The following is a 144,179-nucleotide window of genomic DNA, read 5'->3' as shown; positions in this document are numbered from 1 at the left end:
TAAAACATAGTTCTTCATTGACTCTACTTCTTGCCATCACACTTTTATCTTTTCTTCTAATGATCTTCTCATATGGGTGATTCTTTGTCATATTCTTTCCTAAAGTAGGAGTTGCTATCTCTACTCTTGGCTCTACTAAAGGTTCCAAACTTTGTTCCTACCTTGGCTCTCCTTCATTCTACAAATTATTGTTAGTCTCAAGAAACACATCATCATTCCTTGGTTTAGTAACAATATCATCATCTGAATTGTAATAAAATATTCTCTCTTGTATCCTAAATTCTTATAAATTCTCACATTTGTAGTTTCCATAATAGTCTTAGCTCTAAGATTATAACATCTATAATCCTTTCTTTTCAATGAATAAGTAGGAAGCATGTCTTCATCACTTCTAGCATCAAACTTACAAATATCATCATCTCTTTTGATATAACACTTACTGCCAATTTTTTTTAAATACTTAACTATAGGTGAGTGACCAAACCATAGTTCATAAGGGTTATTGTTTGTGTGACTCATACTCTATTCATAGTGTATAATGGTGTATTCACAACTTCTCTCCAAAACATCTTTTATACATCATTCTAAGCTAGCATAGCTCTTGTTGCTTTTGTTACTGACCTATTTCTTCTCTTTGCAATGCCATTTTGTTTAGGGGTTATCAACTAAACTCTTTCTTCTACTTCAGGATTAGATCTCAGTTCTTCAATTTGATTCCTATTCTGCAAATCATTGTTAATGATAATTTCCAGATTTTTACAGTTAGCCTCTAGATCAACAAAATTTTCCCAAGCTATCTCTTCTACTACTTCCTTTTCCTTAACCATTTCAAGCTCATTAGTACAATTTTTCAAGAATCTTTCTATACCTACTTTAAATTCTTCATTTTCATCAGAAAGAAAACTCTTTCTAGTTTTTCTTACACTTTTAGGGCATGTAGATGAAAAATGACCAAACTCATTAAATGTCCAACAAGAAAAAATGTCCATGCCTCTTTTTCTCTTTTTATAACCAAATGAATACCTTAATCTTTATGTCTTCTTTGGATAACTCACCAAGAGTTTCTATCTTCTATGTCAAAATTTCCACTATCTAAATTAGGACCATCTTCTCTTCCCATTGATCTCCCAAAGTTGTTAAACTTTATCTTCAAGGACTTGATGCTTTGATACCAATTGTTAGAAATAGTAGTTCACTGAGATAATTGAGAGGGGGGGAGGGTGAATCAGTTATCCAAAAATTAAAACATTTATCTTCTTTAAAAAAACTTAACCATTCAACCAAAGTAAACAACAACCATAATAAGATGCACATAGACAATTACACTAGATATGTTAACTAGGGAAATCCTTGATTAGAGGGAAAATTTCGGTGGGAATGATGCCCACAAGATGATGTACTAATATAAATATTCCTTGTTAGAGGATGGACCCTATTAAGAGTATATTACAACATTTAGGACATAGAGTCCCTATTAGGAGACTTTGAATCTCTGTTAGAAGATTCCAACCCTATTAGGAGTTGTAGTACAATGTATGCAAGAAGAGCCCACTACCCAAACATGCAATTTCAACTACAAGAAGAGCTCACTACTCAAACATGCAATTTACTATTATTTTCTTCTTTCCTTTGTTTTGTCAACCAAACCAAACACTGTCAAACCTTGTGAATTAGGTCACAAACCTTAGACCCAAATATCAAACCTCGGATCACACAATGCAACCTTGCAAATGAAGTTTCCTTCACTTCCACTCTACTCTTCTCAACCTTGCTTTCCACTCTTGTGCTACTTACAAGTCACTTCTTCATGTCATCCACATATATCATAATAAGGAAAATGTCCTCACTTTATACCAAGTCCATAAAACAATTCCCTAAGTTAGTTGTTAGACCTTCTCAGTTAATCATTATAGGACCACATTAAGAACATGTGACACTTAGCAATAACATTAATCTTCCTCCTTGAAACTTGAATAACTTTCCATACATGTAATATTATGATGAGGGAACTTGACCACATCATCATCAACATGTCTTCTACACACTCTCAAACTTGATTTTTAGAATAACAATAATGCTAAGAGATATAACAAGTTTTCCATTACATGCCTCTGTAAACTCTATCTTAGAGTAGACATCACCAAAACTTACATAACTTCTTCCAGAATTATCATTTCTTCATCTAACATTAACTGCATATAGTATATACTTAGAATTATCTCTCATAACCTTGGATAGTGTGAATACTCAACTAGCCATCTGTACCAACTTGATCTTTTTGCTATTCTTCTGTCAAATACCATAGAATATTTCTATGTTGACATCAATGAAAAACTCAGTCATGAATGTAACATATCATCATAGTAACATTCCAAAACACTCCCCCATTGGAATATCATCAACATTATGCTTCCAACACATGTTATTATGTAATTTTTCATGGTTAATGGAATGATTAATGGAAAGGTTATTAATAAGATGTATGATTAATGTTTGAAGTGGTAATATTTTTTGGAGATCATGATTCACCCCCTGTCTCAACATTTCACTTTCCCATTAGATTTCTATTGACATAAAATTGTGCACCCTTTCTTGACATATGATAGTCAAGAAAACTTGTGTAACATAGAAACAACCTCCAAGTGTAGAATTTGCACTCTAAGGCTGAATCTCTAGGGAAGGTTGACTTCCTTACCATCAGGGGCCACCTAAACTATTGCATAGAAGGAAAAGGGATAAGGAGAACAAAATTTAAATGCATAAAGGGAAAGGGAAGTGATGCATCAAGATAGAAAATGGTTACAACTCTACCTATAGATGTGTGTGACATTAACAAAGGACACCAAATGACATAGGTCTTAACTCTAATTCACCTTCTAAAGGCTCATATGTAGGTTTGAACAAATAAAATGCTTCAAGGAAAGTACTATTCACATTACAACATTCGTTAGAAGATTAAAAAAACATAAAAATTTCAAAGATGGAGCAGATGCATTCAACATAAAGAAAAAATGCACGAGATAGCTAAATGGTGAGAAAAGGAAAGTAAGGGTTTCTATTAATGTAAGGAAAAATAAGAAATTTACAACTGTAGAGCATAAGAAACTGCAAGAGAACCAGAGAAGAACCCTTAGGAAAAATTAACAGTTGCATTTTAAAGAGTTCAGGCATAACTCTAATTTAAATATGGAGTTCAAACCCCAACCAAGGTAGATTTGAGTTGTAGAGGAAGCAATAACTGAAGAGTTAGAAAAAAATCTAATAATGAAGTGCAATCTACTACTAGAAGTGATAGGAAAGAACAAAATAAATGAAACCACCCATAAAAGGTATCAAATCAGAAATGATTTGATTATTACATGTATTAAAGAGGCATGGAGGGCATTGACATGATGTAAACAAGCCCAAGAAGTCACTCAACATTGAAGAGCTAGACCTAGGAGTGTATCGTGGCTACAAGAAGCTAATTCACATCACTGGAGAAAAAATGTGAGGAGGGATAAAACAATGTATTATTTTCTCACAAAATGCAAATTTTACCATGGTGGAGAATCTAATTTTCCTAAAAATAATACTATCCATCAATAATGATCTTCCATTCAAAATGAATGGCCTAGAAGTTTTGAGAATCTCCCCCAACAAAAAATTAAGTTGCTACCTTTGATCAAAGATTTTCCTTTTGAAATAGATGACCTAGATGCTGTGAGAATCTCCCTAATGAGAGATTGTGTCAAAACTGTCGATGTAGATGAGCTTTATTTCCAATGGATGGATGAGATGCAGTGAGGAAATCCCTAAGATACAAGAAAATCCAATAGTTGTTTCATTTTCGCAAAGGGCCAAGGTAATGATGAGAAACCACGAGAGTTGTTGGATCAAATTATCTCATCAAAGAGGGGAAAAAATATCACAAAAGGTGGGATCCTTTACCACATGGTGCAATTATAGGCTTCAAAGCCTCACAAAAACACTGCAATATGAAGAACTATCAAAATGGAGAGACATGGTACCATGACATTAGATGAAAAGTTGAGTCAACCAACTATGTAGATAGTAAGAAATGATAAAGATAACATAGGAACTGGGACCCTCTACTACATGGTGCAATTTTGGGTTCTAGAGCATCAAAGAAGCACTACAGCATGAAGAAACACTAGAACGAAGATGCCTAGAAACACTATCAAAATATGGGAGTCATCGATGTGCTTTTCTATTTGATAGAATGAATGATGATCTTTTAATCTTTTGTTGAATCTCCACCATTAATCTACACATGTGCATATTGGGTTGACTTAAATACTAGAGCTGGGACACAACCACCTGACAAGACATGGCCCAATTCTAGGTTGTGGAGCATTGAATAAACAATATAACATCAAGAAACACCAAAATGAAGATGTGTGATAGCATCTCACAATTTTAGGAGAATGTTGAGATGGTACACAAAAACATGAGTGCCATTAGATGCATGAAAGCCATAGCTAATAGGGGCAAAGAAGATCAGGTTAACATACAATGTTAACTCAAAATAAAATTCATGTTATCCCTTTACAAAGAATCTAGCCCATTGAAGGTTTCTCTAATTGGATATCAGTGATCGGTTGAATGGATGAAAAAATAGCCAACATTTTCCAACAAAAATAAGGCCTTCCATAAGGAGGGAGTAAGGAAATAATTTCTAAATTTCTTGAGATTCAAAAAGATTATAATATTCCATCATTACAAGATAATTATAGTGAAGATACATGTGTAGATTTTACAAAAAGTAATAGTTCTATGGAATTAGCCTACACTATAATGGTAAATTGTTAGCCTCTTATATGAGAGGTCTTGGGTTGAAGTCTACTCAAGATTAATTAATAATAATAATTAGTTATAATGAATAATGATAATTAACCATGGATTCAACATATTACCAATAAAAAGAAAGTAATAATTATAAAAATAGAAAAAAAAAATTCAACTAAAATAGAAATCTAAAGCTATACATGCATACTAGAAGTGCATGAAATGCATAATTGACAAAATAAAGCTCAACTAGATTGAACTAACCTAAATTTATGTTAAAATAAGTGAACGAAAACTAGAGCATAGATGTGAAAACATGTTTTCAATTGTGAATAATAAAATGCATGGTAAAATTCTTGAGCATGTGCAACAAAAATTAATACAACATATGTGAATATGCATAATGCAATTGATATGCATGCTCTAATTACTATGATGTTTCTAAGGTTACCAAGTGTTTAGTTCTGGTGATTAAATGTTCCTTGAATTTAGATTCTATTTTTCTAACAAACCCTAATCTATATGGAGGTGGGGATTTGACTTATATAGGGATGGATAAAGGTCAATTCAATTTTTAAAAAGTACTAAACCATTTTTCCCATGATTTAGAATTTGGTACTGAGCATTTTTGAATTCCAAAAATCTCTTTTGACAATACCAGGTGATGTATCTCATCACAATATGCATGGTGTGGATGGTATTCCCTCTTATCAAGTGGATGCTAATGGTGGCTTGAAGCATCAAACCAATTTGAGCCCTATTATTGCACAACAAGTCCTAGTCTATTAGATTCACTTATGAATTTTAATGATTTGTATTAGCCCCCCCTTCCAAAATAATTATGTCTAGGAGCACTGTGAATAGGAGGATAAATTCCTCATCCTAGGGTGTATGAATGAGAAGGATTTTTTTGGATGTAATGGTATATTCCAAGGATACTAATTTTTTTTTTTATCTCTCTTAAATAGGCTACTACAAAAAATATCTTTGTGTTCTCAAATAATATGCAAAAATAATTTATTTATGGACATAACTTCTTTATGGCTAATGTTCACATCATCTAATTTAGTTTCTCCAAAATCCATGATCTAAAAAAGTGTATCTATAATTATTTTAAACCAATATTGAAAGAAAATATATAATTTCATCCTTGTACTCAAGGATTTTGTATTTTGGGTTTTTAAATTGCAAGTAGTATCATGATTACATTCTTTGTGAATATTAGTGTTGGGGGAAAAATACTCTTATCCCAACCCTAGTTTCCTAAGTTTAATCATCTTTATTTTGGAATTATTTAGAATAATTGAGGAGGAGGGGGGGGGGGGGGGGGTGTGAATCAGTTATCCAAGTTCCAGATGTACAAATAAAACTTTTCATAGCTTAGTGAACCCATATCCATAAAACACATTAATCATGCATGCATCCATTAGGTCATACATTCATTTAAACTTTGTAGGTTATTGTCAAATCAACTTTGCATAAATGTAAGCATGAAACATAATAGATTCAATAACACATATGACACAATGATTTTATTTGGAACCCCAATTTGGAAAAAAACTACCAATAACATGCTACTAATTCTCACTCTTCTGAAGTGATGCCCTGTGAAAGACCAACCTTGTTAAAGGTTACAATACACACTATTAGATGTGACCTGTTTAGAGAATTTCAATCACCCTATTAGGATTAAGCCTTTTTAGAGGACTTTAGATCATTCACTTGAAATTTCACCAAGTTAAAGGACTTACAAATTACTATTAGGTCAACCTTAATCCAAAGGATTTACCTTAGACTAATACAATGGTTAGAAAGTAACAGTAAGGCTTGATATGATAATAACTTACAACTCACTTTGAATATTACAAATCTCTTTTTTAGTCCTCCATTCTACTTGGCTTTCACACACTTTACCTCTGATAGCTTTTCCACCCTTCAAGCATCCATACTTTAAGCCTTCTTTCTTTTCTTACCAATATCAATCTCTTCTCTTTTGTCACTGAATGTAGAAAAGACTCCTTGTCTTCCTTAGGTTCTTGCACATGACAACCTTTTCTTATAACCAACCATCTTTATAAATAGAAAATTTAGATCTTTTGTCATTCATCCTTTATCATCCATTTTAGCATTAGGTAGGATTAGGTAGGATTCAATGAATCTACCCATCTTTTCATTGTATTCCCTTATAGAAACTTCTCCTTCAATCCTCTTTGAATTCACCTCAAAATCCTTCTCTTGAATTTTGTGCCACCAACTCATAAATCTTATCTTCCACATGGTTCACAAAATCCAAGAAATCAAAGTTGTCAGCTTAAATTCATTGAATTCACAATATTTTTCATAATACTATCACTTGGCATTAACTTTCTTTTGATGCTGAACACATACTATGTTGCTCAACATCCATTATCAAATTACTTGACAAGAACTAAAGTTTACTGGTGCTCAACATCAACTAAACTTTACTCGACTAACACTATATCACTCAACATACACTAAAATTTGACTTTTCTTGGCTCCAACTAATTTTCTACTCATCTTACACTAACTTTGCTCGACACCACCTATGTAGATTATTAAGCTTGGTAGAAACCAATTCATTTTACTTGTTCTTCCGAACTTAATTAGTGTATCCATCCTTTGTAACCTTAAATAGACAATTATTGCACTATAATTTCACTATCCTAATTTATCTTTGTACTCCATTTCTATATCATAACTCAACCTTTCCTAGGTGCTATTGTTACCTCATTTGATCAAATCCTCTTCATCAATAAAAAAAATGATCATACTCAAATCATCTAAGCAATTATCTTACCAGCAAGTAGTAGGTTTGAAATTAGTGACAAAACAATAATTGAAACACATTCTCATATTTGTATCAATCTATTCTCAACACTTAATAGAACTTTTTTAGTAAAACCTCTTTGGATTCAACTCTAAACCTACAACTATTGTCTTACTTTAGTGTTTGTTTTGTATAATTGGACATTAACTAGGTAGCTTTCCAATATTTATAATTCTATTCTTCACACATTTAGTTTTATTATAATGAAGGTAGATACTTCCAAGGATCTCTTTTTTGATATCACCTTCAAGGTTGTTAATTATAGTTGGATCGAGAACTTGACTATGAAGGATTTCCCTTTAGATGTCAAATATATTTTCAAACTAGTTGAGTATTTATCATAATTGTTATATACCTAGATTTAAAGATGTTCACCAAGGATATTGGTGGTTAGACACCCTCCCTAATCATTAATTTGTGTATACTCCTATGAACTCATAGTGTTGGAAATGTAGTATAGATTAGGTGACTAAGAGTGGGAGGGGGTGAATCAAGAACTAATAAAACTTGTACTTGAATTCACCAATTAAACCTTCACAATATAATCTAATCTAATTGTATGCATGAAAGATTGAAAGCAATAAAACATGCAAGACACTTGACACAATATTTGGTAACCCAAAAACCTTCCAAATAGAAAGTAAAACTAGGGTGAGGATGATACCCACAAGCATTATTACTGTAGTATAAAGTTAGCTTGATAAAACTTACAATTGATCACTTCTAGTGATTTTCCCTATTATGTGCAATAAGGACCATTAGGTCCACCTTGTGAAAGGATTTATAGCATAAAATGAAATATGCACTCAATTTGGAGATTTGAAAAAGACTGTTAAGTCCACCTTGTTAGAGGATTTGATTGATGCACCTATTAGGATTAAATAGTAGTTGATCTCTAATCTACAACTCAGTTTGTTGAATGAGATTCCTTTGAAACACAATTATTACCTTGTTGTGATAGATAAGAGTCTTATTTTCCTTATACTTCTTGTGGCCTTCTTAATTCACACTCATACTACTTCTTTCTTGATTCACTTCAATGCTTCGATGGATATGCTAAGATGTATTAGATAGATATCAATCCAATAAATTACCTTTAGGAGTCAGCTATAACACCTAATTCAAACAGTCTTCAATAAGTCATCTTACTATTGTAACTCAGGTTCTGAAGACCACTCAAGTGATATTTTGACACTCAACAACATTGTCAATTCAAGAAACTTTGGCATTTGTTTGAAACTGATTCTCAATCCACATTGATCACTCTAGAGTAGCATGAAGAACTTGGTAGACTTGGTTGATACTGAAGCTTGATCAATACTACCTTCATTCTAATTCATTAACACTGCTAGCTTGGTAGCCATTGATAGAGTTGGTAGACACTGCAAAGCTTGGTTAACACTAAAATCTTCATCAATTACACTGATGAGCTTAGTAGCAATTGATATCTACTTCTAGAGTTTGGTAGACTTTATTAAGCTCGGTAGACTCTTCTTTCTACATATGGATGTCAATAGTAGCTATGAAAAATTGATAAAGTGTCAAGTCACTAATTGACAAATTATTTAATGTTAATATCAACAATCTCCCCCTTTAGCATTAGTGAAAAAACACTTATCATACCAAAAATATGAATACTCAAAATACAAGTAAAAAATTTGCCTATTGACAAGTCTAGGCCTGAAACTTAATCTTGACTATTGTCTACTGCTCAATAAACCCTAACTCTATTTTTTTGATTTTTCAAAAATTGTTTTTGTAAACATATTTTATGCTATGTATATACATCTCTCTTATTGTACATATATTTCCTTCTTTTATATATACATTCCCCCTAGATTTTGACACAAATGCCAAAATGACATAACTACAAGGTAACAAAAAAATATGAAAGGAAATCACTATGCACCTTGAAAAGTATGGAAATTGTCTTGTCCCAATTCTCTTCCAAAGATTTTAAATTGTGCAAAGCTATCTACAACTTTGCTGATAGTTCCATCATGTTATCAACAATTGAGAAATTACTGTCATGAATTAATGTTTTGGCATGTACAATATGATTTTTCATTTCATCCATGTTTGGAAGTATCATGCCTTGAATTTCTTTTAGTGTTTCCTTTATCCTAGCTTCTTACCTCAATAATTTAGCCTATAGATTTATCAAATATTTGATTTTCACAAAATGTGTAGAACTACTACTAGGATCAAGTGACAACTGATGTCCACTTGCCTTCATATCAACATCAATCTTGGATAAATTATCCTTTATTTCCTTAGTAAAATTTGATGTGTTACTCAATTTCATAAATAAAGTAAACTATTATTTATATAATTTTCAAAAGAAACAAGGATGATAGACAATTCCACTTGATCAATGACTATTTTTTGAGCCACTTTCTCTAAAAAATTACTTTCAAATTTCTTTTCTACCCTTTGTAGAAGTTTTTTTTGTGCACACAATTCATCATTATACTTATGAACTACTTCAACAAGCTGATCCAAAATTGGTTGTTGTTTACAAACCTCAATACTCAATGCATCAATATATATGCCCTTAATATCTTCAAGAACTTGAATATTCTTTTTCTTCTCTTCTCTAAGTTTTTTTTGTTTGACCCTTCTCTTCTATAGCTCACCAAGGGTATCCATTTGATCAGGGGATAGATTGGAAAGATCTCAATCTAGTATTTAAATATCTTCCTCTAGATCAATTTTTTCAATATAGGCTTCTATCTCTTTACCCTTTTTCTATTTGTACAACATAAGGAATAATTTTCTTTCCTTTTCTCAAGACTTCAGTGCTCAGTTCGGGCTTAACCTCAACTGTCAGTGCACTTGCAATAGTAGAAACAATATAAATTGCAATAGAAATAACACTAATAATAGGAATACTTGTAGTACCTTGTTGAGACTCAATTTTTCCTTTCGCTAAGATTATTGGAGCCTATTTCTCAGTAGATGAAATGATGGAAACATCACTCATCATTGCACTCGGTAGAGTTTCTTCAATAGTCAATTGGATGTTTAGTGAAATAATGCTTAACTCAACTAACTTGGTAGTATCCTTCTCTAAGCTATATTCCACTAAGTCTTTTCTTAGAGAGAGTGGAAAGGAGGCCATTACCTTTTCTTCTATCTTCTCTAGATCTAAGTCTTCAATACTCTAAATTTTAGGAAGATCTCCTCCTGCAGTTTGATCATCTTCATCCTCTTCATCCACATTATCAAATTCATCATCATTTATCTCTCATCATCTTTCTCAACATCATATATTTTTAGAACCTCCTCAGTAGGTTTATGCAATCCATAGATGTTCTTCCATGCAATTGTGTTAGACTTCATAGTTGATTCAATATCTCTTGATAGAATCAAGAAGGCATTGAATTTGGGGGCCAACTTTTGTTCATTCTTCTTTGATGATTCCTTTACTTCCTTGTTAGAAATATTTTGCATAAGATGTCTCAAGGTTTGTTCTCTAATATCCTTGACAATATTTAAAACATTTTCCCAGTGATGTGTAACTACCTTCAGTAGAATATCAATAACTTGCTTTGTCAGTTCCTCTATGGAGTACTTCCACTTATCCATTGTAGCTACTAAGGCTTCTTCAAGTATTTTATACTCTTCCTTAGTTCCTATTTCATATTTCAAAATCTTGAAATTAGACATACCTCCACCATCTTGAATTTTTTTCATTCTTTTTTCAAAGGTGAGGGATGATCTTTTGAATGTCACTTTTTGATCTTCTTCTTCTTCATCATCATCACCCAATTTGAGCTTCTTCTAAGATTTTGTAGATCACCCGGTGAATACAACAAGGGAGGAATTTTCTATCATTGTTATTTTAATCTTCCCTTTCTTCTTGCGAGGCTCTTCCTCTTTAGATTCTTCTTCCTTTGCACTCTTCTCCTTCCTCTTCCTCAATGTCATCTCCTTTTCCCTCTATTAGCAGAAGAGGGGAGCTAGATGACTTTTTATCCTTTAGAATTTTCTCCATTTTCTTTCTTCCTCTTTTCATAGCCTAAAGGAGCTTGATTTCGAAAGAAATCCTAGCCTTGGCTTCTTCATAAGTACTAAGATATGGTGCCTTAGGGTCCATTGGCTCATTTATAAGAGGCTCAATTATATCTTTCATATAATCAATGGTAACCTCATATCCAAGAGGTTTCACCCATGTTTTCCTTGCCCCTATTGCCTATGTATGTACTTTGTCACAATTCACAAGGAAACAAATATCTTGCTCATAGTCTTCAACTAATTTCTTGGGAATTCTATATATACTTTGCATTTTCTCCTTAAAAATCTTAAAGTATGCATCCATGTTGCCTCCAAAATTCTCTCTCACTTCTACTACAAACTCATTGATTTGATATACAATGGGTGTATCCTTCTTCCATGCCACAATGCCTTTGGAAGGGAAAAATTTTGAACATAAAAAAAAGAAGGTCAAAAGAGATCCAAACTTTCAAGGATTATTCTTTGATGATCAGATGCTCTCCAAATTTTTTCTATGTTGATTGAGTTGCAACTTAACAAGGTCAAAAGACAAGTTATTCTTCACAACTTTATAAGCTAGGTCAATAACTTCTCATGAAACACTATTCAGATAGCTCAAGTTGTAGATCTTGTGAGAAATCAAATGTTTTCCAAATTTGATCACCATGTGTATAATTCCATTCAAATTCATACCTATTCCATCCCATTCATCAAGAGTTTTCTTTACAAGTTTGACCTAACCCTGGACTTTAGTAGATTTTTCTTTGTTTAGCATAGGTAACCTTGTGATTCTATGAATCATATTCTTAGTGATTTGTATGGGCTGATCTAGCCATAAATGCATGTCATAAACTTAGCTTAGAATGAACCTAATCCACTTCCCCCAAAAATCTCTTGGTATGTGCAAGATATGTATCAAACTCTTCATTTCCAAATTCTTGTGCTTGGGTTTCAAACTCCCATTCAGACACAACTCATTATATGCTTGGTTCAACTCTAGGGTTCTTAATTCTTGGATAGAACAATGATAGAATGACCAAATATCATAAATTAGAAGTACCTTAGGAGGAATTTATGATTGAGCTCCAATTGGGTCAAGTTCCTCTATAATCATTGGGCTCAATTTGAATGCTAGGACTTTGTAATTGACACCTTTGACCAACATTTTTGAACCTTTCTTTACTTTGCTACTAGAAGATGCCATTACACTTGGTGATGCTTCAAATATAGGAATAAACTTTGACAAATCTTCTCTAAATCACTTGGGGGCTCAAATATACTCTTCACTCTTTGTTCTAAAAAATTGTGGTGAAAAAATAACCTTCAATTTCTCCTTTTAAAAAAATTCTATCTTAAAATTACCACCAATGATCATACAATAATTAGACTAGTAATAGGCTATCCAACTCAACTAAGTCTTTAACTTGGTAAAGTTTCCAACTTGGCAAGGTCTTCAACTCAGTTGATTCTTCAACTTAGCAAGAAGTCTAATCTCACCATCTACATCTAAGCTTGGTTAGGTCTTGCAACCCAATCTTTCTCAGTAAGGTCTATGGCATCACTTGAACTACTATTCCAACTCAGTGATCCTAGTGCATCTAAAATTCTATTTTGGACCTTTTTCTTGCTAACTAGAACTGATATGAGATATCTCATTTTGAACCATAGTTCCATTGATCTTCATGGCTAACTAGTTGAAATGTTTGAGTCACCCAAATCATTGATTTGCGTGTCAATAGTTTTAGGAGTTTGGCTCGCATTCTCTGGACATTTCTTTACCCATTTCTACCTTATTTGACTTCTAATATTATCAACCTTTTATTTCTTTTCATCTTCAAATATTCCTCCGTTCATACAATTCCTGGCAAGATGTCCAAGTTTTGTACACACAAAACATGTCTTTGTAGTGTCTCTCTTCCTTATATGATATTTTATGCAATTCTCTCCAATGTTCCCATACTCACCACAATAGTGACATTTGCACCATGTGTTTTAATCCTAACCAAAAATATCTTTGACAATTTGTTCTATTGGGTTCCATTTCTTGGTCTTGAATTTTGAAGATTTATGTCCTTGTTTGTTGCAACTGAAACACTTTACTTTAAACTTGGTTTTCTCTATGCACTCACTTGCTCCATGTCCATGTTTTCTACAATTGTAACACTTTCCACTAAACTTTGACTTTCCACAGCTCCAAATTTTTATTGATGCATGTCCTATCTTTCCACAATGATTACATTTAGGCCTTTTGTTCTTTTTAGTTCCTTGTTGATGTGATTCACCTTCTTCTATGTATCCTAATCCAACTTTACATTTCTATCTAAATTGAGTTTGCTTGTCCTATTTATTTATGCTTTCTTGAGATTTAATCATCCTCTCATTGGTTTTCTTTTCTGTGCTGAGATCATTATGCAATATTTCATGCTCTATCCTCAAGTTGATAAGCTCTTGATTTACATCATTGAGTTGATCAATCAGATCTATTTGCTAAAGCGACAGTTGATGAATTTCATTGTCCTTTTCTTCTATTTCTTCTTTGGCTTTGTCCTTTTATTCCATTACTTCACATATTTTGATTGATTGAATTTCTTATTCTCTTTTCAACTTTCTAATTTCTTCATGAAGAGTAAGATTATTTTCAAGTAGATTTTTTATTGTTGCATCAATTTTATCTAAACTTCTGTCTTGACAAATGTCTTCAATTCTTTCTTCAATGTAGAGACTGTCATCATCTATGTTGCAAGGTATTTTCTTCTTTTCAAGGATTGAGAGAGTTACTCCATTTTCTTAAATTTTTCCATGGCCAAATGTAGATCCAACCTTTCATTTTTAGTAGATTTCTATAGTCTATATACTTCCATTACCTATGATCTTTTATCAACTTGCTAAACTTCTAATGTGAGAACCAATGCTCTAATACCAATTATTGGAAATGTAGTATAAACTAGGTGACTAAGAGGGTGGAGGTGTGAATCAGGAATCAATAAAACTTGTACTTTACACCAATTAAACCTTCATAATATAATCTAATCTAATTACATGTATGAAAGAATGAAAGAAATAAAACATTCATAACACTTGATACCTTATTTGGTAACCTAAAAACCTTCCAAATAGAAAGTAAAACTGGGGTGAGGATGATACTCACAATATTTATTACTATAGTATAATGTTAGCCTAATAAAGCTTACAATTGGTAACTTTTGGTGATCTGCCCTATTAGGAGCAATAAGGACTATTAGGTCCACATTGTGAAAGCATTTACAACATACAATGAAGTACACACTCAATTAGGAGATTTGGAAAAGACTATTAAGTCCACCTTGTTAGAGGATTTGACTGATGCACCTATTAGGATGAATGAGTGGCTAAGCTCTCATTTGCAACTTGGCTTGCTGAATTAGATTCCTTTGAAATACAATGATCACATTGTTGTGATAGATAAGACTCTAGATTTCCTTATACTCCTCGTAACCTTATGAATTCACACTCATATTACTTCTTTCTTGATTCACTTTGATGCTTCAATGTATATGATAAGATGTATTACATCTATACCAATCCAAAAAATTACCTTCAAGATTCAACTACAACACCTAATTCAAAAATCTTCACTAAGTTGGCTTCTTGTTGTAACTCGGGTTCTCAGGACCACTTGGGTGATATTATGATACTCAAAAACACTGTCAACTCAAGAAACTTTGGCATTCATTTGACACTAATGCTTAGTCCATATTGATCACTCTGGAGTATTATAAACTTGGTTAGCATTGGGTGACATGATGAATACTAAAGAACTTAGTAGACTTGGTTGATACTGAAGCTCGATCAACACTACATTCATTCTACTTCATTAACACTACCATCTTGGTAGTCATTGATAGACTTGGTAGGCACTATAGAGCTCAATCATAACAAAAATCTTCATCGATTATACTTATGAGCTTGGTAGCAACTAATATCTACTTTTGGAGTTTGATAGACTTTGCTAAGCTTGGTAGACTCTTCTTTCTACATATGGAGCTTAGTAACAACTATGAACAACTAAGTGTTAAGTCACTAATTGAAAAATGATTTCACCTTAATGTCAACACATAAAAGGTTCCTAATTATAAGAAATCCTCTAATCATATTTTTTGGCAAGGTGGATGAGTAAATAGAATCAATGTCATCATTAATGACAACATTAAAGACATTGTCCCTTTTAGGAATGATCATATTCTAGAAATTTCAAAGGAGGAAGGAAAATACTCAAAGCATAAACCAAATCAAAGGAAAAAGGATGAAAAAAAGACCAATATTGTTTTTAAGGGGGTTGAGACTAGAAGCAGTAAAGTGGATCAACAAGTTAAGGTGAAACCTATTGATTGTATGTCAGATAAATCTGGATGTAGAATGGATCAGTAAACAAAGGTGAAACTAGATGTTGATATCCTAGATAAACCTAGAAGAAGATCATCTAGGAAAACTAGAGAATTAGAGAGTATGAAAAATATTGCTGATGGATGACAAGTGACTATTTTTCATTTTACCCCAAAAAGTAGTAATGAAAATTATAACTTGGAATATTAGGGGGTTGAATAGCATCCATAAGCTTGATGTTGTCAGGAATTTTGTTAAAGAGCAAAAGCCAGATTTTCTTTTATTGCAAGAAACAAAGATGGATAAAGAGAAAGTTGAACAAATTAAATCCTTTAAAAATTACTATATAAATGCTAGTAGTTCAGAAGGTTCTTTAGGAGGAACTTTGATGTTATGGAAGAAAAACTATTATTCAGGAACCATTTTGAATGCTAGTAAATATCTAATGGTAGCCAAAATTACTAGTATTGATCATAAGGAAGATTGGTATATTGTCAATATATATGCTCCCAATAATAAGAACCTTAGGAAAAAGGTATGGGATACTCTCTCCAATATAAAAATTAAGGATTATCTTGTTTGATGGATCATTATGGGAGATTTTAATGTTCCTCTCTATGACCATGAGAAAAAGGGAGGAAATGTGAGTTAACTGGAAGGTAGATTGGACCTTATGGATTTCATTAACAAGGAGAGTTTAATGGATATGGACCTTGATGGAATCTAGTTTACTTGGAGCAACAAGAGAGTTGGTTATGAATGTATTAAGGCTCAACTTGACCATGCTCTTATTTCTCCTAACTTGAAAAAATATTTTATTTGTAAGCTGGAAGCCTATTAGGAGATTGGGTCAGATCACTTTCCTCTGATCTTTACTAATATAAAGATAAATTTCAAGAAGAACTTTACTTTTAGATTTGAAAAGGTGTGGTTGCCACATCCTCAGTTTGAAAGCAAATTGGCTAAATGGTAGAATATAGACATTGAAGGAACTACTCTCTATAGAGTAGTGTCCAAGCTCAAAAATGTTAAAAAATAAGTTAAAATATGGAACAAAAATTGTTTTGGTAATATTTTTGACAATAAATTTGCTATCAAGGAAGATATCCAAATAATTTAGGATAACATTCAGAAGGAAGGATACACTGTTGACCTAATTAAAGAAGAAAATGATAAGTTGGCCCAATATCATGGCATAATTGCTAAAGAAGAAATCTACTAGAGACAAAGATAGGGATTGATATGCTTGAGTGAAGGTGACAAAAATACTAGTTTCTTTCATCTTTTTATCCTCAAGCACAGAGCTAAAACTCACATTTCACACCTAAAAAAGGGGGATTTGAAGATTTCTAAGGATAAAGACATTATGGAAGAAATGGTTTCCTTTTTCTCTTCTTTAATGACTGCTGATCCTAATATTAATTTTGACCACTAGGCTAATCTTCTCAAAGTGATTCCACCTTTGGTTTTAAAGGAACATACAAATTGTTAAGCTCTATTCCCAAAGATGAATAAATTTTCAAATTTGTTTCTTCTCTAGGAGGAGACAAAGCACCCGGTCTAGATGGTTTTCCCATCTCAAAAATTATAGAAACATGTTGGAAAAGATGTTTGTGATGCTATCAATAAATTTTATGGAGCAAAACAAATGCTAAAGGAAATCAATTCCACATTCCTCTGTTTGATTCCCAAGAAGATTGGAGTTGATTCTCTAGATTAGTTTAGACCAATAAGCCTTTGTAATTCTTTCTATAAGATTATTTCTAAAGTCCTTACTTCTAGATTACTTTTGGTAATTCCTTCAATTATTGCTAATCAACAAAATGGCTTCATCCCAGGTAGACAAATTCTTAACTCTATTATCTCAGTCCATGAGAATATTCATTCTTTGTCATGCTCCAATAATTAGGGTTTTATTATGAAAGTGGACATTATAAAGGCCTATGATAGAGTTGAATGGGCTTTCCTTTCTCAAATCTTATATGCTTTTGGTTTTGACCATAAGATTATTGGAGCTATTTAACAGTTGATTTCAACCTCTTCCATATCTGTCTTAGTCTGGTAGTTCTCATTTTTTCAATCCTTCCCATGGTTTGAGACAAGGAGACCCTTTATCCCCTATTCTTTTTGTTATCATGGCTGATTATCTAGGGAGATACATAGAGGATTTGGTTCAAGAAGGTGTTATTAAAGGTTTGCAACCTTCTTCCCAACCTCTTATTTGCTCTCATAGTTAGTTTGTTGATGATACAATCTTTATGGGTAAATCTGAAGTCAATCAAGCTAGAAACTTGAAGCAAGCTTTAAATTTGTATTCTCTAGCTTCAGGCCAATTGATTAATTAGAATAAAAGTGTTGTGTTCTTTATTAACATCCCTATTCCTAGATAGAATAAAATTGCTAATATCCTTGGGTGTTCTATTGGATCTTTCCCATCAATCTATTTGGGTCTTCCTTTAGGTTTGAAAGCCCCTGATTCCTTCTGGAAAGATCTCATAAATAAATTCAATAAGAAGTTGGTGGGTTGGAAAGGAAATCTTTTACGTTAGGTAGGTAAATTAGCTCTTTTCAAAGATTGTCTTCAAAGTAAACCAACTTATGCTTTGAGGCTTTTTAGAATTCTAGTGAAATATGTAGATACTATTGAAAAAATTTAGAGGAATTTTTTATGGACTAGAACTAAGGATAAAAAGAGACTGCCTTTGATTGCTTAGGACCAAGTTTGTAAGCCTATCAGAGAAGGTGGACTGGGAATTAGGCCAATAAGAAGTATGAATAGAGCTGTGTTGGCTAAACAAGGTTGGAGAACTTATCATGATGACAATAAATGGAGTACCATTTGGAAACATAAGTACCTTTTCAATGTTTGTACTCTTTCTAATTTCCTTTCTTCTCCTGATGTCCTTCATCCATTTGCCATATGGGGTACAGTTCAAGGAACAAAAAATACTCTTGGAAAGGGTTGCTCCTAGAAAATTGGAAATGGGCAAAAGGTGAGATTTTGGGAAGATTTTTTGGTTAATGGATCATCCTTTGCTGGAAGACTTTCAAGATACTACTCAAGTTGACATATGTAAGCAAAGGTATGGCATTTTAGTGAGTCATTATTGGCATAATAATTGTTGGGTGAATTTGACTAATATTGACCAAGGTTTTGATAATATTCAATTAAGTTTGAATGCTTTCTCTCTATATCCTACTTATGAGGATGAGATGATATGGAATGCTTACCCTAGTGGTCAATTCAAATTTTCTACTCTCTTTACTTCTAGGGAGAAGGGTAATAATCCTTTTTGGTCACAAGCTTGGATTAAGGGTCTCATACCTAAAGCAAACATTTTTTACTAGATTATGATTCAGAATAAAATCCTCACCTGGGATAATCTGCAAAAAAGAGGTATTAATGTTGTAAATAGATGTACCTTTTGTAAAAATGGATTTGAAGACAAAGACCATTTGTTCTTGAACTACTCCTGTAGTCAACAAGTTTGGGCTAAGATTCTCAACTATCGGAATATATTTTGGGTCCATCAAAATAATGTTGAACTTTTTTTAAAGTTGGAAATGTCCTTTTGTGGATCTTGATGTTTAATTGCTATGGAAAATAACTCTTCCCCATCTCTAGTGGGGTATCTGGAAAGAAAGAAATAATAGAATCTTTAGAAATAAATATTTTACAAGATGGGTGCTTGGAAAGAATATTTTTACAACAATAAAGGAAAATTTCAAATCTTAGAGGAAACCTGTTCAAAATTTTCAAATTGATAATCCTTTGTGATCACAAGGTCCTAATTTGAAAATTGATAACCTGAGATTAACTTCTAGATGTAATACTCCCCTTAATGGATAGATTAAAGGGAACTTTGATGGTGTTGCAAAGGGAAATCCAGGAAGAGCAGGATGTGGAGGGGTTTTAAGAGATCATGTTGGAAATATTATTGATGCCAATGTAGTTCCTATAGGTATTTCTAATAGCCACATTGCTAAAGGTACTGCCGCTCTATACACTATGAAGTTAGTAGCTAATTCGGGTTACCCTAAACTATGGTTGGAAGGTGACTCATTAAATATTATTAACACACTCAATAACAAAAATTCAATTACTTGGTCAATTGAGGCAATGGTCATGGAGATTAAATCTCTAATTAATAAATTTGAAAAAGTCATAATATCCCACACTTATCATGAGGCTAATGGGGTAGCTAACTGGGTTGCCAATTATGCAGTCCAGATGGGTTATAAAATGACTTGGATTGGTGAGCTATACAAGCACGTTGATCTTAAAGTCCTTATTAATTATGATGTTACTCATGTGAAGGTGGGAAAGATATGCCAAGATTAGAAATTTAATAATTTTTGGTAGTGGGTCTATGGTTGTCAGGATTTGCACGTATCATCTCTAAAATAGGTTTTATGTGATGTGATGAAAATTTAGTATCTATTTACTTCTTTGGTTTTGGCTTTCACTTGCTTTTGGTTCTAGTCATTCTCTATAATTCTCTAAAAATGAGAGGTGAGCCACAGAAATGAGAACAAAAAAATTTTGATCAATGGAAGGCTAGAAAGGATTTTTGGAAGAATTTGGAGAAGGGGAAGGTGACTAGTTATTTGGAATGCCTTCACAAGTTCAAACTACATGTCACCATAGCCTTTTTCAAAAATTGGACTTAGGACAGGGTCTCTTTACATAGTGTTACTATGAAATTGATAGAGGACTTCGTAGCTAAGATCATGGGTTTTCCCATGGAAGGCATCAAGTTCACTAAACAAACCAGCATTTCCAATACCACTTTCAAAAAAAATCCTAAAATGGATGTTGAGGAGAAAAATTTGGTAAAAAGTGGAGATTTCTATGACATGGAGCAGATAAAGGAAATTTGGAGGGATGTGCTCTCTTTTACCCATGAGTATTTCATACTAGATGGTAGAAATAAAAGAGCTCATAAATTTTATTTTATCTTTCTCAATCATTTTAGACACAAGGATATACTTTCTTATCCTTTGTATTTGCAGTTTTCTTTGCTTCAAAGTCTGCATGCTCATAGGAAGAAGGAGTCGCGTCATATTTTACATGAAGGTTTAATTCTCCTTATTGAGGGTTACTGTAAAAGAAAGTCCATGGTTTCCACTCGTTCATTAGATAAAAAGAAGGGTTTTGTTATTGATTCTCATTCTAAAAAGAATAATAATGAAGAGAATGTTAAGGGCAAGAAGAGGATTCTCAAACAAAATCCCTCATATTCTCAAAAGGAAAGAGGATGATACTCCAGAGGAAGAGAATAACATGAATGTTGGATATATTAGTTCTAATCTAGATGGTTACTTGGAGAGCAAAGGAAAAAGTGGAAAAGAGGATGAGGAAGAAAATAGTGAAGAAACCATAGATTAGGGTAATATTGGAAATGAGGGTAATTAGAGTGATACTAATGCTGGTGAAGAAGAGAAAGAAAAGGCCAAAGAGGATCATGTTACTGCAAGGGAGGAAGAATAGATATATAAGATTGCTTCCCCTACTAGAGAGGTTGTGGAAGAGGACAAGAATAATTCTCCATAGAGGGAAACTATGCTTCCCTTTTTGCACTCTACTAAGCATAAAGCTGATTCCATTCTCCAAGTTGATTCATGGATATATAATGAAATTATGGGTCTAAAAAAGAAAATGGATATTGTGCAAAAAAACTAGGATATTGACCATGCCAAAATTAGCCAATTGGAAGTACAGGTGGGAAACATCCCAAATAAACTCAAGGATTATGAACAAAACCTTTGTATGCTTATTAAGGAAAGTAGTAACAAAATGGAATAGGTGACTTCTAGTATCTATGATGCTACTGCTAGTCTCAAAAAACATAGAAATGAAGAGATCATATCACCAAGAGGTCCAAGTAAGAGAACTAGGAAGAGTTCTAGGAAGCAAGCTTAGGAGGCTACTATTCTTGATTCCATTCAAGATACTAAAAATATTGGAAAACAAGTTGTCAAAATGATCAAAGAGCTGCAGTAGTAGCTCTCTTTGGGTTTTGATCTCTGGTTTTTTGTCCCAATTTTTGGTCTTTTTTGCTAGTTGTAGGTAATGGTTTATGTTTTTGGTCTTGTTTACTGGTTCTTGTCTGGTCTTTAAACTAAGTTCTAGATCCTTGTAAAACTTAGCTACTTTTATTGGATATTTTGTGGTTTTAGGTCCTTGTAAAACTTGATTTTGATGTTGTTTCTCAGTAGGTTTTAGGTCCTTGTAAAACTTGGTGGACTTTAATCCTTTATCTTTTCTACTTTTGTTAAAGGTTTTTGAGGTCCCTTCAAAACCTATTTTTACTATAATCTAAAACATTATATAAGGGTAAGAATGCTTATGATAAATAGATGTTTTGGGTATGATACTATGAGAAAATTATCTAACTATAGTCTTAGGAAAACTATATATAGTGAGATTATTTTGACCAACAAGTTTTACTAGAGGTATATATAGAGTTGTAATTGTGGAATATGCCATAATGGAGAGTCTACATGATACATCTATGACCACTCATGATAGTTCTACAATTGGCATAAGTATAAAAGGAAAACTTGTTGACATAGAGAAAAATCATTGGACAACATGATCATTTTGTCTAAGAAATTGATTTTATTTGTCAAATCAAGGAGTTGGGAATGTAGGAGCATTATCCTAGATGTTAAACCTCACCTAAAAAAAAGTTAATATTAATTTTCGATAACCTTTCAATAAGATGAAAGGCTGACTGAACAAAAGAGTCAACAAAAATGGTATAAAGGAAAACTTTTTGGTTAATAAAAGATGCCAATACTTATGTTATGATATAATTGATATGTGCAAAATTTATTTATACTAGTCAGGAGATATTTTGATAATAAAAGAAGAGAAGAGATTGATATCCATGACTAGATGCAAGGGAAAATAAATAAATAATTAGATATTTGGGGTATCAACATAGTCATAGTTTTGGTAATATCTTATACTACTTGTAAGGTTTTATATCATTGTAAGAGAAGTGAGATCACCAATTTTTCAATACAACTTCTAATAGGTTTGAGGCCTCTAACAAGGTCTAGTCCTCTAACAAGGTCAAATACATCACTATATGTGTGTAATAGACTCCTAACAAGGTCAAAACCTTTTCTAAGGCACATTTGATTAGTGAATTATTTTGTGGGTACCATCCCTAGTGAGGTTTTTGCTTGACTTAGGTTTCCCTAGTTAAAAAAATATGGTGTTATGAGTTTGTTTGTGGCTTTCTTATTGTTTCTTTTAAGTTTAATAATTCATGCAAGTTTAAGGTTAATTTTTGATATTCATTTCTGGAAAAAAAGTGTTACGATACTGGTTCACCCCTCCTCTCAGTATTCCTTATTTTTAACAACCCCTCCTCTCAGTATTCCTTATTTTTTACATTTGGTATTAGAGCCAGGGTACTTAGAAGAAGTCTAACATCTTGAGGGAGATCACTATGAATACATAATAGTTGTCAAGAATATTGAGGAAACTCTCAAAGAATTAGATTAGGAAAATGAAGAAAGAGAAAGGATGAAAATAAAACTTGGAGATGCACAAGATTTTATTCACAATTTGAATAATTTGATTGAGAATTCAAGATTTAAGAGGAAAGAATTAATTGAACAATTTGTTGGTGTTTTAAAATGTACTAAAACTACTAAGCAACAAAATGCTTAATACCAGAATGATAGTACATACACAATCTAAAGACTAGCCAATTCTTATTAACAATTGTATATGTAAAGTATTTGGACCCAACTTCAACAAAACCACATATGGTTTTCTACTCTTTTGGCTCTGCAAAACTAGGGTGGGTGTACCCAGGGATGATTCAAAACTGGAACAACTATATGAGGATTATTCTTAGTTTCATTCTGATTCTCATTTCAAAATCCTCAGAAATATACATAATTCTTTACTAACTTGATAAAAACATCCCATAAAATAGATATGGCCAATAACTCTTCTATAGATCTGCAGATGTTCTAAACAATAGTGACTAACTGAAGCTAAAACATTTCATCCAGACAAGTGCTGGCCAGCTTTGAAGATCTACAGGAAATAAAAGTAAAATTTGATTTGATGCTGCATTTTGATGATCATTTATGATATATTTCTCCTTCAGCTGTATCAACTTGATCAGTGCCTAATCCATTGGGGTTTAGAGTCTATAGCAAGTTCTCAGATCTAGTTTTTTGCCTTACAACAAATTCTATCAGCAATTCTTATCAGAATTCATCATTCAAAACCCTTTCCACTACTAAAGAAACCTTATCACATTCATCAAATCTTTTATTTAATCCATTGAATTAACAGTAGTGATAAATAGATATACAACCTAACAAGATTGCATTCAGTTGCACAAGCCTTTACTTATACAATATCAAGACAACCAAGTGATTGAAAGGAGACAAGATTCAGAAAGAATAATATGGGGATAGTTCACAATTTGTATTCATCTTCTTTGAAAATGGTATATCATTTACAATAGTGAAATGTCCCTTTTCTGATTTTATATGATATTTCACACCTCTAATCAGATTTTCAAAATCAAACAACTAATATCACAAAGATCCACCAAATTTCTCAAGAAACCCCAAATCAGGTATGCTGAAAATAGTGCCAAAAGCTTCACAGCTTCACCTATTATTAATAAATCTGAAAGTGGACATTTTTACAGAAATTTGAGCAGCATAACAGTGTATAAAATGACATTTCTAGATCTATATAACATGTACACAATAGCTCCCAAATGGAGGACAAAAACAATGCTCATCGGGCTCCCGAAAATAGCATAAAATAGCTCGGAATCACCACAAAAATTTAATAATCTATCATAGAAGTATAATCATATCCAAATACATATTTTCAGCTCTATTTTAACATTTAAAAGTCTAATATACAGCAGCAACCCAAACTGATATGAAATACTCAACCGGAAACACCAAACTCTTACAAAAAATACACCCAAAAACTCACAAATCTGCACTGTTTAGCACAAAGGCAAACTCTACATGAGCATGCACATGGAATGGATTCAAACTCCCATCCTTAGCCTTCCTAGAAACCTGCAAACTCCCATTCTTGGGTCTCCCTGGAAACCTGCAAACTCTCGTTCTTGGGTCTCCTTCTCCACAAGTTTGGCAGCCTCTGAAGAATAACAAAGAAATGAGCAAAAATCAAGTTCTAGAATGAGCCCAAAATGCCTCCAAACCCCTTAAAAGAGGGCATAAACCTAACTCATGTCCAAGAGGTCTTAATGAAACATATTTTAATAATAATTTTCATTTATTAGTCTATTCGCTTCCAAAGATTATCCCCCTTTGCTGAAACTTCACCTTTTTGGGCCTACCTGCCTTAGCAAAGATTATTATTTTTAATTATTTGAAAAGGGGACATGAAAAGTCCTCCCATCCCAAATATTTCTTGTCCTCAAGTAATGGCTGAAAAATAAACCAATCAATCCACCTGGATCCCAAATGTAGTCATGAACTATACTACTGCCAATTAACACAGGCTCCTGCAATATCCTCTGCAATATGACCAAGAGGAATCCATAATCAAACTGACAATTACAGCTCAACCAAACTCCAAAATCACCACTTCCACATTCAAAAACCCATGAGACACAAACTCTTAGAACATCAAAATCTAAGTAAAGTGGACAAATCAAACTACCAACATAGTAAATACCATCAATGCATCCCACTGGCCTATACGGAATGTACAATCCAACTCTACAACAATGGTGAATGCTCTCGAATGAAACTGTACCAAGTATGGAGAATCCACACACTGTACAACTCTTGTAGTCAACACAACTCTGCAAATCACCGACCACTATCTCATAACCATAACTCCCATGCACTGCTGATGGTGAAAAGACATTACAAGATAAAGAGTAAGAAATGGACCCCAAACCAAATTTACCATGAACAAGTGATATAGCCCACTATGACTGACTACCAGCTAAGCTAGGAGATGTCATAGCCAAAGGAGTAGAATCAGTAACAACAACTGCTAAAGCATCACTACCAAACTCCTACTCTAAGTCATGTATTATCAAGCTGTCAACTGCAGAACCTATCACCATGTCATGCCCATCCCAACTCTCATCCCGAGGTGTCAAACTGTCCCATAACTGATGACAAGCACTAGGAACCAAAGTACATCTTTGTATCATCATCTCATCAACATGTTCATCAAAGGTAAATTGATGAGCACACCTCATAGTGTAATGCCGATAGAATGTGCCAATCTTAGTCAGTGGCTCAGACTGTAATCCAGATGAAACTAACTGCAATTGATCATTAACCATGTTGGAACTAACTACTACCTTCAAAGATATCACCAAGGGAGTAGTATTACTAGTAGGAACCATGCCAAATGCTGACTCACCAACATCACACATGATCTTTGATACATCTCTAGTCTTTGTACCATTAGTACTAGAGGCCACCACCATGTCAGGCATACAAAAATCTGCTACAACACCCAGCTCAACTGAACCTGACTCTAGTGGGAATGAACCTGATATGCCAATGTTAGTATCAAGGATGGATGCATCCCCATCTCCACTATCTCTGACAATCTCAGCCATGGACATCCTCGGATCACCAAACACCACAGCTTGTGACTGTATAGAATCAGGTAAAGATTGTAGTCACTCTAACTCCATGGTCACCTTAGCCAAATGAAACTATGACTCCTTGAAAGCCAACTGTGTACTCTCAAGAATCTCAGAAGTCACCTCAAGCTGCTCAATAAGCTCACTCACCTAATCTTCCTTGGCCAACAATGCATCATATGCTATACTGCCCCACTCCATAAGATAATCTCTGTTGGCTACCAAATGCATATAATTCTGTCTCAAAATCTGAATAGCCTCCCATAAAGAGTCGATCTCTGTCAAGGAAAGATAACTGTGTTCTTGCTCATCACTAGTAGGAGAACCCCATCCATAAACTGCTAACAACTGATGAGCATCATCAAAATGCTGGAAAGTGATAGCAATGTCTCGGTCACTAACTCTCAACTGATTAGACACATGATGGCACTGGCTTGACTATCTCCTACAAACCTCCTCTAATGCACTGTCTAAAGGAGTATCCTCAAAGTCACTAGTCTCTAGAGTATTACAATCCATTTCCTATGAATCAAATCTAAAGCTCATATCAACATACAGAGTATCAAAAACATTAGCATTGCTGTCCCACTCCTCTGTACCCAAGGAAACTAAGTCTTCAAAACTGCCCACTACATCCTCTTGGATGTCATCAATGCCAATATGATCCTGGGACTCATATGTACACACTGCCAAATATGAAATATCATCAACACATTCCAGCAAGTATGGTCGACTGGATATATGAACAAAGCCCAACACCAATGTATAAAAACTAATACCAACATCAGATAAGCTCTTGGTACAAGAAAAGACAACACCGTGCAATCTACTAATCAAATCCATGATAGCACCCAAACAATCACTACTACCAAAAAGTGTTAAAGATTTCCAGTCAACTGAATCCCAAATGCTAATATAATAATCTCGAGTCCATATCTGTAAACTATAATGAGCTAGTAACTCAAGAAAAATCATCACCTAATTAATATGACCAATACCAACTAATTCCACATACCTGTCTGACATTATCCCTATATCCTAGATGTGAATGCAAGATGAACTCGCAACATTATCAATGTCCACATATGATCTACCATTCACAGAAAGCTGAGTATTAGGAGTGCAAGATGAAACTAAACTCAATTCCATGCCATGCTTATCCCCATGTCTCTCCCAGTCTTGTAATGCCAATGGAGTATTCACCAAAGAAGCTCGAGTGTCCTCAAGCTCATGAGAAAGCCTGTTAACTTCCTCCTCCTTCCTCCTCAAGGCATCTGAATAGTCTCTAACAAGGCTAAGAAGATGGTCACGATCTGATAGAAGATGTAAATAACTCAACTTCATCATTCCCATTCCTTCCCTAATTGCTTGTAAGTCAACACAAGGAGACTTTGCCTAAACTCCCTTATGTCTACCCTATAACTGAATCATCTGAATGTGATCCTCTATCATATCCCACATACTATCATGATGAGATAATGAAGTCACAATACTATCTTTGTTCACCTTCAGCTAGCTGAACAAATCATGTGGAGTACTACCTGCCTCAACCTCATGTGATGAAGCATCTAACTGTGCCTGGTACTCTTTCTCAACAAAGTCATGAATGCTCAATGTCTGCTCATCTCTACCAGGTATCTCACCATCATGCATAAAAAAATCCTCATAATCATCATCTAAACCAACTACCTCCTTTGGCAGAGTAGAATCTGAGACCTTTTCCTGGCTATAAGCTAGTTTCTCAAAATCCTCATGCAAGTTCTTGGTAATTATGTCATCTGCCCTATGAGAAAATCTGCCAAATAGAAATCCAGTCAACTTATCCACCTTAGCTAGGTCGGACAACATGTCATTTATTATACAGTGGTGCTCAACCAACTGTTCAGACATGTCATGGCTTATTTTCTTAAGTTTATCTCGAATTTCTAAATAACCATCCTTTCTACTGTTCTGACTCTGGATATCAATTGTCCAAGATCGTGTCCTCTGAGACTCTGTACTATACCTGTCCATTCTGGATCAAGTAGAGTGTAACCCCAATAGGATATAACTTCTTCAAACACCAAGAACTAACATGCAAATGATTAGAAGTAGCATGCAACCACAGATTTTGACATGCAATTGATTAGAAGCAACATGCAACCACCAAATTCACCAAGAACTAACATGCAAATGATTAGAAGTAGCATGCAACCATAAATTTTGACATGTAGCTGATTAGAAGCAACATGAAATCATAAATTATGACATGCAAGATCTAGGTAGTTATCAAAACTGACATGCAAGATCTGGATAGTTGTCAAAACTGACATGCAAGATGTGGGTAGTTGTCAAAATTGACACGCAAGATCTGGGTAGTTGTCAAAAATGACACGCAAGATCTAGGTAGTTGTCAAAACTAACATGCAAGATCTAGGTAGTGTCAAAACTAACATGCAAGATCTGGGTAGTTGTCAAAACTGACATGCAAGATCTGGGTAGTTGTCAAAATTGACATGCAAACTTCTACAAACCCTCAGGCTGGAAAGATCATGGCTCTGATACCATTGAAATGTCCCTTTTCTAATTTTATATGATATTTCATGCCTCTAATCAGATTTTCAAAATCAAACAACTAATATCACAAAGATCCACCAAATTTCTCAAGAAACCCCAAATCGGGTATGCCGAAAATAGTGCCAAAAGCTTCACAGCTTCACCTAATATTAATAAATCTGAAAGTGGACATTTTTTACAGAAATTTGAGCAGCATAACAGCCTATAAAATGACATTTCCAGATCTGTATAACATGCACACAATAGCTCCCAAACGAAGGACAAAAATGATGCTCATCAGGCTCTCAAAAATAGCATAAAATAGCCCGGAATCACCACAAAAAATTAATAATCTATCATAGAAGTATAATCATATCCAAATAAATATTTTCAACTCTATTTTAACATTTAAAAGTATGATATACAGCAGCAACCCAAACTGATATGAAATACTCAACCGAAAACACCAAACTCTTACAAAAAATACACTCGAAAACTCACAAATCTGCACTGTTCAGCAGAAAGGCAAACTCTGCATGAGTATGCACATGGAATGGCTTCAAACTCCTATCCTTAGCCTTCCTAGAAACCTACAAAATCCAATTCTTGGGTCTCCTTCTCCATAGGTTTGGCAGCCTCTAAAGAATAACAAAGAAATGAGCAAAAATCAAGTTTTAGAATGAGCCCAAAATGCCTCCAAACCCCTTAAAAGAGGGCATAACCCTAACTCATGTCCAAGAGGGGTTAATGAAACATATTTTAATAATAATTAATAATAATTTTCATTTATTAGTCCATTCGCTTCCAAAGATTATCCCCCTTTGCTGAAACTTCACCTTTTTGGGCCTGCCTGCCTTAGCAAAGATTATTATTTTTAATTATTTGAAAAGGGGACATGAAAAATAGACTCAGAATGACCTTCAAAAAGAAACACAACTCATTCTATATTCATGTATTCTTAGAGAATTGACAGAGAAAATACATCATAAACTTGCTTTCAAAAATTTGGACCAAAGACAGACTAAGCATATCACTTAGAAAAATAGAATTCAGACCCTTCTTTAGCCTTGGGATCTCACTTAAATAGTGTAAGATGCAACAAGCTTTAGGTTAAAGACAAATGAAAGTTGTCCTTTAAAAGACACTTACATATACTTGTAACAAGATGACAAAAATGTGAGTAACAACAAAAGTTTTACATCAGACATTCCTTTTGTGGGCCCTTTTGTTACACGCTCATTGGTGAGCTAAGTTGGTTGCTATTTTGATCCTTCCTTGTACACAGCAGCCAAATTAACCAACGCTGAAGTTTGTTCTGATGATGGCACGTCAGCCTCCACCTGTGGGCTTTCACCATCTTTATCTTGCATGGGGGAAATAACTTCTACCTTTTCCCTTTCTTTAGTTGTATCGGCATCCTGTGGTCTTGGGTTTGTAACTGAAGGTAACAGATTATCCTTGTCTTCTTCTTCTGATTGGGTATGAGTAGTGACAAGGTCAGTGATTTGGATCTCCTCACCTTGCATTTCATCACTATCATCTTCATCTTCATCAAACTACTCAACAGGAGCCATATCTGCCATCCATTTGTCAAATAATGTATCATCTGGCCAATTGAACTGTAAAATATCCATTTGTCTTTTTAGCACATATTCAGCATCATTGTTAATGGTAACAAATTCTTGCTTTAAAGAATCAAATAATATTTGGGCCTTCACCATTTCTTCTGTTGTGGCAGCCCACCATGCATGCCCTAATTCATTAATGACTTGATTCATTCTTAAACAGAATAAATCATTAATTTCCTTTGCCCATTCATCTTTTTCTTTTAAATTATTCTTTTTTTTCTAGGGCATGAGGAAACAAATTGAATTTTTGACTCTTATATTTCTCAAAGTAGCCTACTACTACTTTTTGTAAACAAATTCTTTTATTACTAAAATCAGTAAGATCAAAAACAATATCAAATGTTTTTTCAATTTGATCAAAAGAATCATCTATAACAAAGAAACACAAAAGTGTTATTTCTTTCTCCCTTGTCACCCATTTATTCAAAATAGGCATTAGAGCCTCATCATTAGACTTCAAATCCTCCCAGATACTGATCACCCAGGCCAACTGATCATAAATTAGTAGCCATTCAATCTTGTCCCCCAAATATGTGAGAGCTTTTCTCAATTTATCTTTATATTTGGATTCCAATTCTACATGTAAAGCCCACAGTTTTATTTTTTCTTCTTCAAAGTCCTCACCAGTGTAGTATTGTGGCCTTTGGGGTGTATTTGGTATTTCTATGAGAGGGGTGGATTTAAAAGGTTCAACTGGGGGGCGAGGGTATGTTATTTTCGGCCTAGTGGTTTTTTCCAATAGCTTGTTTTCAAGCTCAATTCTCTTTTTTACTTCTTTATTGTAAGCATCCAACACTGTTTCATACTTACTCTGCAGATCAGTCATTTCGTTTTCTTCTTTTTTTGCAGTGGCCAAGGCAAATTTAGAATAGTCCACATTCATGTGGGCTGCCTGTACATGTGAAGTATCAGTGACCCTCCTGACAATGATACTCCCTATTAGTCCTGAATCATCAAGCTGTAATGGAGTAGCCATGGATCCTATTTTTAATGACCACATAACAAGAGCAGCTTGGTCATTACTAAATGCTATTCCCAAGAATTCCTCTTTATCTAGATCCTATAATCCTAAATTATTTGACACAGAATTAAAAATTAAGGCATCAGCAATATCCCAATTGGGCAATAATAAAATATTTGCATCTTTCACCATCTGTCTACCCTCTTCAGGGGTTATATTCTGGAACTCTTGTATCATTTGTTCCTTTATTTGATTCTGACTAGAGGCTTCATCCATTTCTGGATGCTCTATTTTCATATTCCTACACCTTTTCTCAAAAATGTGGATGTTTTCTCTCCACGCAAATTGATGGAAAGCCCTAGATTTTACAAAATTATTATTAGAAATAAATTGCTGACTGGCTTGTTCTAAAATAGGGTCTAGTTCCCTTCCCTTGAAATCTGCTATAGTTAACTCAAAACTTGGCACAGGAGGCTTCTGGGGGTTCCCTTCATCAATTTCTACTTGAGTAACAAAAAATCCTCCTTGTGATCCCATTTGTTCAATTTGCTCATTGGTGTGCTGCTCCTCCTCAATTCTCATTAGAGTTTGGGAAGCTGAGTAACCTTCATCATGTGATTCCTCTTCCCTTATTATTTTTCTTCTTTTGGGAGAGGGTTCAGGGGGTCTTTCTTCAAAAATAGTACTAGTAGATTCAATTATCTGCTTTCCTTTGTTTACAGTGGGCATCTGATCTCGAATGATAGTATATCCTGTCCTCTTTCGCACAACTAGTGGACCTGCCCCTATGTTAGGGGTGAAACCCAATTTCCTCATTACTTTCGTGGCTTTATCTAGAAAAGAATCCATAAAATGTTCTTTCTTCTCATTCATTACCTCCATTATTTCAGGGAATGTACTCATGAGCTTATTTATTCTATTTACATTAGTTGCAGCATTACTAAGACGACTGTAATCCTTGTCAAAACAATTAATAAACTCCAAAACTTTTGAATAGACTCTCCATTTCTCTTTCTTTGTTTCTTGCTCCTAGAGAGAATATTCATTCCTTATTACATCTTCAGGAAAATAGAATTCATGCTAACTTGGACGAAGCTTGATCCTATGTCTAAGAGCAGAATTAAAGAAATCTTTTGTGTCACAAAAATGAGAGTGAGATACTGCCATCTTATACTGATCCAAAAATTTGTAGAGGAAGATCCACCCCTCTTTAGTTATTACAAATTGGTGAGCTATAGTGCAAGTAGGAAAAAATGATCCTATTCCCCTTTTGTGCAAAAAGGTCTCCCTCCACTCCTCCCAACTACCATAAAAATTTAGCTACTCCTACCTTTAAAGGCACCTGATAGGATAGTACATGGGGTGTCCCTTTCAATCCATAAACTCTAATGATAGTTGAGACTAGATATGGGATGATATCCCCCCAATTATGTGAAACTTTTAGACTATGGGGTCTATCCATAGGCCTAACAAGGTGCATTAGTGCCTTAGGAATTATGGGATTGTCACTCAATATGAGGCATCTTAGTTTAGAAGCAAAGTGCCTATAAAATCTAACAAAACTAGCATTTTCTGCTTCCCCAGTCATGTCTGCACTCCATAACTAAACTGGTAGTGCTTCCCCCTCTTGTTCCCTATTTAAAACCATTTCTTTACAAAAATATGTAACCCCTTTAAATAGAAACATATGCATCAATAGGGAGTACTGACCCTAAACCTTTTCCACCTTGCCCTTTGCAATCCCCACCAATCCACTATGAATCTCATTAGCCAAGTAATATGCGAAATCAAAAATTATTTCTACACCAAAAGAGGAGATTTGGGTGATCATATACATGAAGCTCACATCAATAAAATCTTCTTCACCCTCTTCGAAGACTCTGCACAGGGTCCTATATATTTCTATTGCCCTGGCATTAAAGCATGATTTCTTGAAAGGTTCTTTAGAAGATGATGTTATTTCTGGTAGGTTTCCAATTTTGCCTATGTGGGCCTTCAGTGCACCTTGTCTAGCTACATCCCTTTTGGACATATATTCTTTTTCTAACTCTATCAAATCAATGGGCACATGATACCTAGTGAGAGGTCCCAGACTGAAAACTTCCCTAATTTTTTTAGACTGATGGTAATTAAAACCTCACCATCCATTCTTATCACTACCCTAGTGGCTTGATCATAACTTTTTGCCATGGCCTCAAGAAGGTCATAATCCATAAACACACTGGGAACAACTAGCTTTCCCAGATCAAAATTCCATATATTGGCATGAGGGGCATAAAATTTACTTTTTGCAAACCATTTCTTGAACAAACTCAAACCAGTTTGAGAAGTTTGAGCATCCTAGACCCAATTACCCTTATCATACAATCCATTAGCTATCCTTAGCCTAGGGTTCAATGAGGTTAACCTCTTAACTTGCACTGTGTCTACAGTAGACTCAGGGAGAAACTCAAGCAAGTCATCATGCACATTTCTATCCAAATAGTTTATTTGACCTGAAAATCCCTTCTTTGGAGGCATCTTGGACTATTTTTTATAGAACTAAAAAGCCTACGAAGATTATGGTAGCACTACTTACTTGAATTCTGTCTTTTTTTTCCTCTATATTTTTTCAAACTTTTCATGAACAGACAATTTCACAAATTCTACTAGACTTCAGTATGTTTTCCTTCAGTAATTGCTTCTGCACAAGAATGGCTCAAAATCTTTGCTCGTGTAAGATGAAACTAATGAAATCTTTCTGTATTATACTCTATTTTTTCTCATGAAAAATGCTTTCATGTCTAATTAATATAGAGAGTGGCACCACATTCTGTGTTTAAAGCTGCGCCATCGATCTTCAATAATCCTACGATCATGTGATACGAAGAGAACAACTAGGTGTTGCACTTGACATGTTGGTCAATTCATCCAATGAAAACTTACCACGTACATAACTCTTTCCTTGATGGTGCTTATGTTCAGACCCACTAGCAATTGAGGACACATGTTAGCAGGTCACTACTTCGTTATGCATAAAGAGCGAGCACCTTGCCATAGCGAAGCAGCGACAACCATTGATCTTATATGAATTTAGCAGATGATATGTTACTGGGCTTGCTCAGAAAGAAGGCGGTGGGCCCTTATTCACTATGTCGCTATACATATCTCCCTAGCAACTCTTCATAGTGAGGAGATGATGATCGTTGATCATAGGTCTAATCAAAGGTGAGGAAACTGCATGCAGTCTTTTGACTCATACTCGCTACGTCGCATAGCTTAAATAACATGCAACTTTTCAATGCGAAGTAGCGAGGACTGTTGATTCTATTCTAATCTGACACTTAGGATCTCTTGCACATTTGATCATAAGGGCATTGATGAAGTATGGAATTTTGCACAATTGGCACCCTTTAAGATTTTACTTTAGTCTTAGTCATCATCCCACCTCACCAAAGGTCCCACCGGCTCTTGATTTCACGGGGCCTCGCTACTTCGCTAACGGTGAGATGTCAAATTTTTTTGATAGTGAGGTAGCGAACTCTGGCAACTTTAATAAATTTTGGCACCATGAAATGCAAGGGTCCATTAGATTATTATTGCTGCTATTAATTGCTTCTGACAATGACAGTTATTACTTATCATGCCACCTGGATTAGTCATGGTATTGATGAATTGCAATGTTACCGACTCTTCAATTTCATGGGGCCTCACTACTTTGCTAACAACGAGATGTCAAATTTTTCCAATAGCGAGGTAGCAAAACACTAGAAAAATCATTATTCTAGCTCCAACTTCAAACTGCTTCTGCTGGGTCCCCTTTCCTGTTTTGACGGTAATTGCAGTGTGTACTTGACTAATAAATCAGCCAAAAAACAAAGTTCTGACCATTGTATCTTCATTTTGCGGTCCCATTTTATAAACTTTTCAGCACTTGCTACCTCATCATACATAAAAAGTGCCCATGTTTGCAAAGCAAGGTAACGACAATGGTGGATCTACTTAGATCAGATGGTTGGGAAATATGAGAGGAAAGATATCTCGGGGGTACAAAAGATAAAGAACAACAAAATATTCACCTTATTTGAAAATTCAAATATTTTGCACCTGAAAATTTATGAATAGAAAGAAAGTTAGGGTTTTCATAAAGTTTTTCAAAGGCTAGCAAACGGATGAATTATCTAGAAACCCTATGTTTCACTATAATGAAAAATCTAACTTTTCTATAGTTGGACAAAAGACTTCTATCAAACAAAAAGTCAGACCAATAGTGGCTTTGTCTGGGGATGATAGACTACTTGAGTTTATGCAAGATTTTAGAATCTATGGGAGAGCAGACCACATACTTCATAAAAAAGACAACTTCTTCAGAGAGCACCAAGCAACACAGAGAAACAAGGAACAAGACTGCACAGGGATATTTACAAGAACTTACAGAATATACAAAATGTACAAAACAACAGGAAACCCTAAAACTATTGTTGATGGAAGAAAATAAGTATTTTTCAAGAAAAATACCTCTTCAAGAACTGTCCATGAACTGGCAATTCAAGAATATTGTCAAATACATCTTTGAGTATATAAGAATCTTCACCCCAAGTATTTTCAATTAGATATGGGCCTAACCAAATAGGATCATTTTTTCCATGTTTTCCTTTATCCTCAATTCTGGCATTCCACATTAAGACTAAATCTCCATACTCAAACTTTCTGCTTACAATTCTTTTATCATAGAGTGTCTTGACCTGCAATTGCAACTTTTGGTTCTTTAGAGATGCTTCTCTTTTGGTTTCTATCAGTCCTACCAATTCATCCATTCTTTCTCGCATGTCATCTATAGTATCTTCATCATACACCTAGATGCAATTGTAGAGTCCCATCAAGTTGTTCTGAAGCATTCTAGCTTGAATCCCATATACTAAATCAAATGGAGCTACACCAATTGCTTTCTTTATAGTTACTCTGTCAGCCCATATTGCCAACTATAACTTGGAATTCCATGCTTTTTTATTATCATCCAAGGTTCTCTTAATGACCTTCAATAGGCTCTTATTTGTGGACTCAGCTTGTCCATTCCCTTGTGGATGATATGGAGCAGATGATGACCTTGTCATTCCATATTTATCACAAAACTTGATGAATTCCTCAAATCTGAAGCACATGGCATTATCTGTTACAATTTTCTATGGATAGCCAAATCTAGAAATAATATTATTCAGTAGGAAATTATTGACCACTTTACTTGTTGCATTTCTTGTGGGGATAGCCTCTACCCATTTTGTAAAGTAGTCAGTAGCAACTAGAATCCAAGAATAGCCAGTGCTAGACTTGGGGAAAATCTCTCCTATGAAGTCCAGACCCCATTGTTGAAAAGGTGCTTGAATCTCCACTGGCTTCAATGGGGTGTTTCCTGAGAACTTTAGCTTTCTAGCAAACCTTTGACAAGGATCACATTTCCTAACCATAACTTGAGCATCCTTGAAAAGGGAAGGCCACTAGAATCCAGACCTCATTATCTTATGTGTAGTAGTTTTGGCCATATAGTGCCCCCCACACACTCCAGCATGCATTTCTTTCAAAAACTCTTTTGCCTTTTCCTTATCAACAAATTTCAATAATACTCCCTCAAAATTTCTCCACCATAGGTTGCTTTGGACAATTACATACCTAATGGCTTGCAATTTAGTATTCCTCTTTTCATTTTCAGGCAAATGGGGAGGAGCTTCCATGTGTTGCAAGTAATATATGACATTGGTGTACCAATCACACTGGTCCATGTCACATAAGTCAGCTCTGAGATCATCATTTACCAAATTTATTTGATTAGCTTCTAGATTATATTTAGCCATGAGTTTGGCCAAACCTTGTCCCCTTACTAACTTTGTTATTTGTATATCAGTGTTGAATTCTTGGATTCTATTGATCCATCTGCACCTCCTGCCTGATACTTCCTGTTGAGAAAATATATCCTTGACTGTAGCACTAGGTACAAAAGTGATAACAGTAGCACCTACCAAGTAACATCTAAAAGCTTTTACAGCCTTTACTAAAGCATATGCTTGCTTTTCATTTATTTCATAATTAAGTTCAGTAGGCTGTAGTGACTTACTAAAAAAGGCAATAGGCTGCTCATATCCTTCTTGATTTTTCTACAATAAGACTGTAGCCATAGTGTGGAAGGATGAAAAAGAAAAAATATGCATGGGTTTTGAATAATCTGGGGTTCTCAATACTGGAGCATTTTTTATTGCAATTTTAATATCTTAGAATGCTTGTGAAGGCTCACCATTCCAATCTATAGTGGCTCCCTTTTTGAGCATCTTTGAGATAGGTCTACTGATCTCAGCAAAATTTGTAACAAATCTCCTAAGGAAATTAACTTGGTCAAAGAAAGATTGAATTCCTTTTACATTTTTTGGCTTGTGGACTTTGTCAATAGCCGCTACTCTCTCAGGATCTATTTTCACCCCATCCTTAGATACTATGTGTCCTAGTAGTTTGCCTTCTGTGACCCCAAATGCGCATTTCTTTGGGTTTAAAGAAACTCCATATTCTAGGGCTTTGATAAATATTTTTTCCAAATGTTTACAGTGATCTTCAGCCTTATTAGAATATGCTGCAAGATCATCCTAGTACACAACCATAAATTTATCAATATAATCATGAAATGCTACATCCATGGCTCTTTGGAAGGTAGCTCCTGCATTAATCAGGCCAAAAGGCATCCTCACATATACATATGTTCCCCATGGGGTTGTGAAGGCTGTCTTGAACTGTTCACTTTCCTTTACTAGAACTTGATTATATCCAGAAAAACCATCCATCATTGACATTAATTTAGAGCCAGTCACTTGCTGCACATGGCTTCCATATTAGGTAAGCCATAATTGTCTTTTAGAGATGCAATGTTTAAGTTTCTAAAATCCACACATAGCCTAATATCTCCATTCTTCTTCCTAATAGGAACCAAGTTTGAAACCCAGGTGGAATGCTTGATTTTCTTGATTATCCCACCATCTCTTAGTTTTGTCAGTTCTTCTTGCATTTTTGGGGCAAGGGTAGGATTCATTGGTCTCTATTTTTTCCTAAAAGGTTTTACATTGTCTTTCAATGGTATGACATGCTAGAACAAATCCTCCTTGTAAGCCTTAAGGTCATCATATGACCAAGCAAAAACATGTCTATATTTTCTAAGTAGGTCAATCAATGTTTTCCTGATTGTAACAGGCAAATTTTGGCCAATATAAACCTTTTTAGGAACTTCATCAGTACCTAATTTTATTTCTTCTAACTCCTGAGGTTTGGGGTCGTTAACCCCTGACTTTACTCTATCTTGGTTATCAAAAATATTTTCCAAGACCACTAACCCCTTCGACATCTTATTTGTTTTCAATTGCATAATCTCTTGACCAAAAATAGTTTCCTTCCCATTTATGGTTTCAATCAATCCACTGCAATCCATTTCCTGATAGTGGTACTTTTCTTCATTTAACAAAAAATTTGTAATATCTTTGTCATCCTCAAAAACCTACCAGTTTTCAATGTTGTCAGGTATGGAAGGTCTATTTTGCACCTCAATATAAGAGATTCCTGCAAATGATATCTCTTTTGGATTGATTGCTACATTTTCTAACAGATCAGCCATCTTATTTTGAGTCCTATCTCTCCATGAGATCCCAAATGCATCAAAGAATTCTATCTGATCCCAAACTGCATTTCTATATTGTTTCAATCTCTTATTCTTGGACGAGTAGGTTCCTTTCATCTAAGAGATAATTAGTTTAGAATCCCCTATAACACATAATTTCTTAATTCTATGATGTATGGAAACTTTGAGTCCTAGCAGCAATGCTTCATATTCTGCAATATTATTAGTGCATAAAAACTTCAAAGTGATTGAATACCTAAAAGTGTTATTTTTAGGGGACACAAAAACTACACCTACCCTTGCACCCTCTTTAGAAGTAGCCCCATCAAAGAAAATTGTCCATAATTTTGGTGAGTTCATGCAACATTCAACTTCATGTTCAATGATAGCAAGTAAGTTTTCAACTTCATGAATAATTAATTCAGCCCTGAAAGCATTAATCCCAGTATCTAGGAAACAAGTGGTGTCTTTGTCAATTTCTTCTCCTAGAATGTGATTAACCCTTGGCTCCCTATTTACCCTGATAGCTTTTTCCCCTATATGAAAAGTGGCATAAGTAAGATCACATTGTAGGCTTCCCCCCATGGCAGCACTCCATTTCCTAGAGAGTAACATCCCATAGTGTGGAGGTATATCTACCACAAGAACAGACATGGTTAATTCTACTTCAAGATATGCAGCCAGTTTGAATGGTAAGGCATTTATGGTACCTATAATTGGAACTTCCCTAGCATCCATTCCTTTGCATCTACCCTGCTTGGTATCCACCTTCAATCCTAAGGCTTCCATTACTTTGAAAGGCATTAAAGTGTTGGAAGCTCCTGAGTCTATCATGCAATTTTGTAAGGTCTTCCCCTTTATGATTAGACTGAGGAAAAAAGGATCAATATCTTCTATAAATTCCACTGAGGAATCATCTAAAAACATTTGAGGAATCTGGGATATGATACCACTATCCTCTATTACTAATGGGGTTTGTTGGGACACAATTTGCTCTATAACAATATTATTGTTTCCTATTCCACCCAACCATGACAAAGCCTTATTCTTATGCTCTTCAATTCTAAAAAGTTTAGACAAGGGCACTTTTACAGCAATTTGAGATAACATAGATATCATATCAATAGGTTCAACCACAGTGGGTTTTACAAGCGTACCTAGAGTTGGAATCTTTTGAGTAGTAGGCACCACTATTTGCTTGATAGTATCAAGTTCTGATTTCTTTGGTTGCACAATTGGTTTTGTTGGCTCACTTATCTAAAACTGAACCTTCTTCTTTGGTTCCCATTTCTTACCCTTATTTTCCTTGATCTTAGGCACATCTACATTGACTTTCTTGTTTTGATCATTCATCTTATGAGTAATGTCTTTGATAAATCCACTAGATGGCTTTCTTGCATCATCATTTACTATTCTATTTCTCAAATTGTAATTACTATGGACTTGTGAGATCATTTCTGTTGTAATTCTATCAATCTCCTCTTTGGAGGGCATTCTTAAGCTTGTGAGACCTACATCAGAAAATGTACTGCATACCTACATCAAATCAAATCAACTAGACTATAAATTAGATCAAGAAAAATAGAGATCAAATAATACCATTTAGAGGTATATGTTTTACATGAAAAAGTTATGGACACATGAAGAAGGATTTTAGAGGTAACATGAATAATAAACCATTTACTAGTTATTATTATAATTGCTCCTTTTATGGATACAAATCACATGAATGCAAGAAGCCTAATCAGAGGTCAAGTATGCAGAAAAAGGAAGGAAATAACATGAAAAATAGAAGACCTTTGGGAATGAATATCATTATCAATAATGGATTTATATGCTGCAAATGAAATAATTTTGGACATATTCCTAGGTATTGTACATTGTAGATTAAATAGTTTGGACATATGAATGGAGTTATTTCATGTGATATCTATTATAATTTGGGACATACAACTAGATTGTCTTGATTCAATATTTTCTATAAAAAACATGAGAAACCTTAATGTAAGAAGAAATAACTTTGGAGGATATATTGAGAACATTGATAAAACATTTTTTAGAGAAGGATCTTTTGGCCTGATTTTTCACCATTCAAAATTTTTGCATATTATAGTGAAAATTCATCCGCTTAATCAATCTTTAGGGTTATGTTGCAAGATTTGTTTGCCTTAAATCCAACCCTCAATTTTGTGTTACCCTAATATTGTTTGTGCTCCTTGTTTCCAAGGGTAGGGTTTTCTTTTGTTTGATTTCAAATATACATTGGAAGTTTTAGTTTTTCTTAAAATATTTTATTTCAAAATTTTCCACATATATCTATTAAAATTCCTTCCAGACCATTTTACCCCAATCACCTTTTTCCTAATCTTGGTTATTTTGTTCAGTATTTCACAAAGCATCTTAACTATGATGGTTTGTTTTGGGCTAACCATTGATCTCTCCTAGATGAAAGGTGGGTACATACCTGTAAGATTGATCTACTCAACTTTTATATAATTTGGGAAAGGGCCTTTGTGCCATGTAGAACCTGGTGGTATTGGGTTATAATTGCACTATTAAGACTAGGACTTTTTAGTACCTTGTCAGAACTTCTTAGAGCTGTCAGTATGGTCAGAATACATTCAACTTTCTAGAAATATCATTGGTCAAGTCATACAGTAGGTTCACTTTTATGGCATCACATCTATGCATCATTTATCTTTGGAAGATCAACAGCGGGCACCTTACCACTTGATCAAAATGCAAGGGTTTTAAAAAAAGTGGGGAAATGCCTTAGCAACCCATGTCCATGCTGATGTCATTACCTCTATTTCAATCTATCAAAAGGTTTAGATTGTGCCATTATTGATCTGGAGGAAGATCTATGGCTAGTGTTTTCCTGCATTTTGAAAATGCACGTAAGTTAAATAATGTGGGAAAGTGCCAACAAGACATGTAACACATAGTGATGTCATGGACCCACTTTTTCAGAAGGTAGGAATGAAGTTTTCTTATGGAAATTGTTAGATGAGCTAGAGTATAGAGTAGGTATTTAATTGGTTGACATTGGTTGACTAGATCCTAATGGGTAGAGATTCTGATTTACTATTGATCTTGGTAAGATCGACGGATAATGCTTACTCACATTCAAAAAATGCATAAACTTTAAATAATATGAGCAAGCGCCAATGCACTATGTGGCACAGTGGGACCAAGATTTGAGGAAGCTATTGAGTCATGTTAGGTTGGAAGGCCTTGTTGAATTGGAGTGTATTCATTAGTGGAATATGACACATATAGACCAAGATGGAAATGTTGTCATAGGCACTGAGATTCTTAGAATTAATGTTACAGTTTGTGCCATTGTTAGACTTGTTAGAGCACATTTGTATAAAGGGTGACATCCTATTGGAAAAGCTAGCTAACTGGGTGATATAAGGGTACAAGTTGGTATGATCGATGATCTTGTAATAATCAATGGATAGCACTTTCCCGCTTGGCGAAGTTGCATGATAGATAAAAAATTTGGTAAGCACCTTGGTGACATGTGTCCTTTATGATGTCATTGCCTTCATCTTAGACTATTAATAGGGTATGAATCATGTCACCATTGATCTTTCATAGCTTGACAACTAGTGCTTGCCTACATTTTGAAAGTGCTAACTGGATGGATAAAGCGGGGAAGTGTTATCCTGATGTGTGGCTAAAGTCATGTCAAGGACCCACCTTTTCAGAAGACAATAAGGAACCTACTTACATGGAATTCTTCAAAATGTACTGCTTCACATGGAGATTTTCTGTTGGTCAATACAACTAACTAGGTGTCATAACAATATAATAATCTATGATAATCTATTCAACCATGATCAGGAGTTGACACTTGCCCAAATTATCAAGGTGCAAGAAATTTATACAATGCGGGGAAGCACTAATGTAACATGTTGTAGAGTGGGACTAGTTGCAACCAAAGTGGGATGATGTGTGCTAGTTTGGAAGATTTATTAGGCTAGTTGTATTACACTTTTCACCTATTGCCATATTTCTCTTGATCATTGATTTATAGGAAGATCAATGACTAGTGCTTGCCCACAATTTCAGAATGCTAGAGATTTAAACAATGCAAGGAAGCACCTGTTCAACACATGGCAAGATCTTTAAAACTATAAAGAAATTCTACTTTTTTGAATTAAGGTCATCCAATTTGATGAAATCAACAGATAAGATTAAAATCTAAGTGCAATATGGAAATAATGATGATTGGAAGTTAATACTGCTCATAGCTCATTTGTATTATTTGAATGCCCTGAATCGCATACTAGTCATAGGCTATTAGAGCATAAGGCTTTTTAGAGCTAGGGTATAGAATTTTATTGGGAAATTTAGTGAATTGTAGTGAAAATTCCACAAAAATGAGGCTCAATTCAGCAGGAAAGCGTTCTACTACTCATAAAATTTCAAGTATTTGGTGTTGTGTAGAGCTTAGGGTTTTCAAGATGCCTCCATGAAAGAAATTTTCTAGACAAGTTGATTACCTTAAGAGGGCTATACATGATGTTTTTCTTGAACAATTTTAATTTTTTGTAAATGAAATAATCGAAGGAAGAGAGCTCATTCCAAAGAACCTTAGGGTAGTTGTAGTAGAGGGTTTTTATGATAGAGCCAATTGGGTAAGAGATGCCTAGGTTTCTATGGGAGGATTAGAATTTTTTAAGAAGTGGTTTGCTGAGAGAAACCTAGGTACCCCTATGAGTAATGACCATAATTTCAAAATTGGAAAAATAGTAGTCCCTGTAGTTTTCTTTGTTAATGATCTACTTACCAATTTGTCTAAAAAGTATGATCATATTACTAGATTTGTGAAGACTTATGCTAGAGACAATCATTTTAAGGTTTCTCCTGAACTGATTAGGGAAGTGTTCAATCTTAACCCTAACCATGTTATGCATGAGACCATTGACATGGATGACCTTAGGGTAAGGTATTATGAATAGAGAACATACCTAAGGATAGTGACTCTACAACAATATTTTGCTAGGATTGGTACATTACCCTTGGTTATAGCCCATACACCAAAACCATTAATGAGGAAACATTTTAATCCTAGGGCTCAGGCATTATACTTCACCCTATGTAGAATTTTTGGGATGGATGAGAAGGAACATATTAAAGGCTCTATTGTTCTTATCATGGCTTAGATATTATAATTTGGAATGAGTAGTATTCTTGATTTTACCACTTTTCTTACCCAAGAAATTCATAACGGTTTGGTGGGGATATCACAAGGAAAGGTAAATAGACCCTTTTGTTGGTATTCATTTCTCATACATATATGTCTATTTAAGGGAGTTACTTTATTCTCTAAAGGTATGGAACTAGAATTAAGAAAGGATGGTCAAAAGAATCCAGTCCAATTATGGAGCATTGATATGACTTTAGAGGCCAGAGATGCCATTTTTGTGAGATTTGACAGATATTTTGCATCTAGGCTTAGATTGATTTTGAGAGGAGATACCCCTAGGATTCCACAATCACTATTAATATTGATCAGACCCAAGGACCATACAAAGGGTCTTTTGCTTAGTCATAACTAGGGGGATATAATCCCATAAAATGTTTCTATAGTGATTAGAGTATATGGATTTATGGGAAAGCCTCATGTGCTACCTTTCCACGTGCCTTTGAAGATAGGGATAATAGAATTGTTATGGAAAATTGGGACTATTGATGAAGAGATTTGCCTAAGAAAGGTACCTTCTTCCTAGTTGTTACTATGGCACATGATTTTGTTTTTGTAAGAAAGGGATGGAAACATCTCAGTTTATTTATAAATAGGTACACCATGTCAGAGTCCCATGAAAGATATATTGATCCACAAGGATTTTATGATCTTTTAAGAGGAAGGAAAAATGCTTCCCATATGACATAGCAGGTGTATTTTATTGAGGATGTTATCCAAAATATTTTCTCTTTACAAGAGTAGGAGGTTAGGAAAGAAAAGTGGATAGTATTTAGCAAAACTTTGGAATTCATCAATGCTTTTGGCTTTGCCTATGATCCCTTGAAAGATAAAAAATATTGGGGATCCAAAATGCATGTGTTGATGAACAATTTTTCTGCAATAATGCAAATAATGAATGAGGGAAGGGCTACATATGCCAAAACCTATCCAGATAGAGCTACAAAAATACAAAGAAGAATAAACAACAAGAACATAGTTGCTCTTGGTCAATATACATTGAAAAAGAGGGCAGGATATGTGATGGTGTAGCACATAAAATAGGTTCCCCTCATGGAAGACCAAGGCTAGAGAGCCCATTTGTAGCTACTGCCTGAAAGAGGTAGAAGTTGGAATAAGGATCCTCTTCTCATGTAGAAGAGTACTCCTCAAGACAAAGCCCAATCCAAATAGATGATGAAGTATCCTTAAGGGAGTAACTAAGACAAATTGGTGGAGAAGGGGATGCCATTGTTACCACTACAGACCTAGAATGTGGAGTACCCAAGAGCCTCCTATACCCTCCTTGGACCTTATAATTGTTGATTATCAATGTAAGGAGATAGACCCAATTATTGTTCAAGCTTCTAAGAAGTTTATAAATGATGAAATTTTTGTTAAAGCTAGGGATTTTGCACAATTTTTGTGGAGGAAAAATATAGGAAATTTTGAGAAAACATGTGAGAAAATAAAAGTAGAGTAACCTGGAAAACTAGACTCTATTATTAAGGAATAGGTAAAAGCCAAAATTTTGAGTGACTTTGCCCAATTCACACCTGAGGCCTGGAGGTAATTAATCAAAGAGTCAGGGGTCCTATTTTTTCTAGAATGGGACATAACTAATGCAATGATTTTTGTTTCAATTAGAAAAGTGAAAGATGCACAATATAAAACAAAGGAAGAAATATTGCAGGCCCAAAAGGGAGTTAAATTCAGTGATGACTACCAAGCCCTAGTAATCTAGTCAATTGAGAAGAGAGACAAAACCAAGATGTAGGAAATCTCTAGTGCAAAGAATACTAGTGCACTTATAGTATATAGGGCTGGTGTGGTTAGCAGCAAGTAGATTTTTGGAATGGCTTCAAAAATAGTAAAATATGGGAATGTAGTTTTTTAGACAAGAAAAGGATAAGTTCTTGGAACTTAATGCTAGATTTGAAGAGGTTTTGAAGGAATATGAAGAAAGGGGTAAGTGTATACAATTACTAGAAAACCAAGTATCTCAAATAGAAATGTAACTTGGGAAAATAAAGGTGGGAGAATCTAGTAGGCCCAGAATTGTATACCCCCAACCACCCATTGAACCATTTAAATCAACTCCTATTATTGAGATACTAGACACCCTGGAGAGGCTTGAATTCTACACTATAGAGGAATTTGAAAAAGAAAAGAATAAATTATATGCAATGCATGTAGAGTTGAATGGAAGGAACAATTCATGTCTACAAAATAGATGATAGAAGGTGACGAGGTCGAAGAAGATGCATATGTAACTGTTACCTTAATAGGTAATGATGAAGACAAGGAGAACCCCCAAGTTAAAGTAAGCTTGTAGGTAACTGAAGAGGACACATCACTTTCAAGACTGATAGCCACTTACTCTAAAGATTTAGAATAATAAGAGAATCAAATCATAGATTTTTTATTGTTACAAGAGATGTAACAGAAAAAATGACCTACCAAAAGAATGTAATGATGTATAAGGTTTTTTGTTACATACATTTTTTTCTTTTTGACAGAAAAATGTAAATATCTATTGTAAAAGGACACCTATCAATTCTCTATGCCTAAAGCTTGTTGCATCTCACATCATATAAGTGAGATTCTAGGGCTAATGAAGGGTCCAATTTCTAATGCATTTTAGTTTTACAATTATGATGTTTTTTGTCCATTTATTGAGCAAACTTTATGATGTATCTTCTTTGCAAATTTTTTGAAAATACATTAATGTTGTGTAATCCTTGTGTCTCTTTCTAGAGTCATTCTAATTTTACTACAATTGTGTATAATTTTCAAGAAAAAATAATACAAATTTGAGCTATTCCCATATTAGTTCTTGTTGAAATTTGTCTCCTTTATTGTTACTTGGTTATTTTGAGATTGTGTGAGTAAAGCTTGTCCAATTGAATGCAATTCATTTAAGTTGTATGTCAGTTCATTACTACTATTAATTCAATGAATTAAGTAAAGGCTTTGATGAATTTGATGTGATTGTTATGGTAATAGAAAGGATTTCTGTAAGGATGAATTCAAATAAGAATAATTGATAATATTTGTTGTAATGCAACAAATTAGATCTATAAGTTGGAGTAGACTCTGAGTCACAAAGGAATAGGAACTAATCAAATTAACTCAATCTATAGATAGGTAGATCATGAATAAGCATCAAGTCTAAAATCAAAGTCAACTTTATCTTACTATTCTTGAAGATTTTCAAAGGTGGTTAGCACTTGTTTGCATGAAATGTTTCAGCCTTAGTTAGCCTCTATTGTTGGGAATACTTGAAAATCTAAAGAAGAATTGTGACCAAATATGCTATATGGGATGCATTTTATCTAAAATGTAAAAATCATGTATGTGTCTGAACATAGAAGATGAGAATCATAATGAAACTAATATAATTCTCATACAATAGCATTCAATTTGAATCATCCCCTAGGTAAATCCACCTTGGTTTTGTAGAGCCTAAAGAGTAGAAAACCATCCTTGGTTTTGTTGAAGTTGGGTCCAAGTCATTTGCACATGTAATTGTTAATAAGAAATGGCTAATCCTTAGGTTGCATGAGTATTATTAATTTGGTATTGAGCATTTTGTTGTTCAGTAGTTTTAAACATCAACAAAATGGTGACTCTACTAGGGAGATGCTCAACACATTTGTAAGAAGTATTGCATTTTATTTGGTATTTTTGTTTACATGTGTGTCAGATCTTGTAATACGACTTGTGGTTGTAATAGGTATTTTTTAGTGACAAACCTTAAGAATTTAAAAAAAGAGAGAAAAGGAAAATTAAATGCCACAGAGATGTACTGATGTATTTTGCCCTTCCAAGTGACTTATCTATTAAGCCAAAGTTGTAGTCTTATGATTTTAGTGATTGGTCCATCTATGTGTTAGATACTTCCTTATTATCTTATGTCTTCTCCTTGAAGTTGTGAGTAATTTTAATTGTTGTATTTTCCCTAAAATATGGTGGTGACTCAGTCAAGGTTTTGAAGTTAGTATTATTTGAAAAATAGTAAAATGGCTGACAAGAGAAAAAAAAAAAAAGAGCTTACACAAGAGCCAATCCTAATTTACCAATATATATAGACTTTCCTCAAGGTGTTACGAAGAACCCAAATAAGAAAAAGGCAGACCCAAATCCTACTTGGAAGCTAAGAGGTAGTGTATCAGTTAATTTCCAATACCAACCAATGGTAGGGAGAGAGTCTTCTTCACTTAGCTTTGAATTAGAAACAACAAGATTCCTAGGAGGAATATTTAGTACCCAATTACTAGATGAAAGAACATATCAAGAGAAGGATATGTCACCAGTATGGAATGCATCCCCTAGACTAGATTTGATAACTAAGATGAATCATAGGCTAGGACTCAAAAGTTCATTTGGAGATCCGTTTAATCATAAAGTGGTCCCATACATGGAACCTAATCTTATAGACCTAGATGATCCTACTAATTCAAAAGCCACTTTTGTAGATCCTAAAGAAGTATAATCAGAGATAGGAGTTTTGAAGAAATGGATTGTTGAGGAAGAAGCCAATCGTATTCACCTAGAAAAGGAAAGAGAGCAAGATACCCTAGATTCTATAGTGGAAAGAGATAACCTACTTAGAAGTATGACTACCTTAAAAGAACAAAACAAGAAGTTAGAAGAAAGAAATTCAATTTTTCATGTTGATGTCTTTGGAGATGTAGACAGTCTGAGAACTAAAGTTTGGGAACAAGAAAAACTCCAAAGCCAAAAGAAAGAACCTATCATTACTCAAGTCCAAACTTACAAGCCTATCCAAGTAGATCCTATAAAACTTACTATGAAAGCTAAAGATAAAGGATAGGATAAAGCCATAGGAATCCAAATAAATGAACCTCAAGCTCTACCAAGGAAATCCATAAAACCTCCCATGTCAAAAATAGATCTAGATCTTGAGAAGGCTAGAAAAGAGAACAAAGATCTTGCAAAAGAGCTTGAGAAGGTGGAGAATGAAGCTCAAGCCATGGAAACTAGGAAGAAAATCTAGTTCATTAAGTCTAATTTTTCTTTGGCTTCATGGCCAAATTTTCCTATCCCAACTATAACTTCTACACTGGCTAGTGATCTAGTAATTCCAACTCAAGGAATATCTCAATCTACACCTACTTCATCATCCACCATTAGCACCCAAGTCCCCTTTGTCCAACCTCAACAATCCAAAAATGTTGTTCTTAACCAAGAAAATGTAGCAAGCACCTCAAATGTTGCTATTTTTTAGAAGAAATCCATCTACATGGAAAAATATAAACAAATGTCATTTGCAGGTATCCCTGGTGCTCCACATCCCATATCTTTTGACTTAAGAGATGAAGTTGTCAAGTTCTCTAGAAATAATGTTGTTACTAGTGCAGAGCACTTAAGATTTTTCATAGATTTTCTAAATGAATATGAAGTTGAACATGAGGATGTGGTAATGAATTTATTTGTTCATTCACTAATTGAGGATGCAAGGGATTGGTTCAAAAGGTTACCTAATGATAGCATTAGTTCATGGAGTGATTTGGAGAAATTGTTCAAAGAACAATATGGAGACAATAATAATGTTGGATTTATGTTAAATGAATTTAATAACATTAAAAATAACCCTAATGAATCTAAATTTAATTTTAATGTGAGATTCTACAAAGGTATCTACAAATAGTTTCAAGTTATGAGGTTGAATGTGGATGTTTGTCTCACAACATATTTTAATGCTTTTGATAGCAAAATGGCTTATCAGTTGAGGGATAAAGATCCTAAAAATTTGAGGGATGCTTATAAGGTTGTAGTAAATATTGAGAATAATAGGAGAGCATCTAGCAAGCTTGGTAGGAGAGATGATCCAAAGTTATTCAATCTCAAGAATAACAACAAAAGGGAGGTTGATAAAACTCCTGCAGGAAAGAAGCCAGAAGAACCCACAATAGTTAGGTGTTAAAATTTCTAGAAAAGATGAACCCTACCACTTTCAACACACAAAAGCTAAATATTTTTGAGAAAGACCCAGTGAAAAATAGTAATTTCAATAGACAACCCAAAATGCAGAACTACCCTGATACCACCCAATGGAAGGATGGCAAGCCAATCCCTAACTTGACCCAAAATGTAAAAGATAAGGGTACACTAGATCCTCTATAAAGAAGTTTTATTAATATGAATGATAATGTGCCACTATGTACTATTTGTCAATCACCTCAGTCTTTAGATTATTATGATGTTGCTCAGTCATTTGCTTCAGATCATAGTGCACAAAATGAGGAGGAGGAAGAAGAAAAAAGCCATGATGATGTAAACTATAATATGGTGAGCATGTGTAATGATTGTGTAGATTCTAATTTGGAAGAAATAGAAAATGATCTTGAGAATAAGAAAATTTCTTATCAATTACATCATCAATAAGTGTTCTCAAACAATGAAGCATACAATGAAGATTAGGTATGTGCTACATCTTCTGAAGTTGGTCATGTGAACTGGAGGATGCCTTCTAAAGAGGAAATTGATAGGATCATTATAGAGATGATCTCCCACGTACATAGTAATTACAATTTGAGAAACCAAATAGTTAACAACAATGTTGGGAAGCCTTTTGGTATATTCATAAAATATCTTACACATAAGATGAAGGATGAAGAAAAGAAGGCTAATGCAGAGATAGTTAAAATCAAAGACATCAAAATCAAGAAGTGAGAACCCAAGAAGAAAGTTCAATTCCAAGAAAATGAGACAACAAAAGTAATTGTGCAAGAAAAGGGATTAGGATCTGATACTACCAAGCAAATACTAGTCCTTGCTACTCATAAGGTTCCTACTCTAGGTATGATTGCCAAACCCACTATATCTAATCCTATTGACATGATATCCATGTTGTCACAAGTTTCTATTAAAGTACCCTTGTCTAAACTATTTAGAATTGAAGATCATAAGAGAAAAGCCTTGTCATGGTTGGGAGGGATAGGAAATAATAACAATAATGTAGAACAAAATGTCATTCGACAAACCCCTTTAGTAGTAGAAGATAGTGGTATTATGTCTCAAATTCCCCAAATGTTCCTGGATGATTCATCAGTAGCATATATAGAAGATATTGACCCATTCTTTCTTAGTCTGATTATAAAAGGAAAAACTCTAAAAAATTACATGATAGATTCAGGAGCTTCTAACACCATCATGCCTTTCAAAGTAATGGAAGCCATAGGTTTGAAAGTAGATACCAAGCAAGGTAGATGTAGAGGTATGGATGCTAGAGAAGTCCTAGTTATAGGTACCATAAATGCTCTACCATTTAAACTAGCTACATACCTTGAAGTAGAGTTAACCATGCCAGTCATTGTACCTGATATTCCTCCACACTATGAAATGTTGCTCTCTAGAAAATGGAGTGCTGCTATGGGAGGTAGCCTACAATGTGACTTAACTTATGTGACTTTTCATATAGGAGATAAGGCTATTAAAGTAGACTGAGAGCCAAGGGTTAGTCATATTTTAGGTGAGGAAATTAACAAAGATGCTACTTGTTTTTTAGATACGGGTGTGAATGCATTCAGAGCTAAGTTAATTATCCAAGAGGTTGAGAAGTTGCCTACTATGATTAAACATGAATTGGAATGTTGTATGGATTCACCAATATTATGGACTATGTTCTTTGATGGGGCTAGCTCTAAAGAAGGTGTAGCGGCAGGGGTAGTTTTTGTTTCTCTTGAGAAAAAACACTTTTAGATACTCCTTTACTATAAACTTTTCATGCACTAACAATATAGCCAAATATGAAGCTCTGCTATTAGGATTGAAATTTTCTACCCACCATGGGATTAAAGAGTTTTATGTTATAGATATTCTAAATTGGTAATTTCATAGATAAGGGAAACATATGCTTCTAAGAGTAAAAGATTGAAACAATATAGAAATGTTTTTTAGGATCAGATCAAATTTTTTGATGCATTTGCTATATCATGGAGAGATAGAAATCACAATATGATGGCTGACTTATTAGCAAATGTAGCAATTAAACCATAGGAAATATCATTTGTAGGAATTTCATAGATTGAGGTTCAAAATAGGCCATTAATACCTAAAAATATTGAATATTGGCAAGTTTTTGAAGACGACAAGGATATTGTGAATTTCTTGTTGAATGAAGATAAATACTATGGTCAAGAGTTGGATTGTAGTGATTTGGTTGAAACCATAGATGGGAAGGAAACAATCTTTGGTCAAGAGGTTATACACTTAAAGACTAATAAAGTACCTAAAGGTTTGGTTTTTTTGGAGAACATGTTTGATAACCAAGATAGGGTAAGGCCTAGGGCTAAAGATTGTAAACCTCAAGAGCTAGAAGAGATAAATTTAGGTACTAATGAGGCACCCAAGAAGGTTTATATTGGTTAGAATTTGTCACCTAAAATTAGAAAGCCTTTGATTGAACTACTAAGAAAATATAGACATGTTTTTTCATGGTCATATGATGACCTAAAGGCCTATAGAGAAGATCTTTTTCAACATGTCATACCATTGGAGGACAATGTAAAACCTTTTAGGTAGAAACAGAGACCAGCCAATCCCACTCTAGCCCCTAAAATGTAAGAGGATTTGATGAAGTTAAGGGGCAAAGGGATAATTAAACCTATTAGAAATTCCACTTGGGTCTCAAATCTAGTACCTGTCAAAAAAAAAATGAAGATATTAGATTGTGTGTGGATTTCAAAACTTTGAACATTGCTTCCCTAAAAGATAATTATGGGTTGCCAAACATGAAAGCTATGTTACAGCAAGTAATTGGGTCTAAACTTATGTCTATGATGGATGGGTTCTTAGGGTATAACTAGGTCCTAGTAAAGGAATAAGAGTAGTTTAAGATAGCATTTACAACCCCTGGGGAACTTATGTGAAAGTGAGAATGCCATTTGGACTAATCAATGTTGGTGCCACTTTTCAAAGAGCTATGGATGTGGCTTTCGATGAGTACATCAATAAGTTTATGGTTGTATACCAAGATGACCTCATAACTTATTCCAAAAGGGCTAAAGACCATTGTAGGCATTTGGAGAAGATTTTTTTTAAAGCATTAGAATATGGAGTGTCACTAAACCTTAAGAAATGTACATTTGGGGTAACTGAAGGAAAATTATTGGGACATATAGTATCAAAGGATGGAGTAAAAATAGATCCTAAAAGAGTGGTAGTCATTGATAAGGTCCTTAAGCCAAAGAGTGTCAAAGGAATGCAATCCTTCTTTGAGCAAGTTAATTTTCTAAGAAGGTTTGTTACAAACTTTACTAAGATTAGTAGACCCTTTTCCAAAATGCTCAAGAAAGGAGCTACTCTTAACTAGGATTGTGAACCGTCACAAGCATTCTAAGACATTAAGACTACCATAAAGAATGCATTAGTCCTTAGGACTCTAGACTACATAAAACCAATGGACATATTCTCTTTTGCATCTTTCCATATTGTAGCTACAATATTTTTCCAGAAGAGTGAGGAATGATATGAACAACCAATTGCTTTCTTTAGGAAGTCATTGTAGCTTGCAAAACTAAAATATGAGATAAATGGGAAACAAGCATATGCCTTGATAAAGGCTTTTAAGGCTTGTACATGTTATTTGGTAGGTGCCTTTGTTATTTCATTTGTACCCAATATAGATGTAAAGGACATTTTCTCTCAATAAGAAGTATCAGTTAGAAGATGCAAGTGGATTAAGAGGATCCAAGAATTTAACATTGTTGCATAATCTGGATGCTAATTAGATAATTATGGTAATAGATGACCTCAGATCTAACATATGTGACATGGATCACTATGAGTGGTATACTAATGTTATCTATTACCTACAACACATGGAAGCTCCATCCCATTTGATTGAAAATGAGAGGAAGAACACTAAATTACAAGCTATCAGGTATGTAATTGTCAAGGGTAGTTTATGGTGGAGAAATTTTGAGGGAGTGTTACTGAAGTGTGTTGAACAAGAAAAGGAAAAATAAATCTTGAATGAAATGCATGTCAGAGTATGTGGAGGACATTATATGGCCAAAATTACTGCACACAAGATAATGAGAGTTGGATTTTGGTGGCCATCCCATTTTAGGGATGCTCAGATCATGGTTAGGAAATTTGATTCTTGTCAAAGGTTTGTTGGAAAATTGAAATTCTTGGGTAATACTCCATTAAAGCTAGTTGAGGTTCAAGCACCATTTCAGCAATGGGGTATGGATTTCATAGGTGAGATCTCTCCTAAATCTAGCACTGGCTATTTCTAGATTTTAGTTGCTACTAATTATTTCACAAAGTGGGTGGAGGTAGTCCCTACAAGAAATGTAGCTAGTATAGTTGTCAAAAATTTCTTGCTAAATAACATTATTTCCAGATTTGGTTGTCCTTAGAGAATTGTAATAGATAATGCTATGCATTTTAGGTCTAAGGGATTCATAAAATTTTGTGACAAATATGGAATTACAAGATCAAAATCCTCTCCTTATCATCCACAAGGAAATGGACAAGCTAAGTCCACAAATAAGAGCTTTTTAAAAGTCATTAAGAGGACCTTGGATGATAACAAGAAGGCATGGGATTCCAAGTTACAATTAGCAATATGCACTAATAGGGTGACTATGAATAAAGTCATTGGAGTAGCTCCATTTGATATGGTATATGGAATTTAGCAAGGATTCCTTAGAATAACCTAATGAGCTTGTATAACTACATTACAATGTACCATGAGGATATCATTGACGATATGCAAGAAAGGATGGATTAGCTTGTAGGACTAGAAGAAACTAGGAGAGAAGCATCTTTCAAGAACCAAAAGTTACAATTATAGGTTCAGACATTATATGAAAAAAGGATAGTAAAAAAATAATTTGAAGATGAAGATTTAGTCCTCATGTGGAATACTAGAATTGAGGATAAAGGAAAACATGACAAATTTGATCCTATCTGGTTAGGTCCCTATTTGATTGAAAATAAATGGGGAAAAGACTCTTATATCCTCAAGGATTTGTCAGACAACATTCTTGAATTTCCAGTTCATGGAAAATTCTTGAAGAGGCATTTTCTCTAAAAAAAACTTATTTTTTCCATGAATAGTAGTCTAGGTTTTTTTGTACATTTGTAAGTCCTTTGGTCTTTATATAGTTCCTTGTGCATAGTCTTTTCCTTGTGGTTGTTCCTCTTTCAACATTGTAAGTAGTTAAAAGGTCAAGCTTGTGGTCTACTTCCCTAGAGTTTCTGTGCTCTCATATGAATTTTTCTTATTCATTGTCCCCAAACAAAGCCACCGTTGGCCTAATTTTTCACAATTCAAAATTTTTGCATATTATAGCAAAAATTCAGCCACTTAATCAATCTTTAGGGTTGCATTGCAAGATTTATTTTCCTTAAATCCAAAACCCTCAATTTTGTGCTACCCTAATATTATTTGTGCTCCTTGTTTCCAAGGGTAGGGTTTTATTTTGTTTGATTTCAAATATACATAGGAAGTTTTAGTTTTTCTTAAAATATTTTATTTCAAAATTTTCTACATATATCTTTTAAAATTACTACTTGACCATTTTACCCAAGTCACCTTTTTTCTAACCTTGGTTATTTTGTTTAGTATTTCGTAAAGCATCTTAACTATGATGGTTTGTTTTGGGCTAATTGTTGATCTCTCTTAGATCAATAGTGGGTGCATACCTGCAAGATGGATCTGCTCAACTTTTATGTAATGCAGGCAAGTGCCTTTGTGCTATGTAGCACCTGGTATTATTGGGTTATAACTATGCTACTAAGACTAGGACTTGTTAGTACCTTGTGAGAACTTCTTAGAGCTGTTAGTATTGTCAAAACACATACAACTTTCCAAAAATATCATTGGTCAAGTCATATAGTGGGTTCACTTTTTTGGCATCACATCTATATGCCGTTGATCTCTAGAAGATCAATGGTGGGCTCTTTACCACTTGATCAAGATGCAAGGGTTTTAGACAAAGCAAGAAAGTGCCTTAGCAACATGTGTCCATGATAATGTCATTACCTCTATTTCAATCTATCAAAAGGTTTAGATTGTGCCACCATTGATCTAGAGGAAGATCAATAGCTAGTGCTTCCCTACATTTTGAAAATGCACCATAGTTAAATAATACAGGAAAGCACGAACAAGAGACATAGCACATAGTGATGTCATGGACCCACTTTATCAGAAGGTAGTAATGAAGTTTTCTCATGGGAATTGTTAGATGAGCTAGAGTATAGAGTAGGTATTTCATTGGTTGACATTGGCTAACTAGATACTAATGGGCAAAGATTCTAATTCACCATTGATCTTGGTAAGATCAATGGATAGCACTTACCCACATTCAGAAAATGCTTGAACTATAAATAATGTGGGCAAGTTCCAATGCACTACATGGCATAGTGGGACCAAGATTCAAGGAAGCTACTGAGTCATGTCAGGTTGTAAGGCCTTGCTGAATTGGAGTGTTTTCATTGGTGGAATGTGGCACATATAGGCCAAGATGGAAATGATGTCATAGGTGTAGATATTCTTAGAATTAATGTTGCAATCCATGCCATTGTTAGACTTGTCAGAGCATGTTTGTATAAAGGGTTACATCCTATTGGACAAGGTAGTTGACTGGGAAATATAAGGGTACAAGTTGGTATGATTGGCAATCTTGTCTTAATAAACAGATAGTGCTTTCCCACTTGGCGAAGTTGCATGATAGATAATAAAAATGCGGGCAAGCACCCTGGTGACATGTGTCCTTTATGATGTCATTGCCTTCATCTCAAAGTGTCAATAGGGTATGAATCATGTCACCATTGATCTTTCACAAATTGATGACTAGTGCTTACCTATATTTTGAAAGTGGTCATTGGTTAGGTAAAGAAAGTAAGCACCGACCTAATGCATGGACCCACATTTTCAGAAGACAATAAGGAACCTGCTTGCATGGAATTTGTCAAAATGTACTACTTCACATGGAGATTTTCTATTGGTAAATATAGCTGATTGGGTGTCATAGTAGTACAATAATCTATGATCATCAATTCAACCATGATCAAGGGTTGGCACTTGCCCACATTTTCAAGGTGCAAGAAATTTTTACAATGTGAGGAAGAACAGACATGACATGCAGTAGAGTTAGACTAGTTACAACCAAAGTGGGCTAATGTGTGGTAGGTTGGAATATTTATTAGGCTATTTGTATTCCATTTTTTACCTATTGCCATAAAAATGTTTTGTTTCTCTTGACTATTGATACTGAGGAAGATCATTGGCCAGCGCTTGCCTACAATTTCAAAATGCTAGAGATTTAAATAATGCAAGGAAGCATCTGTTCAATACATTGAAAGATCTTTAAAACTATAAATAAATTCTATTTTTTTGAATTAAGGCCATTCGATCTAATGAAATCAATAGATAAGATTCAAATTTGAGTGCAATATGGAAATAATAGCTAATGGAAGTTAATACTACTCAGAGCTCATTCCTGCGATTTGAATGCCTTGATATAGTTCATGATCTCACCATTATTGAATCACATACTAGTCACAAGTTATTAGAGCATAAGTTTTCATAGAGCTAGGGCAAAGAATTTTACTAGGAGATTCAGTGAATTACAACAAAATTTCCACAAAATTTCACATTACTGCAAGGTGTCAAAATAAAGAAACAAAATATGATAGGAAATCCAACAATTAAAAAGGAAATAAAGATTTCAAAAGCTACAAAGACTACAAAGACAAAGGTAAGAAATCTTGTTATATTACTAAAGAATTTGGCATTGTTGATGAAGATGAAATGGTATATATTGCTATTAAAGATGAGTCAAATGATGAGGATGTTGACAATTGGCTAATGAGGATATGTAATTGTTGTCATTTATAGCAACACATGATGTGCATACTTAAAAGAACCTTAGAAATAAAGATACTTAGCTTTTGGCATTAGAAAATTGTCTAAGTATGAATTTGGTATACAACAGTGTATTATTTTGTTTGTAACTTGTTGTTGACATCATATTATGACTAGTGAAGTTAGACATAGATAGTATACATGTTGATGATGATGTATATAACTTTGGAAGTTAGTATGGACTATACAGAAAATAGTTATTCATGTTTTACTAGTGAAATAAGACAACATAATCAAAGGAAAGGACTAATTGTGTTTACAAAATAACTACTTGTCCAATTAGTGTTGACATCCTAGATGTTTACTCTGAGTTTGAAAAGTATATTATGGTCTTAGCTGACCTAGCAAAAATTTTTGTAAAGGAATGCTATTTATGCAAAGGACATTTTGCAAAATCAAGTGTAAGTTGTGTAAGTATTGTGATATGCAAACATACTGTGAACATGATATATGCAAAGTTTTCTAAAAACTATTTTGTGATCTGAGATCATGTTAAAAATCAAAGATCAGATAAGAAAGATGTTACAGTACCTATATTCCAGAAGCTTGATTACTTTTTGGGTAGTGAGCTATTCTTGTAATTGGAAGTGCATTGTTGGGCAATGGGCTCATCTTACATCTGTTGTACTATGACTCCTAACAAGTTTGGCACAACTCCTAAAAGGGTTGGAATCTCCTAAAAGGGATTCAAATTCTCCTAAAAGGGACTCTGCATACTGAATTTTCTCATTAAATCCTGATAAGGTCCATCCTCTACCAATGAACTTATATGCTATTATATTATCTAGTGGGTATCATCCCCATTGGGGTTTTCCCTTTGTTAGTGTTTCCCTAGTTAACAAAACATGGTGTTATGAGTTATCTTTGTGCATGATTACTATTAGTATTCATTATTAATTTATTACTTTGTTATGTATAGTTTAAAGTAACAAATAATATATAGTTGGTGACTAAAGTTTGTAGATTACTGATTCACTCTCCCCCACTTAGTAATTCCTTTTTCTAACAATTAGTATCAGAGCACAGTTACTCAAAAGAGGCTTAATAGCTTGAGTAAGATCCCTATGGATATGGAACAATTGACGAAGAACCTTGAAGAGGAACTTGAACAAATTGATCTCCTTACTAAAGAAAGAGATAAGATGAAGGATAGATATGAAGACTCCAAAGTATACATTGGACAATTGAAGGATAATATTGAACATCTCAAATCCAAGGTTGAATCTACCAAATCTAAATCTAGAGATGATGATTATTCAAAGCTAAAGACAAAGTAGAAGATCTTGAAGCATGAATTGAAGATTAAAAATTTGAAGTTGACTTTGAGGAGTGATCCTAGAAAAGTTGAATCTAATTTGAAGACTGAGAATACAAATCTTAGAGAAATCTTAGCGAAGAAGACATCTAAATTTGAAACATTGAAAGAATATCATGAAGAACTTCATAAGTACATACTATTGTGAAAGGTGAGTTAACTCAGTGCAAGCAACATCTTGAGAAGATTTATTCTAGTAGAGAAAATATTTATGATTTAATGTCAATAGAGAAACATATTTATTATAAGATTGGTTTTGATTATCTATTTAACATGTCTGCAAAGAAACCTGAGATTAGATCAAATCTAAAAGAAAAAGTTAAATTTGATGATAAGATTAAATCTAATCAATCTTTTGATAAACTTAAAGAAGTTGGAAAAGATAAGGAAATTGATATATTGGATGAACTAAAGAAAGAAGAATCTGCTATGGAAACTACATATGAATTTAGAGGTAAGTGCTTTTTATGTAATCAAATAGGTCATATGAAAAGGGATTGTAAAAATAAGTCATTTAATCATGTTAAGGACTTTTATTGTCATAATTGTCATGGTATGGGTCATAAAGAAATTTATTATAGGAAATCTAAATTTGATAATGATAGAAGAAATAACAAAATGTCTAGAAATACCAACTTTGTAGATAGAAGAAAATTTAATGAAAGGACATCAAGAGAAGGAAGAACTTATGAAGAAAGAAGATAGATTGTGTTTTATAATTGTAACAATTTTGGACACATAGCTTAGAATTGCCATGCACAAGATGATCAGTAGAATCCTAGAAGTAGAACTCCAGTATGTCTGTTAGACAACAACTTCAGACATATAGTAAAGTATTGTAGAATGGATTGAAACTTCAGAGATAGAAGAAATAATGGAAGAAACTTTGAAAATAGAAGAAATGATGGAAGAAATGTTGGAAATGAAAAGAAGGAACCATGAGAGGAAGTCCATAACTAACAAAGACAATGAGGAACAAAGAAATGTAGTTAGTGAACTTTGAGAAGAACTTATTGAGGCATTTGTAAAAGGATTATACATCTCAAAAGAAAAGTTAGAAGATGATGAGATAGGAAGATCAAAGTTAGCTCTCAAGTTTGATTCAATTAAGTTGAATTAAGCTTGTTCACAACACTAGAATTTGAAAAATTCATCTACAAATTGAACTAGAGGTAGAAAAGTTGGCAAAATGTGTATTATGATAAGTTTAGATGGTATCTAAGCTTACTTGTAATTAGGAGCTTATCTAAACTAGTTTGTAAAGTACACAATTAATGCAAGTTTGAGTTGAAGGAATAACATGGAATACATACTTGATTACTAGTTCATTGGGATTACATCAGAAGCATGGAGCACTTAGAAGCAACTTGATATGTGATTTTGAAGCAAACCCTATTTTTGAAAGAGGTATTTTATTGCTTATTTGCAAAATTTATTCAATAAAAGTTTATATTTTATAGAATCATGGATATGTTAGTAGTCTTGGAAATATAGATGCAGTAACTAAGAGGGGGGGTGAATTAGTTACCACAAAAATAAGTCCACAGATCCTTTAGATGTTTTATAAAACTAGTTACTACTGCTACTCGATAGCCACATAGAAAAATGGTGTAACTTGGTAGATGTAGTGTGTGCTAAGTTTAACAGAACTTTAAACATTCACAGTTATTAACATGCATGCATAAAATAAATATCATGAACACAAGAGACATTATATTTAATGTGGAAACCCAATATGGGAAAAACCACTAAGTAACTAGCTACTGATTCTCACTCTTCTGAAGTGAGCCTTGTTAGGAGCCAACCTTGTTAAAGGTTACAAAACACACTATTAGGTGTGACCTTGTTAGAGGATTTGATCACCCTGCTAGGAGTGGCCTTGCTAGAGGACTTTAGAACAATTCAATAGAACTATCACCTTGTGAGAGGATTTATAAAATGGCTATTAAACCAACTCTTTTAAGAGATTTGAAAATCACTATTACAATTGTGAGAAAGTAATAATGAGTTGACCTGAATGAGATGGAACTAAATTGCTGATACAAATCTCTATTGTACTTCACTAGATCCTCTTTGATTGAATACAACTTTGCTTCTGCCCAAGGATATATGATCCTTCTTTAAGATTCACTCACTCTTTCCTCTTCTAACAATCAACACACTTGCATGCTCACTCATTACACTTTAGAATTCACAACTTGACCTTTTATTTATACCCTAAAAATTATCTAGTCAGCTTATTTACAAGTTAAAATTATCAATAATCATTACATTAGTCAGCTACAAAAATTACATGAAACAATTAAACTTTATTTTCCAAAACAATGAAATCCTTCATTGGCTGACCCTACTCGGTAGACACCACTCCATAAATGATTTCTAGTGCTAACCAACTAGATCTTAGTGAACACTACAAACTTAGTAAAATCCATTGGAGATTGTGTGGACTTGATCAACACTAAATTTCTTTCATTGAGCTCATGAGCTCAGTAGAAATTGTCTTCTGCCACAAAAACTATTGTCACAAAAGTTTGCACTTTTGTCCAAATTTTTTACCTAAGGACAACCTTGTGAAACATGGAAACAACCTCCAAGCTATCGGACTTGAACTATGAGATTGAGTCTATGGAGAAGGCTAGCTTCATTTACTATCAGGGTGCACCTAACTACTCCTAGAGAGGAAAAGGGAGAAGGAATGCATAGAAGCAAATCTACCTATTCTAACCTAAAGGGGGTGATGCACCAAAAATAGAGTGTTCAAACCAATCTTTGCCCATACATGCACCATTGAACCATTATGACACTAAAACACCAAAAGATATACACATCCAAACTTGTTTTAATCTAACAATCACATATAGATCAAAAAAACCCAAATGAATGACACAAGGAAAGAGAGGATTCACTTATATACCATTCATAGGCCAAAAGAGATATAGTCATGCAAGATTGAAAATATCTACAATACACCAATGAGAGGCAAATAGTTCTTGCACTTCACATCAATGTTTGAAGGAGATAAGAATGTCATACAGTTCAAAGGCAAAGGGAATTTATAGTGAAATTGCAGAGCAATATCAGAGAAAAATAGAGAAGAGTCAACCTCAACAAAATCTACAAAAACTGCCTTTATAGCTTAGGAACAACAGAGATGTTCTCTAACTGAAGTTAGTCCAAAACCACTGCCATTAAGTCTCTTTAGAGATTTGGAGAAAATATAATCTAGGCATGGATTCAGATATAATGAAATCTATTATTTTGTTGAAACAGGGCCCTGACAGAAATGATGCCATTAAACCATTCTGATCAAGTAGACAGATAAATTGGGGTGGTAGAGTGTTCTCCTACTATTTAATAGGTTCAAAAATCATTTGAGAGTAGTTGGAATTGATCATGAGGATCAAATCATGCACAAAAACTTGATTTCTTTGGTTTCTAGCTATTAGTCAGCAAAGTTAGTAAGTCAACTAAGTCTTACAACCAAAATGGGCTACATGGGCCAATGGTCTTTTATTTTTCTACCACCTCGCAAGGCCTTCCTGAGTTTGACCACCAAACCAACTAACTGCGATTTCACATAACCATCAACCTTACCTATTAATGCCTTAGCTAGGCCCATAATGTCACATTGTGCCATGGGTCACAAAGGGGCTTACTCACATTGTTTAATTACCTTGCATCTTCGTAATGTGGGGAAGCACTAATTGTTGATCTCTGTAAGATCAATGATCATGAAAGATCTTCATTATATTGTGCCTTCCCTTAATACTTCTTGGCCCACAAACTACTCAACATAAACCTCAAAACAACCTGGCTCCACCTAGCACCATCCTGTGGCTTATGAAATTGACTTGACCTCACAAGGACATGTGGCAGTGAGGTGCTTGCCCACATTCCTTAACATCCTTGCATCTTCATAATGTGGGGAAGCACCTATCATAGATCTATTTGCATCAGATGGTGGAAGGTACAAACTAAGAACATGTGGCAGCTTCAATGCCTAACTATAACTTTTTTTCCTTTGGGCCCATGAGGACATGTGGCGATCTAGCACTTGCCCACATTGTTAGGAAGTCTAACAAAACACAGAATGTGAGAAAGCGCCCACCAATCAAATTGCTAGCTCACCCAATAACTTCCTAACTTGTAGCCCACAAGAAGAACATGGATCCACCTACCATACATCATGACGATGCTTCCTCACATTACATAAAGATCGCTTGTTTTGAGAAAGTGAAAAAGCACCCACCTTAGATCTATGCAAGATTTGACCTCATGGAAAGTTGTGGGCCAGGGGAAACAAATTTAGAAAAATAGGAAATACCATAAAATCTTTATTTGTTTCTCTTGTATTTCTAGGACATTTAAATAATATTAAAAATGGTTGAAGACTGTTGGGTGGGCTCAAGTATTTGAATTCAAATTTTTGGTGGGAGGAAAATATGGTCAACAAAAACCTTCGACACCCAAGTGAGCTTGGTAGAAACTATTTCCATAGGGTATATTTAGGAATGCTCGGTAGACTTTGTAATTCACTTTGCTGACCAATTGAGCTCAGTAGACTTTTTCTAATAACTGATATGGCATTTTGTAACATCAAACACAATACACAACTGAACAATTGTATCCAACAATCTGCCTCTTTAGAATTTATGGCAACACAACATGTCATAGCACAATGAAATTTGAAAACAAGTCTTTTCCTAATAGAACATTTCTCCCTCTTAGATTTTATGCCACTAACTTCTCTAATACAATAATCTCCCTCTGTAAAAGAATTACATAGCTTCTTTTCAAATAGTAAACTCTCCACAATCAAATTCAAATTTTAGAAAGATATGATAGTACACTCTCCCTTTTTGACAACACATGCCAAAGACAACACAAGCCAAATGAGTAACAATGTACCTTAAGTACTGATAAATATGCAATGTTTCCATGACTATACTACATCAACTAAAAAAATTTCAACTTGGTACCTGATGATGCATCACTAAAACTTCATTTTAGTGAGCTTCAAATAGGGGAATGACCCCTAACTTACCTCTTAGATACAAGAATATATCCTTAAGTAATGGTTTGGTGAATATGTTAGACATTTGTTCCTTTGTATGGACATATTCCAATCTGATCTCCTTATCCTGTACCAATTCTCTGACAAAATGATATTTTATTGCAATGTGCTTAGTTTTGGAATGCATTACATGATTCTCTAATATGTTAATTGCACTTGTATTATTACAAAACATAACAACTATTTCTTTGATTTCCACCTTCATGCCTTCCAATGACTACTTAAACCAAACAATATTAGAACAATTTTTTGCTACTGCAACATACTCTACTTCAGCTATAGATTGAGATGTGCAATTTTTCTTTTTATTTGTCCAAGAAACCAACCTCTTTCCAAGAAAGAATGCTCCTCCACTTGTATTCTTTCTGTTACCAATGTTTCCTCACCAATCTACATTAGTAAATACTTTCAAGCCTAGATTATCTCCAAATTTGTACCATAATCCATAATCTTCAATGCATTTCAAGTATCTCATGATCCTTTTGATTTTCATCATGTGATTTTATCTTAGTTTTGTTGAAAATCTTGCTACAATACTAATTACAAGAACAATATCAGGCCTTGTATGAACTACATACTACAACTTTCCAATCATTGATCTATATAAGCTATGATATCAATTGTTGGAAATATAGATGGAGTAACTAAGAGTGCAAGTGAATTAGCTACCACAAAAATAATTCTATAGATCCCTTAGATGTATTATAAAACTAGATACTACTATTACTTGGTAGCCACACAAAAAAATGTTGTAACTTGGTAGATGTAGTGTGTGTTAACTTTAACAAAACTTTAAACATTCATAGTTATTAACATGCATGCATAAAAGAAATAACATGAACACAAGAGACATCAGATTTAACATGGAAACCTAATATGGGAAAAACCACTAAGTAACTAGCTATTGATTTTCACTCTTCTAAAGTGAGCCCTATTAGGAGCCAACCTTGTTAAAGGTTACAAAACACACTATTAGGTGTGACCTTTTTAGAAGATTTAATCACCTTGCTAGGAGTGGCCTTGCTAGAGGAGTTTAGAATAATTCAATAGAACTGTCACCTTGTTAGAGGATTTATATAATAGCTATTAAACCAACTCTATTAAGAGATTTGGAAATCACTGCTACAATTGTGAGAAAGTAACTACGAGTTGACTTGAATGAGATGCAACTAAATTTTTGATACAAATCTCTATTCTACTTCACTAGATTCTGTCTAATTGAATACAACTTTGTTACTTCTCAAAGATATCTTATCCTTCTTCAAGATTCACTCACACTTTCCTCTTCACACAATCAAAACACTTGCATGTTCACTCACTACAATTTAGAATTCACAAGTTGACCTTTTATTTATACCTTACAAATTATCTAGTTAGGTCATTTACAAGTTAAAATTATCAATAATCATTACATTAGTCGACTACAAGCATTACATAAAAAAACTAAACTTTATTTCCCTAAATAATGAAATCCTTCATTGGTCAACCCTACTCAGTAGACACTGCTCCATAAATGATTTCCAGTGTTAGCCAACTGAAGCTCAGTGAACACTGTAAACTCAATAAAATCCATTAGAGATTGAGTGAACTTGGTAAACACTGACTTTCCTTTGCTGACCTTGTGAGCTTGGTAGAAAATGACTTCTGCCATAGAAACCTTCAATGCCCAAGTGAGCTTGATAGAAACTATTTCCACAAAGTATATTCAGGAATGCTCGGTAGACTCTGTAATTTGTTTTACTGAACAACTAAGCTTAGTAGACTTCGTTTGATAATTTATATGATATTTGTGTAACATCAAAGACAACACACAATTGAACAACTATATCCGACCAATCTCCCTCTTTGGCATTGATGGAAACACAACATGTCATAGTGCAATGAAATTTGGAAACAAGTCTTTTCCTGATAGAACATTTCTCCCTCTTAGATTTTATGCCACTAACTTCTCTAACACAATAATCTCCCTCTATAAAGGAATTACATAGCCTCTTTTCAAATAGTAAAATCTCCACAATTAAATTCAAATTTCAGAAAGATATGACAGTACACTCTCCCTCTTTGACAACACATGCCAAGGAGAACACAAGCCAAATGAGTAACAATGTACCTAAAGTACTGATTCATATGCAATTTTTTCATAACTATGTTGCATCAACTAAAAAAATTTCAACTTGGTATCTATTGATGCATCACTAAAACTTCATTTTAGTGATCTTCAAATAGGGGAATGACCCCTAACTTACCTTTTAAATAAAAGAATGCATCCTTAGGTAATGGTTTGGTGAATATGTCAGTAATTTGTTCCTTTGTATGGATATATTCCAATTTGATCTTCTCATCCAGTACCAATTCCCTGACAAAATGATATTTTATTGCAATGTGCTTGGTTTTGGAATACATTGTTGGATGCATTGGTATGTTAATTGCACTTGTATTGTCACAAAACATAACAACTGGTTCTTTGATTTTCACTTTCATGCCTTCTAATAATTGCTTAAACCAAACAATATTAGAACAATTTACTATTGCTACAACATACTCTAGTTTAACTGTAGATTGGAATGTGCAATTTTTATTTTTACTTGTCCAAGAAACCAACCTCTTTCCAATAAAGAATGCTCCTTGACTTGTACTCTTTTTGTCATCAATGTTTCCTACCCAATCTGCATCAGTAAACACTTTCAAGTCTAGATTACCTCAAAATTTATACCATAATCTATAATCTTTAGTGCCTTTCAAGTATCTCATGATCCTTTTGATTTCCATCATGTGATTTTCTCTTGGTCTTGCTAAAAGTCTTGCTACAATACCAATTGCAAGAGCAATGTCAGGCCTTGTATGAACTACATATTGCAACTTTCCAATTATTGATCTATATAAACTCTGATACCAATTATTGGAAATATAGATGGAGTAACTAAGAGGGGGGGTGAATCAATAACCACAAAAATAAGTCTACAGATGGCTTAGATGTCTTATAAAACTAGTTACTACTGTCACTCAGTAGCCACATAGAAAAATGTTGTAACTTAGTAGATGTAGTGCTTGTTAACATTAACAAAACTTTAAACATTCACAGTTATTAACATGCATGCATAAAAGAAATAATATGAACAAAAGAGACACCATATTTAATGTAGAAACCTAATATGAGAAAAACCACCAAGTAACTAGCTACTGATTTTCACTCTTCTAAAGTGAACCCTGTTAGGAGCCAACCCCATTAAAGGTTACAACACACACTATTAGGTGTGACTTTATTAGAGGATTTGATCACCCTGCTAGGAGTGGCCTTGCTAGAGGACTTTAGAACAATTCAATAGAATTGTCACCTTGTTAGAGGATTTATAAAATGGCTATTAAACCAACTCTATTAAGAGATTTGGAAATCACTGCTACAATTGTGAGAAAGTAACAATGAGTTGACCTAAACGAGATACAACTAAATTATTGATACAGATCTCTATTATAATTCACTAGATCATCTCTAATCAAATACAACTTTTCTGCTCCACAAGGATATTTGATCCTTCTTCAAGATTCACTCACACTTTCCTCTTCACACAATCAAAACACTTGCATGTTTGGTTATTACACTTTAGAATTCACAAGTTTACCTTTTATTTATACTTTATAAATTATCCAGTTGGCTCATTTACAAGTTACAATTATCAATAATCATTACATCAGTCAGCTACAAACATTACATGAAGCAATTTAAATTTATTTCCCAAAACAATGAAATCCTTCATCAATCGACCCTACTTGGTAGACACTACTCCATAAATGATTTCCAGTGTTAACCAACTGAAGCTCAATGAACACTAAAAACTTATTAAAATCCATTGGAGACTGAGTGAGCTCAACAAACACTAACTTTCCTTCACTAAACTTGTGAGTTTGGTAGAAACCATCTTCTACCATAGAAACCTTCAACACACAAGTGAGCTCGGTAGAAACTATTTCCACAATGTATATTCAGGAACGCTTGATAGACTTTGTAATTCTCTTTGCTAATCAATTGAGCTTGGTAGACTCTATTTTCTAACTGATATGACATTTGTGTAACATCAAAGACAACACACAATTGATAAATTGTATCCAACAAGTAGTTCATAATATTGATAATAAGGAGAGACCAAAATTGAAGATTCTTCCCATGAAACCCATAGAAGGAAACTCTAATTCAACATTATCCATTACTCTAAACAATGTAGTATATTTGGAAGATATAGGAAGTTATCTTTGTTAGGAATAAGGTATCTCAACCTTGGATAATTCCTATTCTTTTTTTTTTTTGTAAATATATTTTTTGCAAATAATGAAATTAAGTGTGAGTGTACATGTCTAGTTGGCATGTTGATGTGTCACTCCACTTGCATGTGTTGGAATCTTGAATTATGATAGATTCCTATGACATATTCCTATGATAGATTTGTATGATGAATTCATATGATGCATAAGAGTTTTGGAATATTTAATTGTTTGTAAGGAGATCATGACAAAAATAGTTATGATAGATTGCTATGACATGTAAGAGATATCTTTGGAAGATTTAATTGTGTGGAAGAAATTATAATTGAAATAGTTATGACAAATTCCTATAATGAGTAAGATATATCTTTTGAAGATGCCCAAAAAATGGAAAGTGTAATATATAAGCACTTTGAAGGCTGTAGATAGTTAAGATAGTGTATGAGTAGTGTATTGTTGGTTGCTATTGATAATTCTTCCATGTCCTAAAAGAGATTTCATTGTAAGTGTGTTGTAACCTTTGAGTTGAAGATAATACATGGAGTAGGTTTTGGAAGGGTGGGGTTGTTTTACCAAAAGGTTTTTCCCCACTGGCATATCTTTGTGTTTATGTGTTATTATTTCTTTATCTATTTTCCATATTCATGGTTAACTACAATATTATTATTTACATAATATTAAATTTGTAACTATATGGATTTAAAAAGAATTTTTCATAGGACTTTCCTTAATAAATTAGTGTAGGAAGCTATTTCTGCACCTGATTTCCTTACAAGTGGTATCAGATCTTGATCAACATTCGATCCTAGTTGTTGGGTAGGGTTTTTTGAGCTAATCTCAAGTTGATTGGGAGTTTCGTGTAGAGAATTTTGAATCTTATTTGTAGATTGAGATGGCTACTTCATCATATGAAAAAATGGAAGTAGAGAAATTTAATGGAAATAATTTTGAGTTGTGGAAACTCAAGACGTAAGACTTGCATGAAGATCGTGATCTATGGGAGGTGACTTCACTTGATGTGAGACCCATAACAATATCTCAAGTATATTGGGATCTCAAGGATCAGAAAGCTAAGGGTCTCATTAGACTTTATCTAGCTGATATAGTTCTCTTGAATGTTCTTGATAGGAAGACCACAAAAAAATTTTGGACATAGCTTGGGTTTGTGTATCAGGCCAAATCTCTAGTGAACAAGTTTTTCTTGAGGAAGAAGTTTTATTCTCTAAGAATGGAAGAGGGAGGATAGGATCTATTATAGATCATCTAAATGTTTTAGATTTACTAATTGCACAATTGACATCATCTGGTGTCAAGATAGAGGAGGAGGATCGATGTATGACCCTGTTATGTATCTTTCCAGATTCATGGGACCATCTTGTGATAGCTCTTGGAAGTACTTTAGTCATTTTTAGAATGGATGATGTAGTGTCTTCACTATTATCTAAGAAGATAAGGAGAAAGTCAATAGATTTGGCTAAGGAAGCTCTTGTTGTTCATGATAGATCCAACAATAGAAGCAAACAAAATGACAAGTTTGGAAAGGGTATATCTAAATCCTGTGGAAAATCAAAGACTCCTTGAAAGTCCAAGGCAAAATGTTGAAACTATGATAAGACTGGGCACTTCTATAAAGACTATAAAGAGCCAAAGAAGAAGAAGGAGGAGGCCTTAGATTCAAGTTCAGAAAAATCTCAAGAAGATGGTGATGCTTTCATTGCAGCCTTGGTAGCGCATGCATTTGATGATGTGTGGTTGATTGAATTAGGTGCTTCTTTCCACATGACCTCTAATCAAATCTGGTTCTCAAAGTATGAAGATTTTGACGGTGGAAAGGTTTACTTGAGTGATGACTCTCACCTAAAGATAGTTGGATGAGGATAAGTAACTATTAGATTCCTTGATGGATGATTAAAGGAGATCAATAGGGTAATGCACATCCCTAGTTTGGTACAAAACCTATTATTTATAAGTATGTTGAATGATGTAGGCATGCAAGTTGTTTCTCTAAAGATGGATGCAAGATGATGAAAGGAGCTATGGTGCTTGCTAAGGGTACTAGGAGAGGTACTTTGTTTCAGCTTGAAGGATACATTTTTTAGTGTAATAGTTCTTCTATTTCAAAGAAGGGAGCAACTATCACTTCATCTGTACTATCTGAATGAGAAGTAAAGAAGACTATGGTTATTGGTTCTGAATTCAACATGTGTACCTAAGGGTGAAAACACATTCGAAGGAAAGCTTCCTATAGAAAAGACAATGGTGTGGCATATGAGATTTGGCCACATTGGTGAGAAGGGCCTTAGAACCCTAAAGAACAAGAATGTTATTGAGGGGTTAAATGATTGTAATGTTGAGTTTGAATTGTACGAACATTGTATCTATGGTAAACAAAATCATGTTCAATTTTATTGTAGTTCTCACAAATCTTCTAATGTTTTGGATCTTATTCATTTTGATGTATTTGGTCTTGTAAAACTTCCTTCAATATCCAAGTCTATTTTTTTGTATCCTTCATAGATGATTATAGTAGAAGGACATGGATTTATTTCCTAAAGTGTAAGATGCAAGTCTTTATTTGGTTCAAGGAATTTAAAGCCCTTTTAGAGAATTAGACTAGTAAGAAGATTAAGTGTGTGAGAACTGACAATGGTGGTGAGTTTTTCTTAGCAGAGTTCAAACATTTGTATAAAGAATGAGGTATTGAGTGGCATAAGGCAACTTCTTATACCCCACAACAAAATGGAGTTGCAGAAAGAATGAACATGACATCAATGGAGAAGGCTAGGATTATGGTTAGTGGAGTTGGTCTTGAACAAAATTTTTGGGCTAAAGCTATAGCCACTACTTGCTATCTAGTTAACAGATCTCCTACATCAGCTCTTGTTGGTAGGATGCCCATCGAGGTGTGGTCTGGTAAGAAGCCTTCAATTAGACATCTTTGTGTTTTTGGTTGTGAAGCTTAAGCACATGTTCCAAAGGAGAAAATATCTAAGTTGGAAAAAAAAGTTGTCAAATGTATTTTCATTGGATACAGTGTTGGTATGAAAGGATACAAGCTTTGGGACCCTATGCCTAGTAAGGTGTTGTACAATAGAAATGTAATTTTTATAGAGTTAACAGCTTCTCCTATTGTGCTACAACTAGATGAAAAAGAAAAGAAGGAAGATATTGTTCAGTTGCCTCCTACCCCAGAGAAAACTGAACATAAAGACCATGTTGGTTCTAGTGATGAGGAGAGCTCTTGTAGCTCTGACAGATCAAAAGAAGAGGAAGAACAACCTCAACCTCATCCCTTGAGGAGATCCATGAGAGTAAGAAAGTAGCTAGAAAGGTTTGGTTATTCTATGTTAGATTCTAGTTGTGCCTTTTCTTTGATTACTAAAACTGATGAGCCTAGATCTATGAAAGAGGCTTTGGATATGGAAGATGTAGGTTCCTAGATTGAGGCCATGGATGATGAGATGGATTCATTGGATAAAAAAAATCTCTTGGAACCTTGTACCTTTACCTATAGGATGGAAACCTATTGGTAGAAAATGGATGTTCAAGCAGAAATTCTATGTAGATGGCAATGTTGAAAGGTACAAAGCTAGATTGGTTGTAAAGGGGTATTCATAGGTAGATGGAATAGATTATGGTGAAATATTCTCTCTTTTTGCAAATTTGACATCCATTAGATTTCTGTTATCTTTTGCTACATCATATGATTTAGAGATAGAACAGATGGATGTAAAGACAACTTTCCATCATGGTGATTTGGAGGAAGAGATTTATATGTCACAACTTGAGCACTACATTGTTAAAGGTAAAGAATCCTTGGCTTGTAGACTAAAGAAGTCTCTATATGGTTTGAAACAATCTCCTAGGATGTCATGCCTTAAGTTTGATGCCTTTGTGTTGTCGTTTGGATTTGTAAGATTAAAATCAAATCATTGTGTTTACTTTAGAGTTGAAAATGATTTCCTTCTTATTCTTGCATTATATGTTGATGATATTTTGCTGTTTGGGAAGGGTAAGGGTATGATTTCTAATTTTAAATCTCATTTGTCAACACAATTTGAGATGAAAGATCTTAGGAAAGAAAGTTACATCATGGGTATGGAAATCAATAGAGATAGGTCTAACATAAAACTTTGGTTGAGTCAAAGTAAGTATGTGAAGTCTGTGTTGGAAAGGTTCAACATGGTAGAGTGTAGACCATTATGTATTCTTGTTTCTATGGGAAAAAAGTTATTTGTAGATGACTGTCCAAAATCTCCTAGCAAGGTGGAGGACATGGGTAGAGTAACTTATGCTATTTTAGTTGATAGTCTTATGTATGCTATGGTCTATACTAGACTAGACATTGCCCAAGCAGTGGGAGTTCTAAGCTAGTTTATGGCTAATCCTAGATGGGTACATTGGGATGCAGTTAAGAAAGTGTTTAGATATTTGAGGGGTACATTAGATTACTCCATCTTTTATAATGGTAACTCTTCTAGAGCTCCACATTCATTTTATATTTGTGGGTTTGTGGATTTAGATTGGGCAAGTGATATTGATAGTAGGAGATCCACCAGTGCTTATGTCTTCACTATGTTTAGTGGTGCCATCAATTGGATGAGTAAGAAACAACTTGTGGTTTCTTTTTCCACTACAAAAGTTGAGTACATGGATTCTACTCATGCTTGTAAGGAATTCATTTGGCTTAGGAGATTTTGTTCTAATATTGGTGTTGATGTAGGACTAATTTATGTTTTCCTTGGAAAGAATCCAACTTTCCATGCTAGAACGAAGCATAGTGATGTAGAGTTTCACTTTGTTAGAGATATGGTGGAAGATGGAAAGGTAAATTTGGAGAAGGTAGATACTATAAAGAATGTTGTTGATGCATTAATGAAACTAGTGGGCACAGAGAAGTTCAAATGGTGTTAAGAGTCTATGGGCCTTTTGACCTATAGTGGTTAGTTCTTGGTATGTTCCTTTTGCTCTTACATGGTGTTTGAAAAGTGGGAGAATGTTAGGAATAAGGTGTCTCAACCTCAGATAATTCCTATTTTATTTTTTATTTTTTTGTAAATGCATTTTTTGAAAATAATGTAACCAACTATGAGTGTACATGTCTAGTTGGCATGTTGATGTGTCACTCCACTTACATGTGTTAGCATCTTGAATTATGATGGATTCCTATGATATATTCCTATGATGGATTCCTATGATAGATTTCTATGACACATAATAGCTATCTTTGGAATATTTAATTGTGTGTAAGGAGATGATGACAAAAATGGTTATGATGGATTCCTATGATGTGTAAGAGATATATTTGGGAGATTTAATTGTGTGTAAGGAAATCATAAATGGAATGGTTATGATGGATTCCTATGATGCATAAGAGCTATCTTTGGAAGATGCCCAAAAAAAGGAAAGTACATTATATAAGCACTTTGAGGGCTGTAGATAGTGGAAAGAGTGTGTAAGTAGTGTAATTTTGGTTGCTATTGGATAAGTCTTCCATGCTCTAAAAGAGCTTGCACTATAAGTGTGTTGTAACCTTTGAGTTTAAGATAATATATCATGTAGGTTTTAGAGGGTTGGGGTTATTTTAAAGAAAGGTTTTTCCCCATTGGAATATCTTTTTGTTTATGTGTTATTATTTCTCTATCTATTTTCTATATTCATGATTGACTGTAATATTATTGTTTACATAATATTGAATCTATAATTGTAAGGATTTAAAAAGAATTTTGAACAATACTTTCCTTAAGAGATTAGTGTAGGAAGTTGTTTCCACACCTGAGTTTCCTTACAATCTTACCAGTATGTTTGAATCTATCAGGAATGAGTATATGAATAGGGATATGGAACTAGTCTTTAATCACGACATGATTATGAAACCCAGATTTGAACATTTAAGAGAACAATACCTGTTCAAATATCATTTCTACTAAGAATTAGACACATATCATACTTAATAGAGTACATGATGGAAAAATATTGGTGGAAGATAGTGTAGTTGATATTTCAGCTGATCTTATTCATGAGTTAACTAGTCTTAGCAAATAAGGCAGTGTACTTATAGGTGAGAAATTGGTTAAGAAGAAAGTTGAGAGCTACACAAAGGCAGTGTATAATGGGAAGGCCATGGTGATCAACACCATTAAACAAGATAATGTAAGATTATTAAGTAGAATCATTGCCTACTCTATATATGCAAGCTCCAAGATTGATGAATTATTAGCTAGATTCATCTATGCAACCTGCAAGATATGTTTTGAGCAAGAACAAGTTCACTGTAGTGAAAGTCTAAGAATGTAACTTCTTGAGAACCTAGAGAAAATCAAAAGGACTAAGAATGGTGTGTTTATATTTCAGTCACTAATCAATCATTTATTTTTTTATGTACTTAAGAGATTTCCATATTTGTCAATCATAGAGATTATGAATAGTGAGAGGTGTACAATGGAAAAGATTACAAAATTGTGTATAAGACACCCAATAGATAAAATCTTGGATAGTGGGAACTTGATAATGAAAACATTTCAGAATGAGACAAGAAAAAGATTTAGAATTGTACCTGATATTGTAGAAAAATTTAAGGAAGATATTTGGGTTATGGTTGATACAAATTTTACTTATATTCAAGTAGTAAAACCTCAGGAAACATTTCTTGATCCCTTAGGTTATGAATTGAATGATGAAACAATAGTTGAATACATTGATTTATTATTGAAATCAGAGAAGGACCAAGCTAAGAATTGATTTGGAATGTATGATGAGATTAATCAATCAGCTCATTAGGCATCCTTGGAGAAAGCATCTCACAAGAAGATAGAAACAATAATGAAGAAAACTTTATTAGAGGCTGGTATGATTAAGAGTGAGTCACAGGTAGTTAAAAAAACTATGAAACAAGGTTTATTGAATGTGCACCCTTTATCAATATCTATTATAGAGACATCTTTGGAATATAGCATTCCTTATGCAACAATATTAGATGTACAACCAAGTCAGTCAAATAAGAAATTGGAGAGATTAGTGGAAGCTATGATCACCAAGGATCAAAAGAGTCAAGAAAAAAGCCACTGGACTAAAAAAGAGAGAAAATACATTGTTGACAATTGTTGAGTCTAATGAAGAAGAAGAAGAAGAAGAACAATAAGCTAAACATGTAGAGAAGGTAGCTACTTCAAAATGATCAACAGGAAAAGCTCGACAACCCTGCAAGCTGAAGATAGAGAAGATAAATTTAGCCATTGTTAATGAAGGCAACTTTTCTAAGATGAAAAAAATTTATGACTTGTATAATAATTTTGAGAAAGATTAGATTGATATCTCTACTATGAGATAAATAATAGCCAACACTTTGAAACTAAAGAATATTGAAGGCACGGTAAACCAAAAGGTCTATTATAGAATCATTGAAAAGAAGGCACTAGCTCGAGAAGAGGACATAGAACTTTTGAAGTCTATGATAAGAACAATATGCAAGATTGATGATGAAGAAGAAATCAAGAGATTTTTGAACAATATAAAACCTTACTTGAGAAAAAAAGTAAGATAATTCCTTTTTATGGTGGGTGAAAAAGATAAAATAAGAAGTGAAACTACAATAGCTATAAGTTTGATGATGATAGAGTCCAAGGAAACATCTTCACCAACACCCAAAACCTTAGAAATGTTAGTAAGGGGTGACACAATGCAAATAGATTAGACCAATTTTACCATTGACGTTGATGATAAATACCCATTTGAGGGTTCCAAATAGAATGAACCTCATACCAAGGATATTGAAGAACAATTGAAACAATTTGATGAGGAAAAAAGGTTATTAGAGGAAGAGAAGAAGAAAATAGAAGAGGCCATGCAGAAATTTCTTGAAGATGAGATGAAAAAAAAAGTAGAGGATGAAAAGAAAAGATTAGTTAATGAAGAAATGAGAAGGTAAATGGATGAAGATGAGAAGAAGAGATTAGAATAGAAAGAAAATTGAGAAAAATAAAGAAAGGAAAGAGAAAAGAAAGAGGAAGAAGAAATAAGAGAAAAAATTTGTGTAAAGGAATGGTATTTATGCAAAGGACATCTTGTGATAAGAAGCATAGTTTTTCATATAAGATGTTTGAGTATTGTGATATGTGAACTTACTGTGAAAGTAATAAATGCAAAGTTTGTGAAGCTATTTTGAGATCTGAGATCAAACTAAGAAAGAATCCATATTCTAAAAATCTGATTACTTGTTTGGGTAGTGAACTCGTCTTATAATTAGAAGTGCATGTTTGGGAAATGAGCTCAGCTTGCATCTACTATACTACAACTCCTAACAGGGTTGGAATCTCCTAATAGGGATTCAAAGTCTCCTACAGGGACTCCTTATACTAAATTTTCTCACTGACTCCTAACAGGTTCAATCCTCTAACAAAGAACTTATATATCAGTATATTATCTAATGGGTATCATCCCTACCAAGGTTTTCCCTTGGCCAAGATTTCCCTAGTTAACAAAATATGGTATTATGAGTTATCTTTATGCACGGTTACTATTACTATTCAACATTACTTTATTACTTTTTTATCTATGGTTTAAACTAAGAAATAATATCTAGTTGGTGACTAAATTTTGTAAATTACTGACTCACCCCCTCTTCCTCTTAGTAATTCCTATTTCTAACAATTGATATTAGAGCACAGTTACTCAAAAGAGGCTTAATAGCTTGAATATGATCCCTATGGATATGGAATAGTTGATGAAGAACCTTACATAGGCACTTGAACAAATTGATCTCTTTACTAAAGAAAGAGATAAGTTGAAGGATATATATGAAGACTACAAAGTATATATTGGACAATTGAAGGAAAAGATTGAACATCTCAAATCCAAGCCTAAACCTGTTGAATCTAAAACTACTTATTATGATTATTCAAAACTAATGATCGAGTACAAGATCTTGAAGGATGAGTTTAAGATTATGAATCTAAAGTTAATTTTGAGGAGTTATCTTGACAAAGTTGAAACTAATTTGAAGACTAAGAATTCAAATCTTAGAGCAAGTATGGAAAAGAAGACATCTGAGTTTGAAACATTAAAACAAGATCATGAAGAACTTCAGAAATATAATGCTATTCTAAAAGGTGAACTAACTCAATGCAAGCAACAACTTGAGAATCTTTATTCTAGTAGAGAAAAACTTGATGATTTAATGTTAATAAAAAGTCCTACTTATGATAAGACTAGTCTTAGTTATTTATTGAACATGTCTGTGAAGAAAACTGTCATGCCCAAACTACGAGGGCAAAACACACACAATTTTTCTTTTTTTAAAAATAATAATTATTAATTAGAAAGTTCTAAGTTTGAAATGATTGAGATAAGAGTTTAAGTAAGGGTTCTCTACATTATGTATTAAGATTATAACATGAAGACGATTACATCGTTAAGATATTAAAACTTTTGTGATAAGGTTGATATCGATCATTAATTTAAATAGATTGTTAATTAGTCTAATATGATTCATGGGACTAACCATCTTAATTAAATCCATTAATATTTACATCTAATACTAACTATTTTTTTACAAAGTTAATTTAATAAATCAATTTATTAAAAAACAAATTAACAAGATTCTATTTAATACTAACATTTCTAAAATCTAAGATTTAACTTAAATCTACATAGAGTTTAACTTCAAGTAAATAACATATTCAGTTTTACATATATCTAAATCGAAACTAAAAAAAATATTGCAAACTAAATAAATTAATATTAATATAAAAACAACTAAATTAATCTAAGAACAAAACTAATTAAATTTAATATAACCAACCAACCATAATTCTAAACTTAATTACATACTAATCTAACTTTAATAACCATTACTAAAAAAAAATACTAAACAACTAAATTATTAACTAAACTAACTAACATCTAAACTAGCCTTTAACATTCTAACATAATAAAAAAAAATCTAATAAAACTTAATTAAAATAATTAAAATCAACTAACCACTCTTAACACTAACCTACATCTAACACACCTACCCCCTAAAACACCTACCAAAACAACCCCCAAAACCTCCCTGCGCAATGATCACGTGACTGACGTCTGCGTCAGTCGTGTCTTGATCCTCCCCACCCCACAAAGGACCCTAAGCTTGACGTGAGGCAAGGAATTTTTTTTTTTAAACAGATCACTCAACTTCCCATCCAAGGAAAGAATGAGCGCGCGCTTTGAGAGGAGAAAGTAGAGGGGGGAAGTGACATGGGAACAGGGTGATGTCACCCTCCCCATGTCCATTGTTGACTTTGCCTCCAACTACTGCGCCTAGGTAAGAGTTTAAGAAGTAATGTCAAAAAGTTTATTAGGTAGATAATAGATATTTAGGATATTAGCATATAGATTTTTATAATGATTATATTATATATTCTTTCTTTGAATGGTTTTAATTTTCTTATATTATTCAAAACATAAAAGTATCTTAAAAGATTCTCTGTCACTCAAGAAGAATAAATTGGTCTTCATACAAAAACCAGAGAGTCTTTTTACTCTCTTGAGACATTTTTTTTTTGCCTTTATTTGTCTAAGTATACATTTTGAAGTTGATTATTAACTAGGAGGGGTTATATATATATATATATATATATATGTTTTTTGAAGGTAAATCTATGAAGACTACTTACAAATTAATAAACCAAGAGATTTAATTATCCATATAAACCAAAATGCAAGAATTGATCTAGTTCCAATAATCACAAAAACTGAACTTTCAATCTTAATACAATTTCTTATCACATCTAAAATAGATTAACCAAGGACTGAATTTGTCATTCAATTCACACCAAATTTTATGTAGGAGCATTCACAGATCATACTTTGATCAATATCCTTCCATCACTTATACAAGGGAGTAGAATTGAATGGATTTAAACATGGTGTTAATAATCTTGTCACAATAATACTTGATTAGTTTGATCTTCTAAATAACTTGAATTGCAATAAATCCACCATAGCCATTGTTTTATTTCCTCAATCATAATTTTCATTTTGAACATAAAAGGAACTAGAAAATTTTTCTTACTAAACCATCATCATTTCATCCTAATTTTTGATGTGCATCCATCCAAAATAATGTGTTACAAAATTTAATCACATGACCAACAATTATGCTCAAAACACCAATTTTATTGGCAAACCTAATTCAAGGTTTAGTCGGGAAAGAATCAGGAAGAAAACCTGACTTCGTTGCCATATACAATAAGGTTTAAAATACAAATTTACAATAGGATCTCAATCCCAAATTTCAACAATTTTATCAAATTTTCTTCATGATCAAATCAAGGAGTTTGTAATGTTTTCTGAATCTCATTTCAAGAACCATGGAGGATACCAATAACTGATCGGGTGACAACCAAGCAAAACCAAAAGAACATCAAGCATGCATAATCATACATGGTTTACACAATAAGATTCACAATGAATCAAGACTAGGGAGAGGTGGATTCTTCCAACTGGAGAAGTCAAGCACAACACCAATTCAGATGCCCAATTGGGGCCAATAACCAAGAACTTTCGTTCTTCCATTTAAACTTACCATACTCATACCAGGTTTGTGCTGACGGGTAGGGGCCCATAACACCCTACCCTTTATCCCTTTTCTCATCCTGAGAAGAGACTCTACACAGGTTGGAGTTCAACTAAATAGACCTCTCCCAAAATTGGTCACTTCTGCCCTCTCCTAGGGTGAGTAATACCAAAACACCCATGCAAGGAGAACTCAAAATTTCAAACATAAAAAAGAAAAGAAAACAACCAAAATGACATGGTTTACAAATCTTCCCAACATACCAACAACCATACAACAGTGAAACAACAACAAAGTAACATGAACATGAAACAAAACATAAAAAATGAATAAGGGAGATGGGAGTTTCCTACCTTCACAAAGAGGTAATGGAAATGAACTAGTTTGAGTAGAGTATCCCCTTCCTTCCTTCAAGCTTCAAGAAAACTTCTCTAAATGTAGAGATTGGGTAACAAAACAACTAGTCCAAGGAAGGCCTCTAAATAAGCCCCCAACTCAACCACCCAAAAGGAGCAATAACTATTACCACCCACTAGCAGCTCTAGAAACTCCTAACTCAACCTACACTATGGTTAAACCCTAAGTGGAGATGAGGTGAGGTAACTCAAGATAACCAAGGTCAATTTTCGTACAAAGGCAAAAAGGGACTTTTTGGGGGACCTCAAAAGTCAAAAAAAGGGGCTTAGGGGTTGGAAAAGACCCCTAACCCATACCCATACCCTTTAGTTAGAATAATAACATGTTTTAAAGCCTTAGGAAAGAGGTTTATAGTCAAATAAGATCTAGGAATAAAATAGGTCCATCTAACTACTCTATCTTGCAATATAAGCACTAATCCAAGATAAGGGATGACTAACCTTGATTAAGAACCTAATAGAAAACTGACACTAACTTAAACCAACTTGGTCCAAAGGTTAAACACTTAACCCTACACAACACACCGAAGCACATAAACATTTTTACGAGTGTCAAGCAACACTGAAAGAACATAATTATGAACATTAACATGCACTGAACAAGGAAGATGCATACATACATCTCACAATACAAGTACGTGAATTACGAACAATAAGGTTCCAAAATTTAGCACATGGAGAATAGTTCTGTTCCTCCGTAGGATGTTTTAGCTAAATATCTACACACTCATTGCACACATCAGTAGTCCTGTAAAATCACATGTTCATAAATGTATACGTATTCAAAATTCACATAAATTAAAACATACATCAATAAGGGTTTCTTCATCCTACGAAATTCTTAACCGTTTTTAAATATCTTACATCAAAATCTCAATCCTACATTTACTGATTTCATCAACATACATATACATGAAACATTAAATGACAATCATCAAATATATCTAAAAATAACATCACACAACCTGAAATAATAAAAAATGTTCTAAGCATCAGATAATATCTTGACATCTCAAGTCGTGAATAACAAAATAAGGGTAATGTATCACTATGCTATGATGGGTCGGGGCGAGGCCTCACAAAAACTAAGATTAAATCAGATCCAAAAGAAAATGATAAATCTGATGATAAGATTGAATCTAGCCAATCTTCTGATAAGCCTAAAGAAGTTTGTCAAGACAAAGAAGTTGAAATTTTGGATGAACCCAAGCAAGAGGAATCTCCTAAGGAAACCAAGTATGAATTTAGAGGCAAGTGTTCTTCATGTAATAAAATAGGTCATATGAAAAGATATTGTAGAAATAAGTTATTTAATCATGTTAAGGATTTTTATTTCCATAATTTTGATGGTATGGGTCATAAAGAAATTGATTTTTGGAAACCTAAGTATGATAATGATAGAAGGAATAGTAGAATGTCTAGAAATACTAACCCTATAGATAGAAGAAGATATAATGAAAGGACATCAAGAGAATGAAGACCTTATGAGGAAAGAAGACATATTGTGTGTTACAAGTGTAACAACTTTGGACACATAGCTCAAAATTTTCATGCAAATGATGATCAGTAGAATCCTAGAAGTAGAACTCTAGTATGTTAGTTATGCAACAACTTCAGACATACATCAAAGTATTGTAGAATGGATAGAAAATTTAAAGATAGAAGGAACAATGAAAGAAACTTTGGAAATAGAAGGAATGATAGAAGAAATGTTGGAAATGACAAAAGGAACCATGAGAGGAACTTGAACTAAGAAGGATAATGAAGAACAAATAAATGTAGTTAGTGAACATCAAGAAGAAATCAATGAGGTATTTGTAAAAGGACTAGACATCTCTAAAGAAAAGCTTGAAGATGATGAGATAGGAAGATCAAAGTTAGTTATCAAGTTTGATTAAATTAAGTTGAATTAAGCTTATACATAGCATCAAAATTTGAAAACTTCATCTAGAGATCAAGGTATGGGTAATGAAGTTGGGAAAAGGTGTATCAAGATAAGTTTAGACTGTATCCTTATTAGGAGACTTTGAATACCTATTAGGAAAGAGTCCCTATTAGGAGACTTTGAATCCCTATTGGGACATTCCAACTCTATTAGGAGTTGTGGTATAGTAGATGCAAGATGTGTCAACTGCCCAAACATGCACTTTCAATCACAAGAAGAGCTCATTGCTCAAACAAGTAATCTGATTGGATATAAGTACTATATCTTCTTCTATGATTGATATCTAACCTTTAGCTCAATCTTAGATCACCAAATAGCTCATATAAGACTTCACATAAATCACTTTCACAAAAATTTTCATACAATCACAATCACAAGATAACACTTTCAATTACAACTGCTACTCTTCTTATCGCAAAAAATTCCTTTGCATAAACACCATGCCTTTACACAAATTACTATTGAGTTGACTAAGACCATAATTCACTTTTTCAACTTAAAGTAAACATCTAGGATGTCAGCCCTAATTGGAAAAGTAATTTTTTTGTAAACAAAACAATTCTTTCCTTCAATTTCACTGTCTTGTTTCATCAAAACATGAATATCTATGTTTTGTACAATTTGTACTAACTTCTGAGGTTATACACATCATCACCAATATGTATAATATCTCCATGTCACTTCATTAGTCATAATATGATGTCAAAAACATGTTATAAACAAGACAATATACTACTGTAAACCAAATTAAATACTTAGACAAGTTTCTTATTACCAAACACCAAGTATCTTTATTTTTGATGTTTCCTATGAATATGTAAATCATGTGTTGCCATAAATGAAAACAATTACATATCACTATTAGCCAATTATCAACATGCAATTAGATTAGAATATATATGAAGGATTAATTGGTGAAATAAGAGTGAGTTTTACTAGTTTCTAATTCACCCCTCCCCTCTTAGAAACCAAGCTTATCCTATATTTCCAAAAATTGGTATCAAAGCTTTGTGATTCTCAAAGAAGAAGTTTAATAGGTTCAAAAAAGATCAAAGGAAATGGAGGTATTCAAGCTAGATAAGGCTATTGATAATGCAAATATGGATTTGGAATTGGCTATTGGGAAACTTAAGAAAGCAAAAGAGAAACTCTCTCAATCCTTAAAAAGAAGAAAAGATCTTGTAGTACAAATGAATGAAAAACTCTACATTGAAGAAAGAATTGAGAATATCTATCCAGAAAGAAATTTAGATCAAGAAAATGAGGCAATGAGATACCAATTAGAAAAGAATTATAATCTTCAAGAAGTTAGAAAACTAAAAAGACAGCAAGAAATTCAGTCAGTAAGATTGTGTGAAGTCATAGAAGAAAAAGACAAAGCCAAAGAAGAGATAGAAGGAAAGAAGAATGAAATTCAACATCTATCCCTTCAAAAGGTAGACTTTATTGATCTATCTTACTAGTGGAAATGAATAAATCATGAATCTAAGATTAGAGAATAAAAGATTACAAAATGATCTAAACATTAAAAATAAAACCAATGCAAGGATGATGAAATCTCAAGGAGACATGAATAAGTTGAATGAGAAAAGTCAATATAGATAGAAAGGAAAAGTAGAAATAGGATACATGAAAGAAGGTACATCATCCAATCAAGGAGTTCAAAAGAATTAAAGGCCTACTTACAATCACTATGGTAAGTTAGGTCATACATCAAACAAATTTTGGAGTAATGGTAAAGAAAAATTCAATAGAAAGTGTTATAATTACAATAAGCATGGTCATAGAGCTAACGAATGCAAAGAGAAACCTAAATTTGAAGGTAAATTTCACAAATATAAGAAGCATGGGCACTAATCTCCTAAATGCAAAACCAAAGATACTAAACCCAATAGAACAAATTATGAAAGCTATATTTGGTTGGGACTACAACAATGGTGTAGATGCAACTACTGTGGAGAATTTGGGCACATTGGAGAAAATTTTGTGAAACATCACATGAGGAAAAAAGACACCTTTAGAATATGTTTTATTTGTATAGAACTTGGAAATCCTGTCAAGAACTATATGAACAATAGAAGGGTTGAAGATGAAAAGAAAGACAAAGTTAACAATATTAGAAAGTAGATGAGGCAACAATGAATTTCAAAATCTTTTGAGAATGCAAGTCTGAGCCATGAAGCACATGTTAGTCAAGAATTGGGTGACTCAAGAATTTCTACTTGATCTCCCATAGGGATGATTGGAACTAAGACTCTGAAGTGGACATCTTCCATTAGTTCCAACTAGGTAGAAGGAAGGGCCCATATTAGCATTCAAGATGCAAGGGGATCACCAAGTGTCTAAGGAAAATCTAGACCTTATCGAGCTAGGTTAGGTTGCAATACCTTGCCAAGCAAGGTTAGGATACACTAAAATGTTGTGTGGATGCTGAGTTATGAATAACTCTACCAAGCACTAAGGTCAAAATGAGTGGAAGACAGTCTGTCACTAAATAAGCAATTGCACCAAGCATTTATGACATTTGAAAAGTGAATATTTGTTAAAAGGAAGGAAATTGAATTCATTTATCATTGTGAATTTTTGAAGAATTATTTACAGAGGGAAATTTATGTGCTTCCAAGTGATCTATGTGTTTATGGTTGAAGGTTTTTGTGTTTTCATAAACCCTACCAAGAATGGCTTCCTCCAATAGAAAAAAATAGGAAAGGATCTAAGATGTCTATTTGAGGAGTCAATTGGAAAGCATTAGACTTCAATTTGAGTCCAACAATTACAAAAGTGCTTGATCCAACTGGATCTCATTCATAGATTCCATCAAAGGTATCATTTGTTAACAATATTCTTTCACATTTTCATTATTCGATACAAGATATTGGTACCCTAGAAAAAGGTGAGACTCTAGAAAAGTTATGTGTGAATGGTATGTTGATACTTGAGTATCAACATTTGGACTCCAAGGTTTTAACAAAAATTCCACATATGCCCCAAGATTTTCAAATAAAATGGGTAAGATTTATTCTTGACCATGTACATAGTGGGAAACTATGGTTGGAGTAGCCTATTCAAATGACAAATAATATGATTCATTGAATCACAAGGCTCCCAATGTTGAAGAAAAAAAATACTACCAAAACCCAAGTTGAGTAGAACTAGAAAAAAAACTCTTGCCAAGTGGGATGGTAGATGCATGAAGATTAGTAGTGTGATTAACATGGAGTTGAAATTTGGAATTCATATAATATCTCATAAGATCTATAGATCCAGTTGTCTCAATAATGTGTCATGTGAGGTAGTTGATTTGGCTTTCAATGTAGTGAAGAACAACATGTCCTTTGACCTTGCTAAGCTAATGCTAAATAAATTCAACAAAAACATGGATAGCATCAGAATATCAAAGAACAACTTGTCTAAGTTTGGTTCACTCTTGACTTTTTTATTCATCTTTGTGCATAATTTTTTCCCTTCAAAAGGTTTAGTCATATGGAGAAAAGATGTACTAGTACTATATTAGATTAATGAATATATAACAGAGATGGGTGAGAAATTTGTAAATATCATGGACAATTACTTTGATTAATTCAAAGAAAAGATGAATAGTAGATTTAGAATCCCCAAGAAACTTTTAGAAGATTACAAGGATGATGTTTGTTTCATGGTAGACTATGACAAAGTGTACATTCAACTTGTCAAAACTAGAGTGGTGTGGGTTAAGCCTCTAAGTATAAGGTTAACATTAATGACACCAAGGATATCATTGAGGAACTATTGAATAAACCTATGGATCCCAAGGCCATATATTTTGGTACTTTTGATGAAGCCAAAGATAGAATAGAACTTGAAATTAAGGTTCCTAAAGTAATCAACAAAGGAAAGAAGAGGATAGTAAAATTAAGAAAAGAAAGTTCTACTCTCCTGTTGACAGAAGGAAAAGGAGATGATGTGAAAGAAGATGATGCAAAAGATGAGGTAGAAGAAACAAAATCTAAAGAAAAAGAGTCAAATAGGAAGAAGTGAAAGGTTATCATAACCAAACCTACTAAGTCATCTACTACAATATTCACAAGAAGAGCATCCATATCAAGAAATAAATTGAAATTAGGTGAGGAAGATGCCAAGGAAATTATTTTCAAAAGACCAACTAAATTATAGAAAAAAATAAAGGAAATCGATGTAGGAGCTAGCATAGCAAACTTAAAATCTTTTATCTATGAGACTAGGAATGTAGATGAGAAGAATCAAGTTCAAGACATGATAATTTCTAAACTAGGTAAGTGGAAATACTCACCTAGTCAACTTGCACAAAAAATTTCCAATGAGCTGATGCAAGTAATCAAAGCCAAGATGGAAAAATGCTAAGAAAATTGAAAAGATATATTTGAATAGACTCTAAGGGAGCTCATGTTGAGTCTTGGTGATAAAGAATTGAAACAATCCATGAAGAGAAATGAAGAAAAACTCACTCTAAAATTCAACAATTGCATGATATTGGTTAATGACATTGAGCATGTGGTGGAGACAACTACAACTACATGGAAGAATATCTACACACTTCATCAACAGAGTGATTTTTTTGTTCATGTTGGTGACATAGATGATGAAGATGAAAAGAAAGAAAATGACAATAATGATGAATAAGATATGGAAGTAGATGATGTAAATCTAGATGATGAGGAGAAAGAATAGGAAGCTACCAAGGAGAAACACTCAAAGATTTAGAGTATTGAGGAAATTGACCCAGAGAAGATTGCAACAAAAATTATGGCCTCATTTCCCCACTCTTTGAGAAAAACTTTAATGCCATAAAGCTTAGAGAAAGTTTCTATTGAGTTGGTTGTGGAAACCACTACAATGCCATGCACCCAACTAGTCTCTACACCTATTTAACTAAGTACCATATTGACTAAAGTAATCAACACTTCATCTACCAAGAAACTAATGCTTCCTCCATCATTAAATTTGGCTACATAGCAATTAGGCATTTCTACTTTCAATACAATATCTACCTTTTTTGCTAGCCCTTCTACCTCTACTATTGTTACTATTCCAAGTATGAAAATAGTAAGTATAAAGAAAGTTGAGAGCAAGTCTCAATTTATTACTAAAGTTTCAAGAAAAGAAAAAGGTAAAAAACAAGACATTGATCTTGATGAGGATATAGTTAACTTGAATTTGGATATCTCTACTCTTAATCCTAATTAAATGAACATCATAGGTGAATTATTGCAAAATAAAGCTAAGTAGTAGAAGCTTACTGAAGAGAAAAGCAGAGAAAAACAAGTGCTTGAAGATGTGAACAACATACTTGTAGATGCACTAAGTACTGAGGTTGATAGTACACAACCTATTTTGGTTTAGTTAGTAGAAGTTTCCTAGAAATTCAATGAAGATCTAAATGGACAATAAAAGTTTCTATAGAGAGTAGAGAGGAAATTTGAGAATAAAGTATTGGAGCAAGTTGCATAAAAAATTTCAATAGATCAAATAGAATTTTCTACTATTCTCAAGTCATTAGAAACATCTGCAAATAAAATCAGTTTATTATTCAACAAGTTATGTGATACATCTATCTTCACTAAGGAAATCAAAGATAAAATATTTAATATAGATGAAGACTTGAAGGAAAGTGCACACCAATTGTGACTTGACTCGAGCTATAGTTCTACTCACTATTTAAAGATCATATTTTTGACTAATACGGAAGCATAATTATTAAGGGAAGCAGCCAAGATCAGGGCCACACTTGTAGACATCCAAGGCATGATTCTCTTGAACATGGATGCATTGTAGAAACACATTACACATGCCAAAAATCTCATCCATGATAATAAATTCTCCATAGTTGATCACATGATGGTGTAATTAGAAAAAGTACGGATTGCATTACATGCAAGCAAGGTGTTACAGAAAAATTGGACAAGACAATGGCATTTATTTTAAAGGTACATTTTGACTTCTTGTCACATTTTGGCATTACCATATAGCATATACCTTTAGCATTTACATCAAAAAGGGGGAGAAGATGTAATATAAGACGTGATATATGAAGGGGGAGAAGATGTTATATAAAGGGAAGAAGATAAAGATATGTGATATATGTATATAGTGGGTAAAGCATGATATGTGATATATGTATGGGGGAGCAATCTAATATTCTGTTAGAAATAATAGTCCACCAAGATAACTAAGAGGGTGGGGCAGTGTGAATCAATTATCCAACATTTAAAACATTTATCTTCTTTAAAAAAACTTAACCATTCAACAAAAGTAAAAAAAAAAAACCATAGTAAGATGCACATAGACAATTACACTAGATATGTTAACTAGGGAACCCCTTGATCAGAGGGAAAGCCCTGATGGGAATGATGCCCATAAGATGATGTACTAATATAAATATTCCTTTTTAGAGGATGATTAGGAGTCTATTACAACATTTAATAAATAGATTCCATGTTAGGAGACTTTGAATCCCTATTAGAAGATTCCAACCCTGCTAGGAGTTGTACCAACCCTATTAGGCATTGTAGTACAATGTATGCAAGAAGAGCCCATTGCCCAAACATGAAATTTCAACTACAAGAAGAGCTCATTTCTCAAACATGAAATTTACTATTATGTTCTTCTTTCCTTTGTTATATCAACCAAACCAAACACTATCAGACCTTGTAAACTAGGTCATGAACCTTGGATCCAAATATCAAACCTCAGATCACTTAGCCAAACCTTCGTAATGATGTTTCCTTCTCTTATTTTCTACTCTACTCAACTTTTCATTTTTCTCTCTCTACTACTTACAATCACTTTTTATCAATCCATATTCATGTCATGATAAATAAAAATGTCCTTCCTTTATACTGAGTCCAAAAAACAATTCCTTGAGTTAGATGTTAGACCTTCTAAATTAATTATTATAGGACCACATTAAAAATGTGTTACACTTAGTGATAACATCAATCTTTCAGCTTAAAACTTGAATAACTTTTCATGGATGCAATATTATGATGAGTGAGCTTAGCCACATCATCACCAACATGTCTTCTACATATCCTCAACCTTTATTCTTAGAATAACAATTATGCTAAGATATATAACAAATTTACTAGAATGTGCTTTTGTAAAATCTATCTCAAAACAAACATCACCAAAAATTTCATAACTTCTTCTAGACTTATCATTTATCCATTTGATGTTAACTGCATATACTAGATAGTCAAAAGTATCCCCCATAACCTTGGATAGTGAGAATACTCAAGTAGAAATCTGTACCAACTTGATTTTTCTATTGTTCTTCTATTAGATACCAAAGAGAATTGCTATGTTGACATCAATGAAAAACTCATCCATGAATGTAATATATCATCATAGTAACCTATCTACAATACTCCCCCATAGTAATATCATCAACATTCATGCTTTCAATAATCTCTCAACAATCTCCCCCTTTGGCATTGATGGCAACATAGATGAAAAACATTTAGTTCCAAGAATGCCAATAAAAGACTAATCTTTCTTTTCAAATCCTCTTCATCAATCATTCTCCCATGCTAAAGTTTTCCAACTTCTCCCCATTGATATACCTCAGTGGACTTCTCATCAAACTATTTTTCATGCTTTTTGAACTATACTTGTTTTTCATGCAACTTCTCCTCATGATGTTCTTCCTCATGATCTTCCCATGATGTTTTTCATGCCGAACTTCTCCCCCATTGACATGAATGCCAAAGGTTCTAGTAACAAAATTTTACTACATCAAATTCTACAGCAACTAGTTCTTACTAGCTCAAGTGTCCAAAGACACTATTCAAAAACAACATCCAACAAGAGTGCTACATGACTCTGTCCATCATAGATACTCCCCCATATAGGAAGCATCAACATTTAGTCCAAAAAAATAATGGTGCTTTGTTACACTAGATTGATGCACTCTTACATCTTCTACTTTGATGTAGGAAGTGGCATAACTCCTAGCTTACCCCACAAATTCTCAAAATCTCTTTGTGAAGAGGCTTAGTGAATATATTTGCAATCTTCTCTTTAGTGCTCACATACTCCAATCTAATTTCATTTTTTGCAACTTTCTCTCTCAACATGTGATAGATAATAGAAATGTGCTTAGTCTTTGAATGCAATACTAAATTCTTAGACATATTTACTATGCTTGTGTTGCCACAATGTATGGTAATAGGTTTATTGATTTCTATCCTTATATCCTTCAATAGTTGCTTCATCTAAACAACTTGATTGCAATTGTTTGCTTCGACAACATATTATGCTTCCACTGTACTTTTTGATGTACAATCATGCTTCTTGGTTAGCCAATAAATAAATCTTCCTCCAAGAAAGAAGGCTCCACCACTGGTGCTCTTTCTAGCATCCATAATGCCTACCCAATCAGCATCAGTATAAGCACTTAGCATAAAATCATTAGATTTTTCAGACCACAATCTTAGCATAAAATCATTAGATTTGTCAGACCACAATCTAAACTCTATTTTTCCTTTTAGATATCCAAATATCCTTTTTGACTACTACATAATGTGCTTCTCTAGGATCAGCTTGGACTCTTGCAACATTTCCAATTGCATTTGCTATATTTGGCCTTGTGTGAGTAAGATATTGCAAACCTCTAATCATAGATCTATACTTCTTCTATTCAACATTAGGTGTCTCATTCTTTTTAGTTAAATTGTGTCTAGTTACCATAGGTGTTCCAACGATTTTACATGTTTCCAAACCAAACCTTTTTAGTATATCTTTCAAGTAATTAGTCTAAGAAATACAGATTCCTTCTTTATTCTATACAATCTACAATCTTAGAAAATATTTCATTTCTCCTATCATAGTCATCTGAAATTCTTTCTTCATCTCTTCTACAAACATCTTACTTTCCTTGTCATTTCCTCCAAATATGATATCATCAATAAATATTACCAAAATTATCAAACCATCATCAATTTCTTTTCAATATAGATTGTTGTCTACCATATCTTTGTTATATCTAAGCGTTGTCAAATGCTTGTTCAACCTCACATACTAGGTTATGGGTGCTTGATTTAAGAAAAATAATGGTTTCTTCATTCTACCTACTATGTCCTTGTCATCTATGAGAGGAAAACCTATAGGCTTCTCAATGTACACCTCTTCTTCAAGTTCTCCATTTAGAAATGCTGACTTGACATCCATTTGATATAATTTGAATTTATTTTGTGCTGCATAGGCTAAGAATAATCTTACTACTTCTATTCTAGCTATTGGAGCATAGGTCTCATCATATTCTATTCCTTATTGCTGTGAGTAACCTTTACATACAAATCTTTCTTTATTTCTTACAACTTCATCTTGTTCATACATCTTATTCTTGAATACCCATTTAGTTCCTATCACATTCTTGTTTGTTGGTTTGGGGACCCATTCTCATCTCTCATTTTTTACTATTTGATTAAATTCCTCTTTCATAGCTTGTTTCTAGTAATCTTCTTTACATGCTTCATCTGCATTCTTAGGTCCAACTTGAGATATCAAACATAGTTTATCATTGAATTTGCTTCTTTTAATCACACATTTATCTTTACTACTAATCATTTGCTCAGATGGGTGATTCTTTATCATATTCTTTCCCAAACTAGGAGTTGTTATCTCAACTCTTGGCTCTACTAAAGGTTTCAATCTTTGTTCCTACCTTGGCTCTCCTTCATTCTATAAATCATTGTTAGTCTCAAGAAATACTTCATCAGTCCTTGGTTTAGTAACAATATCATCATCTAAACTGTAATAAATTATTCTCTCTTGTATCCTAAATTTCTCATCAATTCTTATATTTTCACTTTCCATAATAGTCTTAGTTCTCATATTATAACATCTATAAGGCTTGATTTTCAAAGACTAACCAAGAAACATATCTTCATCACTTCTAGCATCAAACTTACAAATATCATCACCTCTTTTAATATAATGCTTACTCCTAAAAATTCTAAAATAATTAATTGTAGGTGAGTGACCAAACCACTATTCATCAGGGGTCTTTTTTTGTGTCTATCCTGACTTGCACTCTATTTATAGTGTAGACTATTCGATACATCATTCTTAGTTAACATAGCTCTTGTAGCTTCTATTACTGATCTATTTCTTCTCTCTTCTATACCATTCTATTTAGAAGTTCTCAACTCAATTTCTTTCTACTACTCTAGCATTATATGTTAGTTCTTCAATCTGATTCCCATTGTACAAGTCATTATTAATGATAACTTCCATATTTTCATGGTTAGCCTTAGGATCAACAATAGTTACCAAAGCTATCTCTTCTACTACTTCCTTTTCTTTAACCAAATCAGGCTCATTATCTTTATTACAATCATTCAAGAATTTTTCTATACTTGCTTTAAGTTCTTCATCTTCACTAGAAAGTGATCTCTTTCTAGTTTTCCTTAATCTGTTTGGGCATGTAGATGCATAATGACCAAACTAGTCACATATCCAACAAAATAAAATAAAATTCCATACCTTCTTTTTCTCTTTTCAAAACCAAATCAATACCTTCCTTGATCTTCATGTATTCTTCATCATTAGAAATAATAGTCCACTAAGATAACTTGGTGTTGGGGGGGTGGGGGGGGCGGAGGGGGCGAGTGGGGGGGAGGGTGGGGGGGGTTGTGGGGTGAATCAGTTATGCAAAAATTAAAACACTTATGTTCTCTAAAAAACTTAACCATTCAACCATAGTCAGATTCACATAGACAATTACACTAGATATCCTAACTAGGGAAACCCTTGATCAGAGGCAAAAAATGATGCCCACAAGATGATGTACTAATATAAAAATTACTTGCTAGAGGATGCACCCTATTAGGAGTCTAGTACAAAATTTAGTACATAGAGTCCCTATTAGGAGAATTTGAATTGCTATTAGAAGATTTCCAACCCTGTTAGGAGTTGTGCCAACCCTATTAGGAGTTGTAGTATAATGTATGCAAGATGAGCCCATTGACCAAACATGCAATTTCAACTACAAGAAAAGCTCACTACTCAAACATGAAATTTAATATTATGTTCTTATTTTCTTTATTATTTCAACAAAAAAAACACTATTAGACCTTGTAGGCTAGGTCATGAACCTCAGATCCAAATATCAAACCTCAAATTACTCAACAAAACCTCAGCAATGGAGATTCCTTCACTTCTACTCTACTTTTCTCAACTTTGCATTCCACTCTCTCTATCGCTTATAATCACTTTTTATAGGACCACATTTCCTTGTCATGATAATGGAAAATTTCTTTCCTTTATATTGAGTCCATAAAAAAATTACCTGAGTCAGTTGTTAGACCTTCTCAATTAATTATTATAGGACCACATTAAGAACATGTTACACTTAGCAATAACATCAATCTGCTGCCTTGCAACTTGAATAACTTTCTGTGCATGCAATATTATGATGAGCAAGCTTAGCCAAATCATCACTAAAATGTCTTCTACATATCCTCAACCTCAATTCTCAAAATAACAATTCTGCTAAGAGATATAACAAGTTTACCAAACTGTGCCTCTGTAAACTCTATCTTAGAAAAAGCATCACCAAAACTTAACTTCTTCCAAATTTATCATTTCTTGATCTAACATTAACTACATATATTAGATACTTAGAAGTGTTGGAGTTGATGAAAGCCAACTTTGAAGATGCCCAAGATCACCTACATTTGAAAACCTGTCAAAGAGAAGCCAAGGAGAGGAAGAGCATGGAGCAAGGGAAAAACCCTAAATGGACATGAGGGACCACAAGATATTGAAACACAATGAAAATGTATTTACAATGAGAAGTGATGTGATATGATGAAAATACAAAGAGGGAGTCTACTTATAAAGAGCTCATAGAAGCTTGTAGAACAAGCTAGAAGGTGGTAGAAGATAAGCTTGACAACTCAGCACATATCCACAAAAAGTGAAAAAGTTAGAAGGGAACAAACTCCTGTGTTGCCAACAACTAACCACTACAACTACTAAATATAAAATATTAAATATATTCAATTGCCTAAGTAAGCTTAAGTAATAGAATAAATAATAAATAATTAATTATTTACTCTAACACCCCCCCTTAAGTGCAACTTAGGGAAATGCCTTAAGCTCACAAAACTAAGATGAAATGTAGGATGGGTCTTGGCAACGAGGCCATGTTAGGTACCCATGTACAATGCAACAAAATGAAACCTCTGAAAGTAGGGAAAGAGGAAAACCACATGGGAAAAACCCTCCCCCAAAAAGAGGTAAAAACCTAGTGAAGAACAGAAGAAGCCTCCAACTAGGGAAGTGTCCCCTAAAACAGGAACAAGGAGTGATCATGAAGAGCATCACTGAAGCATGAAAAAGCTGCAAATCTACCAAACTGCTGATCTAAAGAACCTCCATGGAAGAAGAAGGCACAAACTAAGCATGTCTATATGGTAGATGATCCATCTCATCGAAATGCATAGGTAGCCAGCCACTACAATCGCCTTGTATATAGGATCAACCACTGAATACATAGTTCACACTATCAAACCATCAAACCATAGATGCATTAGAACAATAGCATAACTCCCCCTTAATGTAGATGGGGCGTGATGATAGGAAACTAAGAAGGTGGGCCAAAGTCTCTTGCAAATAAACCAAGAACGATGAGAGAGGGAAAGAGGTACAAACACCTATAAAGACACAGTCAAACTGACTCTGCATGGGGCTAATGTTGTGGAAGGGACACTCACCTGACAAAGGGAGAATGCCTAAAACAAAAAACAACTATCCCCCCCATGGTGCTTTATGAAAATAGTGCATGTACAACTGATTCAAAACAACGTTCATGACTCCCAAAATGCAAAAGTGGCTTTATCTCAGTGCGATACATAAAAGTGCTTCAAAATGATAGCTACAATGATCAAAACTAAAAACAAGCTGCAACAAAACAAAGTACAGCTAAGAACAAAGGAAACCATTTCAAGAAAATGATCTTTGGGCCTAAAACACTTAAAATATCCACCATATAGCAAAAATGCCAAAACTATGATAGAAAGAGCATCAGCCCAAGATTAAGAAAAATGACCACATTTCTAAAAAGGTGATAGAACTAGCTTTCCAAAAATATAAATTTTTCAAAAAATAGGCATGGGATGCAAAAGATATGCTTTCCAGAGTCAAAAAAGGACTTTAGACTTTGACTAAAAATGGGCAATAAAAAAGCATCAAAACTTAAAAATACCTATACCAATGTCTTCATCTCGAAACTAGCTTTTTGGCACTTCTTTCAGATCAAAAAAATACCTCTGTATGCTCAAGTTATGGCCAAAAAATTGAGAGTAGGTCCAAAATGCCCCTTGAGAGGTGTAAGAAGGATGATGCATTGACATCATGTTGACATCAACAAACTGCTAGAAAAACATTGATGGCCTATCAGCCATCATAGGAAAAAAAGGGTTCCATGCAGGATGCCACATGGTAGGTCCACGTGGCAGCCATGTGGCAAAAAGGTGATGTGACAGTGGCCACATGGCAAGATGCCACATAGCATGCTAGCCATGTGTCACCTCCATGTAGTGCCAAGTGTCAAAAACTGACACTCAAGCTACTGACTAGAACTATGAGCTGTTGTTGATGAAGTAGTAATGAGCTATTCAACCTGGCTAAGTGGCATAGAGTAGCGGAGAATAGTGGTGTCACCACCGACGGAGGTGGAGACCGGGTGGCGGGAGGGCAGCGTAGAGGAAGAGGTAGGGCTAGGGTTTGCGCTGCCTACTGTGGCTACTATAGGCCATGCCCTAGGGGCATGATGGTGGCTCTGTGGTGGTGTGGTAGTGGTGCTCACATGTTAAACTAGTTTTTTAAAAAAAATTCGCCGAGATCATTTGTACGATCATATGGAAGGGCCTGTGGGCAAAAAATTTTTGCCTCCCAAAGCTCTGTCTCCAAAATTGAAAATTTTTATATGAATCCTGACTGCAAACGGCCTTCTAGATCCAACGGTGATGTTCATTTGGCCCCAATGTGCCTCAAAAAAATTTTGATCCCCTGATTTGAAGAAATATTGCACAAACAAACTAGGGTTTGTGACTTCAAATCACGACTTCAAAAATCCTTCAATGAAGCAGCAGCAGGAAGGCTCTGATACCATGTTGGAGTTGATGAAAGCCAACTCCAAAGATGCCAAAGATCACCTACATGAAATTTTTTTCAAAGAGAAGCCAAGGAGAGGAAGATCATAGAGCAAGGAAAAAACCCTAAATGGACATGAGAGACCACAATATATTGAAACACAATGAAAATGTATTTACAATGAGAAGTAATGTGATATGATGAAAATAAAAAGAGGGAGCCTGCTTATAAAGAGCTCATGGAAGCTTGTAGAACAAGCTGGAAGATGGTAGAAGATAAGCTTGACAACTCAGCACATATCCACAAAAAGTGGAAAAGCTAGAAGGGAACAAACTCCTGTGTTGTCAACAACTAACCACTACAACTATTAAATACAAAATATTAAATAAATGCATTTACCTAAGTAAGCTTAAGTAATAGAATAAATAAATAATTATTAATTATTTACTCTAACAAGAAGTATCTCCCACAACCTTGGATAGTGAGAATACTAAACTAGCCATCCATACAAATTTGATCTTTCCATTGTTCTTTTGTTAGATACAATAGAAAACTATTATGTTGACATCAATGAAAAACTCAGTCATGAATGTAACATATCATTATAGTAACATATCTACAATACTCTTGTTAGGAATAAGGTGTCTCAACCTTGGATAATTCCTATTCTTATTATTTGTTTTGTAAAATGTATTTCTTGCAAATAATGTTGATGTGTCGGCATCATGAATTGTGTATAAGGAGATCATCGCTAAAATAGTTATGATGGATTCCTATGACACATAAGAGCTATGTTAGGAAGATTCAATGATAGGTGAAGACATGTGGCAACTGATAAACTTGAGTATTGTATGTACTCTACCCCAATAGTGGGGTTTGGGACGGATGGGGTTGTTTTACCAAAAGGTTTTTCCCCACCGGCAAATCTTTGTGTTATGTTTTTCTTTCTTTGTCTATTTTCTTTATGCTTGATTTGCTGTAATATTGTTGTTTACATGATATTGAATCTATAAGTGTAAAATATTTGAACAGGATTTGCACCATACTTCTCTTAAGAGATTAGAGTAGGAAGCTGTTTCCGCACCTGAGTTTCCTTACAACTCCCCCATAGGAATATCATCAGAATTCATGCTTTCAAAAATCTCTCAACATATTCATGTATAGTTAATTAGAAAACATCTCTTACAAAAGCAATTTTGAAAAATCTCAAAAATAGAGTACGTTATCGAGTTGAAGACACGGGATGGAGACAAAAGATTGTTTTGAACTTGAAATTTTGAGAATTCAATTTTTGATTAAGTGTTTTTTTAACTAATGCCAAAGGGGGAGATTATTAACATTATGGTCAAGCTTGTTTATTAGTGACTCACACTAAGTCAAATGGTTAGCAGTTATCGAGCTTATCTCATATTTTATAGTGTTAACCAAGTAATTTAGTTTTTACTAAGTTCTATAGTTGCTACCAAGTTCAAGAATCAATATTCCATTCGCACTAAGAAGTATCTATTGAGTTGATGTGTATTAGTGCAAACTAACCTTCATAGAATTTATTGAGTTGCACAGTGCAAACTGAGGTCTTGAGTGTTTTCTGAGTTCACAACATTAGTGATGTGAATCAAGTGTTGACTGAGCTAGGAAGTTTCAACCAAGTGATTCAATTTATACTAAGCTTGCAGTTCTAGTGTTGATCGAGTCTTGCAATGTCAACCAAGTGATTCAATTTATATGATGAGTTTCACTAAGTTCACCAAGTCACTAGTGTTGACCAAGTTCAAGCTACTTGGAAGATTAGTATGAACTAATCTTTGACATCTACCAAGAGCAAGATGATGTCGAGTGTTGATAATGGTTGCTAAGTATCAAAACCTCATCGAGTTTGTCTTCAAAACTTGAGTACTACTAGTTGAGCTAACTTTGTGTATTTTGGTGATACTTTTATTGTAGTCAATATTGATAAATTATAATTTTGATTGGTATATATGTAATGTTCTCTATCACATCCAAAAGATGATATTTGAAATGTGTAAGATATAATAAGAGCATAATTGTGAATTGAGAAGGCTACAAGTAGTATAAAGAACAACAAAGATTTATCTATCACAACAAAGGTGACCATTACACTTCAAAGGAATCTCAACCAATAAATCAGAGTTGTAGATCAAGAGATCAGCCATTATTTCATCCTAATAGGTGGAATAGTTTAATCCTTTCACAAAGTAGACTTAACATTCTTTTGTAAATCTCTTTATCAAGTGCACACTTCATTATATGTTTTGTACAAGGTGGACCTATCTATCCTTATTGCTCCTAATAGGGTAGATCATTAGAAGTGATTAATTGTAAGCCTTAACTGACCAAATTTATACTATAGTACTAAAGCTTTTGGGTATCATCCCTACCCTAGTTTTAGTTTCTATTTGGAAGGTTTCTAGGTCATCATATCTTGTGTCAAAGTGTTATTAATTCTTTAATGCTTTAAGTTTTTCATGCATTCAATTAGATCATAATATATATGAAGGATTAATTGGTGAAATAAGAATGAGTTTTATTGGTTCCTGATTCACCCCTCCCCTCTCAATAACCTAGCCTATCCTATATTTCTAACAAAATTAGCATTCATCTTCAATGACCAATGTAGCTGGTATAAAAAGGCAATCTAGAAGAACTAGGTAGTATAAAGTAATAATCAAGGAAATGTATGCATGTAATGGCTTAAAAAAATGAATGACAATTGACAAAGAAATTATTTATTCCTAGAGGTTGTGTTACAAGATCCTATAATACATAAGTATCCTTCATATACCATCTTTCTCAAGAACAATAACAATAAGAAAATAAAATAAAAGAAAGGTGCATAAATTTCCATCTAGTTTTTCATATGAAATTTTTTTCTCTCCATGCAAATAGGAAAATAAGTTCTTTTAATGGAAGATGCAAAAAAATATGAGCTATACTTAGTTCACTATTCAACCTGTAGAGGGCAGAGGAAGAATATTCATGATCTCTGATTAGAAGAAAGAGCTTCCCCACATTTGATTGCATCCTCAAAATGCATTTGATCAACATTTCAATAGGAAAATGAGTTCTTTTAATGGAATAATAATTTTAGTAGATTATATAATAAAATTATAAAGATGGAGTGTCATACATCTTTGGTAATGAGTCCTATTGATCTTGTGATAAGCTAGTTCTATAGATGTCCCTCATCATATCATTAATGGAAACCATCCATCTAATTTTGAATGAATTTGCAAAAAATGTGATGGATGTCCATCAAAGGTGCCAATAAGAATATATCAAACCATAATATGTTGTTGTTACAATTCAAAACAACATCAAACAAACTGAAATTTATAGCTTTGAAGGTTTAAGAAATGCCCCCAATGTCATGTGTTGCTAGAAGCTCAACAACACATGCCAATATCCAACATTAAATTAATGATCCCAATCTATCCAAACAATTTCTGTCATGAAATATCAATCTATAAATTTTGTAAGCAATGATGTAGGATATCCTCCTAATAATAATGATTGAAATGGACCAAAAAAATATTTTGGCTAGAATACTTCTACTTTCATGACCGTGTTTACAACTTGGTGCATAGATATTCTAGAACTCACTATTTTCAAGAATATACCAACCCATATAAATAAATTGTGTATATTATATCATAAAATTCTAAACATGGAGTGTCATATACATTTGAAAAAAAATCATGGTGCTCCTATGTTACCATATTTATTTATGATAACATTGATTAGATACAAGAATAAGTTGTTTAATACAACTCCATGAAGTCACATGTTACATGCTAGTTGATTTTTAAGAAGACAAAAGGAGGGACAATCCATACCAATTTCAAAGAAAATGGAGAAATTATGAGAGGAAAAAAATGTAGAAGTTGATAAAATTTGACTCTGCAGTGCACCAAGATCACCTGTATGCAAATAGCTTGCTGAAGAGAAACTAAAGGACCAAGAGCTTGAAGGAAACAATGCAAGAGAAAATATTTCACAATAGAAAAATGAAATTTCTATGTAAATGGATGATTTTACAATGAGAGAGACTGAATATAAAGGCCTCAAGGAAGCTTGTAGAACAAGCTAGAAAGTGGTAGAAGATAAGGTTGACAACAAAGCACACTTCCACAAAAAGGTGGAACATGCTAGAAGGGAACAAACTCCCTTGTTGTCAACAACTCATCACTACAACTATTAATTACATGCATCAACCTAAGTAAACTTAATTAAATAGAATAAATAATAAATAATTAATTATTTACTCTAACACCCCCCTTATGTGCAACTTAGGGGAATGCCTTAAGATGACAAAAACTAAGATGAAATGTAGAATGGGTCCTAGCAACAAGGCCATGTTAGGTACCCATGTATAATGCAAAGAAATGAAACCTCTAAAAATGGGGAAAGACGGAAAACCTCATGGGAAAAACCCTCCCCAAAAAAGAGGTAAGAACAAACATGTTGAAAAAATGAAAGAAGCAAGGAAGGCCTCAATAAGACCCCCCAAGGACAACTTCCATCAAAAATGGCTCAAGAGACTCTCTCAAAACCATCAGTACAACTAGCTCCACCCTGAGAGATAGAAAAGATGCCAAAGCCCCCCCAAAATAATGGAGCCCCTAGAGAAGAATTGAACCAATGAAACTCCAATGCGGAGTAAACAAGGGAACAAAACAAGGGAACCCCTGAATAAGTGGGAAAATTGGAATGCCTAGCTAATTCTCAAAGGAGAAAATATGAGGATCCTAAAAGGGAATCCTCAAGGCATGTGTGATGATATGATAAAGAATGTCCACTATAGAATCTACAATAGGTGCACTTGGAGACTCGATGAATGGAGTTGGAGGATTAGGCATAGTAGAAGAAGAATCTTGCTAAAGAGAAAAGACCTCAATAGAATGTGGTGTGGTAGTCAAAATAGGGATCTCAAGAACAATACAAAGGTTCAAGTATCTTGACTACACCACATGATGCTCCTAAAAAAGAGAAGTAGTGTGCTCTAAAAATGGATATGGTGGGAAAAAGTGTGAGAAGGTGTAGAGATGGGTGGAAGAATCAATTATCCCTATAGAAATAAGGCCACCTATAGCATGATCTTGAATGAAGATTGAATCTGTAGTGAACTCAACTGTCTTCCCTTATCCACTGCATGTAATTTGAGAAATCAAGAGAAGGTTAGCAGAAAAACATGAAACATACAATACATCATTGAATATACCATCCTAGATGGGAATTGAATCTTTCCCATAGATTAGTAGGGAAATATTATTCCTGATGAGAATATGAGGAATGGGAGAAGCCTCAAGAGTAGAGAAAACACCTTGAGAAGATGTCAAATGGTAAGAAACACTTGAATCTAGTATCCATAGGACCTGTAAAGAGGATGCAAAGGAAGCCTATAATGCATGAACCTTTCCAAGATCTAATGTAGATGGAGAAGATGTGAAAGAAGACTGAAAGGTAGGCCTATATGAGGTACAAGAGGATGGAGAAGAAACAATGTTCTTCTTCTGAAGAGCTTGCAAATCTACAATTTATTTCTCATAGCCATCAAATCTCTTCTAAAAATAATGTGCCTCATCATGAGATCCTTTTTGACAATAGGAATAGGTAGGAGTATTAGTCTTCTTTTTCTCCTTCTTCTTAGAAGAAGGTGATGAACTAGTAGAAGATGAATCTGATATCTACTTCAGCTTCTACTCCTATGTATTCTTGGATAGCAATTCCTATGACTATGAACTTGAAAGTGAATCCATCTGACTGATCTTGGAGAATTCATGGGTTAACCAATCATAAAATATCTAAAATGAAGGCATCCTATGTATGTCACTCAAGGCATCCATAGTGGAGTAGAGAGTAGAAGAGAATATCTGATATTGTCCCCTCAACTTTGAGAGTATCAAAAAGATACACTCATCATCGTAGTTTTCCCACATCCCTGCAAAAGTGTATGCAAAGATTTGAATTTCATAAAGAAGTCCTCAATGGTGGGAAATTTGTCAAGTATCAAAGAAGTCAACTTTGCATTAAGCTATAGTGCCTGAAACTAATTCATTATGCTAAATAAAGACTAAAATTTGAGCTAATAAGCCTATGGAGTGGTCAAACCATCCAAGTGAAATAATAGACTATCTTAAATATTTAGTGCAATCAATCCCATGGCCTCATCCATTTTATTCCTATATTGAAGAACCTCAAAAGCTTGTGTGAGAATAGGTTGTTTATCATCCAGACATGACCATAAGAACCTTGACATGAGAAGCCTAGTCATTTGTGCCTTCTAGGTGTGATAGTTGTGTGGTGTGAGACAGGTCACAAATGGATCCACCAATGAGAGAGAAGAAGATGGAAGTAGAAGGGTCTTATTCTGAATTACATTACAAAAAAGAAAATACCCCCCCCCCCCCCCCTTCCCCACAATAGATAACAATATCCCTTAAATACCACAAAAAAACTATGGAAAGCAAGAAAAACTGAAAAAGAACTTGGATTCCAGATGCAGAGAAGGAGGAAACAAAAGCCTCTTCTTTGACACCAAAAATAGGAGCTTAAATAAACTTTGAATCTAATGAAACTAGCACCATTATGTCCATCTCTGAGTCAACTTTATGGCATTCTTTTGGATCATAAAAATACCTTCGTATGCTCAAGTTATGGCCAAAAAATGGACTACAGCTCAAAAAATAATCTTGTTGGAAAAATATAGTCATTGGATTAGATTTGACGCCCATATGACTGTCACTTGGACGTTGCCAAAAAAATTCCAATCACCAGATTGTTGACATTAGCAGGCAAAAAAATGATGTCACCTGGTAGTGGTGGCTGGGTGGGTTTTGCATTGTGGTGCTAGTGGCTGAACAGTGTGGCTTTACTAGTATCGCAGAGCAAAAATATGTTGCATAGGCACAGTATGAGGCGAGAGGCTACTAGGTCAGTGAAGGTTGCTATTGGAGAGGTCATGAATGGATTTGGTCAGTGATATGGTGGCATCTGTAAAGAATCAAATTTTTTTTGGAGGTGACAATCTGTGCCAATTTCGAAAATAGGCAGGTAAATTTACACTTTTTTGGAAAAAGAAAATTCTTTTTGAAAACATATATATATATATATATATATATATATATATATATATATATATATATCTTTTTACAAGATTATCACAAAATAAGTGTAAATACAAAACTTTCTTTTTGAAAAAAAAATTCCCTGAAAAAATGCACTTCCTCCTGATTGAAGAAAAAATCACAAAGTAGGGTTTGTGTCTCTAAATTTTGGCTTCAAAAATTCATCGAACAACAAGTAGTAGGGAGGCTTTGATACCATGTAGGAGTTGATAAAATCTAACTCTACAGTGTGCCAAGATCACCTACATGCAAATAGCATGCTGAAGAGAAACTAAAGGAGCAAGAGCTTGAAGCAAACAATGCAAGAGAATATATTTCACAATAGGAAAAGGAAATTGCTATGTAAATGGATGATTTTACAATGAGAGAGATACTGAATATAAAGGCCTCAAGGAAGCTTGTAGAAAAAGCTAGAAATTGGTAGAAGATAAGATTGACAACTAATCACACTTCCACAAAAAGGTGGAATATGCTAGAAGGGAACAAAATCTTGTGTTGTCAATAAGTCATCACTACAAATATTAACTACATGCATTAACCTAAGTAGACTTAAGCAAATAGAACAAATAATTGATAATTAATTATTTACTCTAACAAAAAATAGGTGGGAGTGATTTTTACCATCTTTTCATTTTAGAACTATGTAGTTAACATCTGATAATAATAAAAATAAATCAATTATATTAAAAATATTCCATGCCATAGGATATTGTATACCTAAACTTAAATGAAATAATGTTTTTAATGAGTTCATGATTTAGGTTTATAAGGAAGAGAATGGCCTCTCAATTAGTTAGATGTAGGTGGAATCTACTCTTGAAATCAGTGTTGGAAATGTAGTATGGACTAGGTGACTAAGAGGGGGAGGGGGTGAATCAGGAACCAATAAAACTTTAACTTCTATTTACAAATTAAACCTTCACAATATAATCTGATCTAATTCCATGCATGAAACACTAAAAGCAATAAAACATTGATAACACTGGACATGATATTTGGTAACCCAAAAACCTTCTAAATAGAAATTGAAACTAGGATTAAAATGATACCTGTAGGGTTCCATAATAGATGAAGATAATCACACTATTATTCCTCTCAAGGGTACTATGTCTATCTTGAAAATTATCTATTCCATCATGAAATACATTTGAATTATCAACCTACGAATGCAGGGCTTGAAATGGGTCAGCATGATATGTGCACTAAGTTCCTTCAAGAGACTTAACACCTATGATGTACGAAGGTAAAATGCATGAAAGGAATCTATACTATTGATACAGAATAGTATACACACTCGAACAAAAAATAGATAACTATAGAAAACTCTAGAAAATGAATTCTAAACTAATTAACAATTCAAACATCCATCATGATCATTTTCCACAAATGCTGCAAGAACTTTTACAGTAACAATGTTACAGGATTAATATAGTAAATCTATCTTAAAATAGAAAATTGCAAGGAATGAATCTACTCTACCTAAATCTATTCCATCTCCCAAGTGGGTCCCCTTGGTTGGCTTCAACTAACTATGAACACAATAGATATTCCAAAATCACCCTCTCATTAAAATCTTTCTTTGATTACATCACTAAATAATTTGTGAAGAATAAAAAAGAGTAACTTTTGAATCTCAAACTAGTATTGTCTATTTCTTCATTACTTTTTCTCCTTCTAGTAAAGATGATCCCCCCAAATCCATTATATATAGAGGATTTGATACTTATTGAAGACATGACATAAAAGAAATTGTGAATAGACATTGCCAGAAAAGAAGGCGGTAGCAACCATGACATAGAACATTGATTAAGCAACAAAATAAAAATTTATAGGGAATATAGCAAGTTAGGTCTTCTTGGTTTTTCTAGAACAATAAATCCTTTGTAGGAATGACTTATTTAGGGGAATTGATCTACACTTCCTTTTCCATGATTGGTCTTCATCCTCTTCTTCCTTTAATATGGTCATTACCACTCTTTGCGCCACTTCTTTTTTTCCTAAAAGTTAGAAACATCCAAAATACACACACAATAATATTCCTACTCTTATTCAAATATTACAACATAGCTTAAAATATTTATATGAAATACTACATTCTGTGTATAATATTATGCAAAGTATGTCATACCCACTATCCTTTGGTTTAATAATTTCTAGCCATATTTGGCATAAGTTCACAGGATATTTAAAACAAATATTTTGGAAATATTTTTCACAAAGCTCAAAGAGTAAGTTTAAACTATAAAAGCTATATCAAATTTGAGACATTAATATTCCTCATCATTTGCCCCCTACTATGCAAATCCTTATCCTCAAGCATTGTACTTCTTTGTCATTGCTTTGAAATCTCCCTTTGTAGTCTTCCCTTGCTTCCCACTTTTGAAAGTGTAGAAATATCCTCTGCTGCATTTCTAATGTTCACCCAAGTGTTCTTCAACCAACGGGTCTAGTTTGGTAGCATTATTTTCATAAAAAGGCCAAAGAAGGGTAGGAGGCTGAAAAGTTAATGGCATCCATAGCTCTTTTCTAATTTTTGTTCCCAATTGCATAATTGATAGGGCTATGTGGTTTAGCCTTTTTGAAAGCTTCTGGCAGTCAATTCCAACTATTTCTAAGTTATACAATTTCTCTTTGTTGTGTAAAATTCAAAAGTGTCTAGTAGTCTTTGTAAACCTTTTCCCTTTCTACAAACACTTTCTCCATGATTTTTGGTTTTTCTCTCCCATAGGTTAATCTCAACCAATCTCTCAAAAGGTCATAAGGCTTATGGGATTCAACCCATAGTGGTAATGGTTCAAGTTTCTCAAGTTCTCTATAGTTATCCAACTACCTATTATAATTTGTCTCGTTATGCATCCAAGAAATTAAAGCTCTAAGATAAACATCCCCTATGTAAAGCAGAGTACTCCACTCTATCTCATGTGGAATTATGAAATTATGCAAATAGAGTTCACCCAAAAAATTCTTTTTCCATAAAGGCAAAGTTTGGTATACATCATAAAAATCTTGAGCATTTTTAAATTCATAATCAATGTCTCTTATTGTCATCATTAATTGAAATAACAAAAACTATTCCATCAAACAAATAGCATACACCCTCGATGGTGGTCTACAGGCCATTATTTGGTTAGCTAGCTTTAAAGATTTATTCATCTATTATTACTATTTTCCAAGTTTCTCTTTCAATGATTCAATTTCCTCATCTCTATCAAATATTGCCTTCTACATTTGGTCTCTTTCTTGCCTCCACAAGGCCTTTTTAAAAATGAAATGATTATATAGACCAAACAATATCAATTGAATTGTAGGTGAAGGAAATTCTTGAGCCTAAGATTTAGCCTTTTGTTCTTTGGCAACTTGTTGGAAATATTGGGTATATTAAGAGGATTTATAAGGTGTAAGAGAAACATGAGAATATACAGGGATTGAGAGCATGGTGGGTTGATCATTACTAGGGAATTTTTTTGGAATAGTAGTGGAGTTCAATTTATACATTTCTTGATTCTCTTGCAGTATCTCATTGATAGGCTCATTTTCATGTGTTTCCACATTTTGGGGTTCCAATGGCACAAGAGTGTCATCTAGAATATTTTCAACTATTGATTCTTTATGAGGCTTTGAAATTGGTGATAATCAACTTCTTATATGAGGGCTTCTATGCATAGGAACTTCTTTAGCTTCAACTATTTTGTGGGTCCTCTTTGGTCTAGGTGTGACTGGAGTAGATTCTGCAGGAGTGGTTGTTGCAGGAACATACCTTCTTCTCTTTGTTTCTTTAATAGAGGGATATTGGGCTTCCTTTTCAAGATTAAGGCTCTCTTTACCAACCTTACACTTGCCTTTATTTCTAGAAGAGCTAGGTATATAATCCTCTAAAATAGGCTCAATATATTTATCAGGAGAGGGTTCTTTTTCTACTTCAGCCACATTCTAACTATGCTCTACAATTTTGTCCTCATTTGCTAAATTTTGTGGAGCAAGTTTGGCTTGAAGCTGCAAGGTTTTAAATTCAAAAAATTTTGCCCATGATAGAGGGAAAGAATCCCTAAGAGACCTTTCAACTCAAATTTTAATGAGGGTGTGATTAGAAACATAATTTGCATTTCCTTTTTGAGTCTCTTTAGCACTAATACACAACATATTATAAAGGAAATTGGGGACATTAACTTGAATGTTTTTTCTTATACAACTAAGTAACTTAAAATGATGAGAGTGCAAATTTGAAAATCTGCCTTTACAAGTCAAATACCTAATAATTTGGTTTGTCAATTCTAGATATGGAGCTAGAAGAGAAAGTCTTTTACACCCTTTCTTCGGAATGTCCAGTTGAGGATCACCTGGCCGAAAGAATTGTGCCCGTGAGGACCTAGCATCATGTTCATTTGGATAATGCTCCCCAATTGCTGGTAGTTCGATGACTTTTTCTATCTGTTCCTTAGTAAAAATCACTCTTAACCCCCATACTATGGCTTCCCCTTCATCAAATGTTGTCATAAACTCTATTGCTACTTCTTCATTGAGGTCAGTTAATTATAAGAAGTAGCCAAGCATCCATAGACATGAAATCACCAGAAGACTTCAACATCTACAAGTAAAATACTATGAACAACTGGCTCATAGCTCTATAACTATCCCCCCATCTTCAAAATGTCTAGCTTTGATTTTCCCTATTCTCTGAACTTTGATAAGTATTACCTCTTTACCTCTGTAAATTCCCTCTTCTTAGAATTTCAAATTAACCTTTGTGAGGAATGTCATTACTAATTCTTTTAACAAGACACTATTGCATATGTCATGTAAAATAATGATGCAATTAATTATGAAGGACATCAAAGTTTAACTAAAGGTATTCTCATAATAATTCTTAGTCCTTTCAATCATGTTAAACACATGAGATCTTTCCCAAAATCATAGTGAAAAGGTACGATAGATACAAAAATATTTTTAAATTTTTTTTTAAAAAATGAGACCACTGCCAAAGTATAGCCTATAATGTGGACATGAGTAGGGTAGCATGAAATGACATTTGGGAATTAATACACTTTCTTGGTCCCCCACTAAAATTTGATAACTGTCCACACTTTAAAAATTTTGGCATAGGAATGAGAAACTACCTTAAGACTTATATGGCACATTCAATGCAATATTAGATATAAATATTGAAACCTATGTGCTAAAATATAAATAAAGAGTAAAAGAATTTGTACCTAAAAATTTGAGAGCTTATGTCTGCATGCAAATTGATGAGGTGGTGAAGTTAGGTGACTGCAGAAAAAGGTGCTAATGGAATGATTTATTAAAAGTAGTAAAAATAGAATTTGTGGGTGACGTGGAGTGTGAGTGGATGGTACATAGAGAAATCAAATGAGTTGATATGAAGAAATAGAGAAAAATGAACGTAATAATTGAACTCATATTAAATGAGGTTTTATTATGAGGCTCCTTGAAAGTTTGTCATGGTATGGCTGCAGGAAGAAGGTTTTCACCCTCTACTATAGGAACTATGTTTGTAGGAGCTGGTAAACTGGTTGGTTGGAAATGCTACAAGAACTCATCTTTGGTCTATGGTTTATGATAAAGGTGTAACCTATGGCCATTTACAAGTAACTTGGACTAGATAGGATCAATGGTTGTTAGTTGAACTACTCCATTGTCGAATACATACTAAATTTCATAAGGCCGTAACCACCGAGTCTACAACTTTCATAGATTTTCTTTGAAGCAAGAATCATATAGGAGAACCTAATCTCCTACTTGGAATTTTTTATTATGGATATGTGCATCACACCACTTCTTTCACTGCTGTTGAATGGTTTCAATTTTTTCGAAAGCTATCTTTCTTACTTCATCTAGGAAGTTCAAGTGGAGAAGTCTCTCTTCTTGTGCTGCAGGGAGACTGATGTTCAATTCCAAAGCAATGCATAGTGTTTTATGTTCAAATTAAATAGGTAACATTGCTTCTTTTCCATAGACAATTTAAAATGGAGTGAATCTAGTTGTTGTTTTCAATGTGGTATGGTATGCCCAAACAGCTTCAATTAATTTGCTAGTCCAATTGTTCTTGTGTATGTGCACTGTCTTAGTCAGAATGGCTTCAATTTCTCTATTGGTGAGCTCTTCTTGCCCATTTTCTTGAGGGTGATAGGGACTGGATTTTTGGTGCTTGATGTTGTATTCTTTCTTTTGGGACTCAAAATTGAAGCCCCAATTTTGAGTACCACTAAAAAATTAAACCCCATAAGCAATTTTTGATGCATATGTAGCCGACTGTCCATTTGAGGCCTAAGAGGTGTTTAATGTTTCTAAAACCTTGAATTCAATGTGCCTATGTGTTCCATGAAGGTAAATTTCCATTTCAAGCCATTCTGTGAAGTCTCATTTTGAGTAGTGTCCAATTTTGCATTTTTGCCCAAGTGTCAAATAACGAAAGGAGGTCGTGTTTGCAATTGAATATCTTGCACTAAATATTGTTTCATAAATCTTCATTATGGGAGTATTTATTCTCCATAACAAAGATCCCATGTTTATAATTTTGAGTCATTTTGAGTCTGTTTGACTAGGTTTTGAATCTCTCAAAGTTGGTCATTTATTGATGTCATGTTGATGCAATTTGCTCTGAATTCTAGGAAGCCCTTTCTGACTTGTTATAACTTTGATCTAGTTGATTGAAATAAAAAAATTCATTTTGCATTACATTTTAGAGGTCAAATAAATTCTATATTTCAATTGTGAGCCTATGATGAATTTGTTTGATCAATTTTCAAATGCGATTCCAAATGTAATTTGTAACTTTTTACTAGTGTCAGAAAGTACAAATTTGTCAGAACCCCTGTTTGTGGTGTCATATCTCAAAATCAATGATAGGTGAGATCAAATGGATTGTACTGCTATGTTATCCTCTAAAAATAATTTAAGTGTGCCAATTTTCAACTCTTGACAAATCTGTCTGTACACTTTCCCAAGTCCATTCCACTTGCAAAAAAATGTTTTTCTATCAGATTTTCCTGTTTGCAAATTTGAGTAGCCCACTTTGACCGCTTTCCAAATTCACCCAATTATTTGTCATAAGGCTTGATCATAGATTCATACTCTCCTCATGATAGTGAATCAATGCCCTAATTTTCATTTTCCCAAGTGTCAATTTGCTCAGTTTTCAAAGTCAATTTTGAACATGATTTATGGCTTTTTGACATGTTTTCTTGTAGATAGTTTTGAGAGGATTACTTTGGTGGTCAATATATTTTGACTAAGAATATTTCATGAGATGAGATTTGATAGGGTGCAAGTATAAGGAACAAAGAATTAGTATTTCAGATTTCAGAGCCCAATCAAGTGTTTTCGTCAGTTTTTAAAGCCAGTCAAAGAACCTCCTAATGCAAAATTGATAGTTTGCAAGAAGAAGTAAAATGGGCTTCAAATTTTTTTTAGTGGTCAAATTTGTTTCAAATTAGTGCCAAATGGTGAATGAGATAGTTTTGCAGTTTAGTTGTTTGGAAAAAAAATAATTTTTTAGCCAAACCCACTTGGGGCCTGACTGATTCCATCAAATTGATAAGGTTTAAATGAGGGTTATCATGGAGGGTATTTCCAATGCCCATGTTACCACTTGAGACTCAAGCAATAGTCATTCTATTGTTTTTATAACCCTAATCTGAAACAAGGATGCCCCCCATCATACATTTGATTTTAAATCATCTCGAAATAACCATTCAATGAGTAAGTTAGTCTATTTCCATCTACTTATTACTTCCAAATTTCTAGTGGTCATGTAATGCAAGTTTATGGCTAGGAAATAGTTATAGTTTTTCTCATGGAAACTCTTCATAATATTTTATAACATTGTACCTAATAAAATAAAATATTATGAAGTTTTTGTCAATGGATTGGATCCCTAAGAAGAATGAGGTTACCAAGTCTAGCAGGAGCAATTCATTGATTTTCATATGGCATGGTCTCGGGTCCATTCAAGAGTCATTTACAAGAAAAGATTTGAGGCATGTGGAAACATTGAGAGAGTAGTTAGTTTTCAAATTTAGTGACTTCACCAAAGGTTTTCTAAAGAATCAAGCAAATTTCAATTGAAGTAGACTAGAAATGATGCATGGAGATTGATAGCTATGAGAATCAACGTTTATGGATGTGCACTTAAGAAGGGAAATTATGTTATAGAGACATATCCTTCTACAAAAGTTGTATCAACTTGGAATTAAACATGAAGTTTTTAATTTTTAAAAGATTAGTGTTGGATTTAAAAGGAGTAGCCCATAGGAAAATTAAGATAACTACCAAAGTTTGAAAAGGAGGAAGATGACATGTGAAGGCTAGCACAGGGAAAGGGAATGCATTTAGTAAGAAGGAGATATGGATTCCAAGGTAAGGAAGTATCATCTCCATGCAAGAATGAATCCCCATGCCAATCAAGAGAAAAGGGAATCCCTTGCAAGTTGGAGGAGGCCAAAGAAAGAGGAAGCTCCATATTCAATGTAGTCAAAGAGAAACCAATGTCCACAACCAACAGAGAACATCCACATGATGGAACCATAATGGAAATGCACAGAGGGAGAAGCTATAGCTTAAGAGGGAGGAATTGCTTAAAGAAGATGGCTAGAAATTAAAGAAAGCTACCCATGCTATCTTGCCCATCTCCACATCTACAGTAAAAGCATAGGAAGCGAGTTGGGAGCCACCTTTGAGAGAAGTCACTACATGAGAAAAGGAAGTCTAACTCTTAATTAAGATATTCCCAATAACGTGAAACAAATTAGCTTCAAACATCATTTACCGACCCCATTCTAGAAGAAGGCAGTGCCAAACAAGAAGCACACAATTCATGGTTTAGAGGAGTTTGATAAACAAGAATTTTGAATGCCAAAGTATTAAAGGCACTTAATATATATGGGAGGTGAGTCCCATATAAGAGTCCAAAGCAGTGCATGAAGGAGCTCTACATTTGAAGATGGAAGTCGATTTAAGAAGATCTTGAGTAGAAACGTAGCCTATAGAGCAAGGGAAAACTATGAAAAGTTTATCTCACATTGAAAAGGCGATAAAAAATTAAGCTTTATAAATACAACACTCAATTACCATAGTGTCTTAAAGACACATGGCTTTAGAAGTTTTAAGTTGCAAGGTGGGGCCCATGGTCGGTCGAAGGACCTCAAAATTCAAATCTTCAAACAAATTTTGAATGAACATGCAAACAAACCATGATGATGTCATTAAGACCTATGCATAAGTAGCAAAACATCTCAGACCAAATGCCTAGATGATGCCATGTGGAGGATCAAATTGGTGCATTCTTGCTTCAAGAAGATGCTCGAGAGTTAGATAATGTGGTAAAGCACCTAGGTGCCACGTGGTAGTGGGCCCATGTTGGAGATGAGGTGGCAATGAACAACCAAGTGCATAGGATTGTGCCACATGGTGCATCCAACAGCTAGCACTTCCCTACATCATGAAGATGCAAGGAAGATAAATAATATGGGGAAGCATCAAGTTGCCACGTGGTAGCAGGCCTGACCCATGGTGATGTACGAGCACATGTAAGATACTGAATGGATGGATAGGTAGGCTAATTAGATGCTGCCACATGGTAGCTTGGTCAAAGGAAGGTTAACCAAAGGGGCATAATGAAGGTAAAAAATCAAAGTTTTTAAAAATGTTTTTAAAACATTTTTCTAGCAAGGTTATGTGCAAACTGATTTTAAATTCAAAAGGACATATTCTCTAAAGTTTAAACTTTAGAAATTTTAAATTTTTGAAAATTCAAAGTGTAGACCAGAGTTTTATAGTAGGGGATACATTTTTCAAACTGAGATTCAAGGGGTTTTTGGTAAGAAAACATATGCATATTATATATCATTGGAACCAAGAAAGATGAACTTTTTAATTATGGAATTTATTTTTGTACAGGAATTCACTAGTTCGAGTTAAAGGCAAAAATGTAAATTTTGGGCCTTCTCAATGAAATGGGTGAAAATTGAAAATGTATTTACAAGCTTGGTAAAAACACATAGTAAAAGGTTTGTTGGATTAATTTTGAAGATATTACGCCATTTTGGTATAATTTGGTTCCAATTTTTAGTTAGGAAGCCAAACTGATTCAAGATTTGATTTACTAGTTGTAGAGAGAGATTAGAGAGATTCTTTTCATTATTAGGAGATGCTTTCCAAGTGGAAACATGTTAGATGAACAATAGATCTAGGGATTCACTCTCCTCTATATCATTCTCCTTCTCATTCTTTGTAGAGGTTCCAATTTTTCATTGTGAGACCATTGTTGGTTGGAAATTTTTAGTCTTTCTATGAGACCACTTTGTTGGATCTAGAATTGGGATTCCACCATTATTCTTCAGCATATTTTCTCTTGTATGGTAGTAGTAGTGAAGATATAGAAAAACTTCAAATCTATTAGGTGTTTTTATGTTTTTATTTCATGCATTTGAATTTATTGTTCCAAAGAAATGAATACGAATGAGCAAGAATTTCCTTAGTTTCATTTTGATTCTCATATCCTATATTTTTAATTTGTAGTCTTATGTGGCCTAGGAACAAAGAACTAAGACTCATTTGCATCCATTTAATTTTGTATGTTTGATATGTTTTTCTATTTGAACAAAGGGCCAAGTAAATGCATCATGTGTTTGATAGGGTTGCTAGTTATTCTGAGAAGGATATCTCATGAGAATGAGGTCTTTATGAACACTAATGTCTGATTTGAAAAGTGATAGGATATATCTGATGTCTGGGAGTATGAAATATGTCCTTGACATCATATATGTATGCATTTGATTCATGGAATTGCCTAATTGGATAAGGCACTGATCAACTATAGGATCATTTGTTCTTACTACTACATATTTGGAGTTTTTGCTAATATTCAACATCATTAATCAAATGTCTTTCTCTTTCATGTTGAAGATCTGGGAAGGATGCCCTCACTCAGCTTGTGAATTTCATAGAGTTACAATTTGCTATTGCACATCTTTGTTATTAAAAAAGTATAGAAGATTAAGGGTTTTTATCTACTTTGTTTGATTCAAGAATATGTTTAGCACTGGTACCATATAAATTGAATCTGAGGTGCACCTACCTAGGTTTTATAGAGCCTAAAGTAAAAGGATCTCGTCTTATAGTTGGCCTGGTGTCTAAAATAGTATGTTGAATATGGGAGTTAACTACCCCTAGATATGCCTCATTCTCATCAAGGTAATTTGAAACTTATCCTTGTTTCAAAACACCGGCACTTTCATAAACTTAGTGATCTAATTTGATGTGAACTAGGCTCCTTGATCTATGACAAGTTCTTTGGGAACTCCATAGTAGGTGAACATTTCTTCATATAGGAATTTAGCTACTCTCTCATCTCTTGCATTTTTCATTGCTCTAACTTCCACCCATTTGGTTACATAATCTATACATACTAAGATGTAGGATTTTCTATTTGATGGTGGGTCAATTGGACCTATGAATTTAGCTTCCTTAGTCAACAATATATACAAAGGACTAGTTATTTTACTGAAATCTTTTATGAAATGCCTATAATAGCCAGCATGACCTAAAAAAGATCTCACATCCTTTGGTTTTGTAGGTATGGGCAATGTTAGAATTACCTCTTTCTTAGCTAGATCCACTTGTATTCCTATAGCTAATATAAAATGACCAAGCACAACTCCTTCCTACATGAGAATGAAGCATTTCTCACTATTGAGTGATAGATTATGTTCTTTGCATTAGACAAGAATCTTTTCAATATTCATCAAGGCTTCTTCAAAGGTGACTCCAAATATTGTGAAATCATCCATGTATATTTCCATGCAATCATATGATATATTAGAAAAAATGTTGATGATAGCTCTTTCAAAGGTTGTTGGGGCATTACATAGGCCAAATGACAAGAAATAATATGAAAAATTACCCCATGGGCATGTAAATGTGGTTTTATCTTGATCTTTAGGAGCTATACTTATCTAATTATAACCACTGTACCTATCTAGGAAAGAAAAATATTTCTTACCAGCCAAAGTGTCTAGAACTTGATCAATGAAGGGTAAAGGAAAGTGGTCCTTTTTGGTTGCCTTATTCAATTCTCTATAATCTACATAGATCTGATATTTTCCTCCATTTTTAGTCACTATGACTAGAGGTGAGACCCATCTACTATCAGAAAGAGGGTATATGAAACAAACATGAAGCAACTTTTGTAGTTCAATTTTAACTATTTCTCTAAGGGCTAGATTAATCCTTCTCTGGGGTTGATAGAGTGGTAGGCACCCCTCATTGATGTATATTCTATGAGTGCATAATTTAGGACTTAACCCTTTCATATCTACAAAGTCCCATGAAATAGCCTTTTCATGTTTTTGAAGAAGCTATGTTAACTATTTCATCTATGGCGAAGGTAATTTTGGATTGGCATGGAGATTATGACCTTTTGACAACTCAAAAATAGTTGTGAGATCAACCATAGTAGCTTTAGAGATTGGACTTGTATCTAGTTCACATGGTAAAAGATGATGGATAATGTCTGGCTCCTTGGGTAGAAAACAACCCTCATTACATTCCTCATATGTAGTTAATTCTAACACATAACTGTCAGATACATCTTTTTCTACCACACAACTATTACTAAGAATATGTTGAATTACTGAATCCTCTTCCTATAGCTTTAGAAAATACTATGTATGTAACATCATAAGCTACACTATAGATTTTAACTCTTCTTCTCTATCCCCTAAATCTAGCCATATAGATTTACTTAAATTTGGTTGTGGTTGTGCTAGAGGATATAATTCAAATTTCTTTGTTGCATGCCCATCTAATATGGTCATACTCCCTGACCTACAACTTATGTTTGCATCAACTATAGCTAACCATGGCCATCCTAAGATGATAGGGTAAAAAAATAAATTGACTTTTGGGGACAAAATCATGAAATCTACAGGGTACTCTAGAGAGTCTAGGGTTACTACTATGTCTTCTATCATCCCATCAGGACTAACAATAGAACTATTTGCAAGTTGTAGAACTATTGGGGTAGCCCTTAACCCTACTATATTTATCTTTTTAATAGTATCCTTAGTCATGATAATTATAGCAGAACCAAGATCAATTAAAGCATTTTTAATAGACTGACCATTTATAATCACATTCACAACTGGACTTCCTAGATCAAAATATTTAGGAATAATCAATTTTCATAACATAATGTCAACCAATCATCCTACAACATGGACTATAGTTGGGTCTTTTTTCTTCCTCCCAATTTTTTTTTTATATAGGCTTCTCTGATGGCTTTTCCATAAATAGAAACATCTTTAATGGATTGGAATAAATGGATTGGGACATGCATGTTCTTTAGCTGATAAATAATTTCAAAGGATTGTTTCTCTATTTGTGCAAATTTACTTTGTATGAGCTTTGGTGGAAAAGGAGGTTCAACTATTGTTTGGGTTTGAGATGAGCTAGTCATATGGATTGGGTCAACTATTTGTGGTTGAGAAGTTGTAGGTTCTAATGCTATAGAAGTATCTGGTATTTTAGTTATGAGAAGTAGTTTAGGCATTGGTAAGCTTATACCAGATCACAAATGCCTATCTACAACATTTTGAGCATAAGTAGGGTATTACTAAGCATCAATAGAATACATGGGTTGTTGTGGCTACTAGTTATTTGGCTTTGGCTGAGATTGTACAAGAAACTGAGTGTACTTTTGTGGTCCAAAATGTGGTGGCATTAGTGCAGGTTGTTGGATTGGAAGTGGTAATTGTGGATTGCTAGTATTTTGATTATGCCATTACTGAAGTCCTCTCCATTGGTTTTTAGACCATAAATTCCCTTGGGGTGGTTGTCATTGATTCTGCTAATTTAACCATTGATTATTTTGCTAGTTTAACAATTGATTATTTTTCTAGTTTGGCTAAAAAGGTTGGGAATTCTTGGGCCATTGAGACTATTGTGGATTATTTTGTTAAGAATTATTCCAATTAGGTTGACTATATTGTGGAGGACCTTGGGTACTATAGTTTTTCCATGGATTACCATATAGATTTGAATTTTGTAAAGGGCCTTGAGGCATACCTTGACATTGGGCCCATGGCTAGCATTGCGAAATGAATAATACTTTCTCATCCTCTCTATCTATCTTCATGTACTCAGTTGGAAGATGCTAATTCTCCATGCTAGCGACCAATTTGCATTGACAATCTTTCTTCTACTTTCGGTAATGTGGACAATACTTAGCTAATTGCACCTCAGCTTTTGCATGCTTTTTCTTTGTAGTCATTTTTTTGAGATGTGTACTGACATCATTTATTATGTCTTACTTGAAATCTAAGAGTAGATGAGAGATCTTGAGCATTGAAATACCTTAACTAATTCCTTTAGTGGTTATAGTCTGGTGCCCTCTTCCTTTCTTCATAGTTGACCTCGAGTAGTTAAGATAGATTTTTTTGAGGTCATTCCAAGAAGATTGATATACATTACCACCAACCATCAGTTCTAGTGCTTCTAGACAATTATAATTCACACCTCTTAAGAAGACTAGCTTTTATGAATCCTCTACTAGTACATGATGAGGGTTCTCTTGTAGTGTATACAAAAAAAGTGAAACATAGTCTTCTAATGTTTCATCCTCCTTTTGTGATATTCTAAAGATATCATCTCCTCTTGAATCATTTTCCTTGCAATACTCTTTGTATTTATCCAAAAACAAAGTTTGCATTTCATTCCAAGTACCTATTGCATTGGCTCCTAAGCCCATGAACCATCATAGGGATGATTCTTTTATTGTTGTTGGAAACAACTTGAGCTTATGGGCATCAGTGTTATAGTGAAAGCTATGTTAAGGTATGTCAAACTCAAATAAGAAAGTATCAGGGTCTTCAGTTGCAAGGCCATGGAACTTTGGAAAAGCGTTGCGAGTATATTTTTAAGATTAGCATTGGTTATGAATCTTAGAAGAGGAAATGGAAAAGTAGGTTGTGCCATTATTGGAGGTATTTGATTATGGGGTTGCTGTTGAAAAGGAACATTTGGTATTGGATTGTTAACAATTGGTGGATTTGGAATACTACTATCAAGGAAATTGGCCAAAATTTCAGCAAAACATTGAAGACCACTTGTATATAAAAGTTCCACTCTAGAGGATTATTCTGTAGGAAAAATAGGGCTTGCATGCTCAAAAAGAAACTCAACTTCTTCAATTTCTTTATTTAGATTAATAGACTCCTATGGAAAAAATCTCCCATATTCATCACGTTGTCTTCCTCTTCGATGCATACAATTGAATTGGTTACTTGTTAGTCAAGCCCACAATTTTGTGGTTTCTAACTAACAAACTAATCTAAAAATAAAGGACTCATGAAGGTTCCTAGTTTGACACCATCCTTGGCAACGACACTAAAAATGTAGGATTCCATAATAGATGAAAATAATCACACCATTATTCCTCTCAAGGATACTATGTCTATCTTTAAACTCATCTATTCCATCATGAAATACATTTGAATTATCAACTGAGGGATGTAGAACTTGAAATGGGACAGCACGATATGTGCACTAAGTTCCTTCAAGAGACTTAACACCTATGTTGCAAGAAGCTAAAATGCATAAGAGGAATCTATACTATTGGCATAGAATAGTAAACAAACTTGGACTAACAACAGATAACTGTAAAAAAATTCAGAAAATGAATTCTAAACTAATTAACTATTCAAACATCAACCATGATCATTTTCCACAAGTGCTACAAGAACTTTCATAGTAACAATACTACAAGATTAATACAATAAATCTATCTTAAAATAGGAAATTGTAAGGAATGAATCTACTCTACCTAAATCTATTTCACCTCCCAAGTGGCCCCCCTTGGTCAGCTTCAACTAACTAAGCACACAATAGGTATTCCAAAATCACTCTTTAAAATGCTTCTTTGATTACATTGCTAAATAATTCATGAAGAATAAAAAAGAGTAACTTCTGAATCTCAAACTAGTATTGTATATTTCTTCATTACTTTTTCTCCTTCTAGTAAAGACAATCTCCCCAAATCCATTATATATAAAGATTGGTTACTTATTAAACATGAAATAAAAGAAACCATGAAAAAACATCACCAAGAAAGGTGGAACATCAACCATGACATAGAACATTGATTAAGCAACAAAATAACAATTCACAGGGAATATGGCAAGTTAGATCTTCCTAATTTTTCTAGTCCAATAACTCCTTTGTAGGAATTGCTTATTTAGGGGAATTGATCTACATTTCATTTGCTATGATCGGTCTTCATCCTCTTCTTCCTTTAATGTGGTCATCACCACTCTTTGTGCCACTTCTCTATTTCCTAAAAGTTAGAAATATCTGGAACACACATGCACAATAACATTCCTACTCTTATTCAAATATTAGATCATAGCTTAAAATATTTATATGAAATACTGCATTCTATGTATAATATTAAGCAAAGTATGTCATACCCACCATCCAATAGTTTAATAAGTTCTAACTGTATTCAACATAAGTTCACAGGATATTTAAAACAAATATTTTGGAAATGTCTTTCACAAGGCTCAAAGAGTAAGTTCAAACTATAAAAACTATATCAAATTTGAGACATTAAGATGCCTCATCAATACCCACAAGTTTTATTGTTGTAGTATAAAGTTATCCTATTAAAGTTTACAATTGATCACTATTAGTGATTTTCCCTGTTAGGAACAATAAGGACTATTAGGTCCACCTTGTGAAAGAATTTAAAAATACAATAAAGTATTAACTCTGTTAGGAGATTTAGAAAAGACTATTAAGTCCACCTTGTTAGAGGATTTGGCTAGTTAGGATGAATAAGTGGCTGATCTCTAATCTACAATTCAATTTGATGAATGAGATTCCTTTGAAATAAAATGATCACCTGACTATAATAGGTAAGAATCTTCTTTTCCTTGTACTTTTTGTAGCCTTCTTAATTTGCACTCATACTGCTTCTTACTTGATTCACTTCTTTTTTATTGCATTGGATATGAATATATATATATATATATATATCAATCTAATAAATTACCTTATGGAGCTAGTTACAACACCTAATTCAAGGAATCTTCATTAAGTTGACTTAATGTTGTAACTTAGGTTCTAAAGATAACTAAAGTGATATTCTAACACTTGGAAACACTATCAACTCGACAAATTCTAGTATTCATTTGGCACTGATGCTTGGTCCACACTCATCATTCAAAGTAGTAGGAATTCATTTAGCTTTGGGAGATTTGAAAAATACTAAAGAACTTAGTAGATTGAGTTGATAGTGAATGGCTTCATCAACACTACCTTCATTCACTTTATTAATATTGCTAACTTAAGTAATGCTGATTAGCTTAGCAAACACTATGAAGCTTGGTTAACACTACATCCCATATGGTTTTCACTAATGAACATGGTAGACTCTATGAAACTTAGAAAACATTGCAATCTAAATGACTAGCTTGGTAGCAATTGTGAAACACAACTTACACTACAATCTGTTTTAGATGTTTGATAGACACTATAAAGCTTGGGAGACTCTTCTTTCTACATATGGAGCTTGGTAGAAATGTAAACAATTAACTAAGTGTTAAGTCACTAATAGATAAATGATTTGATCATAAGATCAACAATATCTCCATTTGGTATTAGTGATAAAAAAAAATTATCATACCAAAATACCAAATACTCAAAATGTTGGAAATATTCAGGAAAAGATATGTTATTGAGAGGGGAGGGGTGAATCAGTAACTTATAAAAATTTTAAGCAATTCAAAATTTTAACCATTCATCATTCATTCATCTAATCTACTGCATAAATGAAAGATCAATCATTCATAACACATGAACACAATGATTTGGTGACATAGAAACCTTCCAATTAGAAAGTAAAACTAGGGTGGGGATGATGCCCACAAAACTTCATTACTACAGTATGGAGCTGGCCAGTTAAGGCTTACAATGATCACTTCTAGTGATCTGCCATATTAGGAGCAAGTAGGACTGCTAGATCCACCTTGTTAGAGGATTTACAAACATACAGTGAAGTATGCACTATGTTAGGAGATTTACAAAAAGATTGTTAAGTCTACCCTGTTAAAAGATTTATAAACTAATTCATTTTTTAGGCTGAAGTAGTGGATCTACTTACAATTATTTGCTACTAAGATCCTTTTTGCATTGATCACCTACTGTGATAGGTATAAATTTTTTGCTCTTGTGTTGACCTTGTTGTATTCCTTTTACTCTGCTGCTAATAGCAATACCTTCTTCACATGCGAACATCACTATTCTTCCATCTTATCATACATGCCATACTACTTTTTTTGCAAATGATATCATACATTACATATATACCATTCCAATATTTACAATTACAAGGTCGGCCAAAACACAAGTGAATAAAACATTACTGAGTCGGCCAAATAGTAAATAACTTAGGTTTGATGACCTTCTGATACTCCGCATCCACTACATTACTCAGCATTATCATGCACTCGGTAGGAGTAAAGGCTCAGTTCATACTAGCCACACAACATTTCTTGGAACTCGGTAACCATTGGTGACTCAATAGATATAGTGTCACTCGGTAGAAACTAACTTCTTCATTTACCTTTCTTTACTTAGTAAACATTGAGTCCTTTGTTTACCTTTTTCACTCGGTAAACACTGCTGAACTTTGTTTTACCTTTTTCACTCTGTAAACACTATTGAACTTCTCATTCACTCGGTATCTTCTAGAATGCTCGGTGAGAACTATTTACCTACTAAACTTATAAGGTAACCACTGAATGCTCGATATATACTTGAGACTAAGTGATGAGCTAGATAAGCATTCAAAATTGAATAAGTGTTTGCACTAATGAAAAATATATCATAATTCCAACAATCTCCCCCTTTGGCATTAGTGACAAAAACACTTATGAGCCAAGACTTATGTGCAAAATTTGACAAACTGATTTACACATATCTCCCCCATACAATATGTTTAGAGTATTTACAAATATCTCTATCTCTTCTCTATTCTTTTCTATTTCCAAATCTCTCTATTTACAATCTATCTCCCCCTTTTTTACAATAATGCCAAATTAAGCAATATGTATTTACATAGAGACACCAAAATGAGAGATAAACTCAGAGTGTACCTTGAGAATAAGAGCCAAAGACTTATCCCAATTTTCTTGTAAAATTTTGCAGGTGGAGAGTGCTATTTGAACTTTAGCTGAAAGTTCAACCATATGATCTACAACTGAGAAATTGTTGTCATGGATCAATGCTTTGGAGTAGACAATGTGTTTTTGCATTGTGTCCATGATAGGAAGGATCATGTTCTAAATGTCAATTAAAGTAGACCTGATCCTTGCTTCCTCTCTCAATAATTCTACTTTCTTTTTTGACAAAAATATGATTCTGAGATGATGAGATGAACTTGAATTGGGGTCAAGTTGTAGCATTTGGGCACTGCCCTTCATATCCTCATCAATTTTATTCAATTTTTCTTTAATCTCCTTGGAGTACTTGATAACATCACAAAGTTTGGCAAAAAGTGAAGTTACATTATTAAAAGAATTTTCAAGATTAGCCAAAATTGTGGAAAATTCTACCTATTTTATTGCAATGTGCTCAAGCACCTTATTATCAAATTTCCTTTCAGCCTTCTCAATTAATTTTTCTTGACCAGAGGTGTCCTCATTGAATTTATTTACAGCCTCTTCTAACTGAATCAAAATGTGTTGCATAGAGTCTACTTCAACAACTATAGCATCTGTAATTATGTTCTTGGCATTCTCAATTATTCTGTATTCCTTATTCCTTTTAGACCTTAACTACTTTTGCGTAGCTTTCATCTCTATTAATTGACTAGCATACCTCATCTCTTCAATGGTAGCATTTTCATAGTCAATTTTTGGAATTACTATTTCTATGTCTAAGTCAATATCTTCTGGAATTTCCTTTCCAGTGATTAGAAGTCTTAATGGATTCTTTTGTTTGACTTTTGTGATGATTGGTTTCATCTTAGGAATAGACACAATAGTAGAGATGGAAGGACTAGTAGCAAAAATTGGAATAGGACTTGAGGATTGAATGCCAATATTTACCGGATCAAAAATTGGAATACTTCCCAAAAATGATGATACACTTGTTATAGTAGTATCTAAACTAATTGAATTTGAAGTAGATGCAGATAATGTTGACAAAATTGTAGAATAGGCTAGAGCTAACAAAATTGTAGAATAGGTTGGAACTCAATAAATTGTAGAATAGGCTGGAACTGACAAAATTGTAGAACTTACTGTTATACCAACTAATGATGATGGAGCTGAGGAGGCTAGCTTGGTAGCTGAAGAAGAGGGTTGTAGCTTAGTAGATGAAGTGGTAGACACTTCCATTGATGATACATGGAGCTATGATGTGGCAGGTGCAGATGATAAATCTGATGTAGGTGCTATCAAATCGGCTGAAGCTGACTCCAACCTTGATGATGTGATGGTTTTAGGTGGAGAGTGAGGAAGGGATGCAATAACTGCTGCTGCAATTTTTACTAGATCATCTTCCTCCTTATTTTCCTCTTCAGCTTCTTCCCCCATTTCTTTTTCTTCCTTGTCTTCTTCCATTAATGCATGTAGCTCTCCTAGTGAGATTTTGATGGATGGAGTGTCATTAATATCATCACTGTCACTGCTATCATCATCCTTGATTTCTACTGGGTCTTCACTGGGCTTATGCAGATGATAGATATTTTTCCACATGTTTGTTCCATCATTTACAACATGCTCAATGTCTTTGATTAAAATCAAACAGGTGTGAAATTTGATCATCATTTTACCTTCATGATTTTTCATTACAGTTTTTATTTCTACTACAGTGAGACTTGGTTGAAGATTCTTTAGATATTCCTCATAGATATCTTTTACCATTTGGGTGGTTGTCTCCCATCTTGGTTGCAATCTTTCCAGTAGTTCCTTGGAGATTTGAGAGGTAAGCTGGTCCAGGGAGTATTTCCATTTTCCCATCTTAGAGAGTACCAATTCCTCAATCTGCATTTTCTTAGCATTTTTTCTTGTTTCAAATTTCAATGCCTTGAAATTTGTGATGCCTGCTCCTTCTTCAAATTTTTTGAGCCTTTCCTCAAATGTGGGTGGAGGCCTAACCAGTACAGGTTCCTGTTTTCCTTTTCTGGTTCTCCTTGAGAATACTGCAGTAGGCTTCTTCTTAGGTTTGGTAATAATTGCCTTACCTTTCTTCTTTGGAGGTTCTTCTTCAGACTCTTGTTCTTCTTTTTCTTCTTCTCCTCCTTCTTCTTCATCATCTTCTTTGTCCTCATCTTTTCCTTCTGTTAGCGTGAGAGGACTGGTTGCAGTTTTCATTTTGGCTATCTTCCTCTGGCCTTTGCTTATGGACTATGGTAGCTTGATTTCAAGCTCAAATCTAGCCTTTGCTTCATCATAAGTTCCAAAGGTAGGGATGTTAGGTATAGCTGGTTCATTCACCAGTGCCTCAATGATGTCTCTTGCTTCATCAATATTTAATTCATAAGGCAATGGTTTTACCCATGCCACTTGGGGTATGACTGTAATACCCCAAAATTGGCTCATTGCCATTATACCAATTCTAGTCTATTTCTGATAATTTCTAAGACCTATTCTAATAGGCAATTCTCATTCTGCTATTTGCTACTTGACTTAATTGTCAGATGCAGAAAACCCTAATCTACATTCATCATATTTCTTATTTAATTCCTATAGTACGCACTCATAGTAGTCGCATTAAACCTACTTGATTTAATTATAATTTAATTATTAAGTATTTATACTTTATTTAAATTATAATTATATCATAAGGCTAATGTACTATTGAATTAAATTTATTTAATTTAATAAATACACCTATCTTGATTAATTAAATGTAATTATTTAATTAAATGGGAAAGGTATTTCTAATTAATTAAACGAAATTATTTAATTAAATGGAGTACTTACTTCTAATTAGTTAAACAAAGTTATTTAAATTAAATGGGAAGCCATTCCTAATTAATTAAATGAAGTTATTTAATTAAATAAGAACAGTGTCTCTAATTAATTAAAGATTATTTAGTTAAATAGAAAAAGTAATTATGAGAGCATATCTCATTTTATTAAATTAAATATCTCAACAAAATCTCTCTTCAGTTCAACTATTGATCAAAAATGAGTTAAATGAGTTAACTCCTTTTTCTACTCAAATTGAATCAGTTAACTCCTTATTTTACTCAAATTAAATCTATTAACTCCCTTTAATGTGGGAATCTCCTTTTATGACTGAACTTCACCTTTAATCCTGACCGTTGATTGAAATCGATCTCAACCATTGATGGCTTCTAGGAAAGTCTATTTAAGAGACCCTCATCTCTTCATTTTGAGAGGATGAATTTGTAGAATTTGCATCAAATTGCTGCTAGAATTCATACTTACATTTGCTCATATTTTTACATACATCTTGCATTCTTAGTTTAAATTCATCTAGCTTAATAATGCATACATTTTTAGTTTAATGTCTTTTATTTCTTAGATTAATTGCTTGTACTTCATCTAGATTACTTGCACATTCATATAGCTTAAATTGCATTCAAATCCTTCATTCTCTAGGGTCTGGTTGCTTAAGACCTCAAATTTGAGGATATCTGACAAGCAATTCCCTTTAGATAGAAGGCAACAGGTCGCTTTGTAGACTAATTTTTGGATGAGCAATCCAATGTTCATTCCAGAATGAATCCGCATACATAGACCATGTTGAAGTGTGTGTGTTAGCAGAGGCCACGTATTCACGCATACATTTCTAGCGGCCATCATGGGGCCCAAAAATTAGTTTTTTTGGTCTCTTTCTGTATTTTTTATTTTCTTCTTTGTCCGTACTATTCCGTATAGATTCGAGAATCTTCGCGCGAGACTGTTCATTTTCACACAAGGATCTAGAATCTTTGTGCGAAGATTCTTTCCACATTGTGCGAGAAAGTTCTTTAGTGTGTGAAACTTTGCGCAAAACCTGTTTCTTCGCGCGAGCCGAATATAATTTTGTGCAAGCCATAAAACTTCTTCGTGCAAACTGTCAAGAATTTCGCATGAAACTCTGCTGACAGAGGCAATTTTTTGCATTGATTTTTCGTGTTTTCTGGTTTTTTGTTGACTGTTTGTGGTTTCTAGTGTTTCTGTGTTTTTTGATTTTTTTTAAGAACAACATAACAATGGTTTGCGAGACAATTGGAAAAGTGTGATAAAGTCACTAAAAATAGGTAAAATCTACTAAGCGTGTTCTGAGGATCATTAGGTAACCTTCCTCAGTTGATAAAACTTCATTTGGATCTAAAACAAACATCTCTCATGTCGAGCTTGTGTGTGTTTCCTTCTGTATTTTTATTTTACAACACATGCATAATTTGATACTAGGGTGTGATCTCTGTTAGTATTCATTTAGCAGGCTTAGGTACTAGTGATAGATTTAGATAGCTATTTTGGGTTATTGGACTCGCTAATCTATCAGCCCCTTGTTCCACCCTGTGGTTGCAAGATCAGCACCATGTTAAAGGGGAGGGGTCTATAGGACATAAGTGTTAAAGGCTCCACTAGGCAACCCTTTTGTGCTTTCTAGAACTCACTAGTTTCTAAGTTGTGGACTCGTGTTAGCTTGTGTGAGGGGTTAAATGTTCCACATCTTTGGACTCACCTCACATTAGTTAAAGCGTTAAGTGTACCACCTTGTGCTTTTTGATTGTTTTTGGATAGATTTCCTTTCAAAAATTGACATTTGTACACACATAGTAATTAAGCCCCCATGAACACTATTCATGGATCTTGAGGGAGTGGCTTCCTAGTGAAACTCCTCTCTAAGATTGATTCCTTGTAGGTGGGGAGGATACTTTGAGCATCTCACAGATAGATGAATCTTCAACTTGTTGATTAAGGCATCTTTTCTTCGGAGAGGTTGATAGATCACTGGGAGTTGATATCATAGATCTTTAAGAGATACTCTTAGTTTAGTGTGTTTGATTAATCTATCTGCTTTGACTGGGCTAAAGGTGAAAAGGTGTCAAAACCTTGAATCTAGAAGCTAAGTCCCCTTGTGGTATACTATTGTGAGTCGGTCACCTTTAGAGAGGGTTAACCATAGCAGACAATCCCTCTACAGGGAAAACTACGTTGACGAAACCTCGAGTGGTAATAGCCATTTTTTCCATGGTAGTGAAAACCACTATATAAATGTCCTTGTGGAAGAAATCTCCACAAGTGTGGTTCATTGTGGGTTATCAGATCTCCCTAGCAGCTCTTGAAGATTAAGTTCTCAAACTGTGTCAAAACCTCGGTGCGTCGAGATTGGAGTTCACCCCTGCGAGTCATAAAAGTTGCAGAGTCAAACCATTACTAAATACCTTAGAGAGGCCAACTTTTATTTTCTCGGGATGTATGCGTGATTGTAAAACTCTTTGAAAATGTACACAAATAGCTCTCTTAGGGATTAACACAAACTATGCCACTTGATTGTTCATGTGCAAGGTTGCTTTTGCCCTTTCTCATTATTTTCAAACGTGCTTGAAATCACTTGCTTGTTGTTCTAAGTGCCTATTTATCTACCTGGTTATTGGAATGATCAAAAATTTTGTTAAAATTAGTTGCTATTGTGAAACTATTCTACCCTTTCGCACAAAATTATTTGGGTCTCACGTGAAATGATCTGGAACTCGTGCAAAGCCATTTTGTCCTCGCGTGAAATTAAATTCCTATTGTGTATCTTCGCATGATCCTTGAACACTTTTGTGCAAAATTAAACCACTATTACTGACCTTCGAACGAGATAGAAACATCTTCACGTAGCCTGTAAAACTTCTTCGCACGACCCGTAAAGGTTTTTCGCACGAGACTTTGTATCAGCATTACCAATTTGGGTCTGTTCTAGCTATTTATGGCCTGCACGCTATCCTTTTCTGTATCCATTTATCACTCTCTATTTGCAAATAGCCCTGAAACAATGACACTTTGCTTAGCTGAAGACTTGTTTCTTATACCTTGACTAGTCTTGTCTCATAAGTAATTTTGGTCCTCGTCTTAATACTTGTCATACTTTGTGTCATAGTGGTCATAATCTCTAGCTGTTCTAGCCTTTAAATTAGACCATTTGTGCCTTAGTGAACAACATTCTTGTTATTATGTTGTCCCTTTTGAGACTCAGTCTTAGTGTAGTCCTTGTCCAGGTTCTAGCTTCTTGTCCTTGCCTATGACTATCACAACCAAAAGCGGCAACGTGTTTTATCCTCATAACCTTAGACGTGGTCATGCTAGGGGTCGTAATCATGGCAGAGGTAGCTTACCTTTCACTACGCAATCTGTATCCAGTTTGGCTAGTGAGGCATCTTCACGGTCTTCCTCACCTGCAAGGTCATCTCAAGTTCAATGAACATTTTTCAATTTGTAACAAATTAGGAATCCTTTTTACCAAGAGGACACTGAAACAGGTAGAGGTCCTACATTCCCAAATACAATGTATAATCCTTTTTCCATAGACCCTTTTGAAACACAACGTATAGAAACTGAACATGTTCCTATAATGACTAATCATGAACTTAAACAGGGTAGTCATAGTCGATATCAAGAACAACCTAGGGATGACAAGGAGAAAGAGAAAGAATATGATATTGATGAGGAACAAGAAGAGGTGGAAATCCTTCCTGAACACATAGCAAAATGTCAAAGAGACAAAAACTTTCAGAAGGTCATGGGAATCCTACTCAACAAAGAGAAAGAAAAGTACTTTCTCAAACTTGCCCAAGAGGGAGCTAAACTGTCCACACATTTCAATGTGGAGACCATTATCACACATGAAGAAGAAACTAAGACTGCTAAACTCCAAAAAAAACTGAAAATTATGCAAGACCAATTGGTTCAGATGATGCATGAGAAAGAGAAACCCACAAAGACATACACATTGGATGCTCTTTGTTCATTCCCATTTGACAAAAGTATAAACATGCCACCTTTCCCACAAGGCGTAGAACTACCCAGATATGACAAGTACTTTGGTACTACTGACCTCCAAGATCACTTGTGAGAATTTGGTGCTTTGTCTATGGAGTTTATACACAATCACACGTACCTCATGCGTTTATTCCCTAGAAGCCTAGATGGTCAGGCTTTGGAGTGGTTCTCACATTTACCTCCTAGTATCAAGACATTTGACAAAATTGCTAATTCATTTGTTCAGCAATATTCTCATAACATTCAACATCCTGTAAATATTCGAGATCTATGCAACCTTAAACAAAAGGTTGGTGAGCCTTTTCTCACTTTCCTCCAACGGTGGAGACAACTTTACACCAAGTATTCCCGTAAAATCTTAGAAACAGAGAAGCTCGACATTTTCATTGATAACCTCTTACCTAATTTCAGGTATAGAGTCCAACTACAAGGTCCACATACCTTTGAAGACATAATTACATAGGCTATCCATATCGAAGAATTTAGGGTCAAGAAAGGTGAGCTCACTTTTTAGAGAGACTCAAAACAAGGTTCCACTTCCAAAAGGGATAAAACCAAACATGTGTTCAACAAGAACTAAGAAATTGTACATGATGGGGTTGTTGATAATGTCACACCAAAACTTGCTAAAGTAGCATTTAATCTCACAGATAGCCTCAAAGCATCCAAAAATGCTGAGAAGCCTCCCCCTGACAATAAAATGTCTGGAAACAAATTGAGAAATTCATGGGCAACATGACCCAAGCGAGAGTATATGCCTTTGGGAGAACCTATGGATGTGGTTTACAAAAAATTGCTACAACACAAGCTTATCTCACCAATGGATAACCCTCATCCCTATGATCCACAACCACATCCACTATGGTGGAATGAGACCTCATTTTGTGAGTATCACCAAAACAAGGGACACAAAAGCAGCAACTGTATAAACTTGCGTCATAAAGTCCAGGACATGATTGATGCTGGTGAACTTGTGGTAGATGGACATAACAAAAAGTTGGACCACAAGGCATTCAAAGAGCCTTTCCCAGCTTATGAAAAAGGAGAGACTTTGAAACTAGAACCCTACAATAAGGTCAACTATACATATTCCAATGATGACAATGTCATTCACATGGTTGAACCTGTGGATTCTGAATACTGTGATGTTATTACCATAAAGGGGAAGCAAAATAATGAAAAACCCAAGACACCATTTGTATTAAGAGGCCCTACTTCCAATAACATGGATAATGCATCTTTGCAACATTATAATAATGTTGTTACTCACTCTCATGGAAAGTTGGTGCTTAAAGGCCCTACACCTCCTATTTCAAATCTTGAACAACATAAGGAAAAAACCCTTGCTGGTCCATCCGATAAAGGTGCAAAATACACAACGAACTTGACTGCAACCAGTTATAGTGTTCTAGATCAGTTGAAACAAACCAATGCTCACACTTCCATATTTGAGCTGCTTAAAATTTTGCCTGCCCACAGGAAAATTTTGGACAAAGCCCTCACTAAGGAAAACATTCCTTAAGATCTTAATCTTGAGTAATTTCAATCCATGGTAGGTCACTTGACCTCACCTCATCTTATGACCTTCTCTAAGGAGGATGACAACTCACTGAATCACCCACACAATCAAGCTCTACACATTGAGGTTATGATCCACCAGACATGTGTTCGTCGGGTACTCATTGACAATGGCGCTGGCCTAAATATTGTTTTTGATGCTCTACTTAGACAATTGGATTATTCTAAGGACTTTGTTGATCCTTGATGAAAGATCACTATTAAAGCATACGATGAAGTAGAACGAAAGTCACTAGGTCTTGTGACTTTACCAATTCATGTCGGTCCTGTCGAAAGGGATGTCACCTGTCAGGTGCTTGACATTCCCTTAGCCTACAACATTTTGTTGGGATGGCCATGAATACATGAGATGCACGCTATGCCATCCACATACCACAAATGCATTAAATTCCCATTTCATGGCTCCGAAGTTACTATTCAAGCAGTCATTTAAATTGAAAGAAACTGGTATGGGAGAGTACCACATGGAACCAGTGTTGTCATTAACATCTATTCCAAAGTCCCCTCAATATTTTGGGAGACCCTCAGAAGCAAAGAAGCCATTCGTGTTGACACCTCAGACCAAGTTTAATGGCTCTTTTGTTAAAGCTACAATTCCCTTAGAAGATGAAAGTGAAAATAGAGCCATTTTTGCATGGCTTTACAAAGAAGAGGCTCCAGTAGACCTAACAGAACAAGCTCAAGAAATCACTCCTAAGAAGTATGGGCCTGGTCTTAAGCTTATGAAGCATTTTGGTTACAAGGGAACTAGTCCTATTGGGTGCAATAACAATGGTTTAATAGATCCTATCAAAGCAACAGATCGAAGCAACGGTGACACAATTGGCCTAGGGTTTAAGAAGGTCCCTTTCCATTTGGGATCCAATAAATTCATACCCATAAGTGAGAGTTCATCTGAAAATGAGTGACAATCTGAGTCAGGTACTCGAGAGGAAGAATCTAATGATGAGGATTCTTACCCTCATCCTATTCCTTATGATCTTGCTAAATTCTTTGCTGAGCCAGATGACTTTGTGCCACTTGTTAGTGCTATGGATGATACTAGTGATTCTTTTGAGGACAATGCTGAGCAACTCAAATATCATTCAGAAAAGGGAAAATCTAGTCAGTCATGTCATATTGAGTATTTGTGTAAGAATCCAGAGGCTGAAGGAGAGTATGTCCCTATCACTGTTGGGGAGTTCTATAGTCTCTCACCATGTAGCACCGATTCTCATGAATATGAATTTAACAATCTTTCAAAAGCAACTATTGATAAAGACATTGACTAAGTGCATGTCTATGAAAATCAAATTGAAGTGAGTGAAATGTCTAGGAACAGGTCATGGGGGTCTGATCCAACTAGTGTCCTAGAGTCATCAATTACTAACATTCATACTTCGAGGCATTTGAATACATCTGTGGGTGAGGTCACCGTAGGTCTCGAATTGCCGATCCACGCATTTAATGACTATACTATGAACGCAATTGAACTAGCCACTACTCTCTCACTCACACATCCTGAGCTTGTAGACTGGAACCCCAATGCATCTAACGAAGTCCCCACATTCCAGAATGACTATGCTCTTGCCTGTTACCTAAATGCTATCGAACCTGTAACATCTTCCACCAATGAGCAGAGCATCAACATGACTGAGGCCGACATCAAATATCTCAGTCGCATAATTAAAAAGAAAAAATGCAAGAGGTCCGATGGTGAAAACCACATTGTGGCAGTGTCGGATCCCAAAAAAGTAAAAACAAAAGATCTATCCAAGGGTGAAAACCTCTCTGAGGTGCCCGCAGATGAGATATTTGATGTCCTTCCCAGTCACTTTCAGGAGAGATCATCAGTGTTAATAGAGCTGACACAACCAATTAACCTAGGCACAGAAGAACATCCTCATGTGATACATCTAGCTCAGTCATTGTCAACTGAAGAAAAGGAACAATTCATTTCCTTTTTCAAGGAGAAGAAAATAAATTTTTCCTGGACATATTCTAACATGCCAGGATTGGATCCTGATCTTATCATGCATCAATTGTCCATAGCACCAGGCGTCAAAAAATGCATCCTCATGTTGCATTGCTAGTCAAAGCCAAATTGGAGAAACTTCTGAAGGCTGGTTTCATTCATGCAATTGATTATGCTGAATGGATATCCAATATTGTCCCTATGTCCAAGCATGATAAGTCTATCATAGTTTGTACAGACTTCTGTGATCTTAACTTGGCATGTCCTAAAGATGACTTTCCACTCCCTAATATTGATATGATCGTGGACATGACGGTTGGCTATGAGATGTACTCACTTATGGATGGTTTTTCTAGATACAATCAGATAAAAATTGTGCCAGAAGATCAAGAGAAAATAGCTTTCACATGTGCATGGGGAACCTTTTGTTGGAATGTGATGCCATTTGGTTTAAAGAATGCTGGAGCTACATATAATTGGGCTATTACTACAATTTTCCATGACATGATGCATAGAACCATGGGGGACTATGTTGATGATACCTTGGTCAAAAGTGCTAAATGGAATACTCATTTGCACAATTTGGGACCCATCCTAGATCGTATGGAAAAATTTAGTCTTCGGCTCAATCCTAAGAAATGCGCATTTGGTGTCACATCAGGAAAACTGTTAGGATATATTATTTTTGAAAAGGGAATTGAAGTAGATTCAGAAAAAGTACAAGCAATAATGGACATGCCACCACCTCAAAACATCAGTCACATGAGAGGACTACAAGTGTAATGCCTCGCCAAGGGATTCAAAAAATTAACCTAGAATTTCACTAAGTTTGGTAACATTTTTTTTTAAAACATGAAAGATAAAACCATTCATAACATTCGCGAAAGCAAAATAAACAATTCAAATGAAAATAAACATAACATATATACATAACAGGCTACATTCTTTAAAGATCCCTTAACGTTGTATCACATCTAAATTAACTATTCATTTAACATCCCATCTTTATGAAATAACAATGATACATCCAATGTACTTAAGCAATATACAAGTGTCCTTTTGTAATTATATTTTAGTTTAGCTCAATCATCCACTGTACATATCATAGGGTATGAAAAGCTTAAAAGAATAAACATCCAAGTAAATAAAATACATCATCATCATCTAATATTAATCCATGATGCAATAACATAAATGAAATCACATATCATACATGATACATCATCACAAAAGATATAAACATCCATCACAAAAGATAACCATATATCACAAACATAAATAACTAAGTGCACGGTTCCTTCCAACGGTAAATAGCATCATTAGACCATCGTGGATCCTAGCCATCCCTCCATGCATAACATTCCAAAGCATTGAAGAGATCATTGGTATTAACATAGTAGAAATGTCACTCCTAAAATATCCTACTAATATGCAAAGTAAAGCATAATAAATCATCAACTAACATATGCAAAGTAAAGCAAATCATCAATATAAGAAACATATCAATAAATACATCCATCATAAGGTATATTATCTATCATAATGCTTCAAGAACATAATGAAAAATAAATACCAACCAAGGATACTCCAGCCACGGTGTCTCGAACGGATCTCAAATGATAAGAGTGAAAATACACTACCACCCGACCCCGTGGAACCTAAGTGGTCCACTCCCACTGTGCTGAGGAGATAATCTCAAGTCCCAAATAGGATAATAATTCACAAAGCACAAATCTCTATAAGTCCAAAAATCCTAAAAGTATACTAACTCAAAGGTTCCAACACACACAAAATCGACATCTAATTCTCAGAGGCACACAATGACATGTAGGAAACCTACTCTGCAAGTGAGAAAGTGTCATCGCAATTATCACGTACAAGTTACCCTGGCAGTTAGCTAAACTCCATGGGTCCATACTGATCTCATGCGGCCACTAGTATCCTCTCATACTGACGAGACATACTATGGAATGCACGGTCACAACCATGCATTCTCACTACTCTCATTTTAGCCTGTACAAGCACTCAAGGCATGGGTGAGAACATCAACAATTATCTTTTTAGGTTTATTTAATCTCCATTTAGTGTGTAAATATTATCACTTATCAACCAAACTTACAATGAGTTACCTTGGCAGCCACTTAGAGCCTCGGCCCCCATTGCAAGCCACTTCCTGATACTACAAGTAGATTACCTACCCTAAGCTCATGGAATCATAAATCTCAAAATCATAAAAGATAATCCATAATAAAATCATCATAAAAGCATCAAATATCCATAACAAGAATCATCAAATCTTCAAGATAAAAATCATCAAATCTCCATGAGCATCTAAAAAAAATCCATAGAAAATCATGACCACAACAGTTCTCTATTGGCAACTGAAGGCATCACTAATAATCATAAGTATCCATTGGTTCTCAATAACCAAAATATATCTCAAATCACATTAATCGAAGACTCCAAAAATGGTTGAGTCAAACATGTCACAACATGACATCATCAAGAAATAAATTCACATTTCAGTCTCATCCTGGTGACTAGAAAGTAATCCAAGGATAACTGATCGATGACTCAAAAATGATTAGCTCACGTGTCTCATATATCTCAGCTTCACACATGAAAACTGATGAACAATAACAACCAGTAATACAAATATTTCATAGAGCATACGATCACATAACTATGGTTGGGCTTATAAAGATCAAGACCAAATAAGATCAACATGCCATCACATTTCATAACCCCCGAGCCTCTGGTAATAAACTAAGACTAGTCAATACTAGTCAACCCAAAACCCAAAACAAGAAGCACATAAAATACACGATGCAAACACATATTTTGGTTTACTAAATTCACATAGTTGAATAATGTGTAGAGTTTTTCAGTTTTCTATTTGCAAGTATACTTCAAGTGTTTTAAGTTTCATCATTTGACCTACAAGTCAACCCAATTGTTCTCCGATAGCATTACCCTTCCATTATTAAGAATTACATTCTAAGAATAACTTAAAGATAAATATTCACTAAACTGATCATCATTGACCTTAATTAAATTGTCATTTATATTTAACCATGATCCATATTCTAATTAATTAACCTTTCAACATTTTTAGGATCATTATTTGTTATATTATAAGAGGACGAATTATCATTCTTCAAATAAGAGATTATAACTTCATTAGAATGATCAATTAAATCAATTAATTAACATAGGTACACCATCCATGACCTATTAACATCTAATAGTTTCCAATTCAGTATTACTAAGTCTCACCATTAAAACATCTAAGGTTATTATTCAAGTCATGAGAATAAGGCCTATCAACTTTGATATCAATATTTTACAACCTCGTTAAAAGAATCATGTCAATTAAATCTTTATTACATAACATAATTATTGATTAAATTCAATTAACTTTAGTTAATTGAATTAATTAATAAGTTCACAACCAAACCATCAACTCAATAAATATTAGTTGACTAATAACTAAAAGTTAACCATACACAAATGTTCATATTCATAGTTCAATAATAATAACTTGTTAATATTTAATGACAAACTATATTGAAAATCTTATTAATAAATCTATAATGACCACATTCGTCATGTTTTCATTTTTATTTTAATAATAACAAGTTATAATAAATCTCCAATACCAAGTATTATTATCTCAAATAAGTTTCCCTTATGTACGATAATTCAATTAATTAATACTCCAAATTATTAACCAATTCAATTTGATTAATATCATTTATAGTACTTCAATCATTAACTAATCTCCTCTAGATTAACCCTAACCAAATTTGTTGATATCTATTTAAACTATTATTTATTAATAGTTTGCTAGTCCTTACAAACATTAATAAATAATAAACTCCTCAAACTATACATACTCAATCTATAGAATCCTTCCATAAATTCATTAGTTAATATTTGGCTAACTCTTAACTCCATTAAGGTATTCAAACGTATTAACCAATAACATAATAATTCAGTCTTAATCCAATACCATTCAGAGTTTTTAAATTTAAATCAACATAATATAAGTTATCATCTTACAATTATTTAATCAATATTAAAATCAACCATTAGACTCCATTTTCTAATTGTTCTAATAATATTTTGTCTATATAAACGTTGTTTGAAAGAGATCCCTATCACAAACCAATAAGACTCATTGTAGATTTTAACATGAATAATTTTCAAATTCTTAACATTATCATCTTCATTAAACAACTCTAAAATTGTTTAATAGTATTCAATATACACTATAAAAAGTCCACTATATAAACTATATTAAAATCTCTTTTCTTTTAATCCATTTACTTAGATTGACTAATAATTAACTACACTTCTTCTACTATTAACTAATCTTAATTAAATTTGATTTAATTAGATTAGATAATAGACTAATGCATATTAATAAGATTCTAATAAGGGAAGATTGCAATAATATCTTAATTCATTCCATGCTTTGATATATATTATTTTTGTGAAGTTTAAGCATAAAAAACTCTTGATTATGAGAAATGGAGAAATATCTGTCTTTGAATAAAACAGTCCCAGTACGACGGCCATATCTCCCTAATGAACCGTTGGATCGGGATGAAATTTAAATATGTTGGAGAGGGCCAAGTTGTGCCAATTTTGACTGGAGCGATCGAATAAATTTAATCACAATAAAAAGTTATGAATGATTGAGTTCGGGTCTATCCAAGGGGCAGCGACAAAGCAGTTTGTGATGAATTAAAAAATTTCTCTTAAAATAATTGTTCTCTAAATTTAACCATAAAAGGGTTTGTTCATATGCATCTAAAAAATAATTGATAGAAAGATTACATCTAATCATTCAAACTTTTACCATAAAATTTCTATTTTAATTCCAAATCTTGTCTTTCTAATTTAATATAAATTCGAATCCAAACCCGATTAAGATCTAATTTTTTCTCCTTAATTAGATTTAGGATTTTTCTATTATTTTCTTTTCATCCAAATAAAATATCTAGATTTCAATTTCAAATACAGAGAGTATTCAGACAAATAAAACAGATATGATGAAAACAAGAAGAGAAAGAGTGCAAAGGGAATATAAGAATATCACGAGTGCACCTGGACACTGATACTAATTTGCCATGCCTCAGAAGTCTATAGAAAATTCCTTCCTTCTCCATCATTCACAATTCTTCTAAGAATCCAAGCCGATCAAATCCTCCAAGTGATTAGAAGAGCTAGAAGGAGCATAGAAGCAAGTAGAAAATATATGAGCATATGAATCATCTCCCATGCATGTAAGCTTTGAAGTTTCTATTTTTTTTTAGCTTGTAGCTCGAGGCTTCCATTAAGCTTGTAGCTTCCATTAAGCTTTTCATTTAAGTTTCTATGAATGCCTAAATATCAAGAGCTCTCAAGAAACCTTTAGAATGCTTTTTGAAACCGCTGAAAGGTGTCATCAACTAAGCATGGATCTTTTTCAATTCTTTTTGATGAGTCATAGAATTGTAGACACCTTGTGCTTAATTGATGCACTAACTCCCGTGTTGTTGACACATGTTAATTCCCATGCAAGCTTGTAACTTCAATTTACTTTTTAAATAATCACTATTTAAATTTTATAACTTTCATTTTAATTTTTATAACTTTTATTATTATTATTTTATTTATTACTTTATTATTATTTTATAATTATTATTAATTTTAATTTCTAATTTTCTTTTATTTAATGCATTTTTCTCAATAATTCACATTTAATTAATTACAATCAAAATATCAAAGATCATGATATTTTATTAATTTTTTCAAATAAATAATTTATTAATTAAATCTATTTATTAATACTTAATTAATAAAAAATTTACCATAGACCTCCAAGATAAAATATGAAAACCCATCATAGAACAAATCATACAAAATAAATCTAAAGGGTTAAAAATCACGAAATATGTCATCTAACATATTTGGTGGGTATTCAACTTAGATACTTGTCCTAATTTTTCAATTAGGACAAATGGCTCAAAGGGTTGGAATTTGGACTTGAGAATTTATCTCTCCTCTCTTATCATTGAGATAATGTGATAAGGTACGCTCATCTTAGCAATTTAGAGAAGTCGATACTCGGTACCTACAACCTGCATAAAAACTATGCATGTACAAACACAATATATACTAAACTAAACAGACAATGGTAGAAAGTGGTGTATCGTGTTGATCCCGACTAACAGGTGACTACGACTCCCTTCCTTAACCACATCAGACACGCCATACAAAAGAAAACACACAAGGCAAACACGCACACTATACACATGCAAGTATGGGGTAAGTATCCATAAGAAAACACATATGATAATAAATCATCTTACTAATTATCATTAATAATTGAAAGCAATATAATAATCATCATCAATAATTGTGAACACTAAAAATAATCATCATACATACATAAAATGTAGAGTCTAAGTGATCTCATCACATAATAAATTGAATGCATAGCACAATATCTGATAATCTCAAAAGAATGCTGCTAACCAACAACATAAAACTAGTTTTAAAAGAGTTTAGCAACGATAAAAAAAGTGAACCAGGGGCAGGCACTACATCCACCCCCCCAAGATTAGGCTTACTCCTGGAAGCCTACAGGAATGAAAAACTAAGATACTCACTATGTGGGTCCCATTGAACCCTTTCCCTCTGTAGAAAAACATGTTTTGATTGAGGATATTACAACACTCTTAGAGCAATATGATTTTGGTTTAGTGATAAATCAAAAACCATATCGATCCAACATTCATTCTTTTAACAACTACTAAAATAGATCCCTTAATTCATACAAAACAAGAGCAACTTAATGATTGCAAATATAAACAAAAGTTTACTACCTTACATCATAGATAAAAGATACATGTTTTGCAGCTAGAATGAGTTTCAATTTTTAGTTTTTCCTTCATTTAGACTTTTAGTAAAATTTTTAGTTTTGAAAGCTAAGTGTTGAAATATAAAAAAAATATGCAAGTAACAGTTTTAAGTTATGTTTCAGTTCACATAATTTCAAGTTTTCAGTTTGAAAGAGATACACATGATAGTTTTAAGTTTTCATTTTATTCAACTAGTTAATAACTAGTACCATTCCAATATACCCAGAGCTTCCAATATTGAAACTCGGGCTCTGATACCAAATGTAATGCACCGCCAAGGGATCCAAAGAATTAACTTAAAATTTCACTAAGTTTGGTAACATTTTTTTTTTAAAACATGAAAGATAAAACCATTCATAACATTCGTAGAAGTAAAAGCAATAATTCAAATAAAAATAAACATAACATATATACATAATAGGCTACATTTTTTAAAAATTCCTTAACGTTGTATCACATCTAAATTTAACATCCCATCCTTATGAAATAACAATGATACATCCAATGTACTTAAGCAATATACAAGTGTCATTTTGTAATTATAGTTTAGTTTAGCTCAATCATCCACTATACATATCACAGGGTATGAAAAACTTAAAAGAATAAACATCCAAGTAAATAAAGTACATCATCATCATCTAATATTAATTCATGATGCAATAACATAAATGAAACCATATATCATACATGATACATCATCACAAAAGATATAAACATCCATCACAAAAGATAACCATATATCACAAACATAAATAACTAAGTGCACGGTTCCTCCCAACCGTAAATAGCATCATTAGACCATCGTGGATCCTAGCCATCCCTCCGTGCATAACATTCCAAAGCACCGAAGAGATCATCGGTATTAACATAGTAGGAATTTCACTCGTAAAACATCCTACTAACATGCAAAGTAAAGCATAATAAATCATCAACTAACATATGTAAAGTAAAGAAAATCATCAATATAAAAAATATACTAGTAAATACATCCATCATAAAGTATATTATCTATCATAATACTTCAAGAACATAATGAAGAATAAATACCAACCAAGGATACTCTAGCCACGGTGTCTCGGATGGATCTCAAATGATAAGAGTGAAAATACACTACCACTTGACCGCGTGAAACCTAAGTGGTGCACTCCCACCGTGCTGAGGAGATAATCTCAAGTCCCAAATAGGATAACAATTCACGAAGCACAAATCTCTATAAGTCCAAGAATCTTAAAAGTATACTAACTCAAAGTTTCCAACACACACAAAATCGACATCTAATTTTCAGAAGCACACAATGACATGTAGGAAACCTACTCTGCAAGCAGGAAAGTGTCATTGCAATTATCACATACAAGCTACCCTAGCAGTTAGCTAAACTCCACGAGTCCATACTGATCTCATGCGGCCACTAGTATCCTCTCATACTGATGAGGCATACTACGGAATGCACAGTCGCAACCATGCATTTTCACTACTATCATCCTAGCCTGTATAGGCACTCAAGGCATGGGCGAGAACATTAACTATTATCTTTTTAGGTTCATTTAATCCTCATTTAGTGTGTAAATATTATCACTTATTAACCAAACTTACAATGAGTTACCCTAACAGCCACTTAGGGCTTCGGCCCCCATTGCAAGCCACTTTCTGACACTACAAGTAGATTACCTACCCTAAGCTCATGGAATCATAAATCTCAAAATCATAAAAGATAATCCATAAGAAAATCATCATAAAAGCATCAAATATCCATATTAAGAATCATCAAATATTCAAGATAAAAATCATCAAATTTTCATGAGCATCTGAAAAAACATCCATAGAAAATCATAACTAAAACAGTTCTCTATTAGTAACTGAAGGCATCACTAATAATCATAAGTATCCATTGGTTCTCAATAACCAAAATATATCTCAAATCACATTGATCGAAGACTCCAAAAATGGTTGAGTCAAACATGTCACAACATGACATCATCAAGAAATAAATTCACATTTCAGTCTCATCCTGGTGACTAGAAAGTAATCCAAGGATAACTGATCGATGACTTAAAAATGATTAGCTCACGTGTCTCATATATCTCAGCTTCACACATGAAAACTGATGAACAATAACAACCAGTAATACAAATATTTCATAGAGCATACGATCACATAACTATGGTTGGGCTTATAAAGATCAAGACCAAATAAGATCAACATGCCATCACATTTCATAACCCCCGAGCCTCTGGTAACAACCTATGACTAGTCAATACTAGTCAACCCAAAACTCAAAACAAGAAGCATATAAAATACACGATGCAAACACATATTTTGGTTTACTAAATTCACATAGTTGAATAATGTGTAGAGTTTTCCAGTTTTCTATTTGCAAGTATACTTCAAGTGTTTTAAGTTTCATCATTTGACCTACAAGTCAACCCAATTGTTCCCCGATAGCATTACCCTTCCATTATTAAGAATTACATTCTAAGAATAACTTAAGGATAAATATTCACTAATTTGATCATCATTGATTTTAATTAAATTGTCATTTATATTTAACCATGATCCATATTCTAATTGATTAACCTTTCAACTTTTTAAAGATCATTATTCGTTATATTATAAGAGGACCAATTATCATTCTTCGAATAAGAGATTATAACTTCATTAGAATGATCAATTAAATACATTAATTAACATAGTTACACCATTCATGACCTATTAACATCTAATAGTTTCCAATTCAATATTACTAAGTCTCACCATTAAAACATCTAAGGTTATTATTCAAGTCATGAGAATAAGGCCTATCAACTTTGATATCAATATTTTACAACCTCGTTAAAAGAATCATATCAATTAAATTTTTATTACATAACATATTTATTGATTAAATCTAATTAACTTTAGTTAATTGATTTAATTAATAATTTCACAACCAAACCATCAACCCAATGAATATTAGTTGACTAATAACTAAAAGTCAACCATACACAAATGTTCATATTCATAGTTTAATAATAATAACTTGCTAATATTTAATGACAAACTATATTAGAAATCTTATTAATAAATCTATAATGACCACATTCGTCATGTTCTTATTTTTATTTTAATAATAATAAGTTATAATAAATCTCCAATACCAAGTATTATTATCTCAAATAAATTTTTCCTATGTACGATAATTCAATTAATTAATACTTCAAATTATTAACCAATTCAATTTGATTAATATCTTTTACAGTACTTCAATCATTAATTAATCTCCTCTAGATTAACCCTAACCAAATTTGTTGATATCTATTTAAACCATTATTTATTAATAGTTTGCTAGTCTTTACAAACATTAATAAATAATAAACTCCTCAAACTATACATACTTGATCTATAGAATCCTTCCATAAACTCATTAGTT

This window comes from Cupressus sempervirens, chromosome 8 (assembly GCF_028749045.1).
Source record: "Cupressus sempervirens isolate cs-2001-9-10 chromosome 8, ASM2874904v1, whole genome shotgun sequence".
Lineage (NCBI taxonomy): Eukaryota > Viridiplantae > Streptophyta > Pinopsida > Cupressales > Cupressaceae > Cupressus > Cupressus sempervirens.
The sequence above is the reverse complement of the archived record's forward strand: the minus strand, read 5'-3'. Positions refer to the sequence as shown.